This window comes from Xiphophorus maculatus, chromosome 10 (assembly GCF_002775205.1).
Source record: "Xiphophorus maculatus strain JP 163 A chromosome 10, X_maculatus-5.0-male, whole genome shotgun sequence".
NCBI lineage: Eukaryota > Metazoa > Chordata > Actinopteri > Cyprinodontiformes > Poeciliidae > Xiphophorus > Xiphophorus maculatus.
Window position 1 is genome coordinate 17,675,842 of NC_036452.1, and position 110,651 is coordinate 17,786,492.

Genomic DNA, 110,651 nt, shown 5'->3' on the forward strand with positions numbered 1-110,651 from the left:
TCTGCTGATTTTCTGCTTGCAGTGTTCAGTCAGGGTTGACGTTGCTCCGTGCACGGTCCCGTCTGTCACTCAGTTTGAGTCTGAGAGCTGGAATTACACTGGAACAACAAAACGCATTTAGTAGTTTAATGAGTTGGTTCTCTATGAAATGCTCTTCTGGCAGATATTACGTTTGTAAAATTTCTCTCTAACGTCTTCTGGGAATGTAATCGTGTTCAGTTTTATTTATATAGATTTAGCTTATGTAAATTGTCATCTCAAGGCAAACGTTTTCAACTTTTAGAAAACTCCGGGAAGCACCAACAAACCTGAGGGGCTTCATTAGGAACACAAGGAACAGTGAGATCTTTTACATATGATGCCGTCTGATCATTAAGGGCATTAATTGTAATTTTAAATTGTATTCTGGATTCAATACAGAGGTAATAACGAAAAGGTGAAATTGTACTTATAAAAATTTACAATGATCCAGCTTTTAAATATTTAACTAAAGAGTTTCACAAACGTTTAAAGAAACGGGCCAATCTTGAGGATCTTAACTTCATGGACACGGAGTCACAACAACACAGCAATGAAGTTTTCCACATTCACCTCTCTCTTTCCACACTTTTCTTTAGTTATAGTTCAATCATGAGCTGAAGACTTAACAACTAATAAAAACAAAGAAAATAGTGTCAAAGAAAACAAGTTAAATATGTTCTGGAAGAATATGCGAGAAAGCATTGGTATAATTTATTTTTATTTTAGATTGACCGGCTAGGCATGGATTTTTCCACATTTTGGGTGGACGTTTTGAGAGTTATTGAAGAAAGTGAAGTTTTAATGAACAAGGAGAGAAACGGCCATTAAAACTCACGTGAGCTGCAGAGCAGCCAAGTCACACTAAGAGGTCATAAATCAGCAAATGGATGCAGTTTGGTTTTTTGAAGTCGTGGCTGCTTAAAAACGGTTTAAGGTCTGTCGCTCTGTCTAGGGTGGTTTTGTTTTGGATTTTCATGGTTGCGTTATGATCCAGGTGTGTACAGAAATGGACACAAATACTACTTAAGCATCCTCAATTTAAAAATAAAAAATGCTGTCCTGTAAATGTGACAAACGCATTAGTTTTCACTGTTTTAACTTATTTTTTAAAAAAAAAGTAAAACTGCAATGATTTCATATTTTCCCGATGCATTTTAATTTATTTATTTAAGAATCCTTTTTTTTTTAGTTGCCATTTCCAACACCATCCACTTGATTTGTTGGCTGATGTTTCCTGAGGATGATGCAGAGACACCTGCTGGTAGGAGACAGGAACTACACAAAGAGCGACCAGTTGTTACGCTTTATTTCCCGAATCCTTCAGACGGCAGAGGCACACAGGCTACAAGGAATCTGAAGCTAATCAGCCGACATGAGCACCAGATCCATATCAGATATCACATCATGGAAAGAAAAAAATCCCCCACGTATTTACAAATATAAATAACACATAATTCAAATTCAAAATACACTGCAACGATGTGTGTATTACAAATGGTACAAAACTGGTTTAAGTGATACTGGGACGTTTCCGTCAGCTTACATCTGTACTGTGCTTAGTGCGGGAGATACTGTCCACGATACAAGTCAGAACAAAAGAGTTCACATTCAATACACCTTTGGTCCAAAGACGGAACACAGAGAACTCCGATGGGAGTTCCTCAGGAGAAGCTCAGACATAGAAAAAAAATGAGGTCCAGGATAAAAGCGAGAGTCTAGAATCAAACTCTGGAGAGGAGCAGGAGGGTTTGAACAGATCGCTGGTGGGAAGCTGAGAGGTGGCAGTGGAAGTCCAGCTGAGACCTGAGGACCTGCAGAAGAGTTAATAACGTCCATCTGACGGTTTCTAGAGTCTACATGCTGACAGCAGATTCTTACAAAATCCTATTTCAACACAGACTGTTGTACTTTAATGGCGGCTGACATTGAACCGGAGTCAGATCCTTCCGATTCAATTCAAATCAAGGAGAAAAGACTGAGTTTGAAATGAAAATAATCATTTTCAAACTGTTTGTCCTAAAAGAGGCATGGAAGAAGATACATCTCAAACAGTGTCATTACAGAAAGCTTAAAGGACCATTATTCGCTTCTTTGGGGTGATTCCTCAAAAAAAAAAGTCCTTAAAACAAAAATACAGATATTTCATTCAAGTACATATAAAGCTCAGCTTAGGAATGAGCCAAATTAAATTTTTATAAGAAGCTAAAAGGTTTCCTTCACTGATGATCCAGGTCAGAGGTAAGTTTTTTTTTTTTTAAATGGCAAGATCACCTGACTTCTTTTCCTTTGAAATTAACACCAAAATAATATCTGCAAAAATGCATCAGAATCCCTGACTGTCCCTAATTAAACCGGTGAAGACTTTCTTTATGGTATAAGAATTTCCTGGTTCAATATTTCACCTCAAAGTCGAACAAATCAAGCAGGGACACGCCCAAAGTGAGTTGGCCTTACAGCGAGCAGAAGTCAGAAGAGACGGAATGGTGAATGCTACAAAGATGGCTTGCTGGTCGTTTCACCTCTTCGCCATTTAGTACCTTCGCTGCTCCGGTCATTTTGTACACAACTAGTTCAGGTCAAAAGGGAGCGGGTATGGGCTGTTTTGTGTTGAGATTGCATCAACTTGTACCAGCCAGGTTGATGTTTTGTACCTGCTTTGCCAGCCAAAGAGGTTATTTTGCATAATCTACTCCCAGCTCACAGAAAGGAAACGTGATTGTACATCTCCAGTAAATCTCTAACAGCAGATCACCATTATTTGTATTTAGCAGTTTTCATGAATGGAAATAAAGAACCAAAATAAATGAGAATAGAGTAGAACTTGAAGGTTTCAGATAATACCACCTTTAAGTTATAGTTGAGCATTTTTATGATCATTTATCTTCATTATTGAGAATAAATAATTAACTACAATGAACTGACATGACATTGACTAAGTATATGGGTATGAACTGGGGAAGGAGCAAACTGACCTGGAGCTACTAACAATCATTAAACCAAACAGTGTCGAGATTTATGGGCATCTGGTCTCCTTTGTAGCCACACAACAGATTACTGGCCATCTAACGACATGTAAGGAACCTTCTGGTACCAGTACTTGTATGTCTTGCAGAAAGCCTGAAGAACCCACAATGGAGACCAAGATCACAGATTGGAAAGACAACAGACTAGAAGCTGATAAATACAGTCATGAAGATAACAGCTCAAGCCAAAAAACAAGAGGGAAACAACCGTGAAGATGAGTGATTACTGAGCTGATGTGAGGACATGATTTAGTTTCACTGATGCTACAGCTTCAGCTTATATACAATAACAAAACAGGCTGGAGTTAATCAGTTAATATTTCCCAGCTTTAGGTTTGTAAAACAACACCACCTGCTGACATGAACTGAGAACTGCAATATAGAGTTCCAGATGGCATATTAAGTATTATATTACTTCTTTTACTCACCCATTCTCAAGGCATATCACAGATAAAACCTAACTAAGGGCGGAAACACACCACAGACTGATCCAATCCTCTCCACCACCTAGAACTGCTGTCAGCAACAAAATATCAGCATATCAGAGCAGCCCAGACACCTCCAAAGTTTAGAACCTGACCAGATTTTCCTAGTTTTCCTATTGATGGACTGAGAAACCCCTCAACCATCGCAAGCATGGTTGTAAAGAATAACCCAACAACCTCAAACAAACCTTCATAAGCTCCTCCGTTAGACTTGATCAGAGTCCAACTGTGGTTTGACTTGAAAAAACAACTTATTCAAAGTTCCTTCCTCAGCAGGGGCTGAAACGAGATTTCCGGGTCTTTTTCTTTCTTTTTAGTGATTCCGGGAGTTGAAGAATCCCACGCTGGTTGGCGACTCCTTCACAGTCACCGTGATGAAGTTGGCCGTGACGTCAGTTACAAAGACATGCTCCATGAGGCTCCTTGCCGGCCTCCAGTCCGTTTCCGTGTCCGACTCGGCGGTGTTGCTGCTGACGCTCGGCCTCGTGTCGCCGGGAAACGATGAGGGGTCGTGTTCCGACTCGCTGCTGCTGGTATCGTCCGAATCGCCGGTGCTGAGCTCATTCAGGTTGCGGTTCTGAGAGCTAGATCCGTGTTTGTGCTCCTCCTGCCTGCTGCCTCCTGCGGGTTGCGTTCTGCTCCTTCCAGGTTCTGCGGCACCGGGCCCAGAGCGTTGCCCACCGGCTGTGGTTCCTTTGCTGACACCGGTGCTGCGTGAACCCCCTTGCAAACCACCGCTTCCCGGAAGCTTACCGACACTCTGCAGGTTGAGCGCTCGTAGATTCAACGCCTGGCTGGTCCGCTCTCTGGGCGTCGGTGAAGGTGACTGTTTGGAGAAACTAGAGTTCTGCTGTTTGTGTTGAACCAAGCCAGACTGACCGCCCACGTTGTCATGCCTTCTGTGGGTCAGCGGGGGGCGTTGCGCCGCTATCGGATGTCCTCCGAAGCTGCTGTGGAGACCGAGAGGCGCTGGTTTCTGAGCAGATCCTTTAAAGGCGTCCGCTCTGACGCTTCCTGTTTCAGAGACGGCGCGTCGCAGTTCAGATGGCTTCTGTGACGGACTGCCTTTGTTGTGGGAGGACGAGGCGGACAGAGACCGGCCGGCCCAGACGCAGTTAAGGGAACCGGGTTTGGAAGTGGAGCTCTGAGAGAAGGAGGAGGCGCCCTCCTCTCTGGAGCTCCGGCTCAGCCCAGGGTAGGTGAAGCTGGCCGGCTGCAGGGGCTTCTTCACACCGGGCCGTGGCTCATCTCTGGGCGACCTGATTGGCTGGTGGTGGCGTGGAGGAGAAGGAAGACTCTTTCCCTGTCGCAACGCCTTCAGGTCCGGGTGCAGTGGCTTCCTCCCACGCTTCTTCTTATGCGGCGGATCGGGCTTGGCCAACAGGATCTGAGGCCGCTTCTGGGGCACGGGGTGTATACGAGGACTTTGCTTGGCCTTCTTCACATGATCGTCGTCATCCTCCTCGGAGGAAGAGGAGGGCTCGGATGAGAGGCCAAAGGAAGAGGAGGACGAATGGCTGTCCTTGGTGTCAGCAGGTGGAGGCTGAGGACGAGATGAGGACGAATGAGCGGAGATAAAGACGAGACAGCGGAGTAAACATGACGAACCAATGTGGTTCAGTTACCAGGATTTTCCTGGGTCGTCCTCTGGGCCGTTTTCCTTTCTTCTGAAACAGAAGTTCCCGTTCTTGTTCTCTAAAACAGTCAGGAACAAAGATTGGATCAGGTCTTCCATATCCAGTGTATTAGAAAAGATTCAAACCTTTTGTTGTTGGTAGGGGCGCACAACAAATCTGCTGGTGAGCAGAATCTGACACTTAGAGTCTGAAAATTTAACCTTTCTCTGGGCAATGAATCCATCTTATACAACTACTATCAGACAGCAAACCTCTTCAGTGTGGAGGCTATTACTGAGTGAAAATAACAATAAATGAACGATCTAGTAGAATGTAGCAGTAAATACAAGCTTCTTTTTTTTTTTAAATATGAAGTTGGCCACAGCTATTATTTATTTAAAGTTGAAAAAAATAAAAGTAGCTCTGTAATGTGATGAAAATTATGTTTTCAAGCATGCAAAAAAATATATTTTTTATTAAAAAAGGAGTAAGAGGATGATATGCTGCAATTCTATTCAGTTAGCTTTTATTTATAGACCCACCCACATTCCGTTAACTGTATATGTTCAGTGATATTTTTTTTATATTACAGATATTTACCATGACAAAAAACAACTACAATACTGACATTATTTCCTGCTTTAGTTTAAAAAAAAAACAATCCTCAGTTGTATCATTATCACAAGCCCAAAATATCGTCCAAGCCTGACTTATTTGGCCGTTATGTTGAAAAGCTCAGAAACATGTGTCATACCCCTGTTAATGTTGTGAATCCCCATTTTATTTAACTATAAACATCATTTAGATGACGTCACATTTTTATTATATCCAGGTGGCAGAGGGGGAGAGAAAGGATTCCGCTGTCCATGTTCAAAAACAAAAATGCTCATCAGTTAAAATTGGAATTGGCAGGTCAGAGCGCTACCAAATGTAATAGGCCTTAAACTCTGTGAACATGCAAGCTCTGATTAATCATTTTGTTGGGATTGGAAAGATTGGTTTTTATTTGAAATGTTTTTCAGAAAAAAAAACAAAAAAAAAACAACATTGTTTGTTTTATAGCTGATGGGTGCTATAAAACAAACGTCTCTCACCTCTTATGAAAAGCTGCCAGCAACCTCGGGTCCAGAATGTTCTCTTCAGGCTCCCAACTGTTGTGCCTTAAGAAAAAAAAAAAAACCATCAGTAATCAGCATCAGTCTCTCCAGATAGTTTGTACACAGATAGTTCATTCTAGGAAGGAAATCTGTGGTGATTTTCCATTCACTGCTTCCTCCTCCCCTTCAGCATTGGAAAAGGCCATAAAATAAGTCAAAGGACAGCTTGACTAAGAATAATATGGCATAAAAAACATGCAATTAGTGTTTATAAAATTCCCCAAATGCTTCCAAAGTTTTCCCTATAAACAAAAACAGCAACCCCGCAGCAAACTGTGTGTCCAGCATAAACACCATGCAGTTCAAGCCTCTCGCAGTCAACTGGACTTTAACGGACTCAAATGGCATTATGATCACTTTTACAGTTGATACAAAATCAAAATTTAACTGCTATTAATAATGTTCAGGGTTTCCTCCAGTGTATTATAAGCCTGGAGGGCCACCAGGCTTTATTTGTGCCCACACCAGGCTAAGCATTGCTTATTTATTTCTTTTTAAAATTTTCAAGACTTTATAGTTGGTGATCAGGTATTAATCTTCCAATCTTTCACTAACACATAATTATCAAGTAATATCTTCAAATTTCCTGTCAACTTTTAAAAAATTTTTTTTACTCCAAGACACGACGGGCCGCTAAATGAATGACTGCCATGGCAACCAACCACCAGGATTAACAGGTTTTCTGAGGGAAACTCTTGATATTTACACAGCAGTTGTTCACGAAACAAAAAAAAAACATCATGTAGGTTTTACAACTCTAGACAAATTGTATCTAGTAAGATAGGAGCAAAAATTGCTTCCTTGTATAGTAAATGTGGTTGATATCTAGGTATTAATAAATTACAATGATCAAAGCAAAGCACCTAATTTAGGCGTGTCTGGACATGCTATGAAGAACAATGTCCAGACAAAATAAAAGCACCCTTTTATTTTAGCTGTTCCGATGTTTAAAGTAGATTCTTGCAGAAAATGAACTGTTCAGTTTGGGGTTTTTTTTTGTATGCTTACAGTTAACTGAAAGCCTAAAGAGTTATAAGTAAGTAAGCGTGTAGGTTTTAAGACATTTCATAAAAGGGATTTGCTCTTTAATAGTTCTTCCAGACCACTGACCTTATTGAGTAGCTAGATTTGGGCATTTCTATATGAAATAATAATAATAATAATAATAATAATAATAATAATAATAATAAACATGGCTGAGATTGTAATTAAAAACGTTAAAAGACTGTAGAAAAACAGATGAATGAAAAACAGAAATAAATAGGCAACACAAAGCAAAAGCAGGCTGATTACTGGTTCAAAAACTAACATCCAACCAGTTTCTTCTTCCAGGTCCGGTTCAATTAATGTTCTGACGATTTTACTATTTTATCTACATTAACTTCGCTGAAATGTTTTGTTTTTTTTTTTTTCCTTTTTCGTGCTCATTGAAGAGGTTTCTGACCGAAATATATCCACATAGTTCTGGTCTCGATCATGTGTCCGACTCAGGCTGGAGTTAATACTAGTCTAACAGAATCCAGCTGATATGGGTTCGGAAGGAACCACCGGGTTCCTGGCCTGCAGCTCAAACAATCTCTCTGTGTGTTAGCAGTTAGCCAGTGGTTCTGGTTTGGCTGTTAAAACGACCGGAACCGCAGTTTAAACAACATATTTGTGAAAGCAGTCAACAGCCAGTACTAGTTCGGGCGGTACCAATCCAATTGGCAATGTAAACACCGTCTTTGTGTTAGCAGCTAGCCGCAGCTACTCACTTGGAAGACCAGCCTCTCCACTTCACCAGATACTCGAACTTTCCCTGCAGAGACACGCACAGTAAGCACAAGAACCGGAACCAGAGCACACACAGAACTATGGACTCACGGTAGAGTCCGGTTCTTACCTTCCTCTGCCGTTTGCTGAGGATACACTCAGCATCGAATACCTGGCCCACCGTTACCCCCTCCATCACTGCTGCTGTCGCGCGGTCTGGACTCTACCGGCCCCCGTAGCTCATCCCTACTGGTTATGTCCGACAGTAACCTCTGACCATCTTTCCTCACAGCTCACTTTTTGAACACATATAATAATCACATTAACACCTGGGGTATTTTTTTATGATTATTATTTATTTGTTGAACATTTAAATAGTTTTTTGTTTGTTTATTCGTGTATTTACTTCAAATTAATTATACTTGTCTGTTTGCAATTCAGGTTTTAATAAATGTATAGGTAGTTTTTTGTAGAATATATCGATGAACGTTAATCTACAACCACTTAAGGTTTATAAAGCAAATATATCAAATATGTCTTGGTCATTTATATATGCAATTGGATAATTTATTTTCTGACTTTAATTCATGTCTTTATTATTTAGCAATTTTTTATTGATTTGATTTAATATTAGTCATCCTAATGTTCAGGATAGGATGACGAATGTCGATTTATCAATTGTGTACTAAGAAGATTATTTCCTCCTTTATTTATTTATTTCTGTCATATTATAATTTTGTACTTATACTTATAAAAGTATACGTACTTTTAATGCACGTATACTGCATGTTTCTTTCTTTTTGATTTTTGTATTAATTATTCTTCTGGGGCGGGAGGTTAAATGTGTATTTCTTCATTTTCTATAATATTTCAATAATTTACTTTCCCCATACAACGAAATTGTGAATACAGTACAATAACCTTCCTGCAGGGGACAGTAATGAGCCAGATGGACGGAACTGTGTCTGCGGAATTTTTCTTCTTGCGGTAGGAGCCAATTTCGTGTTGCACTGCTGAATGTTTGATAACCGTCTGTTTACTGCTGAGCTTCTCTTCATAGGTAACTATACTTCTATTACTACTGAACCAGTTATTTAAACTGAACTCACGATTCGTTTAAACTCGGTGCTTTTTGTTTTTACCTTGAGTTCTGGTTGCAGGTCTTATTATTCAGTGGGGAGAATAAACACTGACCTCAAGTCAGATTAGATTTATGTTCAGACAGGTAGAGATTTTAAATAGCTGATTTGAGGTCTGACTTCATCATCTTGAGCTCAGCAGAAAGTTTCCCCTCTGTTTTATGGCAAAAGGGAGACAAATTAGCTAAAAACAGACAGAAATAACAATTATAGATAAATCAACTGGAGTGCCCATTACAACACTGTTACTTTTTCAGTTTCTCAGACTTTATTCTTTTGTTTATTAAATATTCATTTTAAAGATCATGGCTTTGATCCCAAATGCAGTGTACATTGTGCTCTGTTTGACATCCAGCGGAGCCCCTCAGGTGAGATGTTGCTGCCTCTTCTGCTGCGTCCGTCCCTCTCGCCCCGGTTGACGGGATGCGTCTCGGCGCTTCCCGGCAGCTCTCAGAGGACCCTGCTGTCCCAGGGTGAACACTTGCTTCGGCGGCGGCCTGCGTCTCGCCTCCCGACGAGGAACCACAGTAGGAAATCGAGGGGTCAGGAGGAGGAGTGGAGGACCAGGAACAAGACGGTGCTGACATACATTGCTGCTGCCGGGGTGGGAATGATCGGGCTGTCCTATGCTTCTGTACCTCTGTACCGCCTCTACTGCCAGGTGAGACACACGTACAGAACCCACTCCCCCCCACACACACACACATGGTTGCTGTGGGCCTGTGTGACCTCTCCGCTTTTCTCCCAGACGACGGGGCTAGGCGGTGCGGCTGTTGCCGGACACGACACGGATCAGGTGGAGACGATGAAACCGGTGAAAGAACGCATCATCAAGGTGACCTTCAACGCCGACACGCACGCCAGCATCCAGTGGAACTTCAGACCTCAGCAGACGGAGATCTACGTAAGACTGCCGTCGCACTTCCTGTCAGAGAAGACACGATCTTCTCCGTGTTAACCCTTTCTCTGCTCTCTACGCAGGTGGTTCCGGGCGAAACGGCGCTGGCCTTCTACAGAGCCAAGAACCCGACAGACAAACCCATCATCGGCATTTCAACCTACAACGTGGTGCCCTTTGATGCGGGACAGTACTTCAACAAAATCCAGGCAAGTTTCAGGTTGCTTTCTCTCTGCAGAATGCTGAGAATGTTTTTTAAATAAAACAAAGACTGAGGATTAGAGCAGAGAGAAGACCCTTTGCTTCCCCCCCAAACTCTATCATCAGAGCTACTGCTTCTCTTCAGCAGGAATAGGGAGGATGTGTACAATACCACACTTTTAAAATGTTGAAAATATTTTTTGTTGGTTTGTCAAGTAAAATTCCAATTAATCATATTGTCACCTTACAAAAATAATGGCCTTATCTTTTAAATAAAAGTCTTCTTTTGGTGAAAAAAAAAACTCAATCAAGTTTGTAGTTGTAAGGTGTGAGTACATTTCTAAAGCATTGTAGATGCTGAATCGAAGTGACCTGAAAATAAAGCCTTGAGGGACTCCACGCATGATTTCGTTCCATCCATTGAAAATTAAAACAAAACCACACGACTCGATATGAACAGGGACCTTCTGTCTGTTGCTTGCAGTGTTTCTGCTTCGAGGAGCAGCGTCTCAATCCTCACGAGGAGGTCGACATGCCGGTCTTCTTCTACATCGACCCGGAGTTCGACGACGACCCGCGGATGGCTCGGGTCGACACCATCACGCTGTCCTACACCTTCTTCGAGGCGAAGGAGGGTCAGCAGCTGCCTCTGCCCGGGTACAGTTACAACTGAGCCGAATGCGGAGATGTCCGCCGGAGGAACCGAAGGCCGGAAAGAGACTCGGTCATGTTCGTTCTCTGAGCAAATAATCCTCCGCCTTCTGACGACCCTCCACGATAATCCGGATGCGATCATGTTCAGGCAAAAATGCGCCGTTCATTCAGACAATTCAAGATTTGTGTGAAGGTTTTTTTTATTTTTTTAATTTAATTTTCTGCGCGCATTGCTCTGAACGTCATATTAAGAAGAAGAAGAGCTATGGGTTACGGTGACCCTCGTCTGGTCCATTTGATGCCTTAAAATGACAAGCAAGAAGCAGCAGAACTTGAAACATGCTAAAAATTCAGACGCAAGCAATATTTCTGGTGCTGCTGAAAGACTGGAAGCTTAAAGCCATCGAGGTGGAGCTCTAATTGAATTTTTATTTTCAGTCACCTGCCAGGAAGCGGATCAATACATCCTGATCCGAAACATACATACCTCCCGAAACATACACCTGTGTTTCCTGTGTGTTTTCCACCTGAGTCCTGCTGGTTTTTCCATGCAACCGTCTCAGACACATCCAGCAGCTCCGATCTGCAGAACAAACGCACTCCTCCTGGGGAAAATATAAATGTTGCAATCTGCACATATGCATAACGTCTGTCTGTGTTTGGTTTTTCTTTTGCTTTTTATTTGGTTTTATTGGGTCTTCTCCCAAGTGGGTTTCCTATGTATGCATAAGAATGAGTAAAAAAAAATATATATATATATAAAGAATATTTGCTTTTTAGTGACGCAGCTGTTCTTTATGTATGTTTAATTATCAGATCAGTGATTGTCCATGAATGGCTCACATGGCTCAAAAGGCTTGAACCAACACAATTTTAGGTAGGTGATCATGTTGTTATGCCTGATTGGTGAATAGCAAACCTTTGTGAAATTCACATTTTAGAAAAAATAAAACTAAAACGAGAAGATCTCCAGAAAAAAAACAAAAAAGTATAAACAAATGGTAGGACCATAAAGACGTGTTCTTTCATTAAAAATATATAAATCCTTCATCATTGCTGTATTTGAGCAAAAGTAAAACAAAAACAGAAATCATTGTTGAATGAACATGCTTTTATTTTGAAACCTCAAACGAGTAAGGAAAAAGAAAATCGGATCTAAACTATTTTAATTCGATGTCACAAAAGTAGCCAGTCTCTCAATCAGACAGCTGCTCCTGCTCTAATTGATGTTCGTCTCCTCCAATCGGGATTCGGGGTTGCCCTAGCAACTCAATTGTTGGCCCAATCAGATTAAAGCAGGCAGATATCCATCCCTACTCTCTCTCTCTCTCTCTCTCTCCCCTCTGTCTCTCTCTCTCTCTCGAGCTGGGAGGCGAGGATCGAGTCCTCGAAGATCCTCTGCGAGCAAGTCGGGGACCCGAACAGAACCGCTCGCCGAGCTGTTCCAGCTGCAGACTGAGGGGGGCGTGGTGCGCAGGTAAACACTGAACGCGTAGACGACACGGGGACGCGCGTTTTTATTTACCCCTCTTCCTCCGGGGGGAAGAGGAGGGAGAGAGCGCAGCTCGTGATGGGACACGAGCCGCGAGGATGAGCCACAGAACCAGAACCAGCCCGATCCGAGCCTACGACTTCCTGCTGAAGTTCCTACTGGTGGGAGACAGCGACGTGGGGAAGGGGGAGATCCTGGAGAGCCTGCAGGACGGAGCGTCCGAGTCCCCGTACGGGTACAACCTGGGTGAGTGAGGGGGAGGCGTTGGGGTAGGACAAACACATCCGAGTTCACTGTTTGAAGGCTTACCGTGGAACGACGCAGTGTTATGTTGGCAGGTTTCTCTAATATTTTCCTTCCTGTGATCCAAAAAAAACAAAAAAACACTCCTTCAGGCTTTCTGAAGCCCTGTCAGAGTTTTTACTTGGTTTCTGGCTTCCTTATCACACTGTTCCAGTCTAGTTTCAAGGATTTTTTTAATACAAGAAGGAGATTCCAAAGTGCTAAAAGTGTTCAAATCTCCAGGTAAACAACTTCCTGAAGCTGCAGGTCTAAATTGGAGAGTTTGAGGTTGCAACCTCGACCTCAAAATCCAATATGAATGAATATGGTTTATAAACCTCCACGGAGGGATTAATTAATTAGTTATTACACTGGCCTTCTTCTGCCACTTTATGCACCACCAAACACATTGCCCCCCCCCCCCCCCACACACACACACCCCCTAACTAATGGTGCATTTGTCTCTGTAGTTGGTGCTGGCATCTGGTAATAATGGTAATGATGTGATTCTAGCTGTCAGAAATGCCAGTAAATAGAAATCAAATGTCCAAGTTTTCTTGCAAATAATTTGAACTGAGTACAACAAGAACCCAGTATGCATTTTAATGAAAAAAAAAAACGTATTTAAAAAAAAAAACCCATAAAATTAAGAAATGCAAAATACGGATTCAGCATTGCATTGAGAAATCTACAAATCCCCTTTTTGCATAAAAAAGTTTTACACCAATCAGAATCTGTGTTTTGGATCTACTTCACCCCTTTCTGTGTGTGTCTATGTTGAGTCGAATAATCAATCAATCAATCACATTTTATTTGTATAGCACATATCAGCAGCAAGGCATTTCAAAGTGCTTTACATCATTGCAAACACAGAAACACAATGCAACATAAAATCAACAATCAAAACACAGCATTAAGTCAAGTTCCATCAATAAATTTGTAATTGATTACATTTCAATTACAATTTTAAACAGGTGGGTTTTTAGTTGAGATTTAAAAGAAGTCAGCGTTTCAGCTGTTTTACAGTTTTCTGGAAGTTTGTTCCAAATTTGTGGTGCATAGATGCTGAAAGCTGCTTCTCCTCGCTTGGTTCTGGTTCTGGGGATGCAGAGCAGAACCAGAACCGGAAGACTTGAGAGGTCTGGAAGGTTGATACAACAACAGCAGATCTTTGATCCACTTAAAGTGCAGACAATTACATTTGTTGTCACCAATAAATTTGATTCTGAAATTTGTACCATTTTGAACGAGGAATGGGGGGGGGAATATGTTATACTTCTTAAAAACAGGAAAATAACATTTTATTTTAACGAAGCCTGTGAGTTTCAAAGCAGCCATCGGCTCCCTGCCAGGTCTTTCAGGGCATATTCTGTGCGCAAATGGAAAACTTGTTCAGGATACAAAAAAAACAAACAAAAAAAATCAGAAAACTCTTTTTCTGGCCAGTTTCAGTCCTAATAAATCACACGGAGTATTGTAGAAGCTTTTGTTCCTTTCGTGCTGAATACATAAACTACTGAAACGCGTATTAGCCTGGTTTGATCATTTTAACTTAGCGGAGCAATTAGCAAACTGCCAAGTTTGTCTGCCTGAATGATAAGAATATTGCTTCTCTCTCTGCTCCCTAATCTAATGCGAGAATCGCCATAGCAACTAGCGACTGACTTCTATTCTGATTAATAAAAAGGTCACGTATTGTGTTTCAGTCGTCCCGTCAGGATTTTATTCACAAACTATTTTGTTACTCCATTTGTTTAAACAAAATAAAGTTGCAAAGTTTAGTTTTTGTGGCCTTTATTCGTCAGTAGCTTAACAGGAAGAAAGGTAAGAAAAGCAGCTGGTTTTCCATCCAGTTGTCATGCAAATGTAAAAAAATAGAAGAAACTTTCCATCTACTGGTTTGTAGCAAATCCAGCAAGGCTACGCAAAATCATGGATTTTTTTTGTTTATTTCTTTTTAATCAGACGTTGACGCTACGTATGGCTGTCCTAAACAAGATGTAGAGGTTGCATATTGGCATGCATCATTTCAGAAAAACTGACTCCTCCCCCTCCCAGCTGGAGGTCTGAACAGAATTGTTTTGGGGGTTTTTTTGCCAAGTTTAGTACCTCTGGTAAGGCGCAGACCCACCAGCGGATGGGAGCGTTTTTCCTCTCTCGTTCCGGCCAAGAGTTCCCTCTTCGTCGAGAACTCTGACTGTCCTCTCCTGTGCTGGGGGTTTGGATTGGGAAGGTTTGCTACATGTGAACTTACTTGGTAAATGTGTTTCCATCTCTACTTTAGTGCGCTCCTTTTTTTCCGTAAGAGTCCCACAAAAAAAGAAGACGTTTTTTTTTTTTTTGCAAAATTGAAGAAATTATTTTCAGTTTTGCAGTTTCCATCAATGTTTTCTAATACAATTCTTCAAAATTCACATATTAACAACCCCACTTACTTTAGCCTTAATTGACACTAATCCATAAACTCAAAATTTTAGAAACATTAAGAATAATTTTAAGATTACAAGCCAGTATTTAAAGATCCTTTATCAGTTCTACTGGAACTGATAAAGTGAAGATGCCATATATGTTTTAGGTAGTTGCTGCTTATGGTCTTGTCCACAGAGTTGTATATTTTAAGATTGTGAGTACGAGTTTATATGAAGACTTCAGGTCCATATTTCATATTTAAAGTCTTGCGGCGTACAAGGTGCTAAATGTCTATCACGTTGACAGAACCAAATGCAGAAGGCGGTGTTGATGTGGCGTTCTCTGTGTCGTTTTGACGGGGAATAAAAGCAAAAAGCGAATAAATCGGTCTGGTGCAGCCTTCATATTCCAGCAAACAAGAGAGAGCCTTTCTGAGCAGCAGCAGCAGCAGCTCACTGCAGGGAGTTGGGTCAAAGGTGACGGGATGATGGAGAGGAAAGCATGGCTGTGGCATTTGAATCATCCACGGCGACCTCTAAAGAGCAAACTCAAGGACAAAATCTGTTTCTGCAAGAGTTGATTGGAAATCTAAACTAGATTTTTCTAAAAGAGAGAGTGCGTTTTGTGTTATTCGTGGAGACATCTGACTATGAATCAGACAGCAAAGTGTTATAGGATCTCCAGATTAATTTTAGCTGTGCATTAGATGGAAAAATAATGTCAGTCATTGTCTTCATGTCTTTTGCAAACTGCCTGTATGCTCCAGATCTAGAATAAGTCATCAGTGTTTTATCTTGCAAATCTGGATGGTTGTTGGATATTCCTTTCAGTTAAAGGGACAGTGCACCTCTTTGGAGATGAGCTTTAAGGGCCTGTGCTGCTCTAAGATGGCTGGAACTGTCTCAGAAACGATCCCCGCCGTTAGCTCGGCTCCTCAGTGAGGATTCCTTCCCGGTTCTCCAAACTGAGATCACTGCATGGAAATTTCTGACTGGACATTCTCACCCAAACCAATGGAAATCTGGACTATCCATTTAAAACAGAATGTATTCTGAGCTGCCGCAGGACTGCGACAGATTGGGAGACGTGTTGATTTCTCTCAATACGCTTTTGCAACTTTGACTTGCACGTTTTGTTTTGTTTTTATGTTTGAGGTGCGCAGGGGGTTGGTTTTATTTTGGGGGGGGGAGTGATGCAGCTCAGTTGGTGGAAAACTGAAGGGTTTATCCTTGGATTTGCTGCGTTTCTGGGTCATGGCAGCAGACAGAGACATAGCTGTGGTCCACTGTCTCTCTGCCAGAGGACGACTGACTCTCTTGAGGTCCCAGAGGGGGGCTCTCCGGGCCTCTGCCAAGCCCAGAGCAGAGCTGCTATTATGGGCTGCCAAAAAAAAACAAAAAACACACACACACGGGGAAGACTTTATTACTGCCGACGTGAGCACGGAAAAATGCTCGCAAACACCAATGGAGTTTGTGCTTGTGGATTGTATTGGAGTCTCTCCGAACGAGGACCGAAACGTACTGCTCTTCGGAACCAAACGGCTCCATGAGTCATAATGAAGTGAAGATGCAGCAGATACTGCCGGGGAGAAGCTCTCACTCACACACCCACGGCGTGCGGGTGGGTGTGATTTGACCTTGATGAAAACACACACTGCTGTGTTTGGATGAAGCACGGCACTCCGTGACAGTTCTCATCTGAAGTGCTTCTCTGAGACTCATTTCATTGCTGCACTTGATTCATCAACAAATACTGCTTGTGCGTGTATTTTTACTATTGTGTCATATTTTTAGGACCCATTTAAAAAAATAAATGTTTGTAACCACCAAACAGGCTGCTGGACTGACCAGTCAGAGCAGGATTAGCTTCGTATTGGCGCAGATTTTTCTAAATTCTCACCCATAATGCATTGCATCAATGTGGAGGGAAAACATCGCATATGGTCAGAGACTGTTAGACTGGAGTTTTTTTTTGTTTTTTTTTTAATATTTCTTTTTAATAATTGCTGTCTTTGGAACTCCAAATCCTTAGTCATAGTCTTACTCTTCAATTGTTTTTTTTTTCAATTTTAGTGTTTGCTCACGACTACTGTATTTTAATTAGCTTCTCTTAACCCAGCGCTTTATTGCACGTTAGTCATATCCCTCGGCTCCTCCAGCCGAGGATTGGTTAATTAGACTCACCTGATACCTTCTCCCTGTAATTATCCTGTCTTCAAGCTTCAGCTTTCTCCTTTTTTTTTTTTTTCTACATGTTTCTTGCCGGCTTGGTTCTTGTTCATGTCTGTCCCTTCTCTCTCGCTCTCTCTCTCCTGTGTGTTTTGAAAGTTGGACTTTTGACTATTTGATTCTGACTCCTGCCTGCGGCTTGGCTCGGTCCCTCACAAAATCCACACACAGTAAACACGGTACTTTAAACTGACTCTTGTATTCAAACAAACAATGAAACAGTTTGTTGATTTTATCAGGTACATTTTTACTTTAAAAAAAAACCCAAACAAACATGATTTTGAATATGTGGACTGATTTTCTTTTATTTTAGTCGCCTTTGACCATTATGATTGTCTAATAAAATCTTTTTAAATACAGGTTCTATCCAGTATAAGAGGCAAATTAACGTTCATTTTTCTTTTATTTTTTTACCAGTCTCATTCTGATGTGCTTTAACCTGCCCCTTCTGTTGTAGCATATTTCACATAATTGCATTACATCACTCTTGGTGCAACAAACTGTCCAACCATCCCTCCAAACTTACTACAGCACAGGTTATTAAAAAGCTGTGAGCGAGCGTTGCATAATCAGAGTGTGCGGCGGCTTTTGTAGAGGCTCTGATAATTACCGTGATAAAGGAGACGAGATGCTCACTGCTTTTGTTCGTGCAGGAGGAGTCCCAGTACAGAAGCTGGATAATTACATCTAATCGGGAATAAGGAGGGAATAAATTTGCCGTGGTTTGGCGGAGGGGATGGGGGGATGGTGGGGGGGCTCTGCACAGAACGCTGGTAATAACCGAGCATCACTGTCGGGAGTTCAGATGCTTATCAGTGAAATTCCATAGGAAATTCATGGATGGGTTGGGGAGATTACAGAAGCAGGCGGACTTAATAACATCACACATACACATGCTGTTATTACAGCACTGCAAAAACAATGAGAGAATGCATTAAAGTGTGACAAGGAAACAAACTGGTCATATAAAGCAAGGAAGAACTGAAGTGTGCTCATTATTTTATTCTATTATTTTTCACCAAGCCCTCCCCACCAAAAAAAAAATGAAAAAACTCTTTCACTCATGCAAACTACAGAACAGTAATGGGTATATCTACACATTTGCAGGTACAAACTGATGCTCCTGTTTGCAGCGTATGGAGGACGGCTCCACATTGGTCCCAAAAACATATACATATTTTTTGTTTCCATCAACCGTCATTTTTAGTTTTCAATTCATTTTTAAAAAATCTAACGATGTCATCAAAAACGCCACATGTAAAACAAGTCCATGACTGTAATATAAAATGTAATGTTTCGAAAACATGCATAATATATGCAAAAAACTTCTTTTTTTTTTTTTTCTTAAATTACCAAAGTTCATTAACTGTATTTCAAGGAATCTGCATTCAATGTAGCTTATGTTGCAAACCCACAAGTTACAGATTTTGAAAACAAAAATGGAAATAGGCCTGTAACTGGAAATTTTAGCATTTCAGTGCATCATTATAGTTCAACTCAAAAATACGTTGTCCCAAAGGGAGATTAATCTTAATAATAATAATAATCTTGCAACATATATCATCTTCAAAGAGTCATTGTGAATGGTGAATGCTGTGGCTAGAAGGACCTCAGGTTGCAGTCGTTATTGCAACAAATCTGTAGAAGACTCTGACTGAAGGCAGTTGTGAGGTGACATTTTTGTGATCGCCATCATGACATGCCAACCCTCGGGCAGCAGAAAAGACACTCCACAGGAACATAGTCTATTGCCAAGGACACTGCTAATCCACCTCACTTGCTTTTGCCGTTCCTCTTTAAATCTCTGTCTGACTGTACGGAGAGAGAGGCGTTGTCGTCGAGGATTCTCCTATTATGACTGATACTTTGATCTTCCTCTTTTTCAGCTCTTAAACTTTAGGGTCGCAATTCAAGTGTTAGTTGAGTTTTTGAGATGCCAATCAGCTGCTCCCACTTCTAAAAATGATACATTGTTGCCACGGTTACACACCATAACAACTGTCTGAAAGTAGTAATAAAAAAAAAGAAAAAAGGTTTGAGCAAAACTCCTTCCAGCTGCACGGCATCCCAAACCAGGGGGAATCATTATTTGAATTATTTGATGCAGTGGCTCAACTAAAGAATAATATGAACAAAAAGAACAAATCTCAAATAAGTCTAGAAATTTTGTAAAGAAAAGAAGACTGAGGAGGTTATTGTTTGTTGTTTATTTTTTTCTGTTGTCCTGCTGCGTTTCAGGAATCGACTACAAGACGACGACCATTCTCCTGGACGGGAGGCGAGTCAAGCTGCAGCTCTGGTATGCAAACGCGAGGAAAACGGCTGGCTGTTGTTCAGCAGCCGTCCTCACAGCCTGTGATCTACGAGCAGAGAGGTTGTGTAACAGCAGAGCAGAGGAGGTCCTGGTTCGGTCCAAAAATAAACAGCCAGCATGTGAGGCGGCTTTGACTTGATAGAGGTTTTGTTTTGTTTCTGTTGTTTTCCAGGTGACGCAGCCTCAAGCTTCAGCTTTGATTTGAACTGTATTTATATCACGGCTCTGCGCGAGGCGAGCTAAAGTTCGCTCTGCAGTCAGATTACGAACATGTTTTTCTCACTGGTTTTGGTTATGACGTAAGAAGATTAGAAGTGACAAATCCAGCATTAGGATAGGGTTTCGTACATCAGAAGTCTGAAGTCTCAGGGATCATCCAACATACCGAGGTCTTCAGTAAGCAGCAAATCAGCTAGCAACTGCCTTTTCAACACTGTTCGGATGCCTTAGCATCCACTGAGTCCTGATTTGGTCCTGTAGCACTGTCCCTGAAGGCATGTGCCGCCGAGGAGCAAACATGTTCAGAGGATCTCCAGTCCTCCCTCATTAATCAACAGATAGCACCAAGTGGACAGCGAGTTGCTTTAGGGAGTACAGTATACGGCGCGGTTTCAGCACCAAAATTAAGATGATTGCAGAGCCACCCGACAAGTCAGCGGTGGCTACTTGTCGTAAGAGGCTGTATCCACTTCGAAGGGTTAAGAGCTGCAAAAGACGATCGACACATACATGACTCGGTCATGTTGGACCACCTAGAAACCAGCAACCGCACTGGATGTGGTCTGAGAGAAGACACCATAAACTCTGGGTTTATGTAAGCGTTACTTTGAGGATCAACTGCTGGTTTCTGCTTTGTGGAACACTTACTACCAAGTAAACACTAAAATGTCTCAACTTGGGGAAACATAACAGCTGAGTCGGGACCAAGAGAATCCATTCAGAAAACCAAATGTCCTAAATGCATATCCCCATCAAAACTGTTGCTTATGCCCAAACGGAAGGGAAATTAAAAACATCATAGAGATGATTGGTGACTGCTCTGAACCAGCTACTGTCAGACTGAAGGAATTGAAATCTGGAGGTCTTGAAACATGGATAAGGTTGTAAAGTTTATCCATAGAGTGTATTTTATGTTGTCTGTGTGTTTGGGGGAGGGAGGGGCCTTATTTTTCTCTCCTTATGTATGTTTTTGTTTCAGGGACACATCCGGACAGGGTCGGTTCTGCACCATATTCAGATCCTACTCCAGAGGAGCGCAGGTACGGATCATGGAGATTTCACCAAGGTTTCCCCCAGAAAACCTGCTAAGCGCTAGGGTAGTTATTCATCGTCTTTGAGTTAAAAAAAACAAAAGTTTAACGTTGACAGGAAATTTTAAGATATCACTTGGTAGTTATGTGCTATTGAAAGATTGGAAGATTAATATAATACCTGAACACCAACTGTAAAGCTTTAAAAATGCAAACATTTTAAAATAAATAAGTAATGCCTAGTGTATTATAAGCCTTCCCGCCAGGCTTATAATACACTGGGGAAACCCCTTTTTCACCATTTCTCTGTCCCGAATCATGTAATTTATTCTTGAACACGTTCGAAGGAGTCGAACCCAAATCCACAGCAGCTTCTGTCAGGCTCATTTTCAGGAAGTTCACATCTGATCTTATTTAAATTTTCTGACAGCTCACAAACCAAATCTAGTGATGTTCCTGAAGAAACTCAAATCTCTCAGAATTTTATGTATAGTTGGACGTTAAGAGAAATGTTGGTGCCTATTTATTGTAATACAGTGTAAATCTGCCGTTCGGAGATTTGTCTCTCGATGGAAAGTTGGGAGGAAAATCTGCCACCTTTTCATCCTCAAACACTGTTTACACAAGCAGTCTGTTGTCATCTCTCATCAGACTATTAGTGGGTACAGAGCAGATATCACCATAGCAACAGTGGCAGCGTTTCCATGGAGAGGCTAATGGATGCTCTTGAACCTTGAGTTTGTGGAGTCAAAGTGAGCAGAAAACAGAGAAAATCTTGAACTGCAGCTCCCATCATGCCTTGCTTGCTGCGGTGTACTGTAAATGACTGTTAGTTGCTTGCACGCAACATTATCTTCTATAATTTCCTAAAATTTAGAAGTTGTACATTAGAATTGTTAAAATAAAAATGATTTATTAGAATGACATCTGCAGAGGATTCTGGGTTGTCTCACTTCATTTATGCAACAAAAAGCAGCGTTTAATATTCAGCAGAAGAGTCAAGATTTTTTTGTTTTCCAGCAATTGCAAATTGAAATAAATCTGAAATGATGCCATTTGACATTTTGATATAGTTTTATTTGAAGTTTGTTCATTAAAAATGGATCACATGGATTCATAATTATTGATTTTTGCCACGTTTTGTGGGAACTTAAAAGATCGTTTTGCGCTCTGCAGGGAGTAATCCTGGTGTACGACATCACCAACCGCTGGTCCTTCGACGGGATCGACAGGTGGATCAAAGAAATCGACGAGGTCGGACGGCGCGCGGTTTGGTGCGATTTTGTGATTCCGGTTAAAAATCCCATACATGTTCCAGTGCTCCCTCTTTTTTTTATCCAGCATGCGCCGGGAGTGCCCAAGATCCTGGTCGGGAACCGCCTCCACCTCGCCTACAAGCGTCAGGTGACTACGGAGCAGGCGCAGGTGTACGCCGAGAAGCTGGGCGTCACTTTCTTTGAGGTGAGCCCGCTCTGCAACTTCAACATCACCGAGTCGTTCACAGAGCTCGCCCGCATCGTCCTCATGAGGCACGGCATGGAGCGCCTGTGGAGGCCCAACAAAGGTCAGAAGGTCACCGCACACCCTAGACACACACACACACACACACACACACACACACACAGTGCTTAGTGTAGATTCAATTTATGGTTTAGGTCTGTGCTGCCCTGTGCTGGACAACAGCAGAACAACCTACTGATGGTATCTGTAGGAAAATAACAGGTTGTTAAGGACATTAGATTAAAATGTTTTTCACCGTCTTTTAGATGTATTTAAAATATTCTTGAAAAGTTAGCTTTAGTATTCATGAACATAGTTACTAATCAAAAAAAATATCTTCTTACTTTAACAAAAATGTTTTTACTACTACTTTCTTTCCAAAATTATTTTTCATATTTCAGATGTTAGACTCTATCCTATTTTAGTTTGTTTTCACTATGACACAATTTTGCATCGCCTAAAGAATCATACAGTTCATATTGGATTTTTTTTCCCCAATAGATTTCCTTGAGTAAATATTATATTCAAATAATTGTTCAAGCATTAATTAAATTTTTCTTAATGTTACATCTGTATTTGAAATGATTGCTGCATTGATTAAGAAATGACATTAGTCCTTACATTTTTATTTTTTTACCTTTAAAAACTCTCAATTTTTTTTTCACGTTTTTGGAATGTATTACCAAAATGTTTATTCCTTCTTAAAAGAAAACAAAAAACGAATCATTTTATTTATTTTGAAATGTTGTTTCTAATTATTACAAATGTGACTATTTAGATTATTTTTTTTAGATATTTGGTTTGAATTAATCTTGTTTTCTGGCTTAATAAAAGTGTAACAGTATTAAGTTAACTTTTTTTCTGATTGATTGCCTGAATTTTTCAATGATCTGCTCTTAAATTTTATTTTAAAAAAACATGCAATAAAACTACGAGTTGACTACTATTTGATATAAAGCAGGGATCTCAAACTGCATTCCTCAAGATCCAGTGTCAATGCAGGAACCACTGATATAAAGGACAACCTACATTGTTGAAAAAATGAGGACTAATCTAAAATGAGTTTTAAAACCTAACTTTTTGGTGTCGTCTCTGTGTCAGTGCTGAGTCTTCAGGACCTCTGCTGCCGCTCCATTGTCTCCTGCACGCCTGTCCACCTTGTGGACAAGCTGCCCCTGCCCCTCACCCTCAAGTCCCACCTCAAGTCCTTTTCCATGGCCAACGGTCTCAACGCTCGCATGATGCACGGACGCTCCTACTCCGTCACCGCCGCCGCCGCCGCCGCCGCTCACCACAGCGCTGCCAAGAGGAGTGGAGGGACGCTTCTTAAAAAGCCAAAACTGATCCGACCACCGCCGCTCAGCCCGACAACGCAGGGCTGCAGAAACAGCTGCAAAATATCCTAACGGCAGCGAACGCACCAACGGCTGCGGATGGGACCGTGGCTGAGTATGAAGCACATGTGAAGAGAAGAAACGGGAGACAAAAACTTTTATGTTTGGAGACGAGGAAGCATCGAGTTGAACCTCTGACCAGAGATGTTGGTGGCAAATTACTGAACAGCTTCTTCTTCTGTTCATCCGTCATGATGAGTTTAAAGATAATGTCAGGGAATCTGTTCCGAGTCTGTAATGTAATCTAGTGTGGCATTAGTAGACTATTTAGTATGGGACAAGCACTCAGTTCAGACAACATTTAAATATAAAATATAGAAATCAAAATTTTTTAAGGTGAAATATTCTCAAAACGCCATCAAAGTTCAAAATGATCTAATTATAAAAACAATGTATTCATTTTGCTTCCAACACAAAATCAAAAAAAATTTTTTCTTTTCTTCGTGAGTTTGCATTTTCTTTTAGAATCTGTTTGTGATTCTTAGTAATTTACAGCTTTCTTGCTATATCCCCTAAACTCTTTTAACTTTAATAAGAAAAGGTAAGCTTCATCATATAAAAACCTGTTTGTCAAAAAAGAAATCAAAATTTTATTCTGCATAACTTCTCCCTCTTATTCTGTTATTTCCGCCTTTTTAGCCATTTCCTCTGTAATGAGGCCTACTGTTAAAATGGAATGTGTACATCTCTACTGTAATCACCTAAATTAGAGCTAACCATTAAAAAAAATATATAATATTTTTTTCTCTCTCATGTTAATGCTTTGCTTACTTTGACGAGTCGGGTAAGAGCTAAATAAATAATTCTGGTTTCTGTAATGTACTGTGGACGCAGAACTTTATTCCACTTGATGATCATCCGGAAGTTTAACGCTAACGCTTTAAGTGACGTAAAGTTGTCATTTATGTTTGTGCGCAGCAAACGTTTCATTCGCAGTTAAACCTCACCGTTTGTTCCACAGCGACACCTGCTGTTTGGGATGAAGACTGCAGCATGTAAAGTACTGATGTAAACAGTTAAAGTGCGGTGTTGTTTTGGGCTAAACATGCATTGAGTGTAAAACTAATCTCCCTTTCCCATTTTTTTTTACTTTTACTCAGAACTGATTGAGCTTTTTAAACAATTTTCTAATTGTACATTAACAGGAACATTGGTCTAAAAAATCTGACCGATTTTTTAATGACTTCAAAAGTTATTTAAATGTGAATTATTTCTCATTTGTTTTACTTTTTAAGTTTTAAACACGACAACACTATTTTGTTTACATTTTTTAAATCCTGCAAAATTCAAATATGTTCAATTGGATTGTAGAATGTGTAGATTTTAACTCTTAAAAAGTGTATCTTTGAGTGAAAACTCCTGTCTTATTCAGTATTAATCTCTCTGTGTTACTGACTTTGTCACTTGATTTATGAATGTTTGGCAAATGTCACATCAATTTAAATGTTAGCAACATTTAGAGATGTGTAAAGTTTTGTCAGTTGATTTTTACCAGAAATCTCACCTACTCAGACTTCTCGAAGGCAGAAAATTATACAAACTATGGGGCATCTTCTTCCTCAGGAGGTTTTCTACGACACTAACATGTATCAAACAGCACTTTGACGCTGACTTTTTGCACTTCTCTCCTCTCGCACCGTTACTCTACCAGCAGCCATTTTGTGTACAATATTTGTACGTGTTGTAAATATTCCTGTTTGATATGATGAAGAACTTATGTTTTATTGTTTTTCAGTGAGACGTTTTTCTGCAGAAATGACTGAAGGTTCCGTTTATCCTTGATTCACAATAAACTTCACTACCTTCCACATTCTGGTCCTTGCACTGTCCTCTTTCCTTTTTCTGTTTGTTTTTTTTGTTGTTGTTGTTGTTTTGTTGTTTTAACCTGGCAGCTCAATTCAATGCATTGTTCATAAAAGTGATCGGGGGACTATTATATATGTATTTTATTGGAATTTTATGTGGAAAAACTAATACAAAAAAAAAGCTAAATAATTAAGTAAAAAGAACAATATTTTACCACCACTTTTCACTGTGCTTACAACTGCATCTCTTTTGCAAGCTCGGGTGAAACGAGGAGAAAAATAAATCTGAAAGGATCTGTAAAAGGAGAGAAAACTGCTTGGCTTAGCAAAAACATAAAACAAATTAGAACAGAAAATAGTTATTAGAAAATTTAATGATTACACTTAAAGCATTAAAAAGATGTGAACAAAATTTATTCTAAATTTATCTGAACAATTTTACTTTTATTTTGCAGAGTATCCCCAGTTTTCTGTTAGCTGTGGCACTTCTCCATATTACACCTTGAAATGTAATGTAGCTATCATGGTTCACTTCTGCCGCGTTGTTCTGATAAAATCATCTAAAATAAAACCAGCCATTTGGTGAAACTTAATATGCCATACCTGAAATGTGTATTCGGGTCCATTTAAATGCTGGATATTTACTCAGGGGAAACATTAGCTTACGGTAACGATAGAAACGGTGCCGTGGGGGTGTTTGAACTGAAACTCTAAATATTTCTACCCGAATAGTGATAGCAAGAAGTAACCCGGTGTGTCTAAAGTTCATAAATAAGTCCGTCAGTTTGTCTTTGAGGCAGGAACAGCTGGGGATTCCCACAGAGGAAGGAGCAGAGGCAGCTCCAGTCCACCAGGTGGCGGTAGAACTCTGGGTTTACCGCTGTGTGGAAAGGAAGAACAGGATGAGGTTCGTTTCCAGTCAGCTGGACGTCCTGAGAAAATCTCTGGGATTTAGTTAGTTTCATTCGCTCCGCATTTTCCGATTCACGGTCCAAACAGCACGAGTTAGCCGTTGCCATAGAGCCGAACCGGGCGGCTTCGAACCGGTTCTGAACAGCATTTGGAACTGGAGCAGACTGACTGGTTCAGAATCCAGAACGTTCTTTCCTGCTCAGAAACACCAGCCGTTTCGGTCCCGTTTAGATGTGCAGTTTCTCAAACTTCCTGTTCAGGTGAGAGTTCTGGACAGGTGAGTCAGGTTCAGGTGAGGTCCAAAGAGGACTGGAAGTGAAACCAGAACCCAAGCAATGTTTAATCTGCAGCTCAGAGACGGAGAAACTGAACATAAGTTTAAAAAAAAATTGTCCTGTTGATGGTTTTATTTGTTTTGGATCTATTAAATAGTAGAACACGTATAATATAATGATTTATCCCCACAAATTGATAAATATTTCGAGGGTTAATTTCCAAATATTGTGATTATTGTGGCTTAAAGCTAACAAAATATTAGGGGTTTTTTGTTTTGTTTTTTTTCCAAAATTTTTTAGATTACATTAGAACAATAAAAATTATTTAAAATATTTCACAGTCTGCATAATAATTGACAAGACTGATTACTTAACATTTGTCTTTGAGATCCTCTTCAAATTGGGCATGTTGCAACATTGGGAGAAAAAGCGCCGTATCCAAGCATAATCATGGAAAGTTAAGTGGAAGGAAAAACTGTATCCAGTATGAGAATTACAACTGAAATATTAATTATGGGGTTATGCAAGACCTTAAAGTATTGAATTTAATCACTTTATTTAAAACTTTCAAAAAGACTCAAGTAAACTTTCTGTACTGGTTTGTCAAAGCTACCAGACAGACTTTTTGTTTCAGTCGTTCTGGATGTAGTTTGTCTTCTTTAGCTGAACCCTCATCCTGAGGCAGAACCTGGATCCAACTCCCAACCCCGAGTTCGTTCTAACTAGTTCCTGTGCATTATCTGCAGACATGGCGAAGCTCCGTCACTGCTGCACGGTCCTCTTGCTCCTCTTCACTTCCGTCTCGGCTCACAGTGACTTCTTCACTTCCATCGGTGAGTTCCTCCTTCCTCAAAAGGTCCAGCTGTGTCTTTCTCCACAAGTTAACTGTGTTTTGTTTTGGTTTTTTCCCTCAGGACACATGACGGACCTTCTGTTCGTGGAGAGGGACCTGGTGTCTTCGCTGAAGGACTACGTCAGAGCAGAGGAGGACAAACTGCAGCGAATCAAGCGGTGAGGTTTCTGTCCGAGATGTACGGCTCACAGTTCTTTTTGTTTTACCTCTAGCGTTGTTGGAATGTGAAGTAAGCCATTCTGGGAAAGCCACGACTCCATACGTCTCATTCGCCAGTGTGTGTTTGTGTGTGCCTTCAGGTGGGCGGACAGGCTGGACGCGCTCTCGACTGCCGGTTCTCAGGATCCCGAGGGTTTCCTGGGTCACCCGGTGAACGCCTTCAAACTGATAAAGAGGCTCAACACGGAGTGGGCGGAGCTAGAGAGCCTGGTGCTGACTGACGTGTCGGATGGTGAACACACACACACACACACACACTTTCCTCTCCGTCTTCCCTTGAACACAACATTATTGTCCTGCAAACTTTGAGTAATCGATTATTCTTTGGATTACTTTGACGATTAATCCAATAAAAAAAGAATTGGCAATGAAAAAGTCATCAAATTTGTCATTCAATCAATTAGGCCTTTTTATACAGTATCAAAAATGCTAATAAATAATTCAATTCCTGTTTTAAATAAGAAAATAAACATCTTATTTTATTTTCTACTGTGTATTGTAGTGCAGTAACGTATTCCATTTATAGCACAGCCCGTTCTGCTCGACTTAACACCACTACAGCGTACGGTTGAGCTGTCGATTATTTTTTGGGATTAACAAATTAATAATTGGATAGTAAAACATGTTTAATAGGAGATTATTTTACCGAAATTGAATCAGGTGAAGCTAAAACTCTGCCACTTGAGGAGTTCTGGGTCAAACATATTTACAGATAGTTTTTTTTTTCATGTTAAATGCAAAAATGTTTATATTTGTGTACGGTTTTGACTTAATTACAGCTGTGAGTGTGTTATTCTTTCAGCAAATGGCCCATTTTGAGTCTGTATGCACTCCAGGTAATGGTTAATAGGTTACTAAATTAGTTGATCGATTAATCCTGAATAATTGTTTCAGCCCAATTTTGCTTTGGATTTTAATCCTGTATAAGATATTAATTTTATTTTTAATTATGTTCCCCTCAAGTCTCTTTGTGTATCTAATCTATTTTTACTCATGTCGTTCAGTCTTAATTCTTCTTTAATTCAGTATTTTGTTCAGTGTTGGCTATAATGGATAAAGAAAAAGAGCTTTAGCTACTTTTCTGTTACTTTTCTTCCAGCGTTTGTCTCCAACCTCACCATCCAGAGGCAACACTTCCCCAACGACGACGACCAGACCGGAGCGGCGAAAGCTCTGATGAGGCTCCAGGACACCTACAAACTGGACACGGAGACCATCTCCAGCGGACGGCTGACGGGTCAGCTGATTTCGGGTCACAGCTGGAAAAACCGGTGACTCGTTCGCAGCTTTGTGGTGATGGCGGCTCTCTGGTTTCCTGTATCTCAGGCTCGTCTTCGGTGGCCACGACGAGCAGCGTCCTGACCGTGGAAGACTGCTACGACCTGGGAAAGGTGGCGTATTCCGACGTGGATTATTACCACACGGAGCTGTGGATGGCCCAGGCCTTAAAGCAGCTGGAGCAGGGGGAGGAGTCCAGCGTCGTGGACGCCATCGCCATCCTGGACTACCTGAGCTACTCCGTCTACCAGCAGGGGGAGCTGGAGAGAGCGCTTGCGTTCACCAAGAAACTTCTAGAACTCGGTTGGTTAGCACCAGAACTGCTGCCAGCTTTAAGGTTACATAATGCGGATAAAATTAATCAGAAATCTGATATGAAAGATATGAAATCTGCACTTTTTACTCAAAAATGTCTGTTAATCATTTCTAATATTAAAAATGTGATTTATTTCACACATATATTAAAGGGGCAGTATTTTGTCTTTTCCAGGTACATATTGCCATTTTATAGCACAATCAGGCAAATATGTTGGCGTCAGTTGTTATGAAAAATGCCATATTTATTAAATATGACTTAAAATAAATTTGACTTCAGGAATTTAATGCCCTGAAATTGGGGATCTGTCTCTTTAAAAACTCCAGGTCTTTCTGAAACTCCGCCTTCAGGAAGTCAACACAACAGCCCTCCTCTATTAACATTATAACAAAATGTGAAGCTCAGAAAAGTCAGTTTTACATAATACTGCCCTTTAAAAAATTTTGTTTTTACATGTAGAGTATTAATAAAATAGCTATAGTTAAAAATTTATTAATTTCATTAGTATAACATGATATTTATTGAATAACTAATTCCTTAATAAAGTCTTGGTTTTAGTCTTAGTTTTAAAAATGTGTTTGCTTTACATATTGATAAGAAAGACATTAAAGTCATATAAAGTAAGCAAAAACATGTAAAACCTAATATATTTAAGATAATAACTAAAGGAAGCACGGTATAATTATTTATTACGGTGTGTAATAGATTTAAACTGGTTATTTATGTTTTGCAAAATGCATAAAGGCTGGCGCTAAAATTCTGGTTCTGTCCCGTTAGACCCGTCACACCAGCGGGCCAACGGGAACCTGAAGTACTTTGAGTACCAGCTGTCCAAACAGAAGAAGCTGGAGGTCGACGACAACGACGAGGAGCGGAGGATGTGGAAGGAGAACCGAGGTCGCCGTGACGACTACCTGCCAGAGAGGAAGCAGTACGAGAAGCTGTGTCGGGGCGAAGGCGTCCGGATGGTGAGCCGACCGAAACTCGACGCTCTCCTTCGTGTCGACAGCGAGGATTCCTTTCACTTCCTCCCTTCTTCCCGTCAGACTCCCCGCAGGCAGAGCCGCCTCTTCTGTCGCTACTACGACAACGGCCGGCACCCCAGGTTCGTAATAGGACCGCTAAAGCAGGAGGACGAGTGGGACAGCCCTCACATCGTCCGTTACCACGACATCGTGTCGGACAGAGACATGGAGAAGGTGAAGGAGCTGGCCAAACCCAGGGTGAGAAGATGCTTACTGATTTACACCGCCCGTCTGTTTGTTCCAACTTGAATCCAAACGCATTCCAGGGGACAGAATGTAAAAAAAAAAAATCAAGGATTATGAATACTGTAGATCCTTGTTTGGTAAAAACAAACGCCAGACAGACTAGCAGGTTTTTACAGGCAGATTACTCAGAGAAGCAGGGAGTGGGTCTGTGTCTCCCTGTAACTCTGGGCCGGTTGGCTTCACAGCTCCGACGAGCCACCATCTCCAACCCCACCACCGGCGTCCTGGAAACGGCCCAGTACCGCATCAGTAAGAGGTAACGGACGTCCTTCTCTCTGTGTCGCCTTCCTTCCTGCTGTCCTGGCTGATGTCAAAACTCAGAAGGTTCCTCTCACTGTGACCTACAGTCAGAGTACCCCCCCCCCCCATCACCCCAAAAAAAGAAGAAGAAATCCACATCAGGGAGTGGATGTTTGTCGTTTTTAGCTGGTTCAGGCGTTTCGACCGCTTCCGGCTAGGTTAGAGTTTAGCTCCTGCCAAGAAGGAAGCCGAGCGGCGGGTAGTGATCTGCCTCTTCCTGTCTCTGTCCTTGTCTCTGTTGCCATCTTTTTCCTCTGTCTTCATCTCTGTGATGATGCAACCTGATGGCCGGATCAGCTCAGACGGGCCACGGTGCATGACCCTCAGACAGGCACACTGACCACAGCTCATTACAGAGTCTCTAAGAGGTAAGAAGAACCAGAGACTGGGGAAGCTCTGGGTTCTAGAGAGACCAGGAGGAGGTGCTGATCCAAACGTCGTACTTCTCTGTTAACACATACTTACCCCTCCATACTGAGCAGCCAGAACATTATGACCACCTGACCTGTCTCCTCGTGGACGTCTCTGAAGATTTTTTTTTTTCAGTGAGGCTCGCCGATTTTTATTTTATTTATTTATTTTTTTCCAGAACCAGATCCAATTTTAATCGTTTTTTTCCTCGTTGCTTTCTTTTCTGAAAAACGAAGTTATAAACAGAAAATAGCAGCTCGTACTAGAGTCATCGTCTCTATTGTATGACGCAGTACTAAGCTCAGTAAGCGCTCGGCTACTAAATTAACAGAATAGAGTCGTAGTCTTAACAGAATACATACACAATTTTACCAGAAAAGTGTTACAATTTTGAGGGGAAAAAATCTTCGAGTTATCAACCGTGACCACCTCAGGCCATGTGTTTTTCTTCAAAAGAGACAATAACAATTTGATGCCGATGTGTCAAAAGGTAAAGTATTTCCTTATCTGTACAACCAGTGCTGAACAAGATGCTCAACGTTCCTCATAAACGACTGTATTTTATTATTTTTTTTAAATATCATGACTTTATTCACGTAATCAAAAATATATATAAAAAAATTGTAGCCTGGCTTTACTATTCCATCATAGAGTTCACCTGAATTCAAAGTCCAAATAAATAAAATCTGTGAAAACACACTTGTCAAAAAAGATGGACGCCCTGGGCTGGTTACCATCACTCTGTACTATCGGGGAGAGAAAATAAATCCAGATATTCCAAGAATTTAATCTATAAAACAAAAATTTTTATCAATAGATAGAATTAATTTATTGGCCAGTCTGTAGTGATTCTGTCAGTTTCCCCACTTTTCTCTTTCCTTCTTATAACCATGATGTTCTCATTTCTTTTGCCTGAACTTGGACCTTTTCTGTCACTAAAATGTGTATCAGATTTGGGAAGCTCACCTGACTCTCCCCCCCACCCCGCCCCCACTGACAGGTGGTCATAATGTAACGCCCGACTGATGGTCTGTACATGAACAGACGTTTGAAATGTGTGACTCTTCGGCTCCGTCGGGTGCTGCCATCCCACCTTTAATCCACGTCCATCCCTTCCCTGCTAACGCCTCCGCTTGCCGTTATCTCCTCATCACCGTCCAGACGCTCCGTCCACACTCACCTCTCTCCGTCTCTGTGTCTTCCGTCTGTCAGCGCCTGGCTCGGAGCATACGAGCATCCCGTCGTGGATAAAATCAACCGGAGGATCGAGGACATCACTGGGCTGGACGTCGGCACGGCCGAGGACCTGCAGGTAGCGGGGCTCGCCTGTCGGATTTAGAAACACCCGAATCATCCGTTCAGAGCTTCTTGTGTTTCCTTCAGACCGTTTTCAGAACTTCACAGGGACATAAACAGCCGTGTGCTCGTTGTGTGTTTCCTGCAGGTGGCCAACTATGGAGTAGGAGGGCAGTATGAACCGCATTTCGACTTCGGACGGGTAAATAAACGTGGACCTCTCTGTCCTCTTAGGGACTCTTCCACGGCAGCTGGAAATTAAACATTGACAACTGGAGAATCAGAAGTTATTTAATGATCAGTTTTTGTTTGTCTGCAAGATCGATTATTTTTATTATTATTAAAACTTTCTATTTCCAAAATCTAGCCAACCTTCCAGAGTTTCAAGTTGAATCGTGGAAAATAAATACAAGTTACAATGAAAGAAGTCCGATTTTTAAGTTTTCTTCTTATTAAAAACAATAACAATACAAATTGCAAACAGATGTAATACTTGTTGATTTTTTTCTTTTTAAATTAACCACAACTTAATCTAATTTGATGGTTTTTTTTCTTTAAATTTGCATATTTAGTTCAATATCAATAATGGCATTATTGTAATTTTTAATATTATAATACAATTGCAAAAACACATGATCATTTATTATTTTTGTATTTTTCCCTATTTGTAAGAACCGTTAAATGTCTAAGTATTTTTTATTTTTGTATTTTAATAAATAATTAAATTGAATCACTGTATTTAATTTTTTTAATTTTATTTAGTCAGTGCTTGAATGCATTCTTAGTATTCATTTTTTCCCCATTTTAATAATAATCATTATTATTACAACAACATATTTAAAACATAACATTGGGTGCACTGTACGCCATTTACACTTTAATCCAAATGGATATGTTTTGTTTTCTGTTGGTTCACTGATGTTTCTTTTGAGAGGACATTATTTAATCTCTTGATTTATTCAGAAGAATCACAAATTTAATAGAAAACTGTTGAGTACGGGTGAACATCTAAGCTGCTTTAAAATCTGAGCTCAGTAAAAAGAAAATTGGCAAATATTTTCTCTCATCGCCAACCTGTGGATGTACGTGTGAACAGAAACTCCCAGCTCGTGGCTAGCAGCAGCTCAGCTTTCTTAGTTTGTTTGACCACTAAGAAATATCGACTTATTCCCACCTGTTTGGCTGCAGGTCACTGGCCAGTAGAGATCCGACCGTGTCAACGTTCAATGTCTGTGTTGCAGAAAGATGAGCCGGACGCGTTCGAGGAGTTGGGAACCGGGAACCGGATCGCCACCTGGCTGCTCTACGTCAGTCCTCTGCTCGGTTTTCCGTGAAGCCCTCATTTCTGTTTTAGTCCTCACCTTCTCAGAATCTCAGCTGACCGTCTTCCTCCTTCCCGCTGCAGATGAGCGACGTGCAGGCAGGGGGCGCCACTGTCTTCACCGACATCGGTGCTGCTGTTCAACCGAAAAAGGTGAGTTGATACGCCATCTGCTGGTTAATCGTACATTTCTTCGCCTTGACCTGCTGGGTCGTGTGACCGTGCCGCTGCAGGGCTCGGCGGTGTTTTGGTTCAACCTGTATCCCAGTGGAGAGGGGGACTACAGGACCCGACACGCCGCCTGCCCGGTACTGCTGGGAAACAAGTGGGGTGAGTTCTGCCTCATCCCCGAAAACGTTTTTTTTTTGTTTTTTTTCCCCAGCTACGTTTCAGTTGTCCACATAATTGCTCAAATTGGAATTATGAAAATAGATTCGTATTTATTTTCGAATAAATACGTTTGCGGTTTTTTACATGCCTTTTCAAAAGAACTTTTTTCGCTAAATAATTTTTGAGCTAGAATGAGGTGGTTCTTTGGTAAAACTGCAATTGAAACACTATTTTCACATCACGAGTCATATGATCAACAACTGGATGTTACTACTGGCGGAAAAGACGAAGAAGATGACAGAAAATGGTAGGAGGATAATGGCGCGGCATGTTTTTTAATTACTTGTGGTGTGAACTAACTTAGTCACGCGTGATTTTAATTGCGTTTCTAAAAAAAAAATGGAAACGCAGCACATGGAGAACTGTGTTTTTTTCGACATTAGCGGAATGATGTCTGTCTGAATAAACGTCCACACGCTCAGGCAAACTTTCTCCTGCAGTTTCCAACAAATGGATGCACGAACGGGGACAGGAGTTCAGAAGGCGCTGCGACCTTCACTGGACCGACTGACGCTCGTTTATCTTCTCCTCATCCCGTTCTTCTGGCTCTTACTGAGAAACGGAACGCTTCTCCTCTGATCTGATGCTTTTTACTTTATCCAGTGTGTGTGTGTATGTGTGTGTGAATAGATCAGGGAGCTGCTGCCTTAATTGCATGTTCAGGTTTCAGCTGGTCCTCAGGTGTGTCTGGAACAAAGAACGCCAAGCGCTCTCCTGTCATTAAATCAATCCAGTCCAATTCAAACATGCGTTAAAATTAATTTAGTCAATACGAAAATGTTTTGGCACAAGATGCTTTGTTAAATGAATCAAGTTGCTGAATGTTTTTTTTTTTTTTTTACTTGTGTCACAGGGCACTACTAATGCTAGTTAAAGTGTATTAAGGGTTGTAATTAACTTAAGAACATTATCATGGATCAGCCTCGTGGGAATTTAGTGTGGGAACTCGTTCAACTTCCCTGATAGCAGGTAGTCGATGTTGGACATGGGTGCTATTCTCACCTTGACCACCAGATGTCAGTAATTGAGACACACTGACCCTTTAATGCCAGAGCAAGTAAAATAATATCCCGTCTGCTCAGAGCTGATAGATAGTTGGACACAAAATTGCTCCATTTGGGATAAAAAAGAAAACATTTGGAATTTCCGAGGGCACCTTCTATCTAACGGACAGCAGGGGGCGACTCCTGTATTTGTGACTCCAGAGGCAAAACATTGAGGGTTCCTGCTCGGCGTTCTTTGCTCTCTACGTCAGACACTGAATGAATCACTAACTCCAGACAGAAACACTCGTTTGCCTCCTGTTACTCCTTTAACTCCTCAACTTCTGTGACTGTTACCTTGACAACCACTCCAGAGTAAGTGCAGAACCTCTCAGCTCATTGATGATGTGCTTACCTCAGACATTTTAGTTATTGTTTTTGATGAAAAAACTAAATAATGCAACGGGCAGAGTCAGAGCAGTGAATGGGTTAAGCTCCGCCCACTGCTCACCAACAATTTGCACACTCCTCATTGAATAAATAGTAAACTTTAAAACAACCAATAGGAATTTTATTAGGGGTTTTATAGATCGGTATTTATAATGTTGGTGTGTGTTAATTGGCTGTTTCTGACTGTATCTCATCTTCTGGTGCTTTACTTAGGATGTTTGAGATCTAAAGAAGTTTTGAATCATGTTAGTGCGCCAGTCAGTGAAAAACATTTCCCCCACATTTACCCACCCATTATGACCAGTGACGCTCCTGTTTTCCACCAGTTCAGCCTGCAGGTCAGTGACTCTGCAGGAACAGATAAAAAAAACAACCTTATCACTTGAGTTCTGATTACACTAAAGATACGGTGCTGATGTTGTATGATCTAACGAAAAGAAATGTAAGAATTCCAATTTTTGGCACTCTGAAAATGTTTGTTTTTTTCAACATCATTTCAAATGACCCTGTTTGATTTTTATCTTTCTATATTATTACTTATTAGGTCAGTTTGAGTGAAAACATTCCTGATTTGGTCTATATATTAAGCATCCTTTGCTTCTGACTGGCCCATTTACTATTCAGGCTTTCTTTCAGTAGTTCAAATTTAAGACCATTTAGAAGGAAATTTAAGTCCTATAGCTCCTCAGAAATATCCAAATTTCGTCCAGCCAACTGCCAATAAATTACTATATATAGCTAGCTAGCTAGAAAGGGTTATGCTAGCAGTGAGTTACCAGTAGCCTTAATGGCCCAGCAAAAAAAATATGGAATATAGGAAATAAATAGTCCTGCTAAGACAGCATTTAAGACATTTGATTCATGTATTTAAGGCTTACTTCTTTTTTAAAAATGAATTTAAGACATTTTAAAGGCCTTAATTTTCCTTTGTAAAAGATAGCACTATTAGCAAACTTGCCATACTGGTTGTTTTATGGGAACTTTAATACCAGAATACACCAAGTTAACCCTGTGAGGCAACTACAGATCAAGTGTGTGTAAGTGCTTGTTATGATTTTATTTTATATTTTTTATCATCCAAGTGATTTTACAAGAAAAATCTGTGATCCTTTTTGTGTATCTATGAGAGAACTGTGATATAAAGATGATGTCGATAACGTAATGATAATGTTCAGCATGAAGTGATGAAAATAAAGTATACATTTCTGCAGAAACACAGATAGGAGGCTTCATCTCATTTGTTGCAGGTAAAGCCATGTATGCATAGATAGAAATAATGTCTACTATGATTTAATCTACTCTATAGTAGGTCTGGTTGTCTGTTTAATGTTCTCCTTGCCTGGTCTGTCAGTATTCTGTGCTGGTTTACCACATAAAATCCTGATAAAATATATTAAAGTGTTTCTTTCCATGTTTTTAAAGCATGTTTTGAGCTTTTTTTGTAAGCTCAAAAACTCTTGTAATTACTTCTGTTTTTTTTTTCTTTTTGTGGTAACCTTTGCATCCCTTTGGTGTATTTTCTGAGGTCTCATATTTGTTGGTTTTCTGTGTCAGTAAGCAGATTTTTTGGTTTTGGGTTGTGCTTTTATGTTAAATACTTTAACACACATTTTAGTGTTCTTGTACCAAATGTTTCTCTTTCTTGCTTCAAAAACGTTTTGGAGTTGAAAAATCGGTTACAAGACGACACAGGACTTTTTTTCTCCTTTTATAGATAAAACAATAAATCAACAATACATAATTAAAAGTTTATACATGTGCCATCATTTGTGCATTTTTAAGTTCAGCGAACTGATTTAGTTCTTAAAACTGGAAGATGACCACCTCGAGGCCTCATAGCAGCAGTTAAATTCATAGTGAAGTATTTCTCAGTGTGATGCGTTCAGGCTCCTGACAGACAGACAGGAATTGTTTTTGTTACGGCTCTGGCAGGGAATAATCCGGTAGATGGTTTCCTTCCCGGCGACGTCCGAAACATCCGAGCAGCAGGTCGACCGCCGTGCTGACGGTAGAGTGGACGTCGTCCTCTGTTCGTCCCCTCAGAGGGTTCACCTCCACCATGTCCACAGCCGAGAGCAGACCTGAGGACGGACCGGTTCTGTTAGGTAATATGATGCAACAGGGACTAATGTGAGGAGTTACTGTTGCTGCCTATAGGTGGCAGCAAACATCGCTTGTACCTGTCTGACAGAGGTACTCTGTGATGTAAATCCCCTCTCTGTAGGTGAGCCCTCCTACCGCAGGTGTTCCTGTTGCTGGGGTAACGGAGGGGTCGATGGCGTCAATGTCGTAGCTCAGGTGGATCGGTTTCTTAGATCTTCAAACATAAAATCCAGAGAAAAAACAAATTAAAACAGTTTTTGAAATTATGGATGGGGTCACCTAACCTTCTCAGTTGTCTCCTGTTGTTCTTAGTTCTTTAGTTTGCAGAACAGAAACATCCTGTTACTATCCGACGGTACCACATGGTGCTGTAGTTTTGGTATCCTACTCCTTCCCGGACAGAAATCTGCAGACAATTCCTGCAGGTGACACTGATCTGAGCCTGAAAGTCCACCAGGTGAGACTCACCTGTCCCACAGGTAATCGCACGTCTCCTCCATAACTTTAGCCACGCCCAGCTGATCCACCTGTGTCATGGAGAACGCCTTCACCGCCAGCAACTTCATGATGTAGCTGTAGAAGGAAAGACTTGAGGTTTTAGAGACGTGTTTAAGGTTAAATTCCTGACCTTCTGCCAGCCGGACTCACTGCTCCTCCGGATCCACGTCTCTCAGGCCGATGTAGACGAGATCCCGGGACGACAGACAGGGCTTCATCCAGGAAAAGTTTGGTAACGGGGGGACCTGAGGTGAAGAATAAGAACATCTGATGCATTCTGTGTTGTTGGTGTGATTTCGGATGGACGGGAAGGGGTGCGCTCACCTTCGACTGCAACTCGTATAGGAGGTACGACATGGGCTGCCCATGAATGTTTCCTGTGTTTGAGGTCAGCGGCGTGTGGATGTCGGCGTGAGCGTCCACCCAAACAACGCTTACTGGGCCGACGGCTGCGGTGTGACCGTGGATGGAGCCAATGGCGAGACTGAGGACGGAAAACAGTTTTGACAACCCAACGGGATCAAATCAATCCTTCAAAGCCATTTATATTTTCTTTCAAGAGAAACAACATATTATAATAAAATTACTATTAATAGTATCAAGATACCTGCTTTAATTGCATGTGTGCGTTTTGTTTCCACAGTAAGTTTCACCATCAAACTGATATATCTAAGGTACTGTAGACTAAGTCCTGATGCATGAAGATGAAAACACACATTAACTCTTAAGGTGTGTTGTATCTACCATTGATTAGTTTGCATAATCATTTGGAACTACTCACTAATAAACACTAGATCATACAATAATTAATTTTACATAAAGTGTCAACACTACCATTTTCCAAATAAGGTTTACAATATACAAATCTAATTTCTTTCCACTGGATAACAAAGGCTGACCCTTTGGTTTGATTATTGATAGATTTAAGACTGATAAGACAATGTTTTAATGGACTGATTGAGATTTGATACATAAATGTCATTAAAAAGCCTTATTAAATGGTATATTTCACAGTTAACTCCTTTGTCGCTTGTTCTTAGTCTGGAGAGAGATATTGTTTTCAATAAAGTGTTTCAAATTAGCCCAATTTTTGATCTAATATTTCTGGATATCCCGTGATAGGTTTGCATTAAACGAACAACTAAACTGAAAATGGCTCCAACCCATAGACAGGAACTTTTAAACTGTAAATATTTGAGTAATCAGTTTATTTTTTAGCAACATTCATCCATGCTTTCACTTCTATACACTCCTGCAAACTGACTTGAGTTCTAAACTTGTATCGTACAAAGGTGTTACGTTCAGTGGCAGTCCCAAGACGGGGGCAAAGTGAGGGTCATCGGCCCGGTTTGAAGAATACTGATTCCAAAGGGAAATTAAATGTTCCCTTTGGCCTGGATTCTATGAACATTTTCTACGCCACTAGCTGCGTTCTGATGTGGTTCTGATGTTGATCGTTTCTATGAGCTGACCTGTGGTCTCCTCCAAGCATCACGGCGGTGTGCCCATCCCTCTTCAATGCCTTCACCGCCTCCGACAGCCTCTGGTTGGCGCTTCCCACCGTCCGGACACTTTTTGACCCTTTGACCGGCTCGTCAAGTGCGACGTTCTCAAACGTCAGGTTCCCGTAATCCTTCACGGCACAGCCTAAGCACACAGAGTCAACATTGGGTTCTCTTGTTACCTGAAGGAATCAAGTGTTCTGCAAATTCATGTGACGTTGAGCATTTGCTTCTCAGAACAGTTTCCTTTTGTGCAAACATTAGCACAGGCCTGTTTCCTGTAAACAGAGGATAAACAGTATGAAATGCGTCATCATTAGACGGTCACACTGAACATCTGAGGACACATTGTATGAGGACATGTCTCTCTGAGGACACGTCTGTTCAGGCCTCGGTGTCCTAGCTGGAGGTCTTTTGGTTTCAGTTTCAACATCCCCTCACAAAGGACCTCTTCAGCTCCTCAGAACAGGATGAGTATCAGCAGAAGAAACAATTTAAATCAAAGGCTACACGTGGTTCGGTACAGGAACCTGGGAAATCATTAACTTTAAACAGTGATGCATTCACTGACTGACGTGAAACTGTACATTCATCTGTTTCTCAGTATTTTACTGGAGAATGGAGGTCAGAGTTTGAAATGTTCCAGCAGACTAACCGGAAGCTTGGAGGATTTTTTTTTTTTTTTACCAGTTAATAACTTGCTAATATCCTTGATACCCAAACTGTAGCTCTAACTTCAAATTTTGGACTCAAATGTTTTACATTTGTACTGAATCTAATGGAACCCCATAAATCTGACTTGTAATTGCATCACAATATTTATGTTGTTGCATATAATCAGAGCCCGACTGTCACAGAACGTACAATTATTAAATAGTTTAGTTGTAAAATTATCTTGCTACAAAGCACACACTCATTTGATGTATTCATATATTAGAATATAATGATATTTATTGATGAACATTGAACAAACTTGTATGGAAGAAGATCACTGACAAAAAAAAAAAGGATTCTGAATTTAATCTCAGAAATCCCCCCGCCCCCAATTTTTTTTTTTTAGAAATATTTATTTTTCTTTTCTAATCCTTTTCCATAAACATGGGAAAGTGAAATGACAATAACAGTAAAAACCTCTGCCATCTGCAAGAATTATGAATTAAATTTTTCTTTATAATACACTGCAATTGCTATTATAATAATAAAAAAAACATATTTATAATATAAAACCAACACAATAATTACCAAACCTTTCTTTATACTGACTAACCCTATTCAGAGTTAAACAGACCGTAGTTGATTTCTTGCAAAAAGGTGTTTTTTTAACAGGCAACTTATCAACTTTCAGATGGATGAGTGTTTTTGTTTTTTTCCCTTGGAAAACATTTTTGTGTATGAGAAAAATTGTGAAACAAAAGTCTGGGGACAAGTCATCTGAAAAAAAAAATATATATATATTGTGCTGGTGCCTTCTGTTTGTCCATAACGGGAATATAAACAGGACAACCCATGTCGCCGTCAGCACTAAGGACAGTGAACTCACTTTCCTGGAGTTTCAGATTGATTTCACCTTGAACCTGAGCTCAGCAGGTGGTTACAGCAGAACTGAACCTCACAGAGACGTTTAACCAGACAGGAGGCCAAGGCTGTCATATTTACATGTTTACATTAATAACAGTAAGAGAAGTTTTAGAAACGCATAACACAAGGACCTAACAGGAGGAGAGAGGAAAATGACCATCAATAAAAGTACAATTAAATAGTAAAAAAAAAAAAAAGAAGTAAAAATGACAAAAAGTGCAATAAGTAAAAAAATTTTAAATCAAATTAATTGATAACAAAGATATAGACGTTTTCCGTCTAAATCCTTGTTTTTATTGTATTTTTTTTATTATTATTTCCAACCAAGAAACATTAATTCTGTGACTTGGAAGAATTCATAAACTTATTAAGTTTGTGTAAATATTTACCTCCTGGAAGTTAAACATAAATTGAAGTTACTGTCAAGATTTAATCGCCTGCTGTCATGCTTAGTGGTGTGTTTTGTTGTTGTTGTTGTTTGAATCTCATATTAATCGAATGTTTTGCGAATCTTTAGGTAATTAGCGAGAAACAAATATAATAATTGAGCTTTTTAGCACTTAATTTTTCAATTATTTAAAGTTCTCACCCTGTTGCTGTAGCCGCTCCAGGAGTCCCGCTGCTCGTAACTTGTTCGGTGCGCACTCCACTCCATCCTTGGGCTGCAACACACGCACGCATTGGTCAACAGACACACACACACACACACACACACGTCCGATGCACACGCTCTCACCTGGCCCTTGGAGAAAGGTGCTCCGATTATTCCCACGGAGTGCTGCAGAGGAGGAGGAGGAGGATGATGATGAAGGCTCCGCTTCACGGTTAGCGAGAGCTGCTGCAGGGTGCGCGCGCCTTTCATGCCGACAGACGGATGGTGGCTGCGGAAGCCCGCGAGCCGCTCATAAACTCTGTGTGACGTCACAGGGGCAGGAGGAGACTCCAGGGGCTTGACCGCTCTGACCTAACAGGCGCGTCACAATCTCATTTAGTTAACTGACGTCCTAGACGTCGTTGCGTTTAAATAAAATTTAGCTTTTGAGGCGTCAGAAGGGAAAATACATTACTAGCTAACACGCGCACACTTTAATGGTACACTCAAAACGTTTATGAAGATGAAATATTAAGAAAAAATACATTACATTCCTTTTCATGCTACACTGCTCCACATTTGTCCACCAAAGAAGAAAACACGCACACACCTAAGTATCTTCCAAACACTTACAAGGACGAAAGTTTCCACAGGTACAAAGCGTATAAAGTACATTGAGCGTTCATGAACCGTTAACTTTCTCCTAACTGCCTAGAGACTCTTGTTGACAAGGTTACCGGAGAATTATACGTCAGTAACGTTTGCTGCTAAGAACGCAAACTGTGTTACTGCGAATATAATATGACAAAGATAGTTTGTGGCACAGATGTCACACTCTTGTTAAATTTCATACCCAATTTTTTTCAAACTATTCTAAGCATGAATTTATCCAGTTTGCTGACTACGAACTCATTTTCCAAGTTATTAGGGTAGCTTATTTCCACGATAAACTATTACAGTTTTCGATCATATGGCATCACAAAAAGATCTGAAATTCATCATCAGAAAACAGATGAGCAAAACCAAGGACAAAGTATGATATGAATTATGAATTAAAATCCTTAAATTGTTGAAGTGTAATCTGAATTCAGAGGATGATAAAATCTCAGTTTAATTCATACATCATGGCTACGGAAACCTTGTACGTACGTTGTATATTAGAAATAAAAAGTTGTCGTAAAATAGCTTCAGGTTGCAGCCAGCATGGGTTTAAACTGGATTTGAGAAGTGATCAATGGTTTTTTTTTTAGCCAGTGTTGTGGAAAAAATTACTTTTACAAGAGTGTGGATGAGAAGAAAATAAGAAATGTATTAAAACCTTGCAAGGTGAGAACAGAAATACAGAGTCAAAGGAGTCTATCAAGTCTACTCTAACAGTGGATCTGGCTTTCTTTTATAGGTTCTGATCACAGAAGAGAGACTTGAATGGACTATAGGTGTGAATCCCTGATTGTTATGTACCAGGGACTCTGTGGAGCCCAACACAGATGGTCTTGCCATTTGTCTATTGTTAAAGATAGGGGGTTGTTTTTTCATGCTAAAGAGGGCAGATAAGTTCTACTTTGGGGAAGTAACACTTAGATAGTCTCCAGGATCGAGGAGTTCTCCCCTGCTGTTATATGACACTGCATAAGTCTTGAGAGCAGCTTGACCAATCTCATGATAAGACAATGCAGAAATACCTAAAGCAGAAGAGTGGTGAGGAGCACATTATAACATTTTCCATTCCATTCCCTTCTTTTGATTATAATAAACATTGTTTATATTAATCACACAAAAGATAATGGAAATTGTGATAATACATGAAAATGTCAATACGCAATTGTATGTGCTGCACGAAGAGTCAGACAGAGTAAGTCATTACAAGTTGAAGATCAGTCATCATAATAAGCCAGCATAGATAGCTTTTTTTTTTTTTAGGTGACCAGGACAGCGCTTAAAACCATGGAAGAAAGCAACTGACAATTTGTTTTCCATTCTCAGAAATGCACGTGTCTGTTTCATGGAAATTGGAGCATGTCTCTGGCAGGAGCAGTGGCAGCAGCAACCACAACCCTCATTGAAGGAAGATGATGCTGATGAAGCTTGAGCAGGCCTTGTACATTAGCTCCTGCCGACAATTCTTCTTGGGATCTGGCAGGGGTTGAAAGGGATCTTTTCCGCATGTCTTCTTTCTTTGGTGTCAGAGGTTTCTAGCACTTGAACACACCGTTGGAATGAAGTTTTTACTACCCACTCTCTTGCTGTAATCAGGTTGGTTGACGTTCGGGTTGGAGGTCATCTACTAGATCAGGAACTTCTGTCCACTGGCTTGTGTGGATCCAGCTGGCTCCGTCAGCAGCCTGAGTCATGAAAAGCCCATGGAAGGTTCCTTGCGAAGTCACCAGTGTTCACTATGGTTCTGCTTCACCATCGTCCAATCAGTACAAAGGAGTCTGCAGAGGTCAAGTGTGCAGCTATAAGACTTAACAGTGGAGAGGTCGTACAGTAAGATAACATTGCATCGTCACAAACAGCATTGGGAGGGAGCGGCCTGTTCCCTTAAAAGGTTTCTTACCACATTTTCTTTGTGGCACAAACCATGAATGTCAGACAGACAGACAGACAAAGAGGGCAGCTGCTTGTGTTGAACAAAACAGAAGAGAGTTTTAAGAATTATTTGAAACCATGTCTCCTCGAATCTGCATTTGTGCTAAAGCACAAACAGCGCAGTAACAGTAAGCGCCCAGCCTGCATACAATCCGAGGAAGGGGAGACTGCAGGAGCCATGATGTTAGCTCAGACGCAGGAAACTTCCATTGATATGCATACTGGTGAGAGCTGGGGCTGCAATACACTGCTCTATGAAAGGTTCGGTTTGCAATCTAATGTTGACGCCTTCAGAGGTGGACTTAAGGATAATTACCACTTAGCGCAATAAATCTTGTCCCATGAGATCAATGGGACTTTAAATTTCACCATAAATAAAGATGTCAAACTGGAATCCTGTTCGTGACGCCAAAATTGTTGTGGAAAAAATGACTCTAGCTGGACGATCTGGATGAGAAGAAATTAAGAAATGTATTAAAACCTTGCAAGGTGAGAACAGAAATACAGAGTCAAAGGAGTCTGTCAAGTGTACTCTAACAGTGGATCTGGCTTTCTTTTATAGGTTCTGATCACAGAAGAGAGACTTGAATGGACTATAGGTGTGAATCCCTGATTGTTATGTACCAGGGACTCTGTGGAGCCCAACACAGATGGTCTTGCCATTTGTCTATTGTTAAGGATAGGGGGTTGTTTTTTCATGCTAAAGAGGGCAGATAAGTTCTACTTTGGGGAAGTAACACTTAGATAGTCTCCAGGATCGAGGAGTTCTCCCCTGCTGTTATATGACACTGCATAAGTCTTGAGAGCAGCTTGACCAATCTCATGATAAGACAATGCAGAAATACCTAAAGCAGAAGAGTGGTGAGGAGCACATTATAACATTTTCCATTACACCAGAGAACCAAAAACAACAACTGCAACAACAAAAACAAAGACTCCAACTCATTTTCCCACCAAACTGGAAAACTATACAGAGCAGGTGTCACCACTCCTCACTGGACTCCATAGCAACACCTGCAAGTTGTTGCTATGGTTTAAATGCTACGCTCCGTTTCCTCGTCATTGTTAAAAATGGAAGCAGACAAACATGATTTCGATCAAAGTGTTTATTTTCCTTGTATAAAAATGAATATTTTACTTTAAGAGGATCAGCTTGGAGCGGGAAAACGGTGTTTTCCGTGTCACTCTTTGAAACGTGTTCCATGTGGTATTGTGTCGCATTAGAAGTAGCTCTGCAGTGGCTCTCCCAAAATGTTCTCCATCTCCTGGATGACCTTCTGGACCTGCTGCTCCACTTCCTCACATTCATCTGCAAAGCAAACACATGCACACGCCATTAATCACAATATCAGCAGAAACACACACACACACACACTTCCACTGAAACGACCCTGGTTTTTAGCGGAGACCAACTGAGAACCAAGTCAATTATGCGAGTCCTCACCCTCCATGAGTTCGGCCAGGAACGGGATGGTCTCGGGCAGCAGAACCACGTAGTTCTCCTTCAGTCTGGACGCCAGCTCCATCAGCATGAGGAGGGAGGAGAAGCGCACCTGCAGAGGAGGAGCGGATATTCAGATTCAGGATCAACAGCCTGGAAGGCAGTGCTCAGGGATGAAAAGATTACTTGGATTAATGGTGATAAATCAATTCTTGATTTGAAAAGTGTGCCAAATTTTTTATCTGATTAATCAAACAATAGTCTGAAGCATCGCTTAATCCATTCCTAAAATACTCGCTACTCGCAGGCGGGACTAAAAGTTGAGCTCACCTTGGAGTCGCTGTGCCTCGTCTTGAGCAGGATCTGATAGTTGAGGGTTTTCCACTGAGAGTCGTCGGCCAGCGCAACGGCGAACTGACCCACGCAGGGAACCAGATGCTGGACGACCCGGTCCTGGTAGACCTGCGGCCCGCCCAGGGAGTTCTCCAGCTGCGCACAGAAACACGGAACGGAGGAGCTTCAGATCGCGTTCGTTCAGGTTCCGAGCTTTCAAACGTGGCGTTGCGTCTCACCTGGTCCACCAGCGGGCCCAGCAGGGCGTCGGCCCGCTCTCGGCTCAGGAACTTCTGCGTGTCGTACAGGGAGATCTTCTGGAGAACGTCGAGCACCGACCGGAGCAGCAGGCAGTTCTTCTCCTCCGAGCGATCCGAGTCAAAGATGAGCTCATCTGGAAGAGACGGGAGGTCAAAAATCAGCGTCGCCTAACAACTGCAAAAAGATTTATAAAACAACTATTATTAGCCTGAAATGTATAGCTCATAAAATCTGGCAAAATAAAAGTGAAATGTTCATAACAATTCCTAAACTACGAATAACAAACAGTTAAAAAGAATTTAAATACATCAACTGTTAATAGATAATAGAAATTGTAATTACTATTATGACAACATAAATAACTGATAATGATTCATTCAGACATTGTCTTACAAATAAAGTGATACATATTACATTAAATTAGGGCTAGGCGTTAAATGGATTTTATTAATAAATAAAATTTTTAGATTTCAGTTATGGAAAATTGGGATTTTTTTTTTTTTTAATCACCAATGTGCTCCTTTTGTTTCCGTAGTTCAGAGTGATGTCAGTGCGCCATGGGTAGCCATTTTGTTTGACAAGCACACCTTACAACTTCTAACTATTTGGACTTTGAATTCAGGTCAACTTTGTAACAGAATATTAGGGCCAGGGTACGATTTTATTAGTGTTTTTCTTAGTTATCAGAATAAAGTTGCAATATCAGAAGAATAAAGTCCTAATTTTATAAGAAAGCAAAAACAATATATATATTTATATATAAGCCATATCACCCAGCCCTACTTCAAATAAGCTTTCTGACTATAATCAAATTAAGAATATTATTAAATTAAATGTTTTGCGACAACTGCTGACATTATGCCATACAATTGGAAAAAAAATATCATAAATTTAAATGTAAAAAAAAAGGCATAGTGAATAAAATACACTAATAACCTATTATTAAAATTCAATCAGAGAAAAATAAAAATACGTTACTATTATTTAATTGTGAACAGTAAAGATTATACTATCTAGATTATCACAAGAGACAGTTTACCTCATGTAGAGAAATAAATAAGCTCAAATGTGAAAAGATCATATTTTAATAAAAGTAAGTCAATAGCATGTTGTCATCTAGATCAGGAACCTGTTTTAGCGCTGTTGGTCTGTCTCAGCACGTCTGCCAGAGGCTTCACCAGGTTTCCCGCGAAAAGCACGAAGAGACCCTTGAGGCGCTCGGCGATGCGGTTGCAGAGGCGGTAAAACGTCAGCAGGCGGTCTTTGCTGTCTGATTTAGTCCAATCGAAGAGCTGCGGCAGACAAACAAACGGCCTCAGTCGTTTTCTGCTTCTGCAGGAAATGCAGAAGCAGGATCGACCCTCAGGATCGACGCTAACGTCACCTTGAAGAAGAGCGGCCTGAACGTGACTTCGGACAGCTTCATCACCATGGCGATCAGACAGTCGATGACTCCGCCCTCGACCTGCCACGCCTTCTCCAGGTCGCCCTGATGCGAGGAGGAGAGGCAGTCAGCTCCGAACTGACCCGAGTCGGGTCTGGGGGGAACCGATTCTGCTTCAGCTCACCTGGCAGTGTTCGGCCCGGAAGTCCAGTGAAGTCAGGAAGAAAGTGGTGAGCTCTGATTGGTGGGCGCTGAGCTGCTCTCGCTCCATGTGACCGATGTGCTCCTGTAGGATGCTCATCAGCGCCGCCAGCTGGCCCTGCAGGGAAACAGAGAAGCACAGAGATGAAACTTTTTATCCACTGTTGGCAAAGTTGTTTTTTTCCTTCCACTTGTAAAGACATCAAAATTATTTATCAACAAGATGTCATTTCTCTATCTTTAGCTGTTTTCTATTGGAGAAAAAAAACTTTCTCACTGTGGAAAAAAATGGCGCGGAGAGTTCAGAATTTAATAAATGATTAAATGTATTAAAACAGTAGAACGCAACTGTAAGCTTTGCAGAAAGCATTCAGAGACACACCAGTCCTTTATTCTGGAATTTTTTATCACAAGAAACTTGGGGAAAGAATGTAATAACTTTATCATTTGTAACCCTGATGCTAAATTTCCACTATAAAGTTTGAGCATTTAATTTTAGATTTTCATTGGGGGGAAAGAACAAAACAAATGCAGGCTTAAAACTAGCAAATAATCAAATTATATTTGGTCAATTTCATATTCACAAATGTCAATTTTCATCATCTTCAGCCTTTTTAAAAAAATTTATAAATTTTTTTTTTTTTTTACAGTTTTCATTAAGGAAATCAAACTATATTTATTAACTATTTCCCAAAAAAATCTGCACAGACATAATCTCTGCAGGTCATTGCATATTTTGTCATAATGTCTGCTCTCTGATTTATTGATTTTTGTTTGTTTTTGTACCAATATTGTTTGTAGAAGCCCCTGGCACACTTTATTTCACATTCTGTGCTCTGTTCCTCGTTTTTTCTTTGTATTTATGAAAAAAACAATTTTTTCTCAATAAAAAAAAAAACAACTAATTTTTATATAATTTTTTATTGGAAAGCAGGAATATTTTCGAGATTTCTCACTGAACAAAAAACAAAAACTGCTCAGTCTCTCACCTTCCTGTCCTCCACCATGCAGCTGTAACACTTGGATATGGTGGGCAGCAGGACCCTGGGGGGTAGGTTGGCAGCCAACGTGTTCCTCAGGGACGACAGACGAAGGCAGAGCTGGGAATGTGGCGAGGACGACGACGACGATGACGTTGAAGAGGACGAGCTCTCTGTGAGGCGGGTCAAGCGGCAGACCTGCAGAAAGAGGAAGTAGGAAAGTGAAGGTTGTTGCTCCAATCGGGACGGCCGGCTCCGGGCGACATACCTGAAACATGATGTCCTGTAAGTACGGGCTGATGAAGTGCACCAGCGTCTCGGTGACGCGCTGCAGGGCCGTGACGGCGCTGAGCAGGTAGATCTCGTTGGTCAGCAGCTCCTTCCTGTTGCTGAGCGCGTGCAGGACGGCGGGCATCAACCTGCAGGGCCAAGGGCGGCGCGGGTGAGCGGCAGGGTGGAGAAACACCGAGCCGGCCTGTTGGTGCGACCCCGTTACCTGGGTAACTGAGCGATGGCGAGGGTCTTGAGCGCGCCGACCACCTCGGCGATGCAGAGCAGAGCGCTGCCCGTCACGTTCCTGTCCTCCGCCGTCGCCGTGACGATGTCCACGGCCTGCAGCAGGACGGGGACGAAGACGTTTTGGTGGGCGGAGCCAAAAGTGCGACAGAGCAGCTTGAGGCTGTAGAGTGCCGTCTGCCGGTTGATGGCCTGCTCCGCCTCCTCGGACGACTTGCCAGGACTCTTCCCGACGATGCTCAGCAGGTCAGAGGTCAGCTGTAAGAGCGACGCCACCTGAGACGAGCGCAAAGAAACCCGGGGGTCAGAACAAGAAATTTATGAATTAATTGCCAGAGTAGCAGTTTTATTGGACCTCTGATTGTTAATACAATCAATCAGTAAAATCAATCAGTTTTAGTTCAATAATTTTAAATAAAACTCTGTTACAGTGTCAGTGGCTTTTTCTGCTCTGTGGTTGTACAATGTATGTGGATTAATTAGGTTTTATTTAACGGTTTCAATGTGTAATAAAAATTTTAAAAAAACTTCCCCAGACCTTCTCTGCATTATTTAGTCTCTGGAAGATTTGTTTTCTGCTTTTACTGATGAAGTGACACGTGTCTTTTAAGGATCTAATGCAAGTTCAAACTCAGTTAGAACTGACAATGGGTTTCTATGGCAACACCAGGAAACGTTACCTGCTGCTCGTCCCACTGCGTGCGGTGGTGCAACTTGTTGTTGAGGAGCTCCATGGCCTTCCTCCGCACCGACGGCAACTCATTTCCCATCAGCCCCTTCATCACCGTGATGAAGGTGTCTGTGGGCAGCAGGGCGTTCACCTGGAGAGGAGTCGGGGTGTTAAAGGGAGCAGGGTTCACACACGTCCCCCCCCCCTCCAACAGTAGAGCTTTTCAAACATTTTCCAGGTCAGTTTTTAAATGTTTCCAGCACAACATTTTGGAGATCGAAACAATACAAATGAGCAAAAAGGGAAAAAAAAGACAGTCTCAATTACATTACATGTTACTTTTATTACTAATGTGGTGTGATAGTATTCCACACACCAGGGACAAACTAAAATATTTGTTTTGAAATGTCTCTCACACACACCTTGTACACATGACTCTTCTGAGAACAAAACGAATAAAATACAAGCCGGTTGCCCAAATCAACAACTCACTGAGCCATTAGGAATATTAAATATTAAAATATAAAGTAAAAAAAAAAAGTTTAGTCATTTAGCAAATACACAGTGAATCTAACAAACCTAAAACATGAGAAATTTAGTCTGATTTGTCTTCAGACGGTGAGAAAAAACCCCATTAGTGTCTTTTTATTAGGTGTGTATAAAAATCCTAATCAAACCCTGCAGTTTGAATATCAAGCACTTTATCCACAAATCCGGCACTTTCCAAACTGTGAAAGTACCTAATTGAAATGTAAGCATTTTTGAGGATTTAAAGCACCGGTATGAACCCTGGGGGAAGGTCTTTATCGTGACGCTGACCTTGTCCAGGACTTCGTAGGCCTTGTTAAGCAGAACTCTCCAGAACTTGGCGGTGGGTTGGTCGGCATTGTCCTCCACGCAGCGAGCCACGGAGTGGATGTAGCGCAGGATCTTCTCCAGCAGCCTGCCACACACACACACAAAGGTACTCAGAGAAGCGTTCTCACTGGTGTTCCCGCCGGTGTTCCCGAGAGGTACCCACGTCTGCTGCAGCTGCTGCAGAGAATCTTTGCTGTTGTCGCTTTCCTCCGAGACCTGAAAGCAGAAAGGACGTTTTAAGAAACGCCGACTTCCCCGTCTTCCCTGTCTGCGGCGGCGGATTCTTCCTTCCCACCTTCTGGATGAAGCGGCTGGAGCCGAGCAGCTGAGCCATGAAGGACACGCAGAGGAACTTAAAGTGTCGCAGCTCTTTGCCGCTGTGCGTCTCCACGCTGAAGATCAGGTCCTCCGTCTTTTCCTCCGGCTCGTCCTCCTTCTTCTTGGCCGCTCGCCGGCGAACCGCCGGCTTCGCTGTGGCTGCAACACGACAAATACTTCTGACGCCAACATCTGAAAAGCTCAGACTTTTCTGCTCGACTTAACAGCAAAACAGTGCAGGGTTTGACATGTTTTTTTCTGTTTGCTTTTTGGATTAACCAATTAATAATCTGCTTAATAGCAGCTGTTTATTTTTAGAATTTGAACCATGTAAAGCTAAATCTATGCCACGTAAGAAGTTCTGTGTAGAACATATCTGCAGACGAAGAAGGTTTATTTTTACTTTAAACGCAACATGTCTATACTGTATTTTTCGTACAGATTTGGCTTTATTACTGTCCTAAACATGTTTTTCTCTCAGCAAATGGTCTCTTTTTTGACTCTGTGTACTCCAATTAATGATAGATCAACTACTAAGCCAATATTGTCAATTAATTGCATTTAATCAATTAATTAATTTCAGGCCTATTGGAATTATTATTCCAAAGCGACGTGGACAGGAGCAGATTTTATAATTCCCTGCGTCTCACCTTCGTCCTTGTCGTCCGGCAGCTGCAGCACAAAGTTGAGGATGTTGATGAGGGAGCTGAGCTGCTGGTTCGCCTCGAACTGACAGCACAGGGAGATCCAGAAGTCCATGTCGCTCTCCAGAGCTGCGTCCTGAACGAGAAAAAAAAAAACAAAAACAAAAAACACCCCATTTAAAAATCCAGGAACTCACACAGAACACCTCCCTAAAATTAACGGAGGGAGCCTCCGTCACCTTGTCGCCGGCGCCGCTGCTCTGAGTAGCGTGCAGCTTCAGCAGCAGCAGCATGAGGATCCACAGGAAGTGGGCGGGGCCCAGCGCTGTCAACAGCTGGCCGAGGACCGGCAGCCGGCGGTGCTCGGGCACGTGAGGCAGCGCGTCGGCGAACACGTGCATGATCCTCGTCACCACGGCGACCATGACGGGGGCGGACGAGCCGTCCGAGAGGCGGTGGGCCTGCGGGGGGAAGAAATCAGTGCCACGTTAAGACTCGGCTCTTCATTCCTGTCGGCGGGCAGCGGCGGCGATCTCCGCTGAAATTATCCGAGCTCACCCGGACCAAAGCCGGGACGACCGTCTGCATCGTCTTCTCGATCACTCTGAAGCTGTAGGCGTCGTCCAGCCGCAGGATGTTGGCTCCCATGAAGGTAAAGATGGGCATGATGTTGTGGAGGACTTTCTCCTGCGGAGGGCGTGGGGGGGGCGACACGGGAAAGCTCTCTTACGTTCTTTATTTAAACAGGTATGCACCTGTCAGAGGAGGCGGGGCTTACGGGGAAGATGGCAGCGGTGGCGCCCAGCAGCAGCAGCGCGTGGTGGTGAGTCTGGGGCATGTCGGACGACCTGATGACCTGGACCACCAGCTCCACGCTGAATTTCTCTTCGTCCAGGATGTCTGCGGAGAGCGGACGCAGAACGTGAACGCGTGTTCAGGCAGGAAACTGGAAGCTCCGCCTCCTTGTCCCCCTCCTCACCTGCAGCCGGAGGGCCTCCGTCGGCCGACAGCCTGGTGCAGACGTTTAGCAGGCAGCTGAGGAGCATCTGCTTGGTGTACTCCATGTTTGTCTGATCGGCTGCACTCGGCTCCAGGCTCCTGGTGAGACAAACAAACCAAAAATGTAACCAATCGGAGCCTGCCGAAGGGGCGTGCCACCCCGCCCCCTTTTGTCAATCTCTACCTGACAGGTTATGGTCGTCTACTCGATTTGTTCAGGAACCAAATGTAACAGTCTGGTGTTTTATTTTCAAGCAATTTTGGTTTCATCACCTGTTCTATTTCATACAAATCAGCTGGAATTTGAACCCAAATAAATGAAAATGTTGTCATTTTATGGTAAGAATACAAAATTAACTTAAAATATACCAACAATGTTAGCATTTCTGTCACTAGTTCTTTACAAATTGCATCACTTATTTAAGCAAATTGGTAACTTTGTTGCTAGCTGGCAAAAGGACTAACCTATAGAAGCAGCACAGATTAAATAAAATGGCTTTAGTCATTGCAAGAATTAACATAGGACTACTTTCAGATAGAAGAAAAACATAATAACCATTTAAATTCCCCCCCCAATGTAAAACAGACTCAACGTAATCATTCGTTGGTTAATTTTCCATCCCATCCAGCTTTGTTGCTAGTCGGAAAAAGGGGTTTATTTCATGATGATTTAAAAATACGAAACCGGAAGCAGCTATTTGTTACCTGGACAGAAGAGAGAAGAGAGCAGGCACCAACACCTGGGCTCTCTTCAGCTTCTTCTTGTGCTGCAGCAGCTCCAGAATCAGTGTGACTCTCTGCCACAACACAGCACCTCCCTCTGGACACACACTGTCACTCTCCTGAGGTTTCCTGACCAGACCAAAAACAAAAAATTAATTTAAAAAATCAGTCAAGTCAAAAAACGGAGGTCCGAACACACAGCTCTGTGGTGCCCCAAGCTGAGATCGATATTTTCAGACCACAACATGAAGCATCTACTATAAAAACAGGTTGATATATGATTGAAAGGCATTAAAAAGTGAGATGGATCTCCACAGTCGCCATTTTATTTTACCCATAATGGTGGGGGGAAAAAAAAAACCTGCGACAGACTGGCGACCTGTCCAGGGTGAACCCTGCCGCTCGTTTAGAACATTAGCTGGAGATAGACACCAGCTCCCCTTCCGACACCGCTAGGGACAAGGGTGTTAGAAAATGGATGGATGGATGAATGGGTGGATGGATGGATGGTGTGAATAAAACGGGGACCATGCTGATGTGAAGAAGAGAAACGGCGAGTACCTCTGAGACATTCTGCTCCTGCGGGTTTGTTGGACCGTGACGCTGACTTTTGGTTTGTCTGGAGGAGCGAGCTCGTTGGCGACCAGCTGAGCATCGATGGCGATCTGTTAAAAACACGTTTAAAGCGTCGACTGTTAAAAGTTTTTAACAGAACGCCGGCTTTGACTTTTCTTTTCCTTTAGATTTTCTCACCGCTTTGAAGACGCTGCCGACCGTGTTGGCCACCAACGCACTGCGGCCCTCCGCCAGCAGGTCGAACATCACCGACAGGAGCTTCTGCTGCGCCTTCTCGTCTCCGAGGGCCGAGAAGAACGGCTTTGTGATCTGGAGACATGAACATTGAACGTGTGCGTTAAATCCAGATTTTTAAATTCTTGTTTTATTTGGTGGACTCGGTTTGGACGTGTTTTTCGACCATAAAGCCGTCAAATAAAACCTGGATGCTCTTTCGTCTCAGAAAACTGAGAATTTTGGATTTGTGTGTCATGCATCAGCAGTGTTCTGGCCCCCGACCTGTTCCAGAGCGAAGATCTGACAGCTGTCCATCTTCAGAGCTCTAACGAACAAATCCATGCAGTTCTCGTCCTCTGCCAGCAGGGACGCCGACGCCTCATTGAACTTCCCCAGCACGAGCCGAAGAAGCTGGGTTTCGGACTGCAACAGGGACGGCGTGTCGGGTCCGGTCTGTGCCAGGAGGGGCTCCAGAACCGGAAGCAGGGCGGAGAGGAGGGACTGGAAGAACGGGAAATAAGAACAACGTGAAATAAAATGGCATTAAATAAAGAAAATAACGGGCTTGGAAAACATTCGCACCTTTCCGTTGACGGAGCTCAGGGCCTCCAGCAGGGTGGTGGCGGTGTACGCCGGGCAGCGGGAGTTCAGCAGCTGCTGCAGGGTGTCCTGTAGCTTCCCCTGTTGCGACTTTGCTTTGCCAGACGAAGACTCATCATGAAGAACGCCGAGAACCTGAAGGCAACAAATACTCATTAGTGATTTAGGCAATTTAAGGGGCAGGTTCAGTGTGTTCGCACACTTTTCCCCACAAATGCACTTTTCAAGCATTTTCAAGGCAACTTTTCAAATTTTTCCAGGGACCACATGGTTTCATACACTATTACTGTTATTATTAACGTCTTAATAATAAGACGTTAATTATTGATGATAATAATCAATCCATTATTGATTGATTAATAATTGATAGGGAAAAAGTTTTGAAAATTCTCTCACACACACACGCTGTACACCCGACTGTTGGTCTCAGTTTGGTCTGAGATCAAAACACTCATAGCAAAAAAATAATCCTCAGATTTCAATAACTTAAACATCTAAAACATAAAACCTCCTTTATTTCAGTCACAGATATCAATAACTCACTAACTGAGTTAATAAATGTTCGTTAAGCTGAACAAATCTGTTTTTGTTAAGATAAATGACCCTTCTGTTCACATTAGATATCATAACACAACATAAATAATAACTTGTCTTTCAGTGAGGAGTCTTTCCTCCTAGAAGTTTATTTCAGCTTTATTACAAAACTGTCCAGCTAACAATACCAAGCACCTTCAAGGGCTACATACAGAAATCCAGCATGTTCCAAACCTTGAAAATCCTTGTGACGTTTTCAAGTATTTTGTACGATTCCTGAGCGAGCCGCGTTTAGAGACAGAAAAGCTCACCGTGCTCAGATACGATGCGTCAGTGATGATCTCCTCTGAGGTTTTCTGCAGCCTCTCTATGATTGGGTGGAAGGGGGAGCTGCTGGCTCCCGATAGGCTCTGCAAGGTGCAGAGGGCGGCCCTCCGGACTTCCTGAACCGGAGAGCTGAGACAGCATACCAAGGACAGGACCACTGGGGCAAGGAGATACAGGAGAGTCGATTAAGTCCCAGCAGAGAACCCCGCCCCCCCAAAAAAAATCAAACCTGCAGGGCAACCGCTCCTCACCTGGTGAGTCCAGAGCTGCCAGCTCGTTCAGCGTGGCGGCCGGCTGGACCTCCATCAGAACCCGGCCCATGTGCAGCGCTCTGGTCTGCAGCATGGCGCCCACCTTCACGTCCAGCTGGTCTCCGTGGTTACTGCTGTATCCCCAGATGAGGCACAGGAACCTGAAGAGTATGGCGGGCTCCTGGAGATGAACCTGAAGGAGACATGTGTAATCATTGGACCCTTTTTTTTTTTTTTAAATCACGCTGCACCTAAAAAAATAACTTTCCATAATATGTCAAACTCAAGGCCCCGGGGTCCAAATCCGTCCCGGCGAAGCATTTAATGTGGCCCTCAGGACTCCAGATGCCAAAACACATTGATCAATCTCTCTCTGTTTTTTTTTTTTTTTTTTTCAGTGGTTGCAGAAATTCACACAAAAATCAACAGATTCCCACATATTTTCGCATAACTGTGAGTTTATGAAAATCTTTCCTCTGATGTGGTCAAACCCATTGGGTTTACACAACTTCTACCTCCAACCTGCAGGTGGCAGTATTTCTTATTTTCACAACTCAATGTCAAGTTCTAGTCTGATCGATCGTAAGCATGCAAGTGCAAATCTTGCACTATTCCTTGCAAATATTTCTAAATTAGCACCACAAAATCTGAGAATTTGATTGCAAAAATCACAAAAACAATCATAAAATTCTGGAGGGACTGATCGATATTATTTAATTTTAGGAAGAACTTAATAAATATTTCTCCAATGCAGAAATATTTATTAATATTTAAAACAGTTTTATCAATACATTCTGGTACAAGATGAGGACGAGTTTTGACATCCCTGCTTTGCACGACTCACCTGGACGAGCTGCTTCATCAGAACCCTGCAGCTCCCAACGACCGGGCCCTCAGAGGCGCCACCGATGATGATGCTGAAGAGGCGGCAAATCAGGCCCAGGTAGCAGCAGGTGTTGGCGTCCATCTTCTCCGGATTCCACCAGGCCTCACCTGTAACATGGACGTGACCAACTTATTCAAAACTCTTAAATCCCACCAAACATCACAGTTACAAATGTTTTCTTCTTTTTTTTTTCTTTACCTTTAAACGAGGTGTCATGACACCTGAGCGAGGAGATAAAGTCCCTGAGCAGAGCGATCAGAACCGAGCCGAACTCCCGATCCAGACGCTGCCCCGGCTGCTGCTCGCATCGGCTCAGGTAGACGCCCAGGGCTTCGGAGAAGGTGGGCGGCACCGGGATGGGACACCCGATTTCCTGTGATGTCACAGAGGAGCGAACTGCTGTCTACGTTTCCCACAACACACCTGGACTACCTGGAGTGAAGTTGGCGCCCCACCACCTTCTTCGTATTGAACCAAATTGGTTTGCGCAGCAAAAACTTTCGCTTGTGCCGGTGTCATTTTAAAGATGTTAATAAATGTTTCCAGAGGTCATCAAAGGTCAACCAGCCAGTCCACGTTTACAGAATCAAACGCCATATGATGGCAATCAACTGTGCTATGATTGTGCAGCAATTTTTTTTGTTTGTGTCAATGTTTTTAAGATCTTAAAAACAAAAAGTTTTCATAACCCCTCCCCCCTCACATTAACAAAATCATACAAAACTTATAAATTATATAATAAATTGACTCTGCTTCATTTGTCTTGGTTTGTGTAGCTAAAATATTTGCAGCATGGTTTACTAACACCAAATTTGGCTGATTTTAGTAAATGTAGAGTTGGCTAGTTGAGCTTCGATGACCTCTGGAAACATTTATTAACATCTTTAATATGATAGCGACACAAACGAAAAGTTTTGCAAAGGTGAACGATCATGATGAGAGGGGCCGACTCCACTCAGCTAACTGGACTTCCTGTGAGCTAGAACTCACCCGGGCGTCGTCGCTTCGGATCACGTCCAGCAGGGGGGGCTCCAGCAGCGTGTAGACCCTCTGGGCGGTGAGCAGGTGCTGCGTCGCGCTCAGATCCCCCAGGCTGAGCAGCAGGGTCTGGGTCAGAACCAAGAAGGACGCCCTCCCGCTGAGCCCGGCGCCCCGCTGCTGCTCCACCAGCAGGACCAGTTTCTCCAGCTGCACAACACAAACGCATTCGTGAACGCTCCCGTCGGAAAACCGGATTCGCCAGGAGCTCCGCTCTCAGACGTGCGACTCACGGCGTCCCGTTTGGAGAAGTGCTCCATGCTGGTCAGGTTCTTGGTGAGCGTGGCGACCAGACGCTGGTTGGCCATGCCTACGAAGTCGGGCTGAGTGCTCTTCTTCGTCACATTCTGGAGCTCTGTTGGGAAGCAAACAAGACGTTTGTTGCTAAAAGTCCAAGGATTTTAAAACTTTCAAACAGGAAGTTGTCGGGTCGCTCACCTTGAGCCCAGCTCAGAGTGAGAGGGTGCTGGTTGAAGATGGAGGACCGGGCGATGGAGTGGGCGATTCCCACCTCAGACGAGGTGATCACCAGGAAGGGCAGCAGCTTCCAGCCCGTTTTCTGCAGAAACTCAGCGTCCCCCTTTCCCAGCCGGGGGTCCGACAGCAAACGCACCGCCTCCGTCAGTACGGGCATCCTGTATTAGGCGACAAAGGAGGGCTGCAACGATTCCTAACTTGAGACTGAAAGTATAATATAAAATGAATTGCTTACTAATGCTTCAATTTAAATGTACTTTTTAATTTGTAAAAGTTAGTGTCATCTGTGCTTTAGAAAAGAATTTATAATTCAAACTTGAGACTGAAAGTGATGTTTATATCGTACTGTATTTAATAAAAATGTTAATAAAAAATGAACGGCATTGTTTACTAGCATTTTCTCTACACTAGCTACTACAGAACAACTTTTTTTTTTTAATTGCTTGATTAATGCAGAATAACTGACAAATTACTCAATTATTAAACTAATTGTTTACAACAAAGTAATTTGAGTTAAGTGGTCAGCTGTCTGAAGTTTCATAATCCAAGAGGGAAACCTTCTGGAGGAACACATGCGTTTAGTTCACTGACCACTGCTGAGCTGGTGGATGAACTCTTTGCAGCAGGGACAAAAGCCATGACACCACATCCTCTGGGTCCAAAACATCCAGCAGCAGCTACAAAAAAAACAAAACACCCCAAAAAAATCTACTTCAGTGAGCAGGGACACCACACAGCGATGGACTAAAGAAGGACTTATCCCACTGACCTGCAGGACCCCGAGAGCGGCAGTGACCACTTCTGGAACGTCGTCGTTCAGGCGCTCCGCGACGGCGTCTCTCAGGAACGTTTCATCCAAGCTCTGCCGCTGTTCGAAGGAGACGCAAGACGGTGAGGCATTGTGAAATCCTCCTCGCCGTTTATTTTTAACACATATTCCAGCTGTACCTGCTCAGACGTGACGATGCTCATCAGATGATCCACGGCTGCCACTCGGACCGAAGGCTGCGGGTGTTTAAGGCTGAGGAGCAGCGACGTGTCCAAGTCGTCCAAAATCTGACAGAAATTGTCAGGAAGGAAGTAAAGATGAGCTTTTCTCTCCGTGAGAATCAGAATTTATCTTTGTGTTGTTGTTTTTTTTTAAAAAAGAGAAAAACTTGGAATATTTTTTCTTAACCTGGAATTTGCCACTGCTCATGGACAGAGTCAGGAACTGGTGGAAGAGACGTTTCTGCTGCTGGTCGTCGCTGTCGGTCACATGACCAGCGAGGACTGCGTCCAGCGCTCGGCAGTACCTGGACTCAAACAGTCGAACGACAGGCAGCAGGCGCTGGTCGAGGGACGACATGTCCTCAGCAGAGCGCTCGGTTTGATTCAGATACTCTTCCAGGAGGAGACTGCAGCAGAAACAAAAACAGGTCAAATAATGTTGAGAGTTCTAAAATTAGCCCACTGGGGGAGTCAGGGTCTGATGGAAGAAGTCTCTTCTGGTTCTAAATCTTCCATCCAAAGATATAATATCAAACAGATAGTATTTAGTGGAAGCTAATGCTAATGCTCTGTACCAATGTGGCGTTTAATGGAAGCTTAAATGACGATACCCACCATGTGGCAATGACACAACATGCTACATCGTCATCATATTGTTATACAAGAATATTCTGGAGGGATATGACTAATATTTTTCAGTAAAAACTATTGAAAATTACTTTAACAAATAAGGCTATTTTATTGGGAATGGAAATTTTTTTTATTATATATGGTAGATATCATGTTCACACCTCCAAACATCTGAAACAAAAAGATTTTCTTATATTCAATTATGGGCTCTGTGGGTAGAGCAGTCGTCTTGTGATCGAAAGGTTGTAGGTTCGATTTCAGCTTCCTCCTTTCACATGCTGCATGCATATCGGTATATTGAATGCACATCCTGCATACCAGTGTATAAATGTGTCCATTTACCATTTTTATATATATACAAGTTTAAAGGTCAAGGAAAGCCAAAATGCTAAAACACTAGTTTAGGAGCCTTACCGAGCCACGGTTCGGTCCAAGTCTTTGGTCAGCGGGACAGACTTCAGGATGGACTTCACCATGCTGAGTCTGTCTGCCCCTTTCTCATCTGTTACAGAGATTACCTGTTAAACTCTGATCCCAGTTGTCACATGGCTACACCGTTGACACCTAAAATGTTCACAGTCTGACCTGAGCAGAACAAACCGCGGACCAGTTGAGGCAGCATGTACCCCAGCAGGGGACCGACATCGTGGCTCGCCGCCATGACCTGCAGCGTGGAAACCAGTGCTGGCATCGAGCACAGACTCTTGAGCGCCCTAAGCACAAAAGCAACACATGGTAAAGGAGAGACCACACCTGCACTGAGCACAACAATCAACACCCGAACCACCTCTGGGGTACCTGGGACCGACCGAGCCCTCCTTCTGGTTCTGCAGCAGTACGATGAGGCAGCCCAGACCCTCTTTGGCCAGAACGGGCTCTTTGCGCAGAGACTTGCTGACGTGCACGGCGAGGCTGTCGACCAGACTGGCCTCCATCACCACCTTCACGGCCAGCTGGCACACGATCATGTAGGTGGCGGCTTTGTAGTCCGACAGGGACGACTTGAGACCCTGAAGAGACGAGCAGGCAACAAAACGGGACCCGATCTTAGTCAACCTGCTCAGCTGAGACATCTTATTTTTTTTAACAATGACATCCTATCCTGAGACGGAGTGCGTTAACGAACAGAAGCGAACAGCAACACTTAATAACAGAAATAGATGAATTTATCCATGTTTGGAGCACAAAACAGTCCATATCACAACACTCATGTCAAGAACAAGAGGATGGAAACTTATGCAGTTTCCATCAGTTTTACAGTTTGCTCCATCCTTTAAAAAAAAAAAAAGCAAAATCTGACTGTGTGTTCAGTTGGTTACCATCTGGACATATGGTAGCAGTTTGGCGATGATGGCGTCAGAAATTTTGTCCACAGCATCCAGAGCGGGGACGATGGTGCAGGCGTAGAAAGAGAAGATGACTCGGAGCTGAGAGAAGCTTCCAGAGTGTCCAGAGTAAGCCTGAGGAGGAGAACAGAGACCTGTTGGAGCTCGTCATATATCGGAAGGACAAACCTCTGCTCTTTCAGAGGCGCCGCGTGTCGGTGAGCTCACCTGGATGGACCGCGTCACCAGGGTGCAGATGAAGTCCATGAAGCTCAGGTCTGAGTAGCAGTGTGTGATCAGAGTCCCTCTAGAGAGCGGCACGCCCGGTTTCTGCAACATCAAGATGTTTTAAATCCATACAGAGCAGAACCAGAGAGACTGTCGAAGGATGGATCCGGACCTGTAAGCACCGCAGCCAGTTCCAGCGGTTGGTGGCTTCTTTGAGATTCAGCAGCTGCACGACTCGGACGAACAGGTTGGTGTCGTGGTACGGCAGCGCGCAGGCCAGCAGGCTGTCGGGGTTATACAGCTGGACGTGGAAGCTGAACGACACAACAACACCAGCGTGAGTCTGGAACGTCTTAACCTCTACCTCATCCGCGAGTCGATAACGGGTCAGAACCAGGTGGATAAGAACCCGAAGAGGTCAGATCAGAAACTCTGCTGGAAGCTTTGGTGCTTGTTACACTAAAACTAAAACATATTACACCCTAAGCTCGCAGCAAGTTAAAATTGTGCACTGTACCTTTAAGAGTACCAAAGAGGACCAATCCCGCCAAAAATGCAAACAATGAAGTAAATAAAAACATGTATTTATCTCAGAATATATTTATTTATTTACAGTTTTATTTCCTCATTTATTTATTTACTTATAGACGATTTTGGCAGGATGAATCCTCCATATTTGAGATCAGTTTTTAGTGGAAGTTGAAGATGGAAGATACTGATTATGCAGTTTGTAAAATAATCTAACACAAACTCCGCAATTTCAAAACTCCGACATGCCTCTGCTCCTGAGAGGGAAAGGTCCTGGCTGTTTTCCAACAGTTTTGCTAAGAAGATGCTGCAAATTTTCAATTTAGCAAAGAAAATGAAAGTTTGTTGTTCTAGCTGTCAGTGGGAACACCAGTAACGACTAGAAGCAACACAAACAAATAATGCATTTCTGCGTCCAAACGGAGAAATGCATTCGGAGACTGACGTCGTAAAAGCATCAGAAATTGTTTTTAAAAAAGTCACAGTTCGGAGTCTGCGCCGAGAAAAAGACTGACTCAGGTGTGATGTGAAGCAGAGCGACATACCGGTGAACCAGCCACTCAATGCACTTGTGAGCTGGCTTCAGCAGGAAGTACGGGCAGAGCCGCGTGAGGAAGAGCGAGATTCCGGCGTCCAGCTTCTCGTTGACCTCTTTGGACTGGACGCCGCGCTCCAGCGTCATGGAGGCGGGGCTGAACAGGGTGTCATGGAACTCCAGGAAAGCTGGCTCGATTCCCAGCAGCTCCTCCAGCCCCGTGCAGCCTGGAAAAGAGCAGAGAACAGGGAAGGTGTTAAGAGGGAGAACAGGAAGCGGTTCCGTGTCTGGCTCAGGCTCAGACTCACCGAGGGCGTAGAAGGTGCTCCTGTCCATGGTGGCAGCATCTTTGGGGTCAAAGAGCAGCGAGGCGACTTCTTTACGACTCAGCAGGTTGGGATCGCTCTGTGGCAGCGCGAGCCTCTTCAGCTGGAGAGCCAAGGACGTCATGATGGCTTCCGGTCTGAAGGAGACACAAACATAATCACATTCACACATTAAACTGAGCTTCAGTTCAACACACTTCATTTGAATGTTTTTAGAAGTTGTAGGTTAGTGAATACAAATGCATGCGACACATTTCAGTTTTATTTGTAAGAAATAAAAGAACACACACACACACACACACTCATTTCTCCCACTTCACAACTCCCCTAGTCTAACATTTTATTATGAAGCCAGGAGAGAAACTGACTAGATTTTTCTTTTTCTTATGGGTTCGGAAAGGGGGAACAACTTAGTGGGTTTAGTTCACAGCTGGACGGAAAAAAGAGAAACCGACACACAATCAATAATGTGTTGATAATTTGAATTGAATTATTAAACAGGTAACAGGATACTATGACCGTAACCTCAAAGTCTAGTTTCACATTAATCAGACATGATCTTTTTTTGTCTAGTGCGTTTAATAAATCAAATAATCGTCTCCACTACGTCTGAATACATTTCTAATCAGTAAAAAAAAAAAAAAAAAATCACCCATTAATCTGTTTAATTCTGTATAGTTCGGTACAAACACACAGAGAAGCATGTGCTCCTTACTGTCTGTTTATCCCCAGACTGTAAATAATAACTGATCACTTTAATCAACGTCGTGGGAAATCAAAGTTACCTGTTGTCAGATAAACTAAAACACACACACTAACAACATAAATCAAAAAAAAGTTTACGGACATATCAGCACCTACCTAAGTGACAAGGAGCACCCAAAACACACGTGCAACCGTGTCTGCGACGGAAACGTCTCTCTACATCCGGTTCACCAAGATGACAAAGTTTGATGGAAAGATGGCTCACTCCTAACAAATACTATCTTTGACGTAGAGATTAAATCACGCTTTTTGTTTACTCTCAGCAACATATCACACATATTATTTATGTTTTATACATATTGTTTATATGTAACATTTATTTCATAAAATGTTCCATAGTTGGTCAGGAACGTGACATTGTCACGATAACAACTGATGTAATGGTTTACGAAGTGTTAAATCTCATAAAGATAACGTCTTCTGTAGTGTAAAAACGTGTATAATAGTAACATTAAATGCTAATATTTTGCACTGACCACATATTCTTAAGATTTAAATCTTTAATAAACGCTATAGATGTGACTTGCCCGCCTGGGGTTTTTCAATTGATGTGAGCTATCTTCAGGTTTATAGACGATCTTCGGGTATCCCCGGAGCTGATACTGTATTCTGGCACACGGGGGCGATGATAAGACTCGTAGTTATAAAAACAGCCGCTTTTACGGTGCCGAATCGATGATTGACTGAGTTAAATTCACTGTCATCTCATGTTTTCAGATGGTTCACCCTGAAAACGGGCTTTAGCAGCATTTTTGACCAGTCCGAGTTCTAACCGCTATTCATTTGTTATGAAAATCTGTTTTCTCCGGTCCGGATTTAGCTAGCAGCCGTTCTGGTCCGCCCAGTTTTTGTTTTTTTTTCCGAAAGTTGCGTGGCTCTGCTGAAGGTAAAACTTTTCTGTCGCTTTATTTTAATTTTATTTTGTAAGAACTTTACATGTTTTGTGTTATTTTTCTTTAATGTCTGCCCTCAAAGGGGCTAATATTGTTTAACAGTTTGATTTTCGCGGGGCTACGCCCTCTTCTAGACATGATTGGCTCCTTTCAACATCAGTTTCCCGTCCTCGACGCTGATTGGCTGGAAGTACGTTTTAATTAAATCTCCCTGTGTCGATTTAAGTTACAGGCTGAAAACCCCCCACAAATGTCTAAAATAGAACTTATAAGTATTTCAGAGACATATGGATAATAACGATCCAGCCTGATCATTATTTTAAAAGAGGATCTATTCTTTTCACATACAACTTGAAAACTCTGATTTACTACTTGTAATTTAGAGACTCGTGTCAAATAATCAATTTAAATCTTGATTTTTATTTATTTTATCTTTTTTTATCATCAGCAAAAAACATATTGAGGTAAAAAAAAATCTCTGGAACCAAAACTCCTTTTAATAATCATATAAACAGGCACTCTATTTTTTCACCTTTTTTATCAGAGCAATTAATGTTGTTGAATCTTTGGCTTCAGGATTTTAACAATTATTTCTAATGTGAGAGTTAAAACATACAATGAGGCCTTTTGTTTTGTTTTGTTTAGAGAACAAAACAAAAATTCTAAAAAGTATTTTTAAGAATTAATTTTCTTAAATTCTATAAACCTTTTTAATGTTAATTTTTATCCTAAGATTCAAGATTATTTTTCCATTAATTTAGACAAGATTCAAGAGTAATTATTTTATTTGGATCACGTGTTTGTAGTTTTTACTTGAATGCGTTTCCTTTAACTTTTATGTAAGTTTACCTTCTCATCCCTCATTTTTCTTCTATTTTGCATTTTTTTTGTAACTTTATTGATTTGTTGGGTTTGGCATTGAAGACAAAAAAAATGAACACAATTCAGGTTTAACAAATATCTGCTGATTTTTATTGTTCTTTTAACTTGTCACTCAACTGTTTGCCATTTTACTAGCTGCCCAGTTTTCAGCTCCTGACTCGGTGCTCTATATTTTTCTTGTTTTAATCCAGGCTCATCTTTTGAAGTTTTCTTAATTGATGGTTCTCCTGAAGGTCTTTTAAAGTTTCTCTTTGGGCTTCAGCAGCTTTTTCACTCAGGCTTTCCCTGTTGGACTCCTTCCACCTGACCTGTGTGTGTGTTTGTGGGCGGAGTCTAATCAGCTCAATGGCCCCTGACAGGTCCAGGAAGTGTTTGGCAGGTTAAAGACGAAGTTGACCCGCTGCCGCACACGCAGAATGTCATTATTCATCTCTGTGGTTCTGTGATGTGCGAGCTGCAATGTGTATGTGCGTGTCTCTTGTAATGGGGGAGGAAGACGAAGAGCTGCAGAGCTGGGGCTGGACTGACCTGTGTGTATCCTCCACTCATGTGTCGTGTATGTAGGTCAGAGTGTGAGATCAGGTTGCAGGGATTTGTTGTTGTCAGGCCGAGGCTGATCAGTGCTCGAACCCAGGCTCTGATCAGAACTGATGGGGGTGTTTTTGAAGATACCTCGATCAGATTTTTAGATTAAAGGTGTTTCAGCTGCAGCACAGACATGAGTGTAAACGCTGAGAGTCTGGTGTGAAAGAGAATCAGCTTTTCTGACTGGTAAATTATCTGTAAATATTCACACAGAATCAGCAGGAGTAAACCAAGCCATTAACCCTCTATGGAATGGCGTTGCCCTCAGGCAACAAACCACATAGCTGTACCTCACATTGCTCCTTTATTTTATTTTTTGGGGGGCATGATTTTTGACATATTTTTGTCCAAAAAATAGTTCTTTTATGAATATAGTTTTTGTTTGATTTGTATTTCATTTCTCATAATCAGTGTAGACAATCTTGGTGTTCTAGACCAATGTTACCCTGAGGCAACAAACCCAAATCTGGTTCCAGGAGGTGTCAGAGTCCGATTTTATGATTGACATGTAATTAGGGACCACCAAGCTCCCAAAGAATGCAGGAAAATATTTCTTCCCCACAAAAATAAAAAGTCATGCCATAGAGGGTTAAAAAAAAAAATTTAATACATTTTATTCCTTCACACACAAACACACATGACAGGATAACTTTATAGTTAATACTTTAAAATCTTTTAAAATGAATTACAGAATATATGCATTTGATATAAATGAAAGTGGTTGAAATTATGATTATTTTCTTATTTCTTCTTTTTAATCAATTATTTAAAATTCATTAGTGATTTTTATTTTTTTGAAGTAAAAAGTGTTTTAGTTCAGTTAAGATGATGACTGCTGGGTGATGTGGACATTGAAATGTATCCTGATATTTTCTGATACATTTGTGATGATGAAAATTGTGATTTAAAAAAATATTTATTTATTACTTCTTTTTACAGGGTGTTACGGTCACTGACCTGACCCTTATTGGTTTTGTGGGGGTTGTAACACAGGGTAACTATGGCTGCGACTGTATGGCACCACAAACATAAGAACTGTCTTTTAAAAACATTCCCATTTGAAATGAGTTTCTCTAGGGCGGCACTGACGACTTACACTTGGGACAAAATGCGATTTATCTCATTAAACTGCACAGCAACTGCATTTAATTATCTTTTTGAATTCACTGCTATTGATGCTTTTGTAGAACAAATGGTAAAAACAGGAAAAAAAAGTTAAAGTAACATTTACAATAATACTGTCGATTTTTTTCTATTCAACATTAATTGAAATTCATCAAGACGATAAATTGAAATTTGTCATAATAAATGATACGCGATACGATAAATGGCCGCCCCTTCACAGAGCTGCTCCTTCTTTAGCTTGAGTTTTCAATCACCGTCCTGATTCCTGTTTCCAGTTGTCAGACCACCTCTCTTGACTCATTCTAAATTTTTCCTCCTCAGTTCCTGCTACTCGTCATCGCCGTCAGACTCCGAGCAGGAGCAGCGGACCCCCTCCTCCCTCATGTCCAGGCGCAGCCTGCGGCTCGACGATGGCCTGCTGGACCGCCGCCCTCCGCCTCGCGGCAGCGCCTCCCTCATCGTGGGAGGAGCCAGCTGGAGGAGCGACAGGCCCCGTCGCTCCCAGCGGAACTCGGCCTCCTGCTCAGAGTCGCTCCTCGTCGACTCTCCTCAGAATGCCGTCGGCCAGTTCCTCCACAACAGCAGCGTCAACAGCGTGGCGTCGGACGCCTCCCTGATCTCCTCCCTGCTGGACGAGTCCTCCATCCAGGAGAGCACGCTGGTCGAAACCTTCTGGGGTAATCCCGCTGCCTCCTCTTTGACGTCTTCATCAGCATAAATCTGGACCGCGTTTAACTCTCTGCTCCTCCTCAGGTTTGGACCAGGATGCAGATCCTAACGGTAGGTTCCTGCTTGGATCGGAAACGCAAACGTCCTTCATCATTTGAATTTGAGTTGCAAAAACAGACTCATCTCCGCTGAAAAAAAGTTGCTACTGGCTCATCTGGTATCTCTCTCTCTCTCTCTCTCTTTCTCTCTCACTCTCTCTCTCTCTCTCTTCCTCTCTCTCTCTCTCTCTCTCTCTCTCTCTCTCTCTCTCTTTCCTCTCTCTCTCTCCTCTCTCTTTCTCTCTCTCTCTCTCTCTCTCTCTCTCTCTCTCTCTCTCTCTCTCTCTCCCTCTCTCTCTCTCTCTCTCTTTCTCTCTCTCTCTCTCTCTCTCTCGACAGAAAGCACTATCATAGCCAGTGAGAGCAGCACTCTGATTGGTTCAGACAGTGTTTATGCCAAACATTCTGACCAGGCGCTCAGCAGGCTTTGCTGTAAAGACTGCAACTGTCCGAGTGCGCCAAAATCTAACAAGGAAACCAAGATGGAAACCTCCACCATCTACTACAGAGGTCGGAAGAGCAGGGCAGGTGAGAGGGGGGCGGGGCTTCCTCTTCATGCAATCTTTGACTTTACTTGAAGTAGTTGTCGCATTCTCATTTAAAATAAATTGGGTAGCGAGTATTTAAAGTTTGTTTATATAGCACCATTCACAGATTCAAAAAAAAAAAAATCAGAAATGCCAATATTAAAACATTTGCACAACAATGTCTTCAGATGGTTTCTAAATAAATCAGACTCGAGTCAAGGTAACAAAGTCAGATCATTCTACAGTTTAGGTGCAGCAGCCCTGTAGTTTTATATCTGGTCCTTGGAACTAAAAGTAGATTTTGATAGAAGGTCCTTTGGCTTGAGCTGGAGTTACTTTATTTAAACCTCGGAAGTTAAAGTCATGGTTTAAAAATGAATAACTTAACAGTAAAGTTAACAGGTACCAGTTCAACACATGCGTAGGTTTGTGATAGTAACACGTTGTGATGGCAACAACATTATTCAAAAGACAATAATATTGTTTTGAAGCAATTTTCTAGTAATATATTGATAACATGATGATGCAAGTTTTCCCTCAGACAGACCAATAAACTTGGATTTTTGTAAATAACACTGAAACTGGAAGATATTTTAAATATCCAAAATAAAACTCAACCAAAACCAACAAATAAAACTGAAATTAAAAACCACTTATTGCCAAAACTATGAATAAAATATATTTATTTATGGTTTGTCTCTGCAAACAAAATTGCCCTTCAAAAAATATTAATCTTCACAATGGAAATTATTTAGCTCGTTTTAACTTATCATGCAGTTAATTAATTGCTTAATGCGACAGGCGTTAGTACAAGTTCCACCAGTTGATCAGGTGGAATTTGCATCCATGTTCTGTTTAAACGCTCTTAGTTTAGAAACTCCTCTATGTTTAAAAGTGGAGACTTTTTCACAGTGATTTTCCCCTTTTTGACACTGAAGCCTCTGAAGGTTTGGAGTAAATTGTGTTGCTGCAGCGCTTTCGTGTTTTGTGTTACTCTATATGCAAATCGGCTTCCCGCCTTGCCGCTGTGAGGAAGGCCGAACTGAAGCCGCCGCAGGACTCCCGCTTCATCTTTTTTGACTCGGCTCTTCCAGATGTGCTGCAGCTGTGGCTGACCTCCTCCCTGCTGTTTGTCAGGAGAGCCGCAGCCCGCTGCGCGTCTGCGCTGCAGCTCACCTGGCAGGCGTTCCAGCCCTCCTCACGTTCACAGCTCAACAGGCGTGGAGGTAAAGAATGTCTGAAGATGCTGGGTCTCGCAGGTCTACGCCTCCTCTTCCTCACCCATTCTGGTGTTTAGCTGGTGGAGGGGGGTGGAAACACTCAGCTTACTCTAAAACCCAACACATCACTCGGCTCAGGCATTCACTTTGGCTGTTTCCCCGGTGAAATGCAAATCGTGGCTACACCTGCAGCCACTCCCGACCTCAGAAGACGCGCACGTCGTTGACGTCTCTGAGGTCTCTGTTCCCTGTGCTGCAGCTCGGTTCAGGGACAGCGGAGTCATGGCTCTGAAGGAAGCCAACCTGGAGGAGCTTCATCCCGTCGGATCGCTGTGTGAGTCAAACGGGTCCGAGCAGCTGTGGGACTGCACGCGTTCAAAAGGTTTTCTATTAAACTCTGCAGGATGTTACGCAGTCAGGACAAGAGGTCTTCAGAAATCAACTGTTCTGGAAGCTAAATGCTACAGAGTAGTTTTAATGGAGAGAAAAACCTATCTATTCAACAGGTGACGACTGTAAGGAGAAGCAGCGCTCCCAGCTGGACATCTCCTCTTCATCTTCCTCCTCCTCTTGGTCTACCGATCTGTTGGAGTTCATGTGCGGCGCTGCAGTTTTCACAGGTTCACTCAGCAAAACTGGCAGCGGGAGCTGCAGGCGACATTCAGAGCAGCTGCTCAAACAGGAACTCGGTTTCTGATGTATTAATTAACGGAAATGTTTCAGTTTAAGCAGCTGCAGCTGACACGGCCAGAGTACTTCTATAAAATAATCTCTGTGATTATCGCTCTGATTCGGTTTGACTAACATTTGCCTCTGCAGCGGCAGCTCTGTGGCTTCTTACCCAGCTGGTTTTCTCTGCTTTACTGAGAGGCGGACACTCTGCAGGTTACAGTCGCCATGTGTGTCGTTTGTTTTCCTAGCTAGATGTCTGTAGGTGGTGTTAGAAGACCCCGACTCTGATCTCCCTTGTAGTGGTCCTGCGGTGTATGTGTGTTTTGAAATAAGATGCACCAGAATCAGACTGTGGATCAGTTTCTACCTCTTAAACATCAGCCACATTTATGCAATCTGAATCACAACAAAGAAGATTAAAATCTTTCATAATTGCAGCAATTGAAGAGCTTTTCGTAGGCATTGTGGGGTGGAGTTTGTGCATCTTGTTTTAAGTGTTTAGCAGAACTTTATTGACGTTGAATCTCGTCTCATTTAACGCGACCTGCAGCTGATCCTGGATCTGTTTGTGTCCTCAGGCTGCATGTTCAGATGGATCAACGGACAATGGAGTCACATGAGCTCGTCCTCCCGCTTAAGCAAGTAAGATGTTTGTTTGCATCCCACAAACTTGCAGACACCTCCGCATCTAGAGGACTTTGATTAAACCATAAGCGTTTCTTCTTCTACTATGTCGAACCAAATTCTGAAGATCATAAAACTCAGTGTTAATCCAGTGGTTTTTGTTTGGTGGGCTAATCTTGGGTCCATAATTCCCTGTTAAATAATATAATGTGCGGTGACAAACTGAAAGTTCAGGCTTCAGGAAAACATAAAAAAAAAAAAACAGACCAGCCATTATTTCTTTTTCAGAATTAGAAACAATTTAATTTAAGATAAGACTCAGCTGATTTGAAATGTTTTGTCTTGTTTTCTCCCCAGACTCTTCATCGTACTTCTGCTCCTCCTCCTCTTCAGTAAGTTGTACTTTAAGGAAATCCAGATTCAGCTGCTGCTTAAATAATTGTCCCATTTCTCCTGAAACAGAAAAAGAAATGGAGGGAATTTTAGCTAGTTTTACTTAATGCTAACAGATCTCTGAACTTCGTTGATTACCTGATTTGGTGTGAATCAATTATGTCTTTGTTTTCTTAGCATCACTATTGTTTTTAGGGTAGTTCTTGTTTTCCTTGAACTTGAAGTCTACATAAAATAATAATGCTTCTCTGTTTTTCCCATCAGGTGTGTCGTGGTACTGTCCAGCTGGTATCTACTCGCTCCTTTTGGGGATCAACATTGCAGACATTCCAGGTCTGTCCTCGGTCCACAGCTTCTTACCTCTTCAGAGCCAGTCAGCAGAGGGCGCTCCAGAGGAGTTGGTCCAAAGTCACCCTCCATCAGCTGAAATGCTGCCACAGGTATCTGCTCAGGAAATAAAAATAATCCTAATCTTCAATTTAGGAATGCAAACAAGTTATACATTTACTATTAATTATCAGGTAACGGTTTTAAATTAAAATCGGATCCATTTGATTAACTGTTGTCCGCTTAGAGATTGTTGTGTTGTAGTATGGCCTCCATCCAGAAGAGGGTGCCGCTGGTCGTTCTTAATCAGAGTCAGTTCACACAGGAATAAAGATGGCGGGTCATACCAGAATGGGAAAGAGAAACGGTCCAACAGAGTCTGGTTTGAGATACAAAATGCTCTTTATGCAGATTTGTTTTGACATATAAACACTTGAGGAGCAGCGTCAGCTTTGGTCGGTCGGTCCTTTTGCTAAATACTCAGGATTTTAAGAAAATGGACACTTATTGATTAATCGTTAGTTGATCAATAAAATCAGTTAACTTCAGATTAACTCATTAATCCATAACTTGCATCCCTTCACCTTTTAAAGTAGACCTTTGTGGTTCGGTCATATTTTCTACCAGGAGGCTCCAGCTCCGTCTCCAGCTCCACCAGCAGGGATGGATTCTGAGCAGCATGTTCAGATGGAGCAGAGTCTGAGGGCGCTGTGGGAGGAGATGGAGGCTGCAGGGCGACGGGCGGAGGAGAGTCACAAGGAGCTGCTTCAGCTCTACACCGACCTCCGTCAGCAGGCGTCCGGGCCCCAGCGCAGCGAGTACGACATGGAGCTGTGGATGAAGGGGCTGATGGAGCAGCAGCTGTCTCTGCTACGAAGACAACTCAACGTAGAGAGACGGCTGAGGGAGCAGGTTGTTAAACGCCGCCCCCAGTCACCAGCTTAACATTTAAACACCAATTTCTGCTCACTGAAAAGAGTCTTCATATTTTCGAATTATGGCTGGGTGATAAATTGACTTTTATCAATTTAATCAAACTTCAGGTTTTTGAAGATTTAAATTTTTAGAAAATCTGGATTTTTTTTTTTATTTTTTCACCAATGCACTTCATGGGTTTTCATAGTTCCGAGCGATTAAGAACCACTCCAAAGGCCTCCATCTTGTTTGACCATCTGGTTTAGAAGCTTCTAATTACTTGGACTTTGAATTCAGGTCAACACTATGATGGTCAGGTTAAGATTTTTTTTCATACTATTACAAGAACACAGTTGTAGTAATACGAGAATAAAGTCACAATATTACCAATTCTACTGGACGTTCTTCCAGTAGAGTTGCGTCTTTATTTTGCTAATATTACAACTGTGTTATCGTGACTAAACAAAGATCCTTGTAGCCACACCCTGATATTCTATTAGTACAACTGAACTTTATGACAATGTTTTCTCAATGTTGCAATTCCTGTTTTAGAAAAGAATATGAGGGCGAAGAAAAAGTTGGTTAAAATCTAATCTAGCATGAGAAAAATGTGAGATTTTTATTTCTAAGTCGTATCGCCCAGCTCTGTTTGAAATGCTTTGAAACTGTATCACTTCTGTCTCTGACGACTAAAACCCGAAGAGATTTTAGAAGTTTTTGGGGGTTTTTTTCTTTTCTTTTTTAAGTTTCCATGATTTCTGAGAGTGAACACAGTCTTTAGATTTATTATTCAATGAAACATGAACATTTTACACAGACTAAGACTAAAGCCTTCAAAATGAAGACCTGAAACTGAGTTTTCCTCTCTGTGTGGGTGTTTGGGTGTGTGTGTGTGTGTGTGTGTATGTCCGTAGATGCGACAGCAGGATCTGTTGCTGCTGAAAACCCAGGCATCCCGTTTGGATCAGCTGCAGCTGCAGCTGGAGCAGGTCACAGCCAGGAGTTGGGTAAGACTTAAGATTCAGCTCACACACAGGACCAAATCTGAATCGGTCTAATCTCGGCAATTTATTGTTATACAGGAGCTGCATGGAAGAAATGAAGCTGACACAGCGCCCCCTGCTGCTCTCCCAGACACTTCCAGGTAGCTTTTCATCCTGCTTAAATGTACATCCTTAAAAGGTCTTAGATACATGCGTCTTAAATAAAGGCCTTAAAATGTCTTAAATTCTAGATGTTAAAATTTGACTATTTAATCCTGTAAATTCTATGTATTTTTTAAATGTGTTCTTTTTTTTTTTCTCAAAAAGACACAGAAAAAGTGTGATGTAGTTCTTATATTCCATTCATAATGGTTTTAAAAAGTCTTAAGTCTGAAATTTGATTTGGTGAAACCTGCAGAAACCCTGTTTAAACCGTCTGCAACTCATTTCAGACGTAAAATGTAAATTTCCTCTCAACAGCTCCGGCATGGACAAACCGTCCCAGGATGCTTTGCAGGCAGATGTTTCGCGGTTGGAGGCGGCTCTAGTGGACGTGAAGCGGGACGTGGACGGTCTGTCTGGGTGTCAGGACGGCTGCCAGAAGCTGGACAGAATCCAGCAGACGGTGACAGGATGAAACACCGAGAGCTCACTTTTCACTATAAAAGCCTTTCGGTGAAGCGTTTCTAACTCGAAGCTTTCCCCCCACAGATGTCAGAGCAGGTATCGGGTCTGATCCGGGAGGAGGTTCGAGCCCTGGTCTACGGAAACCAGCTGACCCAGGGCGGGGTCTCCGTCCTGCCGGAGTCCCTCCTGCAGTGGCTGTCGCAGCGGTTTGTGGGCGAGGCCGACCTGAAGGAGGCGCTGTCCTCTCTGGAGTCTAGCATCTTGCAGAAACTCAGCCGGTGGCAGCGACGGCACAATAAAGAGGAGACGGTCAAAGAGGATGTACTGGACGTTCCTGGGAACGCTGTAACCAAGGAGGTGAGTGGGAAAGTCTCAATTTTACCCTCACATGTGATGTTGGTACATATTAAGGAAAAGAGAAGGTTCCAACCAGGGCTGAAACAGTTAATTGTGAGGAACTATTTTTTGAAATAATGGTCAATTAATTTAGTAATTGATTAATTGTTAACTCAAAAAAGGCTATTTCATGAAAAAATAACTCACTCAGACCTGTAATTAGGTCTTAACTGTACAAAATGTATAAACATTTTACATTTATGGAAAATAAAAACTTTATCTGCTAATATGTTCAACCCAGAACACCTAAATTGGCATTGTTTTTCCTTTACCTGGTTCAAATTCTGTTTAAAAAGCCCCCTTTTGCCATCCAATTATTAATTAGTTAATCCAAAATGTAACAGATTGTGTTGAGTCAAGCAGAAAGAATTGAGCTCTTCACCGTTGATGTATGTATATGTGTATATAGCTGCAGATGTAACCTTTTCTACAAATCTAGCATATATTAAATAGAATGCTGTGTTATTGCATTTTAGGCAAAGTGTTTATGAATGTGCCTTTTTTCTGATCGATTTAATCATGAGAATAATTGATTACTAAAGTAATCGCTCAAACATTTGATGTTTAATCTATTGATTGTTGTACATACATTGACTTTCCACACTGACACTTTTGGATCCCTAAGGGTTTCTATGAATTAAATAGAATAAAGGTACTGAGGTTGTTCTGACTCGCTGATCCCCAGATGTTCTCATACTAACCTCACAGCTCCTAAACTGCTTCTCTGCATTTCCAGGAAGTCCATGTGATGGTGATGGAGGCTCTGAAGCTGTTTTCTCAGGATCGAACCGGCCTGGCCGACTACGCTCTGGAGTCCGGAGGTCGGGAACGGACTCTCGTTTACCGTTTTGTTCTCACGGTTCAGTTTGTCCATACAGATTTTGGTTCTTTTTGTTGTGTTCCCTATAAACCCAGAGCTAAATCCAGGTATTGGGTTTTTGTAAATCGCCTGACATGTGTGTGCTCATCCTGCAGGGGGCAGCATCCTCAGCACTCGCTGCTCAGAGACCTACGAGACGAAGGCCGCCCTGCTGAGCTTATTCGGGTTTCCTCTCTGGTATTTCTCCCAGTCTCCTCGAACCGTGATCCAGGTAATGCTCCTGTTGAACCAACACACTGCAAAAGATGAAGGTTGATTTCTAAGAAGGAAACGCCAGAGTGAGCAATATCAGACCCGTAATTCAGTTTTTCAAAAAATAATCCCACCTTCTTCCCCCTGCAGCCTGATGTCCATCCTGGGAACTGCTGGGCCTTCAGAGGATCTACAGGCTTCCTCGTGATCCAGCTGTCCATGAAAATCCTTCCCACGGCCGTCACCATGGAGCACGTCCCCAAATCCCTGGCCCCTAGCGGGACGCTGCGCAGCGCTCCACGAGACTTCAGCGTTTATGTACGAGAGCGCCGGGACTACAGATCTCTCTGAAGAGCTGCATTTGGTCTGAGCTTCATTGTTTTGTTTTTTTTTGCTTGTTTTTTTTTTTTTTTTTCAGGGTCTAAAAGACGAGGACCAGGACAGAGGGAAACTGCTGGGAAATTACACGTACGACGAAGATGGAGAGGATCTGCAGATGTTCATCATCTCAGTAAGTGGTTGTTCCTCAGATCTTTAGAAACTAGATTGGAATTGAGCTGCAGAGTTTCCTTTAAAGAAACGCTGAGCTCAGAGTTGACATCTCTCCTCTTTCATCTTTTATTTTTTTCTCAGCCTGAATGATTCAGAAGCGAATAATTAAAACCCTTTGTAATGTCAGACAAGTGGGATAACAATATGTAACAATAACATGACGGTTACATGTTTTCCTTTTATATTGTGAATCTCTAACAAAGTGGGCAGAAAGCTTCAAACAAAAAAAAAAGATTTATTTCACTACAAGTTTGTTTTTCTTCATCAATAACTGTCTTCACTTAAAAAGCGTTTACACTTCCTAAAGAGCAAAAGCACTTTGTAAAGAATACGAACTAAAGCTGTTAGTAAATTGCAAATTATTCAGTATATAAGTTAATAAACTGTCAGAATTTTATGTAGGCATTTTGCTTAAATCATATTTGTCTTTAAAAAGATGTTAAATGTAAATGGACATTGGTGGGTTTATGCAAAAAAAAAAGAAAAAAAAGTGATGGAAAACAAATATCCAAATAAACTCTGACAGACCTTCAGAAAGTCTGGCGAACGTTAAAATATTAGATAGATAGATAGATAGATAGATAGATAGATAGACTGACTTTATTGTCATTTTGCATGCACAGGGTGTATACAGAACGAAATTTTGTTGCATATTACCAAAAAAAAAGTTTAGATCACAGGATGGATACCAGGAGAAACATGGCGGCTTTTGACCGTTCTGATTCATTTCTCTGGTCTTTACCAGGAGGAGAACGACGAAGCCTTCCAGATCATCGAGGTGCAGGTTCTGTCTAACTGGGGCCACCCAGAGTACACGTGCATGTACCGCTTCAGAGTGCACGGGTTGCCGAGCGACGTCTGAGTCGACGAGGCGGAGAAGCTCTGCTCGCTTTTTAACCGTCTGCGCAGTGGTTGGTTCTTACGTTTCCCATGGAAACGCTCTCTGTCCCGGTGATCCAATGAATCTGTTCATAGTTTCTCTATCCAGGTTCTGCTTCCAGGTCGTCGCTGCTGGTTTTCACGTGTTTTATGCATTTATCAGGTGTGATGTCATTCAGCTGTTGCGTCAGCGTGAAACCTTCTCTCTGCGTCACGGCGCGGATAAACGGTCTGAAGAGGAGGGAAGGTTTTAAAGCAGAAACTGAAACGACAACCTGCTTCAGCAGACGATGCAATATAAGAAATAGCTTTACGTTTTCAAACTGTAAAAATGTGAAACCTGAACACTTGAAGGGAAAGAAAAAGTAAAAAACTATTTCCAACTATTTGTCTCCAGTTTGAAAGCTTATTCCTCATTTGCACTGGAACTTTTTTATGTATACATTTGATGTATGTAAATAATTTTGTACAAGACTTTAAACTGAATTGTTGAATAATAAAGATCTGACATTTTAAAAGCTTTCTCTTGTTGCATTAATGTAATGAAGTGTCAAGCAGACGGCAGGATGCAAGCAGATCAGACATCACAGTAGTTCATTAAAGTGAGTTCTATGTAAATATAAAAAATGTACTTTGAGTGAAATTAATAATTTGTAAAACCATGGCGTGATGACTTCCTTAAGGTAGAGTGTCAGAATAAGAGTTTTTAAAGAGACGGAGGCCAAATTTCAAGGTGTTCAATTATGAAGTCAAATTTCTTTTAAGTCATATTTGATGGGTATAGCATTTTATAATGACTGAAGGTAACATACTTGATTGTGCTATAAACTATGTAATACTGTCTGACCAAAAACACTAACATCTTAAAAACTGATCTCTTGAAAATCCACGATGTGTTGGGGAACAGGGTTCTTTTGGTTAAATGGCTGTTTCAATTATTACACATAAATTATATGAATGGTTACTGATCAGAATTAATGTCATGACGTTGGTTCTCTTCTTCTTCAAGCTTTCTGCCTCAAGACCGGTTCGTCGACTTCTTCCTTGTTCTTTGTGGACCTCCACTTTGTCTTCCGCTCCATTTGATGGCATTAATGGTGCCGCCACACCTAATTGGTGTGTTTTAAGTGAAGCTCTTAAATGATTGCACAACAGCTATGTTTGACTAGCTGGTTTAAGGTGTTCTTTGGAAATGGCAAAACACTGTGACATATTTCCCGTGTCTAAAGCAGAAGTGAGTGCTTTGCAAATTGGGGTGTTGATTTCGAAATTACCTTCTCTTTGTTTTTTTACTGGGTTAACTGTTGTTGATTTCTTGATAGGTTTATTTTTAGCAGAACTGAAAGAGGAACCAGGGTCTCGTCAATGAATCAAATCGCCTGAAACTATTTCACCTGGAGAACTCAGGATTTCCAGACGGATGAATGTTTAGAGCTGGGCTCAGACTTGTCTCCATGCAGAGGGATTCTCTGCAGAATTTCAGAATGAAAATCCAGCCAAAAAAGGTTATTGTATTATACTTTTTTCTTATTTCCAAAGCAGTTTGGATTGATCTTGAAAATTAAGGTAGAAGTTCTTATAGAAGGTACTGCTAGTTCTAGTTTAATTCAACTCATCCTTCCTTGGGTTTTCCTATTCCAAAACACACAATGCGGTTTGTCTTTGCTGGTATAGCTAGAAGCTGTGTCTGGTTCTGTGTCTTGTTTTTAGGATTTACACATTAAATTTGGTTTGTAATTACATTAAAAATGCAACAATAGAATAATCTTTATTAGAAACAAAATGAGAGACTTAATATTAGAGTGGCTAAAATAAAATGTTTCAATTTAGCTTCAATGTTTTACCTGACAGATAAAGTTTAAAAACAGACGTAACATCCAAAGAGACACTTTGTTTTTAATCACTTTATATGAGACCTGATGCAACCTGTGGAGCTAAATTGAGGCCATGACGTTGGTGGAAAAAGGAAAAAAAAATAATATAAAAATTGGAAGTGAAGAAAAAAAGATGTAAAACTGAAAAGGATGTGAAAGTAAAAAAAAAAAACGTTCAAAACTATTTTTCAGATCAATTTAAACAATTTTTCAGTTTCAATTTTTTTTTTTTTTTTTAAGTTTCAATTTTTGTTTCATTTTGAACAATCTTTATGACCCCAACGCAGCTCCGTACTCATCATTCTGACTGATTGTCCTTAACACAAAACGTAAACTCACAGCCACACTACTGATTATAAACCCTGGGTAATCTGAGATTTCCATAAACCTAAGCAGTCTGAAACCATATGATAAAGATTATATTAAAAGTCATTAATAAGAAAGCAAAAGACAATAGTCTGGAAAAACGGAGCCAATCAAAAAAATACAGCATATGACATGATTTGGGAAAAATAGATTGAGCATCAAAGTAACAGCAAGAATATTTCAGCGGTTCTAAGCACCTGCTTCCTTCAGTACACATTATCCACCATACGGTGTCGCTACAGAGCTGCCTCCTCTTGTTCTTCCACCACCTTCCCGCCCCCCTTCTTTTCCTCCAACATCCACGTTCTTCCGTGGGACAGTCTGCTGCCCCCTGGTGGTCTGTAGGAAAATACAAGCACACACATCCAGCTGAGTTCGAGCATCATCCCCAATCTGAAGGCTTTCAGCTGAGTCAGAAACAAACCTCTTCGCAACCGTATGGCTGCAGTAAATCGCAGAGATGAAGATCAGCAGACTCAGCAGCAGGACCACCAGTCTGATGATGAAAACTGTTGGATCTGATGAGACGCACTCGGTCACTGCATGAGCACAAGAACAAACCCAGCCGCGTTCAGCTCTCCATCGGCTTACCTGAGACACTCAGAGTCAGCACATGGCTGACGGAGGAGAAGTTATGAGAGAAAACGTGGAGGTCATAAACACAGCGGTAGCTTCCTCTGTGGGCAGGCTCTGCAGCAGGAAACAGGAAGTGTGCAGAGTGATTGCTGGCTGGCTGGGCGTAGCTGTGTGTCGTGTTGGAAGAGGTGAAGGAGAGCTGGAAGGAGCCTCCTGGATACTCTGGCTGGATGGAGCAGCTGATGGTGAAGCTGGAGCCCCGAAACACTCCTGCTGAGCTCTGCTGCAGGGCGCCTGTGGCCCCGTCACTGGACGACACCGAAATGATTGGCTGAACCAGCAGGTCTGAAAGGAGACAGATGATTGGCTTGTCAGTTTCAGAATCTGAATGCAGATCGAGCAACAATCAGCATCATAGTTGCTTAGCTTCGTTGGATTCTACCTGTGCACACAAGCTCCAGAATGGTGCCAGACTGAGATGACAATAATGACGCTGATGCACACTGCCTTAGTGGATATCCAGATTTCAAACAGCTGATCTCAATTTCCCAAACTTGTCTAACTGAAGAGTCATTCCTGGTTCCCATGGAAACGACTGAACCACAGTCCAACTCTCTGCAAGCTGCAGCTGCTTCCCTCACCGTCCAACCTGAGGCTTTCACTGGTCTCCATGTTCCAAGCTTCAGGTCCAGCGTTCCTTCACAGCGACTGGCTCCTCCCACCAGCCTGACGGGTCCTGAACTCAAATCAGACAGTCATCAGTAAATGATAGCACAGTTTGATCAGAACAGGAATAACTCCGCCCCTCTTCTACCTGAGCAGGTGAGTCTGACGGCTTTGCTAGGTGAGCAGGTGTTTCTAACAGGGCCTGATCTTCTACAGTCCAGGAGGGAGGATTCTGTTCCTCCACACTGGAACTCTGCTGCCCAAGTTGGAGCTTCCACTTCTCCATAGAGCGCCCCCTGCAGGACTGAAGGAGATCCACACCCAAGCTCCCTACAGACCACCTCTGCATCTTGCTGGTCAATGTCAGCTTCACATACTGTAGACCAGATCTGGTTGGACTGGGAGGTTTTCACCTCCAGTCTGCCTGAACACAGACTGGTACCATTCACCAACCTGACAGAGTCTGAACACACACACACAGGTAAGTACAGGTAAGCATCATCTGTATACACTTGGTATCCAGTGGATGCATGCATTAAAAAAAACAAACAACAAAGATCCCATTTCCTGTTCCACAATGTTTTTGAATGTTATCTCTTGTTTTTTACTGTTCCACTAATGGACATGCTGGAGTCAGACATTCACTGAGACCTTCATGTTATCATATTTTAAAAAAAAAATGACTAGACTATACCAGTCTAGTATTTCTGGTCTGTGTTACTGAACACCTTCTTCTTTCAAAATAAAGTACACCCGTGTTGGATCCTGCTCCACATATTCATGAAACAGAATCAGTATTTCGGGAGAAATCTTTGTCACACATCACGGCTGTCTTGGCATATTTGAGGTGAAGTTGATTTCAGAAGCTTCATTTCTACCTGAATGCTTGATAGGTCAGGGTTCAGAGCAGTGGCTTCAAGCTACATTCCTCAAGGGTCAGAGTCCTGCAGCTTTTTACGTTGTTAAGACAAGGGATGCATGCTTGAATTAAATGGCCAAACGGCGTCATTAACATGCAGTCAAGCTCCACAGAGCTCTGCTAACGAGCTATTATTGAAGCAGGGTGTGCTGAAGCAGAGATACTTCTAGAATCTGAAGGACCTTTGTGGACTGGAGTTTAAGACCACTGCGTTAGAGGGTTAACAATTCCGAAATGAGTCAGAATTAAAGTCCATGTCCAGCTTCAAATATCCACCTGTTGCTAAGTGTATGCAGATGATGCCTACCTGTGCTGGGAGCGCTGCCACACAGGCTGTGGGTCAGGCTGTTTATAATGCTGTGGAGGGATCTAAAATCTGAAGCGGTGTACACACATGTTCCGACATCTCCAGAAGCAATGTCCCTCATTTCACTGTCATCAACGTCTTGGCCCACACCTAAAAGAAATATCATTAGTGTACTGATGCATTAAGAACAAAATAGCTTGGTGGATAACAGGACTAAACTAAAACTTCTATAGACAACTCTGGTACTGACGTGTGTCTCTCGGTCTAATAATCAGTCTGAAAACAAATTGTCACCCATCACATTGCACTCTATCTTAGCGACTTTACTCATCCAACTTATCCAAGCAACTTTTGATTTTGAAGTGCTGTACTCTGATTATTTAAATCGAATCAATCCAGAAAAAGCCAGTCACCAATAACGTATATCTCTATCCCAGTGTCCTTCAGGTTTTTGGCAGCAGACGTCACATTATCCTGAGATTGTCCATCAGTGATCAGAATTGCCACTTTTTTAGAGTCGGCACGCATCCCCGCTGCGGGTTTGAAGCTGTGATGCAGAATGTGTTCCAGGGCTTTTCCTGTAAGTTGCAACAAAATAAGCATTAAAAGTCCTTTTAAAAGGCTCAGAGCTACAGTCTCTTCAGATTCTTGTCTGCCTGGCTCATGAAATAAGATGCTTCTGAGAGTTCTGCCCCCCACTGCTACCCAGGAAAGTATAGGAATCTCACTACAGCAGACAGACAGAATTCTGTTATATCACTGAACACCTTCTTCTTTCTCCTTGTAATCCATTATCTAGGTCTGAATTCTCATCAGAGGTTGTTTGTAAAATAGAAGGAAACTGTTAGATTTCATACAGTGGCTGAAATGGCATAGTTTCACTTTTTTTTTAATGTTCTGGTTTGTGACTGAACAGAACCTGATACTCCACAGCTCTTCATGCCGAGAATCTGCTTTATTAGTAATAATACGCTAACCTGTGTTTGTGCCTCCACCGTTCTGTTGTATTTTGTTAATAGCCTTCAGCAGGGACTCTTTGGTTCTGTGTGTGTTCAAATTCCACTCAGTTGTTGCTTCTTCACTGTACTTAGTCAGACCTACAAAAAGCACACAGTTATTGGTCAAACCAGATATTGTTTTTATGAATGTACTATTGATGTTCAACTCTTGTAACTGATCATAAATTATTACCAATCTGGAAATTGATGGGCCCAATGTGGACATTTTGAACTAGTTCAGATATAAATAATTTCATATGTAGAAAGTCTTTAGGGTGAATACTTCCAGACTCGTCAACCAACATCACAATGTCAGCTTTTGTTGTTTCACATGAAGCTCCTGAAAAATGTCAGAAGAGACCAATAATAGATCTATTTAAGAAGTTGTGCTATTCACTACCGTGTTTAAGAACATGTTTGTGTTTTTTTTTCCTCTAATGCTTCTTTATGTCATCAGAGTGAGAGGTATAATCAGATGAATCGTCCAAGAACCTTGACCCACTAAGATAGAGCTGCAGAAAAACCTGGAAAGAGCAAGTTTGTTTTTTTTCTAACTAAAATAACATTAAACAGGGGTGCTGTGGTGGTGCAGGGGCAAAGCACGACCCACATATGGAAGCATTAACCCTCATGGCAATAGTCGCAAGTTCGATTCCCGGCCTGGCATCATTCGCCGCATGTCTTCTCCCTCTCTCATTACTCTCTTTCTTGTTGGACTACTTTCAAATAAAGGCCACTAGAGCCAACAAAACCTTTAAAAAGATATCATTACACAAACATCAGTATTATGAACACTAAGCACAATAATCCAGTGCTAAAGAAAAAGCACGATGAAGCGATCTGCGCATCTGTAGTTGAAATATTGAGCTCAGGTGAGTCGAAAACCTCATGTTGTGCACGAATAAGAAAGAACCGTTAAGGCATTCCATTGAAATAATGACAACAAATGAAATAAATAATGCATCTTGGTTATATTTATTTTCTAATAGTTTCCTAAAAAGAAAACAAACCGGCTCATTGGTGTGTTTTGGGATTTCCAGTATATTTTGAAAGCAACACTTTTGTATTCTTTTGCATTGACACTCATAAAAATGTTTTCTGTCTGTATTTAAAATGTTCAATCTCTAAATCTCCTTACTTGAATTATTGTCTTTTATTGTGAAATATGACATTGATCTTCAAAGTGCTAATGGAAAATGCTCCACACTGAGAAAATACACTTAAAGTTACAACAAGCAAGATTTTTCAAGGGAGATTATTGTGCTATGGTAATGACACTGATAAACTAAAAAAAAAACTTTAAAAAAATCCTTATAACAGTTTAAATCCAGGTCCATCTCTATGCATGTTGCTCTGTTATAAATGCAGTCACATTGTATTAGAATGTACTAATAAAAAATATATATTTACCACATTACAAATGTCATTATTGTAAATCAGATTGCCTTTAGTTGAACATAAATGTGTTTTTTCAATACCCAAACATGTATTGATGTGTTTTTGGTGCAATATGAACAGTGACATTGACTGAACAGCATCTGATTACCTGCTGGGCTGTTGTCTCCTTCAGCCTGCTGCTCTATAGACATAAATAAGAACAAACAAACAAAAAAAAAACTCATTAAAAATATACACAGATATATCATCTCCCCCTTTCTGTGCTTTGTTGATAAAACCTGAAACACGTTTTTTTTTTAAATCAAACTGAGCTGAATTAAATGTAACTATTCAGTTCAAGCTTTAAGTCACATTAACTTCTTCATAATGTTGTCCGAATGAGTTTTAACTCATCAGAATTGAGACACTTCAACAACTCAGTGCTTTGATGTCATCAAGTAATTTCTGTTATCTAAGAGCAAAAAATATCAAATTATGTTTTAGCAAAAATAGCCCCAGCCAAGTAAACAGATATACAATATTTTAAACAATAATAACAAAAAAAAAACTGCAAAGGAAAATAGTAGTTTTAAACCATTTATTTATTGGTTTAAAACTATAGTTTAAAACTATTGTGGAATTATTTGATAATTCTACACATTATAATTTAATTGACTCAAATGTTTTATTTTGCATTTTGACCCTAAATTTTTTTTTTGTCCTACCTGAGCCCCAGAGCAGTAGCAGGAGCAACATCACCAGCAGTTGATCCATGTCCAGGTAAATGTCCGTCTCTTGTCTTTTTGCTGTTTGTGTTGTCCTCTCTTAGGAAGTCATTAAGTTTTGGGTTTTTTCTTTCTGTTTTCTCTCTTTATCTCTATTCTGATAAGTGAATTCTTGGAGCCACAGTTTACTAGTAAAACCACAGATATAACATAGACCAATAAAAGAGATGTTCTTCTGTTTCTGGCAATTTTTGCAGCCTTATATTTTATTATGCTGATCTGACACGGGGTTCCTCAGGGTTCTGTTCTTTGGACACATCTATTCTAGTTGTGCTTATGGTACCTGTTGGAAAGCAGTTTTAGCAACATTTCACACCACATTTATACAGATGATATTCAGTTGTAATCTCTCTTTACTGACTGACCCATTAAGAAAGTTTTTGATGACATAAATAAGCAATGAAGCTGTCGAGAGTTTCCTGTCAGAGAGGTTGGAGTGAACTCAGTGATGAGGAGATAGACAAAGAGGAAGCTCGGCATCTGATTAACTTAGGTTGCTCCTCATTTCTCTCTTAAACTTTATAAATAGGCTTAGCTCTCTCGTTAGATTAAAAATGCTAAAAGCTCTTGAAGCTATCTGGCTGTTTTTGACAGAAACCACCAATAAAGACAGCAAGTATTTTTTCAGGTAACATTTCTGTTTATTGACTCTGAAGACAGAACATTCACAGCATCTAGACGTTATTCTCCACTGACTAACAGTCTGACATAAACTACCCAAACAAAGTCTTCTGTTGCCATTTGAATTAGTTTTGTTTCTAGCTTTTATTTCGATTTCGCAACCTCCCCCGACCCAGACACTTAATTTGCAGAAGAGCTCAACTGAAACAAAAGATAAGGCAATGATAATCTCTAAGCTTTTGGGGTTTAGATGCATATTTTGTAAACCGACATCGATTGCCATGGGAACAATAAAAACAGACAGAAAAGGTTATAAAAACAACAGACTGGCGGAGGAAACCAACAGCAGTTTCCATGTTTTCTTTATCCATCCTGCACCATCTTCATCCAAGCGACCAGATGAGGGCGCTGTCTTGCTGATGCCGAACCAATCCAGGAGCCTGGTTTCTGGGAGGACCCTTTCGGCTGGGCACGTAACCAGTAGAGTTAAAGTCAGTTAGTACCTCCTGTGTTTGTTACCATGGGGTCAGCTGGTCATACTGTCTGCAGAAGCCGCTAACGTCCCACGCTGATGTTGCAGACCTTGCAGCTGGGGTCTTTCTTGGCGTTGAGGGTAGACAGGCTCATCAGCTGGTGCCCGCTGATCTGTGACACCGTCCCCAGAGACACATCCACCGGCTCCGTGTAGAGCACCTCCAGGATGACGTCCTGAGCGTGACGGAAGGACAGCGAGCCGTCCTCTTCCTCACCGCAGCTCAGGAAGCAGTTGTTTGACCTATCCAAGGCTGGCAGCTTACCTCTACAAAAAATGTCCCCTTTGGAGCCACTGGGGGCCAGGACCACAATGACATAGTGATACGAGGTGTACATGCAGTAAAAATCCCCAAAGTAGGCATTGGTGTTCTGGTTGAACAGGAGGTCTGCTTGGATCTGGAAAACATAAATGGACATACATGACATGTGCAGTCACTGGTAACAATTGCATCGCAACTGTCTCTCACTTCAACCCACTTTGGACTTGTTCAACTAGAAGTTCTGATGGTTCTACAGTTGGGCTCAGGGTTGGCTGAACTGGATCTGAGATATCTCTGCATGATATGAATGTTATGAATCTGTATATGCTTTTATATCCACATTTCCCAAAGGTTTCTGCCACAACTTCCTGGAGAGGAACAAAATCTATGGAGATGAGCACTATAACAACACCACAGGTACCAGGAAACCAACAGGACCGACACCTTTTAAGTTGTAGCAGACGGATAGATTAAAGGTGATTGTTGTGGCTCGACAGATGTACCTGGAAGCGGTACGGCCCGTACGGAGAATCCTGCGGAGGTCGCCCAGTGTTGAACTCTGTGTTGCAGCTGAAGAAGATTCCTTCCAGCTTACCGCTGATGGGTGAGCCGTGGCTGCCGCTGTTGTCCTTCACTGACGGCAGCATGCGACAGCACTGAGCATCTCTGGAGCGGTAATATTGGCTGTTCACAACACACACATACACAGGCAGAGAGACAGAATCACAGGTTAAAATACATTTAATATAGCATGGAGCAGTGGTGCAGTTACACCGGCGGGTCACACCTGTTTGGTTGGAAGTACTCCCTCTGCTGGTTTCTGTAGAAGACGGTGAACGGTAACATCCTGCCGGCGATGGCCTCGGCTTTCAGCAGGAGCTGCTTCAGCTGGACGGTGGAGTAGTCTGCAAAATCAAACTTCGGGTTTTAGTTTAACTGCACATCTGGTTATTGGCTTTATATTTAGGCTTTGGATGAGATTGGCCATCTGAAAGTCTGGAATGTGGTTTGGTTATAGCTGTCTGAATGTCGGCCAGATAAACTGATCACTTCAAAATGACTTTTACAAAAAAATAAAGTTATGTGAAATTTTGCAGTCAAACATAAGAATAGGACATGATAAAAAAAAGGAGGTTAACAGGATTTAATATTGTCACCTTTCTAAAATAATGGCCTATGTCATTTTTTGACAAAAAAAATAAATAAAAATAAAATAATATAACAAAATTAAATAAATAAAATAAAAAAGTCACCTCTTTTTTGCAAAACAAACAAAGAAAACAAACATGATTCAGGTAAAAAAAAAAAAAATCACTTTTGGCAAAAATTGACTAAGCCCATTATATTTGAAAGCTGACAACAATATTACTGTGGAACCTGAAATCTTCTCTTTATTCTACGAAACTGAAGTGAAGAACAGGTGGTTCAGTTTTTCCGCCTGACCCGCTGTGCAGAACTCGACGATCTCGCTCCAAGCAGAAACAGCGTATTCTCCATCAGGCTGCTTGGTGGCTGTCTGAACGGCCACGGTGTATTCCGTCCGAGGGCTCAGGAACCAGTGACCTCTGACCGTCATCGGCAGAGGAACCGCTTTGGCCACCAGCTTGGTCGGTACGTCCTGGAACACAGGATGAGATTCGGTCAACGCGGCGCCCGCGTCGACGGACGTCTGTCAGTCGCCACGGCTGAACGTCTCGCACCATGTGCTTGAACTTGTTGGAGCTCTTGTCTTCCTTCTTGTTCAGGTCAACAAAGTAATGCGTGATCCGATCCTGGCCTCTGCTCTCCATGTTCCAGCTGATCTTGAAGGAGTCGCATGTGACGTTGCTGATCAGGATCTGCTGAGGAACCGGCAGCTCGTCCCCGTCCCCGATGCCGCTGTCCGCAGACTCTGACTCTGGAAGAACAAAAATGTAGGTTTTCGACAGCAGCTGTGAAATACTTCTACAGTAACCTATATAAAAGAAATTTCCTAACAACAAACTCTATTTTTACTATTTCTTTTGTCAATAAGAGGAAGCCAGCAAACATGAAGATTTGTGGAACAACCGATCTGCTCAGCTCAAGTTTATGTCTTAACATGCATCCATTGCTGCATGGGACTTTAACAAATTCCAGAAAATCTCTTTCAGTGCAGCTTTCCTCTGTGCAATGTTGCATTATTTCATCCAGCACTGAAAACCACACTGACATTGTGAATACCAATCCATGGAGACATCCAGTTGTTCTTTGGTCCCATTCTCCCTGGAAACGGTGTCACGCGTCACCTTAATCATTTCAAAATGTCTCATACAGAAATTGATGAAAACTGACAAACTGAAGCTGGATGTGTGTTGGCAGGAAAAGTGGTCCAGTCCTCAAACGTGGAAGAAGAAGAGAAGCAGTTTGGTGCTCCCACCCTTTTTGACGGTCAGGGCGTTTTTTTTTGTTTTTTTTTTCATGATGCAAGAGGATTATTTCACAGTCACAGCGAGGGATTAATCTATTAAAGGTCGGATACTCTGACCCTGAATCAGATCCCAGCTCAGAATCGTGTCAACGGGAGCGAACAAAACAACGTCCGACAACAGAACTACGTCATGTGGCTCCTCATTGCTTCGTTCGGTCCTTCAAAACCAACAGAACGGAGAAAAGGAAATCCGTGTCGTCCTGCGAGGACCGCTGTGCTCTGTGTTCGTTTGTCCCTGTTCTTCTCCTCCTCCTCTTTCTCTTCCATCCCTTCTTTTCTGCCCATGTTTGAGCACAAAAAGGCTTCAGTCCACAAAGACACTGAGAGCTTGAAGGCCGAACAAGGAGCCTGTTGAGGAGGTGAGGACAGCAGGAGGCTCCAAGCTTTACAGGCCGGGTGGGGGGGCCGCATTCTGAGAGCTCACCGAGGGGAAAAGTAAAAAAAAAAAACAGGTTGGAGAGGAGGTTCAGGTCAGTTCTGGGAAAGGAACATGGCAGTTTTGTTTTATTATTATTATAGATGAATTGAAGCTGCAGCGAGTCTAGATTATTCTCATGATGACGGAGGCGCGTCTGTTTTTCAGTTGCAGACGTCAAAAATTCAGCAAACCCATAGGAAACAAGCCTGATGGATTTGTTTGCTGGAACATTTAGCGCCATCAGGGTTTTGTTTTTGTTTGTTTCTGTTCTGAAGGGTGGCATTTGGAGAGATAAAAAAAAAGAACATTTTAATTTTTAGCAGAGTAGATATCAGGTAATTGGAAACTTTGACTCATGATCAGATTTACAAACACCTTCAGGAGAACCAAAGTTTTTATTTCTTCTTGTTGTGTTTATCCTTCCATCCTTTATGTGAATGGAGGAAGTGATGTGTCCATTCATCCCCACTGGGAAGGTAATTATCCACAGGGATGGAAATCAGCAGGCTGAGCTGCCAAAATTCCCACCACAAAGAAACAGAGAGACAGGAAGCTGTTTTTCCTCTTAAGGTCTCTGAGCCATTGCCACCTGCACAAAACTGATCCATCCAACCATCGCTGGGAGAGACGATCCTTGAAAGAGGTCACAACGTACGGTTGGTTTGGGCTAATGTAACAATGCTGCTTTTAATCACAGTTTTACCTTTTGATTTCCTAAAACGACATGAATCATCTCAAAATTCCCAGTTATCTTGTTTCCTTTTCTTTACTTATTGTACCTTGTCCTTCATCTTTTACTGTAACTCCATGTTCTTATTATCTCTGGATGGTTCTCTCAAAGCTGTTATCTCTGACGTTTGTGGCTGCAATTTGCACCCAAAACCCAAACCCGAAGCAGTCAGAACCTTTACGTCCCACGGCTACGCCTGGACTGTTTGCTTTTCTGTTTGGATTTAAATTTGTCGGCCGCACCAGTGAAAACCAGCCACAGCTGGTTTCGGTTTGTGAGGAGAGGACAGTGGCTCTCATTTATTCTCCCAGTCTGCCGGACAGCAGACGATAAGGATCCCAACCATTCAACACGGACGCTGAACTGTTTCACCCTTTGCTAATGTGATTCTTCCTCCTTCTGGAGCTGTGAAGGTCATTTGTCCTGCAAGAGAAACTTTCAGTTCGGATGAGATCGGATGATCCCGAAAATGCACGACTCTCTTTTTGGTTTGCAGGGCAAAAACAGCCCTCCCTACCGTGAATTGAATTGACACTTTGATACATTAAAACCGGATTTGCCAGGGCGGTGTAGGCCCTTTTTTGCACTGCAGTGTTGCAGTCGGCCTTGACCTGTTGTATCCCGACGCTGGTTTCATTTGCATTGCACAGAGTGCCACCTCCAAAGATTGCAGCTATTGTCAACTTACTTTGCCACACAAGAGAAGGCAACACTGACCTCCTGTTACTGTTCGTCATCATCATGCAACTTTGGCAGCAACTGGAAGGAAGAATGGCGACTGAATGGTACATACAGGCCAAAGTGCTGGAAAAGTACCGAAGACCATTGACCAGAAGACACGAGGGCCAGACAACGTGGCGAGCGAATGTACCCTCCAGCAAAGCCAACAAACCAATCAACGGCTGACTTTACGTTTTTGCTTGCCTGTTTTTCAGAAATATGCCACGCTGGTCTTGTTGGAAAAGGGTGTTGCTGGGATACGTGAAGCAACGAACATCCATAAAAGTAGCATCGTTCATCTTTCAGGCTTAGCTCAGAGACGCTTCTCAAATCCACGTCACATGTCACGAGCATGTCCCAGGAGTTAACAAACCGTTCTGTCGTCCTCAAAGCAAACATGCGGCAGGAAGTGACAAACGGTTGAGTTCTTACAGAGCCACATTAGTAGGAAAAAAGCAGTGCTTTTAGTAGCACAAAATTAGCAGCTCTGATATCCAGTCCATTGTTAACATGATTATTTGGCTAAAAAGCAGCCAAAGACAATAATCATCCTCAGCACATTCCTATCCGATTAGAGCCTTCTGTGAACGACACCACTGCTCTGGGAGGGGCTGCATTGTGTCTTTAAGTAAGTATGTCAGTAAAAACATGATCAATTGAATCTACACTAAATTCCCGAAACATGGAGCCGCCGCACTCAGCATTGATTTCTCTTCTTCACATCGTGATGAAATAACATTCACTTCATCACAACAAAGGACAAAGAATCACCCAACATACCGGTCAGATAAAACTCCCTCTCAGACCAGCTGCTCGGTCAGCTCATTGTCATGGCTCAGACATGTCCTGCTGCACCTTCTCATTTGTCCTGACAACAATATCAGTGTCTTCAGTGTTGGCTCCTCTCGACGGCCTCGTAGGCCAGTGCTTTCTTACCCCTGTCATGTTTTTTTTTCTCGTTAAAAAAAAAAGAAACAGAACAAATTGTTTACCAAGAGTAAAAATCTCCTTCTATGACACGAGGCCTTCAGACTAAAGTTTCTCTAAGCTGAACATGAAACCTAAACGGGACAGCTCTGTACCAGAGGATTCAGACCAAGTTGGTTTGTGATTTTAGTTTTGAATCGTTGTAGCGGAATCACTGCCGTGTCAGCTGCCGCAGGATGTTTGAGCTGGAAGCGACGCTTCATCACCGGGATCACAACAGATACAGGCAGCTCCGGTTTGTTTTTTCCTTTACTCTGCTGCAGAGCGAAGGGAGACAACAGAAATGTTTTTTTGACGGCTGAGGAAGAACTAAAAGCAGACATTAGAAACTGAAGACATTTTGAAACAGTAGCGTTTTTAGTCTGTCTGACGGGGACAACGAGCCGATGCACACTGACCTGGGCGGTCGTCCAGCTGCAGACTCTTCACCTCCACATCTGGACTGCTCAGGCCGCTCGGAGGCTCCGTCATGCTGCTGGTACTCGGAGAGATGACCGGAAAACCTGAAGAGGAGAAACAGTTGACCACTCTGCCTGCAGCTCGCTCTATCTCTCTCTCCTTCTCTCTCTCTTTCTGTGCTTGATGACATCAGGGGATGATGAGCAGAGAGAGAGAGAGAGAGAGGGAGAGAAAGTTGTTATCCCTCCACATCCACTGAAACAGCAACAACAACCTTTACTTTCATTTCTTTATCTTTCATGCATACACATTCCTTTGCCTGTATTTAAGCTGAAACTGAACGGAATAGCAGTCAAAGTCCAAAGAGAAACTCTGAAAGACCTTCAGAAAACTTGCAGCATTTTAAAGGCTTAAATGCAAGTCTGGGTGTAATAATGTTCAATTTTCACTTTTTGGAACAGTAATAATCACCTGCCGTGTTTAGCTTAGGGAATTGAATCCATCTGTTGCGTCTGAGAGAGCTGTATTGATTGCTCTTTCTCAGAGGAGACGAGAAGATAACCGTAATAACGACTTTTTAAGCGTAAAAATAAATAAATGAATAAATAAATAAAATCGACACTGTGCAGCATTTCATATTTCCGTTCTGCTGAGAAACGTCCCGGACATCTGCAGATGTTTGACCGTTTGCTGCCTGAGAGTGACATCTTCTCCTGTGGATTAACACACAGCTGATGGAGGATTAGAGGCCACGCTGAAAACTGAATTAAATGAGCGCTTACATAAGAGGATTAGCTGCAGCTCCAGAAGCACTGCTTCGCTCTGCGGTCGCGCTCCGCTGACAGGAGCGAATACAGTGTTTGCTTTGCTTCAGAGCTTTTCAGCTTTAAAGGCTTTCACTCATTTGGCCCGGGGGTTGGGTTAAAAATGGGGCTACAGCGTAGTGCTAGGACGAGGAAGACGTCCTCCGCGACCTTAGAGCAGCAACTGTTGCCGCACACCAATCTGGGAAGGGTTGAAAGGATCTCTTCGGAACTATCTGATGTCCGTCGTGCTGCAAAAGGACATATTGCCAAACAAATTGAAAATGTTTAGGTCAGCTGCCAGAAGTCTTCCAGTGAGTGGACATCATAGCAAACGAGTTCAAGGTCAGAACGTGCAATGCTCAGAGACAAACAACCCAGAAACTCCACCTCAGCCTCCAAAGGCAGCAGTTATCAATGATATTAAATGCTAAGTTAATTACAGGAAATTTTGAAAAAAAAAAACTCCAAAAAAAACAAATAAAAAAAAAACAAACTGATCAACTACAGATTGTTAGAAAAGTTTAAATGAAGTCGTCTCTATCTGAAGAATATGGCAGCAAGATTTTTCCAGTGGTTCTCATCAACCGTCTAGCATGACGTCTATTATTATTCCCAACTTTTTACTTGATTTAGTAGCAGAAATGTGTTTTTCTGTTCCGTCAGAGGATTTCTGAGTTGAAGAGCTGATTCATCAAAAAACATTTTTTGCTCTGTTTTCTGCTCTGATTAATGTATTAGAATGAAGAAGTCTAGGGTTTGAAACTATTCCTTATAACCAGTGAGGTGTGTCTCTCTTTTTTATTTTGCAGCTCAATTTCAAAAATACTTTATTAATCGCAAAGGGAAGTTAAATTTCGCTAAATCAAATCAGTAGTTCATAGACTTATAATGTACCGTATGTCTAAACATCATTATAATTTTTGAGGCATTAATTTGTAAAACCTTGACATTTTTTGTAGACAGTCGTTAGCTAAAATACAAATATTTTGTTGATGCTAAATGAATCTTGTTCTGGAAAATCTGCTTGCTTTACGAATCTGTGATGGATTTTTTTTTTTTTTTCGATGGACAAATTTTAAAACGGGATCATGAGATCCATTATTATAAGCAGGGAGATCTGATACCTGCTATTGAATATAATTGTCTACAAAGGAAAATGATTTGGCTTATTGCATTATAAAGTTCTGACCTGATATTGATAGAGATGCAGTGGTGAGACTTACACAGTTGTGAAGAAATTTTAAAGAACTGAAAAAAAGAAAACTGGACCAAAACTCCCCAATATAAGAGAGATATAAAATCCCCTAATTAAAAAGTAAGAAAAATATTTTGAAAATATATTGTCTGGGAACAACAACAGCTGTTGTCTGACGAACACAGACGTAGAAAGTCGTAACATGTTTGGTTCATCTGGAGAAACGTAAAGTAATTGAATGCCTAACAAGCAAAAACATCTGTAGACTGTAAAAAAAAAACAACAACCCAGAAACAATAAAGATATATGTTAATTCTTTATTTCATCCATTCAGATTAGAAATAATAAAAGATAATATTTCACAACGGTTTCTTAGAATGCCCACAATTTTCTTCTCTCATCACAGATTGGGTTCCGATTCAGCATCGCCTGGTTTTTCTTCCCCAGTCAATTACGGCAGCAAAGACAAGTTAAAAATACCTCTGTACAAATACGTCTGGATAGTTCATCTGATTCCACGTACAAAAATAAGTTCTAAGTGCTTCACACACTTTAATACTGTCTCTGCTTCGGCATGTTCACAGCTCTGACGCCGACTCGTGTCATCTGATCCGAGATCTCCGCAAAACCTTCAGTCGAGTAGAAGAAGTAAAAGTTAAAACTGCTACTATCAGCAGCTGCTTTTACCCAAAAGAAAAAAACAACAACAACAACAAAAAAAAACAAGATACCCTGGAGCATTGTTTAGATCCGACACCACATCATCCATCTTTCTATTTTATTTTATTTTTTAACTTCTAACCTATCATGAAAACGCTGTGGATGTGAATGACAGCCAACTCCTGGATTTTAAGGATCCTAATGCAACAGACTAACGGAAGGAAAAGAAAACGCTCAGTGTGAAAATACGAACGCTGAAAAAAAAAAAAAATCAGAAATGACACAACATATTTAATCCGAATAAGGCGCCTGAGCGTTTTTACACTTGGCGGAAACAAACCTGCTGAACAGAAGACAACACAAATGAAAGGTCTGCTTTCAAAAAGCTCCAACAAACTTGTACAAAACAGGGCAGATTTACTTTGTGTAGATTTTTTTTTATAAATACAATTATTAATCTCTGTCTGATACTCTTTTTATGTTACTTCAGCTCTTAGACCAAAGCTCCTCCCTCTGCACAAGAGGTTGCCATGGATATGCCGGGCCTGTTACCATGGCAGCACCTACAGTGACAGATATCATTTACATCCTGTGGGTGCTTGGTTGTGTTGGACGGAGTCAAAAAAAAAAGGTATGCAACAAAATAAACATTGTATTAAAAAAAATATTAGAAAGATTCTAATTTTAGTTAAATCAGAATTTCTGGAAACGTTTCTGCACTGGAAAGCACCTCCAATGAGATACAGTCATGATGATCATCATCGGCACAGCAGGTGGAGCTTCCTAACTCTAATGTCTTGGCTTGAGAACTTTTTCTAAAAGCTGAACAGAAAAAAAAGAGGACTTCAATTTAAAATCAGGACTTCGCTGTGAGTTGTACGGAAATGAAAAATAAGAGTAAGCACCGCTAACTACAGATGTTAAAAAGAAGAGTTTAGAACCCTATTTAATTTATTTTATTTGGCTTAAAAGTATAGAATTGAATCAGATTTAAAGGTCGGAAGAAAAAGCTAAAGTCAACAACCCAAAAGCCATTGCAATCATCAGTAGAAGACACTCAGAAAGTACCTTCTTTAGAGATAAGCCACGCTGTACACACCTAACCAGAAAACGCGAATCAGCCAATCAGAGGCAGTTTTCAGCATCACAAACCAAACCGTGGATGAGCAGATAATTCGGATTAAACGAGGAGCAGAGAAACAGGTGACAGACGAAGAGTTTGCTTCGAGGCGACTGACGAGTCTGATCAGGTTTTCAGCAGCAGCTAGCGATCTGGGATGAGACTGAACCGGTTTTCAACTAAAAGAAGTTTAAATCTCCCTGTTTGATAACAGCAGAATGCCGCATTCACACCAGTTCGCTTTTTTTTTTTTTTTTTTTTTTTTTTTAGGAAAGACGCAATCAGATTGGACTTCTTGTCAGGTCACAGTGTTTTGGGGTTTTCCAAACCGAATCGACCTTTGCGGGTGAGCGAAGCAGTGTGGCGCAAACGCAGCTCCACGGTTTAACTCAGCACCCGGACACAGCAGCTTTAGAAAACGCCGTATCCGTCAGTGTGGCGAGCCGCCACGGCGAACGCGGGGTAGCCCTCGTACGTGGCGTAGGCGGTTAGGTCCTGACCCAGAGAAACGGCCTGCTTCAGCTGGGAGGCCACGCCCGATGACCCCGGGCTCGCCAGAGCGTAGCCTGCAGGGAGACACGAAAGAAAAGACACCTTATTATTATCAGGCCCTGCCGGTTCACATGTGGTCCTTTTTTGTAACCACCTGTGTGATCTGGTTCTGGTTACACGCCGAGAGTCAAGTGGGTTCTGTCGCTGCTTTAGCAAGAAGTGAGAAATTAGTCGGACTTGGGTACGGACCTTCACATACCTGGGAAGGCTACCGAGGCCACGGCAGCTGCAGTAGCACAGCCGGCGTCAGCAGCGCCCTCTGTCTGCAGGCCGAGCGTCTGCAGGGTGTGTTCAGCCGCGTGGACCTTCGCTTCTTCCACAGACGCGCACAGTTTTGCTGGGGTGAAGGGATGCCTGCAGAGAGGAGCACAAACACAGATGAACCGAAAGTGGACAAAACTAACCTGTTATTTCAGTTTAAATTATAAGTAGAATTCTGCTCAGTTAGCGTTATTTTCTGTCCACTTTTTAGCGTTCTGCTTAGCACTTTTAAAAAAAGAAGTTTTTAGAACGATTTTCAATTAAATTCAGTTACAGACAAATTTTATCTCATTTTCTAGTTTGATGGTAAATGATAAATGGTACATCTTACAACATTTCATTTGGCTCGAAATGAAATATGTCGAACCAAATTTGGGGATGAACTCCTACCATTGCTGCCACCATCGTCCCTCAAGCCTCCTCCATGAACACTAGAGACGCAAACTCCTATAACCCAATCAGCAGTTACTCAAGGATTAAACTCTGGTACACCATTTCTGGTACGAAACCCAGTCTCTATTTGACACTTGAGGAGTCTCGTCTTTCAGCTTCTGGCCATTGTTTTCCACGGGCAGCAGTGACTCTCGGGCAAGAAGACGAAGCATTTAATGCCAGGAACATTTACCTATTCAGATGATGGGGGTCTTCACCAGACATTTTCAGTTTAACCTGTCCACTTCCTGCCATTAGATCCATTTCATCTCAATCAACACCATTGCATTGCTTTTACTCTTGTGGCAAAAAAAAGTAAAAAAAAGAAAATTTCATGCCTTACAAAGAAGTAGAAAAACTGTATCTTTAGCATATACTTCGTCCACCGGCTAAAAGGTTTCCCCAGTTGATGCTTTGCTACCCTGTAGATTTATTAAATGGAGCAGAAGTCTGGGTTGCTGCTCTAGTGGAGCTGCCTATACTCACACGTTGGGGTACTGTGTGGCCAGAGCTGGGATGGTGATCTTGTAGAGAAACAGCTGCCGCTGGTCCGGACTGATGGCCGAGTGGAGCTGATAGACGGGCTGACCCCAGTTGTTCTTCTGACACAGCTCTTCCAGGACCTGGTGGGAGCACAGACAGGTGGATTTAGTTCACCTTGGGAGAAGAGCTTCCAAGTTCCACATAGTCACAGTTTTTCACATCGCAGTCTGGAGGATAAGTGATGCTCTTTTGAGGATGAAGAACCAAAGGCTTTCAGTTGAGGCGTCATGTAGACATTAGAAGCGTTTCTCTCCGTTCTCATATTCCTGAAAAATGTCAGGAAAAAGTCAGAATATGTTGAATGCGTCCCATTACCTGAGTCGGTGGTTTGATGCCGGTGCCCTTGAGGCTCATGGCAGCCGGGTTCATCGGTGTCAGCTCCATCCCCGGCAGCAGGTCATACAGCTTTTCCTCGGCCTGCTTGTCCCCCTTCAGGCCGTAGGAGGCGCTATTTCCACCTCCTCGTCCCATGGCTGCGTAGGCCAAGTAGCCCCGCCCACCCAGCCCTCGTACCCCCGCCGCCCCTACAGGTACAGTCATGTAAATTTCTACAGGAGATCGGAGAGGCAGTAAATCAATCAAATCACCGGAAATCAGCAGGGAAGAAGAATCACACAATTAATAAATCACAACAAATACTGATGAAGATAACAGCTAAGTGATTTCTTATTTTTCTGGTGAATTTTTGACCAAACTTCAGCTGATTCAGAGGATCTCACATGATTCCTACCATAAAATACTCTGATTTTTAAACCACGTTCATTACATCCACATGATTCAGGAAGATCCACCCCTCCGCGTCACACCTGCCACAGGTGCAACTCAAAGCAAATACAGAGAAGTCGCCGTTAAATCCAATTTATCTGCAACAGCAGCTGAGTTGCGATTGGACGGTCTGTGTCGAGGGGAGGAGCTTCAGCATTAGATGAGTGAGTTCCTGCTGTCAAATCAAGATCTGACAGCAGCAGCTCTGCCTCCATCGTGTTCTCCAATTCATGTGAACAGAGAGAGCGTCCTCACCTCTGACCGACGGCGTCCTGATCAGACCTCTACCTCCCACGTGAGCTTTGGCTGCTGGGAAACGGAACTGACCCGGAATGGCGGCGTAGGCCTGGGGGGCATAAAACACGGGAGCACCAAGGTACGCCGTAGTGGGATCGTACACCTGCGAGACACGGAGGTGGAAGAGGAAGTTTGCCTTTTATATTAAGATGTCTACTGTTGGAGCTAACTTGTATTACTTTGGATTTTGTTATACTCGGGTTACTTTACATTTTTTGGGTTCTTTGCAACAATTTATAACTCTAGCAGCAACCAGAAACAAAATGTATGTTGCTTTTTGTTTGAGTGCTTGTGCTGCCCCTGATAAGTCGGCGCCCTCTACTGGTCTGGAAAACTCAGGTAAACGAAAGGAAAGCTAAAAATGTTCAAAATGTTTTAGTTCCTGCTCCTGTTCCTGGGTTTGGTGTTAACATCACTGGTCCAAACTGGCCACTGGATGAAGTCGTTTGACGTCCTATGATTTATTTATTTATTTTTTTGTCAATCTTGACAACACTGCCGAACAGTAACACAGAGAGTCTCTGGGAACTCAGAGTTCAGCTCATTATCAGCTCCTTATCTCCTGTTTATCTGTGAATCTGGTTCAGGTTCAACTCAGTCTACTTTATGGCTTTCATGTTAACAATGTTCCCACTCGACTTTCTAACGAAGGGATTTTCAAAAGCCAGATAACAAATAAAAAAAAAAAGCCATGCTTAGTAAGATTTTCCACTTTAATTTTCTCTTTTTTAAAGGACTGACTAGTTGTGTTTATTATTTCACTACTTATTGAAATTTTTCTGTAGATAACAATTTGTTTCTCTAAATCTCTTGTTGTGTACACCTTTGATTTGCACTATGATTTCTGTATAAGTCTAGAGTTATTCCATGACGCATTAACCGTCCGGACAGAGATTTTCTGTAACTGTGTCATATAGATGCATTAAAATCTGATAAAGCTACGACAACGACAGTTTGATAAATGTCAGCAGTTACGTGCTGCAAGGTAAATCCCTGTTGTAATTTGGGATATTGATGCTCACACTCCAAGCTGGTACTCATTTCGTCATCAATATATTTACCGTAGAGTCAGTTCAAGGCTCCTCTGTGCTCAAATTCCTTCCTGAATATGCCTCATTTATAAGAATGCCTGTTACAAATCCTTTTTAGTATTCAGGTAAGAGCTTAGAGTTCCCAGTCCCACCTGTCCGAGAGTGTAGGCCGTGTAGTCGGTCTGAAGAACTGAGCCTCCTCTTCCTCCAGTTCCTCTGGTGTACCGGACATAGCTGTCCTTGTCCACCGGCTTGGCCAGAGTCACCTCGATAGGAGAGCCGTCCACCACCTGCAGGCGGAGAGAGGAGTTTACCTCTCAATGATCATTCTGTGTGCAATCTCGGTTGTATTTTTGGGATGCTATACTTTTTCGATTATTGCTGGTGAAATTATTTTCCCACGTCAGCTCATTGCCATCAAGATTCCTAGTGTTTTATGCAGCTGTTTTGATGGTAGCTATGGAAACGGCGTGCTGTATGCTCTATGAGGCAACAGTATGGGTGCTTGTTTCTTCATGCCCCGATCATCGGTGTTTTCTTTTACCAAACGGTGAGAAATTTGTCTGCCACCAAAAATGAAATTTTAAAACAAAAAAACTGTTTAGAATTAATAGCTTGAATTTTTTTACCATTTCTTCTTCTTCTCCTATTATTTTGCTTGTGCACTCTCTGTGGGGTTTTGTGTGTTTGCTTCCTAGGATTCATTTTGCAGAACATATTCCTTTTCCCTAAGAAGTTTTGGAATATACATGCAAACAGCAGAGAAATGAGGGCAGGGCAGAGCTGACCTTCCCGTTGAGCGCGTTCATGGCGTTGACGGCGTCCTCTCGCTGACTAAAATGTACGAAGGCGTAGTCTCTGATCTTCTTCACTCGTTCCACTGCACCTGCAACGCAACAACGCCTTTTAATAGCTTCTCATTTTAACACCTTTCACTTTCCTGGAGCTCCACCCATTCAACATACAGTATTTATTATGCAAAGAAACCCACATATCGCAATATATATATATATATATATATATATATATAGTATATATCTTCAATAATCATGAGTTTATGGTAATAATGACTAATAGCCTTAATTAATTGCTTATTTTCTAAATACAAAACATGTTAATGCTTTTATAAAATTTTAAGGTTTTGATTTTAAATATATTTTTTGGTTGATCTTTACATCTTTTTACTAGACTTTGAAAGTTTATTTTTTCTCTCTTCTATTAAAACTATTGTTCCTGAATGAGCCAAATCAAATTTGAATATATTTTTGCCAGGCAAAATATGTTTTGTTTGGAGTTTTTCCAACTTTTTGTCAGCTTTTGGACTGAATAAATAAAAAAAAATTTAAAATAGCTTTTAGCAATTTTGTTTTTTGTCAGTAAAGTTTTGCAGACTATCCTGACTGTGTGTTAGAAGCTTGAAACAAACAGAGAAGACTTTAAGAGGATCTTGTCAGCTGCATTTAAGGACAATCTGAAAGCAGAGAGTCCGGTCATACCTGGTTTCAGGCTGTTAAACTCCCTCTCGATGGTTTCTTCAGTGGTCTGCAACATCAGGTTCCTCACATACAGAATCTTTACGGTTGCCATGGTATCCTCATCAACCTCCACCTCAGGCTCCGCCCAGTCCACCGCGATGGGATGACCCCACAACTGGATCCGACCTGAAGGTTTGATAACGTGTGCAGTTTAGGTTACGTTTAGAGCTGGGTGTGGACCAAGATCGTCAAAATGGATGTCTTTGTGATTTTACAGAAAAACACTGGAAACAGTGACGGTTCTGCTGCTAAAACCCCATCTTCAGTATCTGCTCTCTAATCATGAGAACCCATCAGCAGTAAAATTGGCTTTGATTGGCTGACACTTGGACAGCTGAAGACTTTGACTGTTTTTATGATGTTCTCTTGATGATATTAAGGTTTGTTACCAGCTGTGCAAGGTGCATGTGTTCACTTCCCCAGTGTGAGATCAGCCCGCATATTTTCAGCATCTTGAGATTGAACACACACCGATCGATTTGAAACATCTCTAGAAATTGTGAGACAAAACTGGCCCAAGAAACTACATGGATCTCCAGAGTTTGCGGTCTTTACCTGGCAGGAGTTTGCGTCTGGCCATGGCAGCTGCCCGGTGGCTCTCGTACTCAACAAAGGCGAAGCCTCGGTTCTTGGATTTGTCTGCAGCGCTGGGGTACACGATGACGTCCACAACGCCGTCCGTGACCTTTCGCATCTCCACTAGGATCTCGTCATGCTTCTTGGTTTTAGGAATGCCCCCGACAAACAGACGGCAGTTGTCCACGCTGGCACAGACACCGAGCAGGCGACCGTTCCTGGGAGACGGAGAGAAAAACATTGCAGGAATGTAAATTTAAACCAGTATTCTGATCGACGCAGATGACACTTCTCTGTACTTGGAAAAACAAAGCAGCAGTCTATACAAGAAGGTGGTTATGGTCTTGGACTGTTCATGAAACAGTTTTTTTTTGTCTCGGTGTTGGTGAAACTGTTTCATGATCAAATGAGGAACTAATGGCGATGTGAATTGGCCTGGTCACATAAAATGTGAAGTGTTTGGTCAATTGATAGTATAGTTACTCTGGCTGGTGACATGTAAATTGATAATATTCAGGGTTAGATGGATGGTTGGCTCAGATTTTTTAGAGGTATGTGCTAGCAATAAGGTAGTTTTAAATGAAGATGGGTGTTTAAAACGGATAATTGTAAAGCCTGTCGTTGCAGGTGAAGGACCTCTCTGACCTGATCTCGTAGTTGTTAAGCTGCTTCATGGCTGTTCTGGCTTCCTGTTTGTTGGTGAAGGTGACAAAGGCATAACCTCTATTGTTCCCATTGAAGTCCATCATCATCCTCACCTCGTAGATCTTACCAAACTGATGACGGGGGCAGAGAATGCCGGAACATTAAAAAGAGCAAAAAAGTGACATCAAGGGACATATCCCTCAAATTATTCCATAATGCCTCACCTTCTCACACAACGGAACCAGTTCATCCTCAAACAGATCTCTCGGGAGTTTCCCCACAAAGATCTCACTACCTCTCTCAGGCGGTGGTCCGTCCCAGTCAGGCGGCGGGCCACCGTACCGCCGCTGACCGTTCTCCTGAAGAACAAAACCTCAAAATGAGGAGCAGCAGCATAGGGAGAACTCCCCTCGGCACTCAGGTTCTGCCCTTACCTGTCTCAGCTGGTATCCGGTCCGTTGGGTGAGCGCCCGAAGAGTGGCCTCTTTCTGAGTCCCCGCCAGCCCGTCCCCACTTCCCTTCTGATTGGATTCCATTGGGTGTGATTAACAGCAGGTTGTGAATCAGGAAAATTAGGGGTGCTCACTGCAGAAACAGACATAAAGCAGGTTTCAGTTCTGATGTTCTGGTGGTCAGTGAGAGTTTGGGTGGGCTTTTGTAAGTCACAGAACCACGTTCAGGCTGTCTGTGATGATGGCTGTGAAGAGTAATCTGTATTAGTTTCATTACAACTCTTTAAACCACATTAAAAACTTTTCTTACGTTTATTTGCTGGGTCCTGTCTTACCCTCACAAACTATTGAATGACTTACATATTTTCTTTGTGCCGACGTGTTCAGATTTCAGAAATCTGTTATAAACCCATTTAGATTCAAGACATTAAAGCCTTACTTTCTTTTCCAGACAGTCTGTTCCCCATAAAGGTGAACTGAACAGAAATATCTTTCCAAACATCCTAATTGCTCTAGAGCCTGCAGATTTCTGCAGCTTGAGAAGGAATGTATTCCTGACCAAAAAAGTAGCATCTGCAGCCAAAGCTAAACGAGTTTATACAGAAAAGCTTGCAATATCGTCGCGACTAACTTTCCAGGAATCCTTGATCATCTGAACCTGCTCCTCGCTGAGATGCGCTTTAACACTTTCTTACCAAATAGTTTGTTTCGTATGAAAAAATAAAACTGATTAATCTAAAGAGTTTTCCCACATTCAATGTGAAATAAATACAGAGAAATTTAGCAGAAAATAAACCGTTCTAATTATAGAAAAAAATATGTATATTTTTCAAAAGCTGCACTAAACTGTTAGGTACAGCTGACGTTCTGTACCTAATGACTCATTTTCGACATTCGGATCTCTTCAGTTCATACCTGCTATCAACTTTTGCAAATTTGACTATCCTTTAAAAAGTGTCTAGTGTCTTGGTACAATTTTCTTGACTTTTTTTTTTTTTTTTCAAACAACCATGATTTTATTAAAAGTGGACATTTCTGTAAAACTAATGAATAGAGGAAACTGGCACAGGACAAGGAGGCTGCCAAGAGGTCAACAGCAGCTTTAGAGGAGACTAGATACTTCACAGGAACACAATGGCCGCTGTATAAAACGGTGGCGGCAGCATCATGCTGTGGGATTAGTTTTCTTCCAATGAACATGAGGTTGTTAAGTTGAATGAACTCCAAAACCAAAGAAAGTTTTGACAAAACGTCCAGGTGTCTGCTAGAAAGCTGAAAGCTTAATATTTTTTTTTGTCCCAGGTTAAAATTCAAATTAGGAACAGAACGACTTGATATGAGAGAAACATTTATGTTTTGAAATGGCTGAGCCAAAGTCCAGCCCTAAATGTGACTTTTTAAAAAATAGTGAATAACTTGTGCCCACAATGTGACATATTGATTCCTATCAAAAACAACTGAACGCTGAAATTGAATAAATCATTAGATCCACTGTTTGTTCCCTCTCTTTTTTTTCTTTGCCTCAGTCATATTTGGTGGAACCGCCTGCAGCCCTCTGTTGAATCAACTGCTGAGACATCATGTACTCACAGATCTGCACCTCCTCGCCTTGTTTTTCCTAATCTGAGCGGCAGATATGAGCGGCGGGGAGGTCAAGGTCTGCCGGCTGATCATTAACAGAGACCGTGGACAGCCTGACAGTCCGTCTCACCGTCCCGCAGGGCGGAAACCTGCCACAGCCGAAATCAGATCGAGCTTTCGCTGAATTTATTCAGCAAATGGCATCCCAAACATGACGGAACGCCTCCCCACACCCCGCGCCGTAAAAACCCTCGGCTCGTATAACAAGAACCAAAACACTCCAGGTCACATTATGAAGACCTGGGATGTTGTGTTGTAATAAATGTAATAAAAGCATAAGTGCTTTATTACATTTATGTAATAAAAGCATAATGTTTGTGTGAGTTTTTTTGTCATTAGGCCCGAGCAGCAAAGCGCTGCGAAGGCCTATTGTTTTTTGTTTTGTTTTATTACATCTTGAGGAACTTTTAAATCAGTCAACAGGGGATGTCACTATCTTGTGTAAAAATGGTCAAATGTGTTCCAGACTTTGAAGAAATTCTTGTATTCTTATCAGAAAGCCAATTGGAATGATTTCATGAAATGAAATAGAGATGGAATAGAATAGAGAAGAGAGATCAAATGACTACGTTTATATTCTGAATGTGTTCAGTAAGCTCCAAGAATCAGCTTTACGCCTTTGCTCCCGAATACCAAATGAATCTGTTCACACTTTCCGGCAGTTTAGCTCACGGAGAACTTCTGCAGGTATTCTTCAAAATTCATGCCGGCCATAGTTGAATATTTTTCCTCAAACATTCAAACATCAGCTGCCCTTGCTGGTAGGGCTCCAAACAGTTTGGCTAAACTCAGGAACCAGATTGTCTTCAAACTTCTGACTCCATTTCCAAGAAGGATGAACAAAAAGCAATCCATCCGAGTCAGATAAATCAATCGGAATGCTCTCCGGATGTCAGAAAACCAGGTTGTAATCATAGACCGACACCGTCCCAACATGGCCGCCATTAGTGATGAACTCTCAGAAGACATAGTGGCTTTTTAGCTCAAACTAATCTGTTCAACATTTATCAATAAGCATCTTCTGGACAAACTGACTAAAAGGCAAAACTAATAAAAATAATTAGCTCACACTTCACGTCTTCATTCAGTTTTACGTAATCAGATGTTGGAGTTCAGATCATGACTGATCTTTGATCAATCACTCTATCAGTAAATCAGCTTCAACTTTTGCCCTTCCGACAGCAGCCGTGATGATCCTCCTGCATTGGCTCGTCAGACAATTAAAGCTGAAGAAACTAACACTATTCTAGATTTCTGGTTTCAGCAGAAAGGGGGTTGCTGCTCCTTTATTTCCATATTGAAAACAGTTTCGGCTCTGCGTCTGAGTTCATTATCCTGATCTGTGAAATGAAAGCCTCTGTCGTCCTGCGGATACATCATGATGGTTATGAATATATTTTGTTCAGGATCCATCTGCTCCATTAAGAAACATATCTATCACATGACCCATAATATATACTCCAATACTCAGGCAAAAGAACACCCTGTTCAAGTTGCAACGAGCCATAGTGACTGTTGAAGATCACAATACCGAAAGATCTAAAGAGATTTTTTTTTTTAAAGTCTAGAATGTTTTCATTCTTCAATCCAATTTAATTTTAAATTAGCACAGGAAGCTCAATTTTACTCGCACTAAAATGTATAAATTAAATAAAATTCTGACAGAAAATAATCACATTTTATTTAAAGAGTGAAATGCTAATCTCATCCCCTGTAATTATCTGCTGCGTTTGACTTTTGATTATTTGTAATATGAACACTTTCTATAAGAATATTTTAATAAATCAAGCTAACAGGAAAACTGAGACGTGCTGATTAAATCCCTCCTGGTTTTCTAAGGGGGGGAAAAAAGTCAAAAATACTCAAGTGCCTTCGTATAAAACTTTATGAAGAGAAATCAATTGTGGAGCAGTTCACTCTGCGGCCAGCAGATGGCAGTAATTATCCGGAACATTTGGCTTAATCAGTGTGAAATTAATTTGAACACATTTGGGGCTGAAATAGATTTAGATTTTAGTATTACACTAATAAGGACAGCAACTGAACCGCTTGAACATGATTTCCTTTAGGTAAAAAAAATATACATACACACTAAGAAAAAAAAGTAATTTACTAATATTTGAAAAGTGTTATAATAGACATAATTTTAAAAATAATAACAATACTTGTACAAATATTTGTGTTTTTTACATTTAAAAAATAAGATTTTTTTTCAAAACAACCTGACAAAATGTCACACAGCTTAAATTTATAGTTTAATTGAAATATTTTTTCTTCCTATGAAATATCCTGAGATGTCTCCTGCTGTGAGTCAGAGCCTCATAAATGAACTGGCTGATTAACTGCACATGCTCAGTGAGGATGCGTCTCTGTGTGGGAAAAGGATTTAAATAATGTACCTCCACATAACATTCCAACAAGAAAAACGATTGAATCAAAGGTTCAATTAATCCAAAGTTAAAATTGCATCAGATTTATCGTCTGAATTATCTCATTTATAATGTAGGACAATAGTTTAGGAGCTGCAGCAGATCCTGCTGCTGCTTGATGATCCGACTGAGTTTAATCAGGACTTTCAGGATCCAATGCAAAACTTTTCACAAAATATTTTAGGTAAATTAAAGGAGATTTAACGTTAAGTGTTAACACGACTTCCCTCCTCTGGAATCTCACAGAGAGTGTATGGAAGTAAAACTTTATGCAAATTACAGGAGGGGGGGGGAAATGAGCATGGTAACGAGATTCATCTTTTGTTGGCTTTGTCTGGAATTACCTCTGATTGAACCACTAACCAGAGCTCCCAGTTTTACACCCCAGTAAGGACATTTAACTGGTCTGTAAACGTCAACAGAAACACTTTCGCTGGCAGAAGGAGCGTCAGCAGCTGCTGGACGGCGCTCGCTCGCCACAAACTCGGCCTGTTTGCTCAGTTTGCAGCCTCGACACACAGAAGAGAAAAAGAGAGGGCGAGCGGCACTTACTTCACATCTGTCCTCTCTCTCTCTCTCCCAAGTTTGATGCTTTCGGACCAATTTTTTGGAGTAAAAAAATCTTAAAAACTCACCTGAGCAATTTCAGAGATCACCTCCCTCCGATCAGAGCTGTGTCATTCTGAGTGTGAGTGTGTGGTCAGAGCCCCCTGCGTGAGATGGCGTGCGTGCGTGTGTGTGTATGTGTGTGATCACATCATATCAAACTCCAAAGGTTCACTGTCCTGGTGTTAGCTTTACAAGCTGCAAGTTGTTAATGTTTAACCTGCTGCTATCTGTGGACACACTAAGGCAGTCCTGTGTGTGTGTGTGTGTGTGTGTGTGTGTGTGTGTGTGTGCGTGTGTGTGTGTGTGTGTGTGTGTGTGTGTGTGTGTGTGTGTGTGTGTGTGTGTGTGTGTGTGTGTGTGTGTGTGTGTGTGTGTGCGTGTGTGGGCGTGTGTGTGAGCGTCAATAGGCCTTTGACCGACAGGATCTGGATCAGAGGCCTCTCCAGCTGCTTACAGATGTTGTGAGGATTGTTCCTAGGGGTCTGAAAATCTTTCTGATCAAAAGTATTGATAAGACTATTGATATTGCTTTCATAATGGAGTCGACCTTTGGTATTATATCATATCAGAATAACACAATGTGGGACAAATATGTTACATTTAAGCATGTTTTGGCTCTGACACTTGCTTTTCGTATCTTAATAATTCGTTTTGATCATTTACTCGGCTCATATTGTTATTTGTGATCAGATAAAGGTGCAAAATGAAGAAATGAGCAGCAGAAAAAGAAAAGAATAGAATTAAACAATTGAAGAGTCAGTCAGTGTTGTTGTGGACATAATGTTTTTTTTCCCACATTTGAACAGATGTTAGACTATAATCACCACTGCTCCTAACAAACTCAATAAATGTTTTCATCCTGGCTAGTATTTTCACAGTTATCAGATAACTGCAAAGTATTTTTATGTTAAGATCTTGTTCTTACTGTACAGTATATTAGTCTTTGTTTTTTTTTTTGTCATATTTTTAATCCTATATCTTTGTGTGAACCGACATGCCTGCTGTTATACTGAAATTCCCCACTATGAGACAATAACAATATTTCTAGTCTATTCTATTCTACTCGAAACTTCTCCTCGTGCTCAGACTTGGTCTCTGCTCGCTTTTGGAAACGGCTTTTGGCACAGTCGCCTGGCAACCTCTCAGCCAATAGAAAGAAAGTGTTGTACTGGGTGCGTTTGTTTCCTTCCAGCGGGAGGGAGTTGATTGGGTGAACAAACTCCTGCTTAAGATCAGTAGCTGTTAGCTATCAGTAGCTCACAGCTGGCAGATGTTTAGTGTAACATGGAGCAGAAAGCTGACGTTACTGTTTCTCCCTACATCCAGTGGGTGGCGCAAGCTGCTACAATCGATAGTAGCCACACGGGCACACCGGCTAGAAGGATTATAGAAAAATGTCTCCATAGAAAACCTGTTAATCTGAGACAAACGCACTTTCTTAACACTTTACTACAAAACAGCCCATAGATGGCTTCCAAACACAAAGCAGAAAAACCTAGTTAGCACTTCTTAGGCAATTTTTTTTTCAGTAGGCTATTTGACGTATTTAAACCTACAGATTTTCACTCTTTCACTCTTTAAAAAAGGTATCACATTTCTTATTTAAGATATTTATATAAAAAAAATATATGTATACGCTGTCTTTTCCAAAGGTCTGTTAACATGAGCAACTTTTAACAAGTTTTATTTACCTGGACTGAAGAGAAATGAGTCTTTGGATTGCTATAAAGCTTGCAGACCCCTATCAAAAATGATAAATAAATCATTTTTCTCTGCAGCGTCGTCCGAATGTGTGAAGAACACACAGATTTATGCGTTTTTAACGAGTTTTGGCGCAGTTAAAGCGGCAGGTTTAAATCCCGGCTGGGGGTCTTCCTGTGTGAAGTTTGCATGTTGCAGACTCTGGCTTACTTCCGCAATGCAAGACAACGACTTTTAAGCTAATTTAGTTTTTCATAACAGTTTCAGATCAGCCCCTCCCCCTCACTCTCCAATACACGCTAAAACTGTAAATTATTAGTTTAATTAAATTTCTGATAAACACAGGATTTTTGGGAGTAGAAAACAAGTTCAGTTTGAAAGAGTTTCGTTCCAGACGAAATGAGCATCATGTTCATTTGAGAAACAATAATAATAATAATAATAATAATTAATAATAATAATAATAATAATAATAATAAAAGTTCTTCCAGTTTTTGTCTCCCGGTTGTAGTGACAGTAAGTCTCCAGATGAGGGCGCACACTGATTACAAAGTCTTCCGGTCATTGATTTGTATCCAGCAGACTAGGTATAGTTTGATCATCCCTGAGTCCGTGATGACTGATCAGATCTATTCTGATCAGAACATTATGAAATA

General features: G+C 41.8%; 11 protein-coding genes across 23 annotated transcripts; 4 read left to right on the forward strand and 7 right to left on the reverse strand.

Moving 5' to 3' along the window:
• Positions 1-1,309: 1,309 nt before the first annotated feature.
• Positions 1,310-8,283, reverse strand: LOC102229509 (chromobox protein homolog 2-like). Its single transcript, XM_005806731.2, has 5 exons — positions 8,185-8,283; positions 8,057-8,100; positions 6,240-6,305; positions 5,155-5,224; positions 1,310-5,072 (listed from the first exon to the last, which is right to left on the reverse strand). Exons 1-5 carry the CDS (start codon positions 8,248-8,250, stop codon positions 3,843-3,845), a joined length of 1,476 nt encoding a protein of 491 aa, XP_005806788.1. The 5' UTR covers positions 8,251-8,283; the 3' UTR covers positions 1,310-3,842.
• Positions 8,284-9,015: 732 nt separating this feature from the next.
• LOC102229253 (cytochrome c oxidase assembly protein COX11, mitochondrial) lies at positions 9,016-11,592 on the forward strand. Its single transcript, XM_005806730.3, has 5 exons — positions 9,016-9,114; positions 9,549-9,854; positions 9,942-10,097; positions 10,175-10,300; positions 10,777-11,592. Exons 2-5 carry the CDS (start codon positions 9,567-9,569, stop codon positions 10,963-10,965), a joined length of 759 nt encoding a protein of 252 aa, XP_005806787.1. The 5' UTR covers positions 9,016-9,114; positions 9,549-9,566; the 3' UTR covers positions 10,966-11,592.
• Positions 11,593-12,296: 704 nt separating this feature from the next.
• On the forward strand, positions 12,297-25,626 carry LOC102225470 (ras-related protein Rab-40B-like). 2 transcript variants are annotated; one of them, XM_014471646.2, is made up of 6 exons: positions 12,297-12,684; positions 19,599-19,659; positions 20,873-20,990; positions 22,101-22,178; positions 22,266-22,488; positions 23,526-25,626. In XM_014471646.2, exons 1-6 carry the CDS (start codon positions 12,537-12,539, stop codon positions 23,828-23,830), a joined length of 933 nt encoding a protein of 310 aa, XP_014327132.1. In that variant the 5' UTR covers positions 12,297-12,536; the 3' UTR covers positions 23,831-25,626. The 2 variants fall into 2 exon arrangements, with proteins under 2 accessions (XP_014327132.1, XP_005806773.1); XM_005806716.2 differs by having other exon boundaries at positions 12,299-12,684; positions 20,873-20,933.
• A 79-nt stretch (positions 25,627-25,705) lies between these two features.
• Positions 25,706-37,645, forward strand: LOC102224850 (prolyl 4-hydroxylase subunit alpha-1-like). Of its 3 annotated transcripts, none has more exons than XM_014471650.2 (15): positions 25,706-26,795; positions 27,557-27,643; positions 27,725-27,821; positions 27,963-28,114; positions 28,982-29,119; positions 29,209-29,463; positions 30,254-30,444; positions 30,523-30,699; positions 30,933-31,003; positions 32,671-32,770; positions 32,903-32,956; positions 33,996-34,061; positions 34,160-34,228; positions 34,309-34,405; positions 34,906-37,645. In XM_014471650.2, exons 2-15 carry the CDS (start codon positions 27,559-27,561, stop codon positions 34,974-34,976), a joined length of 1,623 nt encoding a protein of 540 aa, XP_014327136.1. In that variant the 5' UTR covers positions 25,706-26,795; positions 27,557-27,558; the 3' UTR covers positions 34,977-37,645. The 3 variants fall into 3 exon arrangements, with proteins under 3 accessions (XP_014327136.1, XP_023197123.1, XP_023197122.1); XM_023341355.1 differs by lacking the exon at positions 30,933-31,003 and adding an exon at positions 31,345-31,415; XM_023341354.1 differs by having other exon boundaries at positions 25,706-26,530.
• Positions 37,593-42,861, reverse strand: LOC102228992 (arginase-1-like). Its single transcript, XM_014471647.2, has 9 exons — positions 42,805-42,861; positions 42,316-42,543; positions 42,169-42,241; positions 39,972-40,146; positions 38,824-38,983; positions 38,650-38,744; positions 38,470-38,574; positions 38,079-38,215; positions 37,593-37,979 (listed from the first exon to the last, which is right to left on the reverse strand). The coding sequence occupies exons 1-9, from the start codon at positions 42,844-42,846 to the stop codon at positions 37,816-37,818; spliced, it is 1,179 nt and encodes a 392-aa protein (XP_014327133.2). The 5' UTR covers positions 42,847-42,861; the 3' UTR covers positions 37,593-37,815.
• Positions 42,862-45,851: 2,990 nt separating this feature from the next.
• Positions 45,852-64,465, reverse strand: heatr1 (HEAT repeat containing 1). The gene is made up of 44 exons (XM_023341379.1): positions 64,417-64,465; positions 63,538-63,692; positions 63,240-63,456; positions 62,339-62,480; positions 62,167-62,268; positions 61,933-62,073; positions 61,412-61,623; positions 61,199-61,326; positions 61,028-61,115; positions 60,171-60,390; positions 59,942-60,049; positions 59,763-59,861; positions 59,585-59,670; positions 58,955-59,151; positions 58,750-58,871; positions 58,469-58,666; positions 57,677-57,851; positions 57,437-57,585; positions 56,593-56,785; positions 56,326-56,498; positions 55,463-55,615; positions 55,163-55,381; positions 54,842-54,973; positions 54,650-54,753; positions 54,071-54,217; positions 53,346-53,464; positions 53,145-53,266; positions 52,925-53,053; positions 52,606-52,827; positions 52,373-52,502; positions 51,700-51,881; positions 51,568-51,620; positions 51,366-51,489; positions 50,557-50,697; positions 49,857-50,152; positions 49,629-49,779; positions 49,370-49,558; positions 48,364-48,498; positions 48,180-48,284; positions 47,925-48,087; positions 46,774-46,928; positions 46,532-46,690; positions 46,205-46,313; positions 45,852-46,069 (listed from the first exon to the last, which is right to left on the reverse strand). Exons 2-44 carry the CDS (start codon positions 63,677-63,679, stop codon positions 45,981-45,983), a joined length of 6,420 nt encoding a protein of 2,139 aa, XP_023197147.1. The 5' UTR covers positions 63,680-63,692; positions 64,417-64,465; the 3' UTR covers positions 45,852-45,980.
• A 582-nt stretch (positions 64,466-65,047) lies between these two features.
• Positions 65,048-78,268, forward strand: LOC102228467 (SUN domain-containing protein 1-like). 5 transcript variants are annotated; one of them, XM_023340414.1, is made up of 20 exons: positions 66,467-66,625; positions 68,127-68,482; positions 68,559-68,585; positions 68,912-69,100; positions 70,194-70,325; positions 70,579-70,653; positions 71,570-71,633; positions 71,973-72,007; positions 72,273-72,448; positions 72,963-73,247; positions 74,165-74,257; positions 74,333-74,394; positions 74,714-74,858; positions 74,945-75,217; positions 75,993-76,077; positions 76,232-76,347; positions 76,479-76,646; positions 76,747-76,839; positions 77,626-77,791; positions 77,869-78,268. In XM_023340414.1, exons 1-19 carry the CDS (start codon positions 66,555-66,557, stop codon positions 77,740-77,742), a joined length of 2,562 nt encoding a protein of 853 aa, XP_023196182.1. In that variant the 5' UTR covers positions 66,467-66,554; the 3' UTR covers positions 77,743-77,791; positions 77,869-78,268. The 5 variants fall into 5 exon arrangements, with proteins under 5 accessions (XP_023196184.1, XP_023196182.1, XP_023196181.1 ...); XM_023340416.1 differs by lacking the exon at positions 66,467-66,625 and adding an exon at positions 65,048-65,206 and having other exon boundaries at positions 77,626-78,268; XM_023340413.1 differs by having other exon boundaries at positions 77,626-78,268.
• On the reverse strand, positions 77,861-81,867 carry LOC106699855 (scavenger receptor cysteine-rich type 1 protein M130-like). Its single transcript, XM_023341227.1, has 7 exons — positions 81,858-81,867; positions 81,390-81,704; positions 81,018-81,311; positions 80,591-80,920; positions 80,424-80,517; positions 80,240-80,338; positions 77,861-77,990 (listed from the first exon to the last, which is right to left on the reverse strand). The coding sequence occupies exons 1-7, from the start codon at positions 81,865-81,867 to the stop codon at positions 77,861-77,863; spliced, it is 1,272 nt and encodes a 423-aa protein (XP_023196995.1).
• A 538-nt stretch (positions 81,868-82,405) lies between these two features.
• LOC111609945 (collagen alpha-1(XII) chain-like) lies at positions 82,406-85,649 on the reverse strand. The gene is made up of 6 exons (XM_023341492.1): positions 85,568-85,649; positions 85,012-85,044; positions 83,659-83,805; positions 83,445-83,564; positions 82,881-83,045; positions 82,406-82,617 (listed from the first exon to the last, which is right to left on the reverse strand). The coding sequence occupies exons 1-6, from the start codon at positions 85,614-85,616 to the stop codon at positions 82,406-82,408; spliced, it is 726 nt and encodes a 241-aa protein (XP_023197260.1). The 5' UTR covers positions 85,617-85,649.
• Positions 85,650-86,246: 597 nt separating this feature from the next.
• LOC102228218 (phytanoyl-CoA hydroxylase-interacting protein-like) lies at positions 86,247-93,966 on the reverse strand. 4 transcript variants are annotated; one of them, XM_023340850.1, is made up of 7 exons: positions 93,528-93,966; positions 92,745-92,849; positions 88,743-88,939; positions 88,486-88,660; positions 87,830-87,947; positions 87,546-87,726; positions 86,247-87,178 (listed from the first exon to the last, which is right to left on the reverse strand). In XM_023340850.1, exons 2-7 carry the CDS (start codon positions 92,815-92,817, stop codon positions 86,804-86,806), a joined length of 1,119 nt encoding a protein of 372 aa, XP_023196618.1. In that variant the 5' UTR covers positions 92,818-92,849; positions 93,528-93,966; the 3' UTR covers positions 86,247-86,803. The 4 variants fall into 4 exon arrangements, with proteins under 4 accessions (XP_023196618.1, XP_023196617.1, XP_023196620.1 ...); XM_023340849.1 differs by having other exon boundaries at positions 93,217-93,966; XM_023340852.1 differs by lacking the exon at positions 93,528-93,966 and adding an exon at positions 92,442-92,603 and having other exon boundaries at positions 92,745-92,832.
• Positions 93,967-95,045: 1,079 nt separating this feature from the next.
• On the reverse strand, positions 95,046-108,425 carry a1cf (APOBEC1 complementation factor). Of its 3 annotated transcripts, none has more exons than XM_023340847.1 (13): positions 108,321-108,425; positions 103,598-103,748; positions 103,388-103,522; positions 103,164-103,294; positions 102,498-102,736; positions 101,904-102,068; positions 101,196-101,293; positions 100,560-100,697; positions 99,335-99,479; positions 98,630-98,838; positions 98,258-98,394; positions 97,278-97,432; positions 95,046-97,092 (listed from the first exon to the last, which is right to left on the reverse strand). In XM_023340847.1, exons 2-13 carry the CDS (start codon positions 103,697-103,699, stop codon positions 96,938-96,940), a joined length of 1,809 nt encoding a protein of 602 aa, XP_023196615.1. In that variant the 5' UTR covers positions 103,700-103,748; positions 108,321-108,425; the 3' UTR covers positions 95,046-96,937. The 3 variants fall into 3 exon arrangements, with proteins under 3 accessions (XP_023196615.1, XP_005806783.1, XP_023196616.1); XM_005806726.2 differs by having other exon boundaries at positions 98,630-98,862; XM_023340848.1 differs by having other exon boundaries at positions 96,998-97,092; positions 97,268-97,432; positions 98,630-98,862.
• Positions 108,426-110,651: the final 2,226 nt, after the last annotated feature.

Bases quoted from the DNA above. Each gene is read 5' to 3' on its own strand.
- LOC102229509 (XM_005806731.2), bottom strand. From the start codon at position 8,250: ATGGAGGGGGTAACGGTGGGCCAGGTATTCGATGCTGAGTGTATCCTC. The intron at 5,225-6,239 runs GTGAGAGACGTT...TGACTGTTTTAG, and splicing joins CTGGCAGCTTTTCATAAGAG to AGAACAAGAACGGGAACTTC. The intron at 5,073-5,154 runs GTAACTGAACCA...TCTCGTCCTCAG, and splicing joins GACGACCCAGGAAAATCCTG to CCTCCACCTGCTGACACCAA.
- LOC102229253 (XM_005806730.3), top strand. From the start codon at position 9,567: ATGTTGCTGCCTCTTCTGCTGCGTCCGTCCCTCTCGCCCCGGTTGACG. The intron at 9,855-9,941 runs GTGAGACACACG...CTTTTCTCCCAG, and splicing joins TGTACCGCCTCTACTGCCAG to ACGACGGGGCTAGGCGGTGC. The intron at 10,301-10,776 runs GCAAGTTTCAGG...TGTTGCTTGCAG, and splicing joins AGTACTTCAACAAAATCCAG to TGTTTCTGCTTCGAGGAGCA.
- LOC102225470 (XM_014471646.2), top strand. From the start codon at position 12,537: ATGAGCCACAGAACCAGAACCAGCCCGATCCGAGCCTACGACTTCCTG. The intron at 12,685-19,598 runs GTGAGTGAGGGG...GCTGCGTTTCAG, and splicing joins CCCGTACGGGTACAACCTGG to GAATCGACTACAAGACGACG. The intron at 22,489-23,525 runs GTCAGAAGGTCA...TCTCTGTGTCAG, and splicing joins CCTGTGGAGGCCCAACAAAG to TGCTGAGTCTTCAGGACCTC.
- LOC102224850 (XM_014471650.2), top strand. From the start codon at position 27,559: ATGGCGAAGCTCCGTCACTGCTGCACGGTCCTCTTGCTCCTCTTCACT. The intron at 29,464-30,253 runs GTTGGTTAGCAC...CTGTCCCGTTAG, and splicing joins CAAGAAACTTCTAGAACTCG to ACCCGTCACACCAGCGGGCC. The intron at 32,957-33,995 runs GTAAATAAACGT...TCTGTGTTGCAG, and splicing joins CGCATTTCGACTTCGGACGG to AAAGATGAGCCGGACGCGTT.
- LOC102228992 (XM_014471647.2), bottom strand. From the start codon at position 42,846: ATGTACTTTATACGCTTTGTACCTGTGGAAACTTTCGTCCTT. The intron at 42,242-42,315 runs GTGAGAGCGTGT...CGTGTGTTGCAG, and splicing joins CACCTTTCTCCAAGGGCCAG to CCCAAGGATGGAGTGGAGTG. The intron at 38,575-38,649 runs GTGAGTCCGGCT...TTCCTTCTACAG, and splicing joins GACGTGGATCCGGAGGAGCA to CTACATCATGAAGTTGCTGG.
- heatr1 (XM_023341379.1), bottom strand. From the start codon at position 63,679: ATGACGTCCTTGGCTCTCCAGCTGAAGAGGCTCGCGCTGCCACAGAGC. The intron at 63,457-63,537 runs GTGAGTCTGAGC...GCTCTTTTCCAG, and splicing joins GAGCACCTTCTACGCCCTCG to GCTGCACGGGGCTGGAGGAG. The intron at 60,391-61,027 runs GTAAGGCTCCTA...TTTCTGCTGCAG, and splicing joins TTGGACCGAACCGTGGCTCG to TCTCCTCCTGGAAGAGTATC.
- LOC102228467 (XM_023340413.1), top strand. From the start codon at position 66,555: ATGTGTATGTGCGTGTCTCTTGTAATGGGGGAGGAAGACGAAGAGCTG. The intron at 66,626-68,126 runs GTGTGTATCCTC...TTTCCTCCTCAG, and splicing joins AGCTGGGGCTGGACTGACCT to TTCCTGCTACTCGTCATCGC. The intron at 76,840-77,625 runs GTAAGTGGTTGT...GGTCTTTACCAG, and splicing joins TGCAGATGTTCATCATCTCA to GAGGAGAACGACGAAGCCTT.
- LOC106699855 (XM_023341227.1), bottom strand. The intron at 80,921-81,017 runs GTAGAATCCAAC...GTCTCCTTTCAG, and splicing joins TCTGGAGCTTGTGTGCACAG to ACCTGCTGGTTCAGCCAATC. The intron at 80,339-80,423 runs GTTTGTTTCTGA...ATTTTCCTACAG, and splicing joins AGCCATACGGTTGCGAAGAG to ACCACCAGGGGGCAGCAGAC.
- LOC111609945 (XM_023341492.1), bottom strand. From the start codon at position 85,616: ATGGATCAACTGCTGGTGATGTTGCTCCTGCTACTGCTCTGGGGCTCA. The intron at 85,045-85,567 runs GTAGGACAAAAA...TTATGTCTATAG, and splicing joins GCTACTGCTCTGGGGCTCAG to AGCAGCAGGCTGAAGGAGAC. The intron at 83,046-83,444 runs GTTAGCGTATTA...TGCAACTTACAG, and splicing joins CGGTGGAGGCACAAACACAG to GAAAAGCCCTGGAACACATT.
- LOC102228218 (XM_023340850.1), bottom strand. From the start codon at position 92,817: ATGACGGAGCCTCCGAGCGGCCTGAGCAGTCCAGATGTGGAGGTGAAG. The intron at 88,661-88,742 runs GTGCGAGACGTT...CCTGTGTTCCAG, and splicing joins CCAACAAGTTCAAGCACATG to GACGTACCGACCAAGCTGGT. The intron at 87,727-87,829 runs GTGTGACCCGCC...TGTTGTGAACAG, and splicing joins GAGTACTTCCAACCAAACAG to CCAATATTACCGCTCCAGAG.
- a1cf (XM_005806726.2), bottom strand. From the start codon at position 103,699: ATGGAATCCAATCAGAAGGGAAGTGGGGACGGGCTGGCGGGGACTCAG. The intron at 102,737-103,163 runs GTCAGAGAGGTC...TCCGTCTCCCAG, and splicing joins CTTAACAACTACGAGATCAG to GAACGGTCGCCTGCTCGGTG. The intron at 100,698-101,195 runs GTCAGCTCTGCC...CTCCGCCTGCAG, and splicing joins TGAACGCGCTCAACGGGAAG to GTGGTGGACGGCTCTCCTAT.